The sequence below is a fragment of the Oreochromis niloticus genome, linkage group LG7 (genome assembly GCF_001858045.2).
Source record: "Oreochromis niloticus isolate F11D_XX linkage group LG7, O_niloticus_UMD_NMBU, whole genome shotgun sequence".
Taxonomy (NCBI): Eukaryota; Metazoa; Chordata; class Actinopteri; order Cichliformes; family Cichlidae; genus Oreochromis; species Oreochromis niloticus.
This window is the reverse complement of record NC_031972.2, coordinates 14,555,116-14,699,294: the sequence shown is the minus strand read 5'-3', so window position 1 is coordinate 14,699,294 and position 144,179 is coordinate 14,555,116. Positions and strand designations below refer to the sequence as shown.

The 144,179-nt window shown below is 40.6% G+C and overlaps 1 protein-coding gene and 2 long non-coding RNA genes across 7 annotated transcripts in view; 1 reads left to right on the top strand and 2 right to left on the bottom strand.

Annotated features, from left to right (window-relative positions):
- LOC112847344 (uncharacterized) overlaps positions 1-1,689 on the bottom strand; it is a 1,766-nt gene extending 77 nt beyond the window's left edge. Inside the window, exons 1-3 of one of the 2 annotated variants that reach the window (XR_003220849.1) lie at positions 1,656-1,689; positions 116-234; positions 1-34 (exon numbers count right to left, since the gene is read on the bottom strand). The exon at positions 1-34 is cut by the window's left edge and continues 77 nt beyond it. This is a non-coding gene — a long non-coding RNA (uncharacterized LOC112847344). The remainder of the gene's footprint in view (positions 35-115; positions 235-1,655) is intronic. The other variant, XR_003220850.1, reaches the window with a different exon arrangement.
- Positions 1,690-13,244: 11,555 nt separating this feature from the next.
- On the top strand, positions 13,245-16,900 carry LOC112847343 (uncharacterized). Of its 3 annotated transcripts, none has more exons than XR_003220848.1 (5): positions 13,245-13,563; positions 15,412-15,602; positions 15,701-15,814; positions 15,969-16,174; positions 16,874-16,900. It is a non-coding gene; the product is annotated as an uncharacterized LOC112847343 (long non-coding RNA). The 3 variants fall into 3 exon arrangements; XR_003220847.1 differs by having other exon boundaries at positions 16,869-16,900; XR_003220846.1 differs by lacking the exon at positions 16,874-16,900 and adding an exon at positions 16,292-16,549.
- Positions 16,901-26,265: 9,365 nt separating this feature from the next.
- Positions 26,266-100,265, bottom strand: col5a1 (procollagen, type V, alpha 1). Of its 2 annotated transcripts, none has more exons than XM_005454554.4 (66): positions 99,758-100,265; positions 83,833-84,000; positions 77,941-78,154; positions 77,410-77,572; positions 66,455-66,586; positions 64,512-64,610; positions 64,022-64,399; positions 62,282-62,899; positions 62,128-62,184; positions 60,343-60,384; positions 59,755-59,817; positions 59,588-59,662; positions 58,115-58,207; positions 57,600-57,656; positions 57,416-57,469; positions 57,155-57,208; positions 56,939-56,992; positions 56,757-56,810; positions 56,618-56,671; positions 56,185-56,229; positions 55,384-55,437; positions 54,868-54,912; positions 54,071-54,124; positions 53,934-53,978; positions 52,958-53,011; positions 51,926-51,970; positions 51,639-51,692; positions 50,965-51,009; positions 50,805-50,858; positions 48,998-49,105; positions 47,574-47,627; positions 46,542-46,595; positions 45,705-45,749; positions 45,464-45,517; positions 45,333-45,377; positions 45,169-45,222; positions 45,016-45,069; positions 44,868-44,921; positions 44,129-44,236; positions 43,927-44,016; positions 43,360-43,413; positions 42,956-43,063; positions 42,754-42,861; positions 41,427-41,480; positions 41,241-41,294; positions 41,032-41,139; positions 40,898-40,951; positions 40,672-40,779; positions 38,906-38,959; positions 38,607-38,714; positions 38,420-38,473; positions 38,262-38,315; positions 38,108-38,161; positions 37,949-38,002; positions 37,717-37,824; positions 37,485-37,538; positions 37,355-37,408; positions 37,089-37,196; positions 36,885-36,938; positions 36,763-36,798; positions 36,613-36,666; positions 36,229-36,496; positions 34,880-34,992; positions 33,290-33,358; positions 29,131-29,364; positions 26,266-28,896 (listed from the first exon to the last, which is right to left on the bottom strand). In XM_005454554.4, the coding sequence occupies exons 1-66, from the start codon at positions 99,855-99,857 to the stop codon at positions 28,750-28,752; spliced, it is 6,069 nt and encodes a 2,022-aa protein (XP_005454611.1). In that variant the 5' UTR covers positions 99,858-100,265; the 3' UTR covers positions 26,266-28,749. The 2 variants fall into 2 exon arrangements, with proteins under 2 accessions (XP_005454611.1, XP_019216195.1); XM_019360650.2 differs by lacking the exon at positions 33,290-33,358 and adding an exon at positions 33,156-33,224.
- Between the last annotated feature and the right edge of the window lie 43,914 nt (positions 100,266-144,179).

Sequence of the window (144,179 nt, the reverse complement as noted above, 5' to 3'; positions counted from 1 at the left end):
TGGTTTTGATTCTGCTTGGCACCGCTGTCTCCTGCTGATGTTTAATCAAAGGTTTGGGAGGGTTTTTTTCACCTGCTGGGAAGGTGTTGATGTTGAAATGACAGTGATGAATTACCTTTATGCGCTGTGACCTCAGGTGGTACATTTGCACCCATCCTAATTTAATCTTCTCTTCTTTTTTTCCCCAACTTTGTTTTGGCAGGATGCAGTGAAGCTGGATGATTCTGGGTGACTCTAATCAACAGAAAATGAAATTTGGGTAAGTTGGCACAGGCAGTTCTAAGACTTGAAATAAGAAATTGGAACAAAAAAAGTAACACTGAGGTGATTTTAGACACTAAAAGTGGCTCTGTCTGTCACACAAGGACGAACCTTGTATGTAGAAAGGAGATTACAAATCATGGAAATGGTCACTGGTATGACAGAGTGAAAAATCACAGGCACTCAGTGTTGTCAAGGCTAGTCCAAGGACCCATCCAGTTATTTTAGGTCCATTAGGGTCAGTGTGTGTGTGTGTGTGTGTGTGTGTGTGTCTGCTGGGAGATGCAGAGCAAGGTGGCGCTTTCTTTTGTATTTCCAACACGTTCTCACTCCCAACTCGTCAAATGTGTGACGCATGGTCAGGCTCCCTCTGCTTCACTTATCGACGCGCAGGGTACCCCCCTGGCATCGAGAATTGACGTGCAGGGTCCTCCTATTGAATACTATAGCGCTCCCTAAACGTTGTTTATTGACGACAAGAGATTGCCGCGGAAGAGCCTGTTGTCCGTATATTTATATATTTCCGAAATCACATTGTAGTGACGTGTACTGAACACAATATATTATATAATGTAAACAACTACCTGAGAAACATCAGATACAGCAGATAAATTAATTATAGGCCATTACTTTTGTATCGTTTATTGCATCAGAGGGAGCCTGACCATGCGTCACACATTTGACGAATTGGGAGTGAGAACGTGTTGATTTTTGACGGGGCTCCAACACAAACGCAAAGCAGGAGATGAAGCATCGCCAAATATGTTTCCAAACCAACTTCCTTCCAAGCCAAAGACTAGAAAATATGGTGAAGCATATCTTCCCTTTGGCTTCACCTCCACAAGTGCCAAGGTAGGTCTCTCCTGCAAAATTAGTTTTCCCTGTGTCGGGAGCACGAGCTGGGCTCTCCAAATCACGGACAAACAGTATCCCACATTCTTGATTTTTAGTTCACAAACACTTCTTGTAATAACTAACTACTCCTGACATTTTGGACATGTTAGCTCTTTATACAGTAAAGTTACAGCGGGATACAAATAATATCAGGCTGATCCTGCCGTAATTTGTTCCCCCTGTTCAAATCACGGACAAACAGTTTCCCACAGCTGTTTATGTGTTTAAACCCATTTTGCACAGAGAGACATTGTTTGAAAAATGTATTGATAGTAATGTTGAATATTATTACACAGGAAAAAAAACAACTACACGTAAAATAATCACACCGTTAGGCCTCTGCCTTTCTAAATGGAGGGACAGTAACTGCGTGTGTATGTAAGCGTGTAAAACCTGCAGATAGTCAGATTAACAGTATTTCGTCTCTATCTGCCATTCTGCAATTCATCTCATGTAAACAATAACGTGGCGCACAGCGTGACGTGAAAAGAGGCACATACCTTTGACGTTGCGTGACGAACTCTGTAATCCTCGTCCACACGTAAACGCAAAAAAAGGAGTTTTAAATAATCTCCGTTTTCGGTGAATCGCAACGCCGTTTATGTGTTGACGAAAAGCCCAAACGCATAGAAACAGCTGAGTTTTCAAAAATACCCGTGTAGGTGTGGACGTAGCATAAAAGAGTTAGTGGTATATTTTATTACTACCTGTAATTTATTGCCGTTTACTTGTATTTGCTTAATTGTTTACTAAATGTTTGAGGTGTGAAATAAACCGCAATGGAGTTTGTAAACAAAATATGGGTGTGTGTGTTTGGAGGATGTGTTGGGGGGGGGTCGCGAACATTTTTCTTGTAAAAAAGGGGGGCCTGGCAAAAAAAGTTTATGATGTCATAGGAATTAGGTTGTCACATGACATATATGCAGTGTTGGGTAAGTTACTTTAAATTAGTAACTTAGTTACATTACTAGTTTACAGTTACATTACTAGCCTGCTTTTTACATCCAACACAAAAACTGCAGTCGTGGTGCTTTCGACTGTACTCAGAACTTGGAAATTCTGCCTTCTGAATAGGAAGATGTAGGTAACACCAGACTGCAGATGAGCTGCATACAGAGCTGGACTGGGACAAAAAAATTGTCCCGGGCATTTTGACTAGAGACCGGCCCACCATTATAGGAAAAATCATAAAGCCTTTGAATGAAAATAAACACTGTTGTGACAGTGATGTACACTGTTCTGATGGTAAATATGTATCAATCTATCAATTGTTTGTTGTAAGACTCAGATAATTATTTTTTTAAAAGCGAGACATTTTAAATGAGAATAATAAAGAAAACTATTTCCTTGTCCCCCCCTTTCCCTGTTCATGCCTTACATGGACCCCTGGCAACACTTTGCTAGATCCGCCCCTGCACAGTTACCAGCTGTCAGCTACGTAGAAAAGGATCCTGGTGTTATTTGTCTCTCAGAAACAGCTCATAACTTCCCTTCAACTCATCCATGTCACCTAAAAGGTAAACCTGTTTCTACATCACCTGTTCAGCTCTGATGATCCAGTAAGGACATCTCCTGGTTTCATCTGCATGTTTCCCTCTCACCAGATAACCAAACCGATATCATGACCAGCAGCTTTACAGCTGTGGCTCCAACAAACATCAGCTGATACTAGAAATTAATATTAAATAAATTCTAACAACAGCTGATCAAGCTTAAACGTGCTGCTGTTGTTTAACGCGACATCCGCTGGTTTCCTCTTTCTGGCGCAAAGTGGGCGATAAATAAACAAGAGAGAAAAGCCGATCAGCTGATCACTGATCAGTTTCGTGATTGAAGTAGAAACAGGAGAGAATGAGAGAAGAAGAGGCAGCTGTGCAGCTTCAGCTTTGTGTCTTTTTCATTGTAGCTGAAGTCCGGGACAAACTGTGTTCCTTTTCACCTCAGTACGAAACGCGTAATATTTTCTCTGAATACCAGACGACTCTGTTTTTTAGGGGACGGTTGGCAACTCTAATAATTAACCGTATGAACACAATAAAGTTCAACATCAGTAACATAGCACCCACCCAGCTGTATAGAAACTCCGTCATGCTAGCTAGCACGCAGTACGAAAATGTCAGCATACCGAAAATAAACTCCACCTAAACTTGGTTTATATCTGACTCCGATAGACTGCAGGTCATAACTTCTTACCTGAAGTTCAGTTCACCTGACACGCGGACCGGCGGCCGCTTCGGGTCTCTCCTCCTGCCTCCCTTTTCCTTCATCCACCTGCTGGCCTCCATCACTTGCTAATGTTATTGAATCTGTGGAAGCTCCGCGATATCCACCACACGAAGTAAAGTAACGAGCCTATCTAAATCCCAGTAACGAGTAACGCGTTCCTGGTTTTGGCATAATAACTAGTTACCGTGCTCGTTACCACAATAATAACGTAGTTACTGTAACGCGTTACTTAATAACGCGTTAGTCCCAACACTGCATATATGAATGGGGATTTTTTTTCTTTAACCTTTTATTTAAAAAAATAGTCATTGGAAAAACATACATGAAACAAATATATATATGTAAAGTGCTGTCAAAATTAACACGTTAACGCAAATTAATCCGCCATCACAGTCAACGCGATTAAAAAATTTTAACGCAAGTAACGCATCTGGAGTGGAGAATGACTCAAAATTTCTGAAATGTTTCTGTCAACGCATTTCGGGCAGGTAGAGTTACCTTCGCACATGCGCAAATGGGCAGCTGAACCAGTCAACTCAATATGGAAGGTGATAAATGCACTCTTGATGGGAAATTTGAGTTTTTAAAAAAAAAATAAGACGAAACAGTTGACTGACATAAAGTATTATGCACATTGTGCAAGAAGGAATTTTCTTTTCACTGAAGCACCTCCAGCTTAAAATATCACATTGATGCGAATACGTTAGCCGGGGATGCTGCTAGCACTTTTTCTAACGCGTCACCCAGCTTGCGACAAACCACCTACGGAGCATCGGGGACTCAGTAAGTCTACCTCGGACATATTGACTGACACTCTTTACATAGCTTTGGTTCCTCATTTTATGGACTTGAAGTGCCTCCCCAAAGAGTGACAGAGAGAGTGGATAAATGTTTACAGAGTGTTTTGTTAATATGAATGTTCAAGATGTTCAATAAACATATTAAGTGTATATTTTTTCCCTTTTTTCTCGATTCTGTTTGCTCATGCAAAATGAAATGTGATTAATATAAAATAAAAATGAATATCTAATCGTGATTAATCAAAATTAATCCACAGTAACCCTGTGATGAATCTGATTAAAATTTTTAATTGTTTGACAGCACTAATATATATATAATATATTAGTATATACTTACCTGTTAGTATATAGGTTTTTTAAACAGTTGTATTTCACAGGAGAGAACCAATGCTAAAAGACTGAAGAAAACTATTCAAATTCTCTTTGAAATTAAGCACACATTCTTTGTGTTTATTCTGCATTTACTTCATTATATTGCATAAATTTCAGTTACAAGCTTAAATATAAATTGAAAAAATGTAATTGCAACCGGCCTACTGAACAAGTAATTGCGATTAATCGCGATTAATTACAGAAAATTGTGCAATTAATTAGTTAATTTTTTAAATCTATTGACGGTCACTCTGGCACAGCTGGCTGCGGGCGGAGCTCATGGGCACGTCACTGCAACCCCCCCTGGCTTCTGCTCCGCGGCTGCTGAGTGACCCCTCATCTGGGGCTCTCCTCAGCTCTTTCCGGGAGAGTGGCACGGTTGCCCCTCCGTTGGTCCTTGGTCTCTTGTGCTCTGAGGGCCTCTGGATGTCTGGAGCCTGGATCTCCTCCATACCTGCTTCATGCCCTGGAGGACGGGGCTATGGCTCCCCACACCCTCTAGCACAGGGGTCTGCAACCTTTTACACCCAAAGAGCCATTTGGACCCGGTTTCCACGCAAAAGAAAACACTGGGAGCCGCAAATACTTTTTGACATCTAAAATGAAGATAACACTGTATATATTGTTTTTTATCTTTATGCTTTGTGTGAACAACTAAGGCGTGTTGCTTATGAAATCCATGAAGTGCTACAGAGAAAATTAAATTATATTTATGTAATCAACACATTTTGAACTCTTAAAGAAATATAACAAAAGGAAAGACACCAACCTGAACTAAAAATATCCATGTAGCAAACAAAAACTGTTGTCAGCCGCCACCCTTATATCGCCTTTGGGCTTTTGGAGCCTTGACCTGACTCTTAAAAAATAATTGGAAAAAAGCACTATGCTGCTGAAAAATGAAAAATAGATATTTGCAAAATTCTGCCTAAATATGTATTTTACCTGGTTAATGCGTGCGGCGGGGCGTGGTTTGCAGCGCCGCTGCAGGGGAGGCGGACGCATCTGAGCGACACCCGCAATCATGCCTCGCTGCCTTTACGTCTGCGCTATCTGTGCTGTTGTGTTGTTGGTGGTGTATGTCGGGCTGTGAGCTGAAAAGCTACAGCCGGCTGTATGCGTACAGCAACCGTGTGTGAAAAGTGCTCAATAAAGAGATGCTCAAAAGCATGCTCATGGAAACATCGTCGGGTCTGCCGTGATTTGTTTACAATGGGACTTCTGCTCCTGAACCTCTGCGCACAGAGTCCGCAAATCGGGGCTATACGAAGTCAGTTTACGCAGGACTGTAAGCTGTCATCTGTCAGGCGTGAACGGTGTTTGTCTTTAACATAGTTCACGGTGGAGAACAGCTGCTGACATAATGTGGATCCGAAGATCCATAATTGGCCTACCTGGGGTTGAAAGTATCGATAAATGCACGGCGTTTCGGCGGGTATACCGGCTTCCGCGAGTGTGACTCTTATTTTGAGCGATGAAAAAATAATAGAATATAATTTTATTTTTATATTTCAATATCACAATAATCTTCCAATTTAGAACTACGAGTTAAAAAGAACTAACATAAATAAAATACACTTCAGCTAAATACCTCTAATTTATTTTCCCAAACCACGCGGAGCCGCAGTATAAGGACTAAAGAGCCGCATGCGGCTCCGGAGCCGCAGGTTGCCGACCCCTGCTCTAGCAGATCATTACATGAAGGAACCTGTTAAATACAAGCGCGCTCATGCTCACAGGTGTACACACGGGTGCTCACACACACAAACTACACCCTTTTTGGCTCCTACCTCAAAGCACACTGTGCGCTGTCGATCTTACGTGCTGCACAATAATATTCAATATTTAGTATTTACTGTTATATTCACATAGATCATCGCAATGATGTTGTTTATTATATTGCTCTTTTTTTTTGCTTGTTTTCTCTTTTTTCTTTCTCAACAGGTGATCCAGGTGATTGATATATGTATTTTTTGTCTGTTTGTTTTTTGCCCTTTATCAGCGTTCCTCTTCCCTGCTGTTTTTCTTTCCCTCTTTCTTTCTCCCTTTTCTTTTCCCCAGTCAAGTCTGTCCCGTATTTAGCAAGTGAAAATAAAATAAAATAAACAATAAAAGCAAAGGTGAATCAAATAGACCAATACGGCAAGGCCGGGATGGTCCATTTGTTAAAGTAAATCCGTTGGGCATCTTTCTTTGCCTTTAGACAATAATTCTGATGGCAAAAGAACCAAATGGGACAGGCGAAAATAAAAATAAAAATCTATTGTCAGCACTAATATGCATTTGTTTTTTATAAACTGTTTAATAGGATATTGTAACCCAGGATAATATGGTTTGGTGTGAATTGTATTTTATACATTTGGGAATTGTATTCACATGAGTGTGAGTAGTTGTAATTTCATTGCTGTGGTTCTTTTGTTCCATTGTCAAATTTGCTCATGGCAGCCAAATAATTTAATGTGGGCATCTAATCGTCACTGTTGTCACTAGTCACCCCAGAAAGCAAACAATAATTTAATATACGTTAAATCAGAGTTATACTGTTATGGAGGTATGTAAGGATGACACGAAAACTCACATTTTACTCCAACTTTAATCTCAGCTTCACTCAACTGGTTTCACAACGTGCCAAAACATCTCCTAGAACCCAGAAACATTACTCATCCCACTTTTCTTCTTGCTGGGTGTGAGTGGAAACCCTGATGGTCCGCCACGCTGTCAACTTAATTTTCATTGAATTCTGACCACTTTTGCACCCTCAGTTAATATTAAAACAATGTGAAAGTAACTACTAAAGACCAAGAGGACATAAGTGGAAATTCAACTGATGTTAAACAAAACAAATTAACTAAAATACTTCAGATTAATATATTTTACTTATCTAATATTGTGATAAATGATGTAATGGTGTTGATTAAAACATTTTAACAGTTCTATTAAAGACTAGTCTCTAACATATAAGCAGCAAAAGACAACTTTACATCAGGCTATTTAATTTATGAAATCAAGATTAGTTTACAATAATTTTGGTGAATTCACTCCTGCACTGAATGATGTCCTTCTCTAGTCTGGATCCTAACTGGGAGCTACCTATAGTTAAAGGAGAACTCACAGACTGTCACTGCTTCAATTTGCCGAGTCGCTTCATCTACAAAAGAAAGCAAAACCAAAAAGTGAATGAAGGACATGAAAAAGTTAAGGAAAGGGCATACTTTGGTCAGATTTGAAATTTTCCACCTAAGACATCTCTCTCTGTTTCACTAACTCATCCTAGCTAATATAATCCGCCTTTAGTATCAGTTACGTTAGCAATCTAACTTCAGTTAATGACATTTTTGATGTGTCTAATAATGACCATGGTGACAGTCATACATCTACAATATATGTACAGATGGGCTGTACCACTGTGAGAGGGGTGCGATGGAACAGTCTAACTGATAACAACTTTTCAACTATAAATCACACTGTCATACACATACACTGTCAGATTTCATCAGTATTTTAACATTGATCCAACATTTATATAGCACTGAGATTTCAATCTTGACTATAATGATAATGTGGATGAAAACTCTACATCAGTTTAATGTCATCTTACTATCTGGGGCATTTTATCTACCTCACATCTATACCAATTTAGAATCACCAGATCTCCCCTGTGCTTTGAACCTCAGTGTGTATTTAGTGCAACAGAGAGCTTGGATAACCTCCAGCTCTATTGGAAATTGCAAAATCATGCCACCTTTCCTAAGCAGTCGTTCCACTGCACATTCAGACTGCCAGTTTCCACCGTGTTCACCTTGCTTTACCCGTCCAAATGGATGGACTCATAACCACTGCTACATTATCAAGTGGAGTTATTCTTGTATTTAGCACATTTAGTACGGTACACCAGATATCACTAAAAGACCTTTAATCTCTTTGCTGTTTACCCCTCAAGATCTCTCTCTAACTTGGAAAGTCATATATTGTATTTCTGATAATAAATTGTACTGTTAAAAAATGCAACTGTGAACGTGGGAGCCATTATATAGATATAAGTGTGCAGATGTCTGTACATGCATCTCTATCATTTTTAAAAATGCTGCAGATTTGGTGACAAGTTCAGTAAAATCAGAAACTTGATTTTTCTTTGTTACATAATTGATAATCTGTGCAAACATGGTGCAACATAGTGCAGGATTTGGTAAAAAATTGTTAGTGGCAAGTGACAATGTTGTAAATGTGATCATTTGAAAATGTAAGTACTTGCAGAGAATTATAGAACTATAAAGTGTTGCATGTTTTTATTTATCTGTTTCCTACCTTGTTAAAACATTGTTCATAATTATGGTGAGAAATCATTAACATAATCAGTGTCTTTACATACATCATATCATTAATTATTAATGATAACATAGAGTTAAATATAATTGAGCAAATTTGTTATTTCAGAAGTGTGTATCAAACTAATAACCCTTCAAATTAATCAGTACCCAAGAAGTAGCTCTCAGTTTCAAAAGGGTTGGTGACCCCTATTTTGGATCATTCAAATTTAAAATAATTGGGAATTAATTTTTGTGACATTGATAGTAGTGTCTTACAATTTGACATACGTTATTATGAGGTCAGACTCAATCAGTGCTTCTGGCACCAGTCTGACTGTACTGTAAACTAATGAAAAATGTCTAAACTAATAAACTCCATCTGTAGTTCTGTTTGAACATTTTGTACAGACTCCTGACATTGTTTCAATGGTTCTAAAGTTTAGATGGACACTGTTACAACTGCCCCCTAAATAAGTAAGGCTTATATATATATATATATATATATATATATATATACATATATATATATATACATATATATATATATATATATATATATATATATATATATATATATATACATATATATATATATAGATAGATAGATAGATAGATAGATAAAATCTCTGCTTTTCATCAGTCTTAATAATGCATATTATGCATGTGTTTCTCTTGTATTAAACATCTGCTGAAATTCTGGCCGGTTACATAAGGGAAACAACTCTGTGTTACTTGTCTATTCCTTTCTTTATTGAGTGAAACAAACCACGAGATCATGACAGATACTGGTAATAATGTAAAACATAAATGTGCTGCCCCACTACACATGCAGTTATCACCTGTTTGTTGCTTTTATTCTAAAGATGAATTATTCTTGAATGAAGACATTGATTTGAGACAAGTAAAAATATGGTTGATTGTGTTTATTGTTAGTTAAGAAAAGTTAAGTGAGGGTGAAAAAAGAAAAGAAAAAAGATGAAGAAGGCAGGGGAGAAAGGAAAAAATGGAGAGTGATGGAGAGGTGGTAGGAGAGAAAGGGAGAAGAGATGAAAATAAAGGGATAGAAAGGAGGAAAGAGACAGAGGAGAGAAAACCCCAACAATCCCCTCTGAGCAAGCACTAGGCGACTGTGGTTAGGAAAAACTCCCTATAAGGAAGAAACCTATTGCAGAACCAGGCTCAGTGAGGATCATCTGCCTTGACTAGTTGGGGGGTAAGGGTGAAAAAAGAAAAGAAAAAGGATGAAGAGGAGAGGGGAGAAAGAAAAAACGGGGAGTGATGGAGAGTTGGTAGGGGAGAAAGGGAGAAGAGATGAAAATAAAGGGATAGAAAGGAGGAAAGAGACAGAGGAGAGAAAACCCCAACAATCCCCTCTGAGCAAGCACTAGGCGACTGTGGTTAGGAAAAACTCCCTTTTAAAAGGAAGAAACCTATTGCAGAACCAGGCTCAGTGAGGGTCATCTGCCTTGACTAGTTGGGGGGTAAGGGGGAAAAAAGAAAAGAAAAAGGATGAAGAGGAGAGGGGAGAAAGAAAAAACGGGGAGTGATGAGAGTTGGTAGGGGAGAAAGGGAGAGAAGGGAGGTAGAAGGGTGAGGAGATAGAAAAGAGGTGGATGAAGAGGAGGCTATCTCCATTTCATTGTCTTTGCACCTGAAGTTGTTATTAAGTTCTGTTTTTCCTGAGCATTTCATTTTTTTTGCATTTTAAGTTGTTATTAAGTCTCTCGAGCTCTGCGTTTTTCCTGAGCATTTCCTTGTTTCTGCATTTTAAGTTCTTATTAACTTTCTCGAGCTCTGTGTTTTTCCTCAGCATTTCATTGTTTTGGTATTTTAAGTTCTTAAGAAGTTTCTCGAGCTCCGTGTTCTTTCTCAGCATTTCCTTGTTTCTGCATTTTAAGTTGTAATTAAGTTTCTCGAGCTCTGTGTTTTTCCTGGGCGTTTCATTGGTTTTGTATTTTAGGTTCTGATTAAGTTTCTTGAGCTCAGTGTTTTCCCTAAGCATTTTGTTGTTTTTGTAGCTTAAGTTCTTATTAAGTTCCTCGAGTTCTCTGTTTTCCCTGAGCATATCATACCTTTTGCACTTTAGGTTCTTATTCGTTTCCTCGAGTTCTATGTTTTCCCTGAGCATTTCATAGTTTTTGCACTTTAGGTTCTTATTCGTTTCCTCGAGTTCTATGTTTTCCCTGAGCATTTTCTTGTTTTTGTATTTTAAGTTGTTATGAAGTTCCTCGAGCACTGTGTTCTTTCTCAGCATTTCGTTGTTTTTGTATTTTAAGTTCTTATTAATTTCCTCAAGCTCTGTGTTTTCCCTGAGCATTTTCTTGTTTTTGTACTTTAAGTTCTTATTAAGTTCCTCGAGTTCTGTGTTTTCCCTGAGCATTTTCTTGTTTTTGTACTTTAAGTTCTTATTAAGTTCCTCGAGTTCTGTGTTTTCCCTGGGCATTTTCTTGTTTTTGTATTTTAAGTTGTTATTAAGTTCCTCGAGTTCTGTGTTCTTTTTTAGGATTTCACTGTATTTGTATTTTAAGTTGTTATTATGTTCCTTGAGCACTGTGTTCTTTCTCAGGATTTCATCGTTTTTGTATTTTAATCTGTTATTAAGTTCCTCAAGCTCTGAGTTCTTTTTTAGCATTTCACTGCCTTTGCATTTTAAGTTGTTATTATGTTCCTCAAGCTCTGAGTTCTTTCTTAGCATTTCAATCAAAGTAGACTGCATGCCTGAGCATTGTTTTTTCAGTTTTTCCCTTTCTCCTTCTAGTTCCATGATTTTCTCCTTCATTTCATTAGAACATCCGTGTAGTTGTAGATTTTTCCTTTCTAAGTCTTGGAGAATAAGTTGTGTCTTTTTGTGCATTTTTTCCTGTTGCTGTTTCTCCTGAAGAAACTCTTTGTTTTTCTCCAGGGCTTCATCAAGTTTTACTTGAAGCTGCAGATTCTTGTACTCAGTGTCTTGGAGATTCCCATAGAGCTCCTGATTAATAGCTTCTGTTTGTTGAAGCTGGTGGGACATTTTTCTTAACTGGTCGCAGTTCTGCTTGTTTGTTGTCATCAGGCTTACAGTATGCTGCGGATCTTCAATAAAGATTATTTCCCAGCCCTTATTTTCAATAGCTACGTTGGGCTGGTTTTGTGTCTTTTTATTTTCTTCGTCTTGTTGGTTCATGAGACTTTCATCGTGAACCATTTCTGCATTTCTGTGCAGTGCTTCGTTAAGCTTTACTTGCAAGACTTTATTTTGTTTCTTCATGTTCTGAAGTTTACATTCCATTTTTTTCTCCTTTCTTTCCTTTTGTTTTTTCTCTTGAAGCAACTCTTTGTTTTTTCCTGGGCTTCATCAAGTTGTACTCCCATCTCCTGGTTCTTTCTCTTAGTGTCTTGGAGATTCTCATAGAGCTCCTCATTAATATCTTCTGATTCTTCAAGCTGGTGGGACATTTTTCTTAATTCAGCACAGTTGTGCTTGTTTCTTGTCGCCAGGTTAAGAATCTTCTCCTTTGCTTGCTTAAACATTATTTCCCAGCCCTTATTTATATTATCCACATTGGGCTGCCTTCGCTTTTCATTTTCTTGTTCTCGTTGGTTCTTGACAAATTCATTATGCCTTTCTTCCAACTGTTTATTTAGGGCCTCCATGTGTCTGCACTTCCTTACAAGCTGAATTTTCTCTGCTTTGATTTGTTTAATCATGTTGTCCAGAGTTTGGTTTTCCTGCCTACTTTCAGCTAATGCCTTTTTGATGGATAAAACGTCATCTGGGGCATTTTTCTGGGCATCCTCAAGCAGAGGGCCAACGTAAGTTTCTTGTTTTTTGCTGTGTTTTCTCTGAGACATGTTGTAATCTTAACAAAATGTTTCTCAGGCGTATGTTTGAAAGCTGCTATCACGACTGCTGCGAATAAACTGACTGAAGTTTGCAGTGCTCACCCCTATTTATGCCTTTCGGATCAAAGGCATATATGTGCCTTTGATCTGAATGGCTCAGATGCCTTTGATCTTAGATTACGTCAGAGATTCCCAAAGTGTGGGGCCCGCCCCCTAGGGGGGCGCAGAGCCATTGCAGGGGGTGGGGGGCGCGGCATGAAAAGAAAAAAAAAAAAAGAGCGCTTGGACACTGTGGACAGGTTTTTGCAACACGTTCTCACTCCCAACTCGTCAAATGTGTGACGCATGGTCAGACTCCCTCTGCTTCACTTATCGACGCGCAGGGTACCCCCCTGGCGTCGAGAATTGACGTGCAGGGTCCTCCTATTGAATACTATAGCGCTCCCTAAACGTTGTTTATTGACGACAAGAGATTGCCGCGGAAGAGCCTGTTGTCCGTATATTTATATATTTCCGAAATCACATTGTAGTGACTTGTACTGAACACAATATATTATATAATGTAAACAACTACCTGAGAAACATCAGATACAGCAGATAAATTAATTATAGGCCATTACTTTTGTATCGTTTATTGCATTTATGGAGGGAGAGGTGTATGCTGGGTAATGGCACAGCTAGCGACCGGGTGACCCGCTTCGGATGTTCAGTCCATCAGGCGTTATTAGCATAAATCAGTCCCATAGATATGGGCCATCTCCACCTGCTAGATTGTTCAGAAGGTTGTTATCATCCATCCAGATGGAGGATCACTAACTGGAGCGTGGGAAGACTCCAGAATCCACTCTGGCTGGAATCCGGTGGATACAGCAGTGTTACAGGTAAGACCATTTAAACGGACGGCATTTATAAAATGACTATTAAAAGTCAGCGAGTGTCAATAATGTTAATGTGGTTATGTTAGTAATACACCGATTGCTAATATAACAGCTTTAAGATGCATTTGTAGATATTATTACGTGTTTTACCGTCTTTATGGTGCTAGCTTAAAGTTACGGTGTAAACGTTAGCTTATATTGTAGTAAAGCTGTTACTGTTTAAACGATGTTGGGACAGAAATATTAGCTTCTGTCATGACTGATGAAGTTGCTAGTTAAAAAAGTTTCCAGTAAAGTGATTAATCGCAGCCATAGATTGACAGTAAATATCTCGATTAGCTTCAATGCATCTGTTATAAATATGTGCAAGTTTCAGTGCTTCGTTTAAACTGTATGATACTTATACTGACCCAGGGTCAGTGTAAAATACAATCCTAGCTGTGTGAACAAAGCCTGGCTCCTTTAATCCTGCATGACAAACCTCAGGATGCAGGTTATTATTACTCTTTCCTGCTGGCACACCTGTCACACCTGAGAGTCAGCTAGAAACTTACAGTGACGTGGACATCATGCAAAGACTGCCAGACTCTGTAATACCGTAAATGATCAGTGACTCAGGTTAACACTAAACTTTAAACAGTCCCTCTGTGTCTCTGTGTGTGCTGAACATTTAGGATTAAGTCAGGCTGCATCAGCTGAATGTGTTATATGTAATTATCAGTATTTTTTAATTCAGGTGTGGGGAAAATACGTAAGATTACAGTGAAGAGATGTACCAGATTAATCCCTGGCCAAAGGTATCGTGCTTAAATCAGACTACTGATCCAGCCACATCAGCCTTTTGTGAGGTCTGTTTAAAGTAGACTTAAAATGAACTGCAGGTTCCTGAGAGGTGGACTGTGAGCACAGAAACACATGTTCATACATACAGCTGCAGCAAGCTTACATTAATTTTAAATCGATTTGTTACTCTGATGTCTGTCTCTCTGTTAGTCCTCTGACAGACTGGTACCTGTCCAGGTGTGCTCTACCCATGACTACTGGGACAGGCTCTAATAGAAAGTTTCTATTATTCTCATTTAAGGTATTTAAGTGCTTATGCATATGCTTAGTTGTGACACTGTTATAGACTGTTCAGTGAAAGTTTCTAAAACTAGATGAACTTACTTCAGCATCAGCAGTTTGAGAAAACAACTCCCTTTACAGGTGCTGATAAGGCCAAGGGCACAAAACAGCTTAACCATTGATCTGTTAGGTTTCATAGCGAGACACGTGAAGTGTGGTATGATCAGTTTGTAACTTCCTCCCTCTTTCTTGGAATGCAAAGAGGAGTGTGAGCACCACTTCTGTGGCAGAGCTGACATGACTGTGAACTTAGATGTTTGATGTGTGTTGGCTCTCCTGCACGCAGTAATAAATAGCTTGATCACAGCAGATTTTATTTACAAAATTCCACAACACCCCCCCACCCTCCCATTGTGAACCTGAATTGAATATTCAGAAGAAAATGAATGGATAGACTGACATTTGTTTAAATACTTCTAGAAATCTGAGCTGTTGGTGTGTCCTTGGATTGTGTGGTAATAATATTAGAGCTAGCAATCTTTCCTACTGAATCTCTACTATGAGTTATGTTACCTGAGATTAATTCTATGTTTACCTGACAGCCTGGAGAAATGTGCTGTGTGAAGGATGTAAATGAAATCAGATCTTAACTGCTTACATTTAAGGAGCCTGGTCATATTTAATTGTAATATGAACCAATGATTTTCTGATTGCTGATTCCAAGAGAGTCTTTGTGGAAATCCTGTTTGGCTTTTTGTCATTTTAATTCTCTTTTCCGTTTGCCAGAACAGTTCTCCACAGTCACTGTCCACATGGGTCAGTGGGACCAAGAAGCACTCTGCTAATGTGTGGACTCTGACCAGCAACATCCAGCAAGACCCAGGCAGCGTTTTCTATCTCCCAGCTGGAGTTTTTTGTTTGTGACGGGAGAGTCAGATTTTTGTTGAGGCTGGAGGAACAGCCTCACACTTGCAGAGGTAAGTCAATTTGTAGAGATCCCTCCCACCCTGGCTTTTATGTGGCAGATTTCATATCTGAAACAGTAATATTTCAGTGACTGCTGCTTATATCACAGGTTAATACATGCTACTGATCCCTGATGGGAGAATCTTCACCTCTGCCAACAAAGAAGCCTGGTGGATATTTGTTTACAGACTGATGATGGGACATCATGCTGTGCATCTTCAATGTTTGTCTCTTGCTTATTATTGATACACAGTAATGTGAAGTATGCTTATATCTAGTATAACTGGACCAACCTGGTGCTCTTCATTTATGGAGGCTGTTGAGTCTGAAAGTTGGATGTTGTGTATCTCGTGTTCTCTGGGCTTTGTTGTCCTCAGTCTTTTTGCAGGATCAGAAAACAAAACCAGGAGGCGCGTAAATGTTTCTTCTCCAATTGGATGATGATAAGACTGTGACACGGGATGCCACCTTTAGTCTTGTGATGAAGCAAAGCTCAGGAAGAAGTGTGATTAAATGGTACCCACATGTGTGCTGCTGAGAAGGATGTACAGGGGCACCTGCAGCCAAATCCAAGCCGCCTCAGGTTAGTTGTAGTTGCAGAATGCTTTAGGACTGAGACAGCTGAGGCATCAAATGTTTGATTAAACGGATGAAAAAGAGAAGTTTCTTCCCTATAATTATCATTTTTTAAAATCTGTAGCAACTTCAGGTCTGTCAGCGTGCTGAGGTCAGAGAAACAAGAAAAGCAGCTTGACACTTTAGAGTGTTGTTTACAGTTTTCTGTCATCATGATCTCCCCTGAAGTTTATCAAGCATTAAGTCCACAATACTGTAATGATGATTCTGACTTTGGTCATGGTTGCATAATATTTTAATAATATACAATTATTTTTTGTAATTCATATTTTTTATGTTAATCAAAAATTTACTTTGTGAAATTTGTATTTGAGAATGAAGAATGTGACAATATATTTTGGTTCAATATTTAATTCATTCAGATGCAATTGTTAAATGAAAGAAAAAGAAAAATATATTCTAATTTAGCAAACTAATTTATCAAATATATATATATTACTTTTAATACATTAATTTCACACCTGTATTGACAATACTATATTGTATTCATACAGAATCAGTATGGTATCATTGTCTGTCTGTTCACTGATTGCTGAAACTAAGAGCTACTTTGATCTATTTAGATCTAATGTATCCAAAGTTGAGCTCTAATGTTTCTTCACCCTTGTGTGTGTGATATCTGATTTCCTACATGCTGGCAGAGCAGAGCGGCCGTTTGTGCTCACAGATGGTGACGGTGTGGAGACGGTGGTGTTTCCTCAGAAGAACTAGCAGAGTCACAAAGGGCACGAGTCCTTCTCACCACCTTGACTTGCTGACTGATGCTCGTCTGCACTGCACAGAGGAAATCAACTAACCGAGGTTTGTCCAGTGCAGTGTTATGAAATGTATATTTGTTTTATGCTTACAGATATGTTTTTCTTGACAGAGGCTCTGCAGAGGTTAGACAAAGCAGAGAAAATATGTGCTTTACATTTTACTGTGATTTACTGGGATATTTGTTGCCTGATGTTTAGCAGGAATGGAGAAATGGAATCAAAGGGAGATGTTTTTGATGTTTTTGTAATGATGTAAGTAAACCTTCAATATTATTTATTTGCTTGGTTATATTAGGAGTGTTTCTGAGTGAGGGAGAGAGGAGTCATCATCCAGGTAAAGTGACGTGGATCAGTGGATACACTTGTCTCCCCTTTAAAGAAGATACTCTTAGAGAGAGACGATCCGAGTCATCCTTAAATGTTAGTGCTTTCAAATACACAAACATTTTTAAAGGACAAAAACGAACATCCAACTTTGACTCGACGCGAGGGGGGTACCCTGCGCGTCGATAAGTGAAGCAGAGGGAGCCTGACCATGCGTCACACATTTGACGAATTGGGAGTGAGAACGTGTTGGTATTTCTTACAAAGAATATCTCAAAATATGGCACGTTGATATATCACCATGTCATTTTTACAACAGCGTACATACACGTCTCTCTATGCTAACGCTTGCATATACCGTGTGTGTTATTGCAACTGAATTTGCATCCGCAAAGCACCTAGCCCCGATTTTACTTTGTCATTCGGCAAATGATTTAATAGCACGTAAAAGCAGGGCAGAGAAATGTGAGACGGCGTTGCCAATAGCTTTTGTCGGCGTCATGAAATATTCAGTTGAGTGCACAGACGCTGAAATGATTTTATCAGCTGATTCATTTGAATCTGTTAGACATATGCTGCTAGAGACCTGAAAAATGTGGCCTCCCATCCGAGAAAACAAAGAGGAACTGATGACTGAATCAGACATGTCCTCCGCTAGAGCTTCCCTCGCATTGTTTAGAATGGCTAATAAATGGCGTGCAGTCTCCATAAAGCAAACCGGGGGATTGTTAAGATCTCGTAATAATGGCTTCATAGTGATGCACATTCCTAATGCGACCCTGCTGCGCGCTTGCATGTTAAACAACTGTACAATGATGACACTGATCCCACCTGTGCTTACCCAGCATGCACTGGCAGAGATGTGGCTCATTTGTGAGAGGAGTAAAGGAAATAGAGTCAAAGAAATATTAGCAGAAAGTGTTTGTTGACAGATACCAGAGCCACAAATAAAAGTCTCCCAAGTGAATCTGAGCGCAAACAAAATTGGTTTCTGTGTCATCGCCCCCCACCCCCCGCTTCCGTATATTCGCTATATGATGTGCTTTTTTCTCCTTTGTGTCTCAAAATGTCAAGCCATAAGGCATCTCCATCTCCTCCCCTGACTCCAGCGGCAAACCTTTCTCTCTGCACACTGGACGGTCAGTCTCAGGAAAAACATATGATCGAAAACAAAAAAAAAGCTGCTGCCTCAAGTGCATTCATTCATTTCCACTGAATTTATTGTCCTGGCTTCTGGCCAGATGAATAAAAAAATGTGTTTGTGCCTGGTCTGTTTTCCTCATATGAACTATAAACCTTCAAGGTGTTTTTTGTTGTTGTTGTTGTTTTCTGGTTATTTTACATGAGAGATTCCTGCAATTTTGTGCACCCAAAGGAGCGCCATTTGAAGTGAAATTTGATGGGACTGTTTGTGCTTTGTTGCCAGCGCTCGAGGCATTTTGAGGTGTGAGATTCGCTCGGAGAACCGCAGCTCAGTTTTAAGGCAGAAGTGTGTACAATACAAAACACAAGAACTGAACTCGGTTAAGTGAATTCATTAAGCGATTAATTCATTCTGTCCTTGTTTGTCTTTCTTGAATGACATCAAGGGGAGAAAAAAATCTGCTCGTATTGTGCCTAGGAGAAATAATTAATGCTTTTAATTTGGGCCTGTCCTTGGCTGCTGTTTGGGCCCTGTACCACACACAGGTTTCAATGACCCTGCCTCTCTACAGGGGAGCGCCGTAGTGTGGAGGAGAAGCCTGCAGCTTCAAAGCTGATACTCTAAGAGCCTGAAAATAGAACAGTGCTACTGTATGTGAGTGAAGAGCGGGGGGAAAAAAGTGCAGGACCATATGCTCTTCCTTCTGGCTGTGAAACAAGATGATCTAATTAAATCAAGTGCTAAGTTTTACATGAGCGGGACAAAGCTTCTCCTGCTGAGAGAAGGTTCAAAGTCATATTGCTAACTGTTTCCATTTGGCACCAAGTTCAACAAATCATCTCGATACTTTAAGAATTTCTTCCTGAAAGTCGTCTGCACTGACACGCAATATGCCGTTTATGTTTACGTTGCAGGCTTTAATATTTCTTACTTCAAACTTTGAACATCTTTCTTAATTCTTGAGCCCCCTCGAGAAATCTAATTTCTACTAGGAAACTGAATTTAACGACCTCCCAGATGCTGCCTTCCCCGATGACGACAGCTGAGAAGAACAAAGGAGATCCACGGGACAGCAACGCTAATTCATCCCGGGCATGCTAATGATAACCGCTGACAATTATTTGAATATTATTCTAAATCCGATCCAAACTCATGTGTTATTTACCTGCTTTTCTGCAGGGAAAACATCACCGGCTGTGTGCTGTGTATTTACACATCAAACATCTCCCTCGCTTCCCCGTCGCTGCTTTCCCTTTTTTGTCTTCTAGTTTTTTTTTGCGATCCATCTGCTCTTAGCATCGGTTTTACCTCCTCTCTAATCCTTTTACGTGATGTTTCTCTTTCCCTTTTTTATTTTCTTGAAAACTTTGCCCCTCTCCCTCTCTTGCAACACAAAGGACAGCATTGTGATTATTGTCTGGTAATCATCTTAAAATTAGACCATGGTAGAAATAATTAGTTGTGCAACATCTGCTGGAATACATAAAATGAGTTGAAAGCGAAAGTAAAGGAAATAACTGCATAAATGGCACTATGAAGCAATGAACATGCAGCCCTGCTCTGTGACATGCATTAAAATGCTGAGCAGGCTCAGCTTGTTCCATCCTACGAAGAAGATTAGATCTAAGACAGTTTGAAAGAAGGTTCATTGTTGGGAAATCAATCATTGTTTACAAGTCGAGACAGAAGTACAGACGTGCATGTTGACCAGTGAGAAGATCCGCTGGCTCTGCTGCAAATCGGTGCAAAGTTGTTCAGAGTTATCATCTTTATTCAATCAAATGACTGGTTTGAAAAGTATGAAACTGATGTAAATCTTACACTGTGGCCTTAATGGTCACCAGGTCTCAACCAGTGTGGACACGTCCGGTAGATTTTGGACCAATGTGTCAGACAGCACTCTGTCTCACCAAAACACCAAATCTTGGACTATCTGTAGGGAGGGTGGTGTTTCAACCATCCATTAGAGTTTCAGAAGCCAAAGAGTGCGAAAGTTTTTAAGGTGACATTTGATAGACCGCTGCATTGCCAACACACTTGTTTTATCCTTCAATTTGTCACCAGTCTGCAGCAAAATTACAGAACATGGATTTCTTGGCAAACCCAGATGCGATTCACAAACTTCGAATGTTTGAAGAATACTTAACGCTAATCAGCAGAGCAGTGAAACAAATATATACGATTCTTCAGACTGCAGTGGCTTTCTGCCTCTGCACGCCCACACAGGTGCTGGAGCGCCGTGTGGGAGTGTGCAGACTATGTTTGAGTGACATGTTCCAGACTCCCCTGACATTTTTTTTCAAGATCCCGTTTTGATTGTTTGGGAATAAAATATGTGGTTTTAAATCCTGGCAGATTTGTGTCATATGTGTGCATAATTTTCAAATCCTCTTCTATCCTAGCATTCAATACAATTCTCATGGCCCCAGTCTGCCGGTAGGCAGCATTGACTGTTTAGTTTGGGGTGTTTATCTGTTGCTCCGCTGAACTGCTGTTGGGCTTCAAGCACAGCTACAATTATTGGCAAGGTGGTGGCAGAAGGAACGCTGGGAAGCAGCAAAGGTCTTAAGTTGGAGAAACTATATTTTGCTTCTATTGACAACACTAAGAAGGTATCACTTCAGTTACGGTGGTACTAAAGGTGTTGGAGCATTGGTATTACAGCTAAATTCATTTTTGCCACACATTTGACTGTTAATTGTGGTATGCAAAGTACTGTGCAAAAGCCATGTGTCACCTCTCATTTCTTTATTCTGCTAGAAAAATGGGGAAAAAGATGCAGCACATGCATGATTCAAAAACAGGGTTTGTATTCTTCAGCACAGCCTGAACTCTCTTAGGCAAACTTTCTTCTAGTTTCTTTAGGTAGTGCTCAGAAATAGTTCCCCAGGCTTCTTGAAGGACATTTAAAGCTCTTTTTTGGTTGTTGACTGCCATTTGTTGTCTTCTCTGTCAAGAAAATCCCATCATGCTTCAGTAATGTCAAGTTATGAGCTCTGGGCTTTGTTATCATGTGTTTTTTTTTCTCCAGGTATGTTTTTACTGTATTAGAAGTGAGATTGGGATTATTGACATGGTGAAAAATGAAGCTGTTGCTAGTCAGATGCTTTCCTGATAGTATTGAACTTTTATTTTTCTGTGTTACAAGATCCCCAACACCACTGGCGGAAATGCAGAGTCTCTACCATGTTTTACAGAATGCTGTAGACATTCACCGTTGTACCGATCTCCTGACCTCCTGCAAACATTTTGATGAAACCAAAAGTTGGATCCATTACTCTATAAGATGGGTTGCCACAGATTTTCAATCCAATTCTTGATAAATTGGCATACCTGAGCCTTTCCTCCCTGCTTCCCTTTCTGAAGAATAGTTTCCTGACAGGAACCATTCCACATGCATGTCTCAGGTCCTGTGTCAGGATTTTGCTGGATTTTTTCCTATTTCTTATGGACATGCCCTCCACTTGTAGAGTTTCCTCAAATTTTTTAAGGGTACACTGCACACTGTGCTGAGATATGCCAAGTCTTTGGCTCATAGCTCTTTGGGAATAACTGTGTTGGTGCAAAAACATTATTTTATTCCTGTCAAACTGTCTTTAGCATTTTTTGTACATTCTATTAAAAGGAAGAAATGAGAAGAAAGGATGTGTTACATTGGGGGCTTTTTTATGTTTCAGTGAGCTATAGGTCTGTGGTTTTAAAATGTTTAACAAACATTAAAAAAAAAAACCCATTATTTCTCTGAAGACAATCGGGTAGAAGGGCTGGATTGAAAATGAGTGAAACAACTAATGTCCAAAGAAAAACTGAAAGAAGATGATTTTAATAGGACTCGTGGAAAAATGTGACAACAAAAGCCACTGCAAAGTGAACAGGATAAAAACCAAACTAGGGTACAGAGAAAAAATCCAATGAGTAAAAAAGGAGATTAATATTAAGGAAAAGTAAAAAAAAAAAAAAAAAAGAACCCAAATCAAAACAAAAAAACACATAGGGCACACAATGAGACAGGAGGCTGATAACTTGATGAACTGCCAAAGACTAAATGAACAGACTACACAGCAGGGAGAAGGATAATAAGACACAAGTGAGCTCACAGGAAGACAGAAAGTGAAAAAGTATAAAAAGCCAGATGAGGATATAATAAAGAAAAATGGAAATAAGAGAAAGAGTAACATACTGCATTCACACAGATACTAAAAATAGGGGAAGAGAAGAAGAACGAAATGTTGTTGTTTTATTTTCAGATACAGAGACAAAATCTCACATTTTTCCCTCAGTGTCTTTCTTAAATCTTTAAGAGAATCTTTATCCCTCTTAAACTGCGACAGGGTACAAACACGGCAGCGAAAGCCGAGAACTGCAGCTCTGTGTAATACTTGGGTGGCCGACGCTAATCACATTACAGCACGCACAACCTGAACTGTATGGCCATTCCTCAATCTCAAAGTCTATTAGAGCAGAAAAGCCTGTTATTAATATTCCAATATGTCAGTGCCAGTGTTGTAACGCTATCTCATTCTAGCTGCTCTATCTGATTCGTATGTAAGTAGGTCAGCAGTGCAGGGTCGGGCGATGAATGGGCTCTGTTAGCTGAAAATCCACAGGCTCAAAGCAATTACACGTGAACACGATGGTTTGGTCCCAAATTTCGCATTTAACATCTGGCTTTTGACCCTTTAGCTCTTCCCCAACTTGCAGACCAAACATTAACAGCACCCTTTAACAATGAATAATTAGCCTTTAGAGTGTTACTGGATTTTTTTTGTATATATTAGGATCACTTATAAGAATCTAGAGGAAGGCCTATCCTCAACCCGCACTTCACATCATCAGTGCTACACACACACACACACACAGACAAGTTTCTTACTAAGCAAGCTATCAGAACAGAGGAAATGAAACTGGTTGACAAATAACTGCAGCGGGGAACAGTTTGCTAGCAAAACAATGAAACACATTTACAGTGTTCAGATTTAGAATGGTGTCCTGTTCCTGTGGGATGCCTCAGAAATGACCTGCAGCAGTCCCAGACACAGGCGCTCTTTTGTCACTGAGTGAAGCACTAACATACAGAATGCCAATAAATCCTCAGCGTGCCAGTCGTTCCAGCCTGGCTCAGTTTTAGCGGCTATACTTTGGTTTATCCAAAGCAGTTTCCCATGAAATATGATTATAATGTGAAGAATGAGTATGAAATAGTTTGTACTCCATACATCTTATATAAGCAGTCAGTTATTTAGCAGATTCATACAAGACTCTAAATATGTTGTGCTGTATTACCACTATAGAGCATGGGCATCAAGCATATTTTAAAGCTAAAATCTTTGTAATATTACTATTAGTTGCCCATATTTCTCCTAAAGAAAGGCAATATACAGTATAAGCCTACGTGTCATGAGATTGGACCCAAACGGAGGACAGGTTTTGAAACTAAAAGGCCTGATTTGGTAAAGCAAAAAGATCAATAATGAAAATAAGACAATAGGAATGTATAATAAAACCAACTAAGAGGATGACATAAAATACACCAGGAATTCAAGAGCAGGATCAGACTATATATACATTTCTACATGTCTGTCTTTCTGTCTGTCGGTGAGCCTGTGCAAACTGTGCCTGATGTGGAGTTCTGCTGCTGTTGCCCATCTGCTTCAAGGTTTAATGTGTTGTGCTTTCAAAGATGCTCTTCTGCACTCTGATTGTTTGAGTTACCATTGTCTTGGATATTATTTTCTTTGTTGGACCATTCTCTGTAAAGCCTAGAGATGGTTGTGCAGGAAAATCCCAGTAAATACTTAGAACAGTCCGTCTGTCGTTAACAACGATTTGGCGTTCAGTCACTTAAATCACCTTTCTTTTCCATTCCGATGCTCACTTTGACAAAAAGTGAAAACAATGAGCACAATTACAATGGAAGGAAGAAAAACAACAGATGCTGAAGACTAGCCTAAACTCAATCACAGACAGTGAAGCACAGAAGGCATAAGCACACGAACACAACAGAGGGAAAACAGTTTGGACACAATGGGAAAACAGCAAAACAGAAAGAAGAATAATTTTACAAGTCCAAAAATACCAAAATAACTGTACTAGAATAATAATTAAATCAAATATGAATTTAAAACTCAAAATCCACACAAAATCCTAGAACTGTGGTATCACTGTTTAACAGTGACAAGCTTGTATCTTGCAATAAGCCAAGAGAAGAAACAATGGAAACTAAAACAGAGTGTAATTGGTTCAAAAGTCAGTGAATTGCTTGAAGTTTCAGTAAAGCAGTTGTTCCCAAACTGTGAAGCTGACCCCCCTGGTGGGACAGAGAGCCACTGCAGGGACGGCGCTGACAGTCAGGGTAAATGTGTGGTGGAGCGAAGCGAGCACAAAGTGTGCAGGGGGGCAAAGAGTACGCTGATGGGACTTTATTTTACTTACATTTCAGCTTTGATCCTTTAAACTACAAAAAAGAAGAAGCTTCCCTCTGTGTTTCATAGGACACAAGCTAACGTGGCACAAAAAAGGTGAAATTACCTTTACCATGAAGTAAGTAGTTTTACTTTTAAATTAGTATAGTTTATATTATTGCTCAAGTATCTTACGTACGTAGAAGACCCAAGGATCAGAGTACTTCTTAAAATTTCTCTGAGCTGATTGATCTGAGCTGCTTGCGTCTTAAACAGCACACCTCAACATTTGGTGTTACATTTCTTTCACTATGCACTTCCTGGTCTGCGGCATTGCTCCAAGCGCATCTGCATGTCCCAAATTCATCTTTGCATCCATTTTAAATCTCACCACATCCTGAATCCACCCCTACAAAGGTTTCACAGGGCCTGTCACCCTCGTGTTGCTGTCGCAGTCTTTGACATATCACCTATTGCCATAATTGGAGGGATCTAAAGGGCCTATGTATGGCCCTCTTATCCCCATTATTGTAAAAAGTTGGGAGCTTAGATGAGGAATGAACTTTTCGCTTTGGATTTGCTTCTTTACTCACCCAGGATGCTGCTCAGTGGAATCCATGCATTCTGATCGTCTCGAATCCATCCTGTAAACACTGCATTAAATATTGATCACGGGTATCATGCAGAACAACTTTTTATTTATTTATTTATTTATTTTTGCTGCGCTAAGGCTTAATGCACACTGTGTGAGGTTTTCTTCCTAATGAGACATTTGAAGTGCTGCGAGTCATCCTCACCACCGCAGATTTGATCAAAGCTTTGGAGATTATTGAAATTAGTGGTGCATGACAGGCTTTATTATAATGATCACTGAGGAAGGCTTACATAAAATACACACAGCGGTTAATGCACATATTCCTCCGCTCGTCCTGAAAAGCTGCAAGGCGAAGTAGAAAAATCTGCTGGAAGTGATAGATGTACACATTTTCGGTCCAAAAAAACCAAACAAACAAAAAAGCCTAGAAAGGAAGCTGGTCCTTCTTGGAGACATCAGCAGGGAATAATCCACGGATGACTGTAGCTGTGACCACCAGACGCAGCCTTAGATCTTCCCTTTTGTGAAGCATCTGTGGAGCTACAACTGTTTACATATTAATGATATGTAATTATGTTAAACATATTGTACTTTACCTGTTGTGTGGCTTAAACAGACATCCCTAAGGACACATTCTCTCTCACACACACAGCCCACAGCTCGGTAAACAAGAAAGCATGGCTGCCTCAATGAATGTGTCCAAATGCTTTGTGCCTGGCTCCATTAAAAAGGTGCTCTCATATTGTGTAAAAATAGATAGCATGTGGAAAATAATAATAACCTTGCACGTAAAGAGGGCGCCTCTTACACTTACACTATGGTATCATTTAACATTTATTTTTTTATTTTAAATAATACAATAAATATACTACAAACGAACATTGGCTTTGGTAGAGTTACAAGTTCATCAGTTTCTCTCCACTTCACAATTGTGGACATGACCTTTTTTTTCTTCTTCTTCTTCTTTTTTTTCATCTGTAGCAATGAAAAAAAAAAAAAAAAAAAGCTAACGTATCCTGATGAATAAAACATGGACCGGAGATCATGCCACGCTACAAAAAAATCATAACAAGAGAAAAAACTTTACAATTTCATGCATACAGATAGGTTTTAATGCTTCAAAAGACATACAAGAGTGGATGGCCACAGTAAACTTGGATTTATTGACATAAAAACCAATATATCTTCTATCCTCTGATCCTTACACAGGTTTGACAAAACTGTGAAAAACAAACAAACAGAAAATCTACAAAATGAAACAAAGACAAAAAAACAACAACCCAAAAACAGAAAAAAAAAAAAAGAAAAAAATGGCAGCACCACTGCTGGTTCTGGAAATTTACAAAATAATTGTTTGTCCTTTTTTTTTAAAAAAAAAAATCATTATAATTATTATTGAGAGCAGAGTGTTAAATTTGGATTTACTGCATCAAATGAAAAATAAAGCCAAAGATCTACAAGCATATTGAGTTATCTTAACAGAAAAGGTTCAAGTCACATATTTAAAGATTTTTTTTCTCTTTTTTTTAAAAAGGAAGCCAAAAAAAATGAAGAGCTGTAACAATTCTGTGGTAGATACTAGTGGTCATAAGCAAAAAGAGTGCATAGTTTGAACAGAGAGCAATATTACAATAAGGGCAAAAAATTAAAAAAAAAATGAAAAGAATTATAGACTGATAGGCAAGTTTTGACGCTGCATGAACAAACCGTTCCATCTGGCTAATCAACAAGTTTCTCGAGTTGTTTTCCCATAACAAAAAAAGAAAAGAAAACCTTTGGTGGAAGGACCTTATAATTTGCACTGTATCCATTTGGCCCAATTGCAACATGTCCATCTTTTAACCTAGTTTCATGTGGCACATATGATAAAAAAAAAAAAAATAATAATGCAGCGTCACAGAGCATTGATACGCAAAGCCAACAGCACCATCTTAGATTCCTCTCGTCATTTCCAACATTTGGTACAGACCCATTTCTTATCTGCGTGGTCCGCTGAAGCAGGAGATAACATATGGTACCATGCTGTACTGATCTCAGAGTGGCTATGTACGGGAAACAAACAAAAAAATAACGGCATGCATAAACCACCACTGGATGCTCAAGCGAGTCAAAGGGGCTGGCGGCGATGGAGTTACTCTCAGCACAAGTTTTCCATATTTCAAACACAAAACTAGAAAAATACATAGCACCACAGAAGAGAGAGAAAATAGCACCTAGGTTTCGATTTCTTTGTGTTTTCGTTACAATGTGACATCATCACCATCATCATCTCCCACTGCATAGTCAGATTTCAGGAAACATGAAGAAGGCTTTTATTAAGTTAAGAATATTTCCACCAATGCGGGGTGTTCTGTTCAGAGGACACAAAAAGGAGGAATGTATTTTTTTTTGTTCTTTTTGTTTTCTGTCTGCAAATTAACTGTCACATAATAACAGAGCTTGTTTTCGTCCTTTATTTCCATTTTGTTCTTAAATTACAACAAAGGCGTGCTCCACAGTTGCAACAAGACAGGACTCACCACGGGGTTGGGTTTTTTTTTCTGGATTTTGATTTTACAAGTCGAATTCTCTCACTTTTCTACAATTTTGGATGTCGTCCATGCTCTCCTACCTCACAAATATAGAAAGTCACATGCATGTTTTGAAGCCAGAAGCAATAAAAGCTACCCAGAAAAATATACAGAATGTACTTACAAACATAAAAAAATCATTTATATATATTTATATATATATATATTTTTATATATATATATATATGGCCCATCCCAAGAGAATGGGGAGACAATTATGCACAAACAAAGCTCCCGTAGTGAAATGAGCAAACAAACTGAGAAAAAAGCAAAGCCAGGGAGATGAAGGAAAACATGAGATCAAAACTAAAGCAAAGAAAAAAAAGAGCCAAATCAAATGGAGTCCAAGGCACATAGCGCGACCGTCTGGAACGGCCGCGGCTCTCAAGGTCGCCTTCGTTGTTTGGAACAAAAGTGTGGTGACATGGGGCTAGGTTTTTGTGTGAGTGAACTGTATAGGAAGGAGGATCTGACATCCAGTTTCAAAACTTGCATGTGATGGAGAAGGCACACTGAGGTTTCAAGGTTATTTCCTCTGTTTCCTATAAAAAAAATTTCACCGTATTCTCAACTTGATTTCATTTTACTTTATACTTGCTGCTTTTTGGAAAAAAAAAGTAACGTTTTTCTTTTACAAATAGAATCGTCCTATTCTTTTTCATCAATTGTTTTTGAGAAAACAAAAATATGCTTTTTTTTTTTCTTTCTCCATTTGCTCAGTTAAAAAGTCTTAGCCGATGAAACAGACGGGCCCCACTTCGAATCCGAACTTCTGCGTGGAGCCGCCAAAATCGTTGAACATGATGTCCACAAATGGCACCTGTTCCACCTTTGGTGTGTTGATCTCAAGTACTGTCTTTTCATAGCCCTTTTTCAGCTGTCAAAGAGAAAAGACACAGCGGGGTTGAAGAATCAGCGTGCGGAAAATTCTTTTAAAGCCAAAAAAAAAGAAAGAAACACCACACACACACACACTTTCGCTGGACTCCTGCTCACGCAACGACTACAAAGATACTCAAAACATAACTTTCCAACAGTTTCCATCAAAGGAACCCAGCTTACCTCCCAAAAAACACACACCCACACATACGCACACACTTCCCTGACTTACCGCACAGCCATCAACTAAGGCGCGGATGTAGGGGTTGTTGTCATAAGACATCTCCTCATCGTTGGAGCCCAGGAAGCGGATGGCCTTGTCATAGTTGTCCTGCTCCTGGTCGTGCCATGCCACCGATTGGTAGCAGTTGTATGTCATGTTCTGCCTGGCTGCTGCGCTCAGCAGCCGCAAGAACGTCATCTGGACCACGCCGATGGGATTGCCCTCGGCATCCACATAGGAAAGCTGCAAAAAGAAGACATTTACATGTTTACACCATGCAGCTTCCTCTGTCACCTGGAAGCATTTTTTATGTGTTGACTATTGAAAATTGTGTTGATAAGAGGTGCCAACCAGACAGAAAACTTGATGTGCCATTAATATATAATATGACTCAGCATATAGACCTAGTAGAGCGATAAGGCTGGCATTCATCAAAATTAGTAATAAAGACCTAAACCAAACAATGCTAATGTCAGTCCAATACTAAAGACTTTTCATTGTTTATTACAGTTAAAAGTTTTGTCTGTCTTTCTTTCTGTCTGTAAACGCGATAGCTTGAGAACACCTGAATGAATTCTCATCAACCTTTGTAGCGGTGTAGAGTGGACTAATGTTAACAGACCATTAAAATTTTAACTATGATTCTTTCAAGTTTGGTGTATATTATCAATATGCAAAAAGCACCAAGCTTTAAAATGTCACATCCCACCTCTGACCTTTCCTTCATGTTCAATAGATTGATCTGAAGGTTAATGTATAATAATTGTAATATATAGAGCAGTAAAACTATGTTTTTACTGCCATTGTTTGTATTGATAACATCTAGGCATATAGGGACTGAAAATGTCAGATTACTTTGGATATCTAACCTCTTCTTCAAGTTCAAATAAGGTCAAACTTTCATAAAATGTCTTTTATCTTTAAAACTATGCAAAAAAATTCTATTGCCTTTGTTTTTATTGCCAACATTTAGGAAACGATACCGTTATATGGGAATTATAAATACTATATTATAGTTTGCATCTAAATATCATATTACATTTGACCTCTGACCTCACTTTTACATTTCACATCAGCCTTTTTTTGAAGCTGACTCCAAAATGTGTGATATCTTTAAAAAACTACTGTCAAGTTAGTCATAAGTATACTGCAGTACAACATTATATAATAAGCTCAAGTTATAAAAATATCTCCCCAAAATGCTGACTTTAACTAATTTAATTAAATGTAAATTTTCCTTGTAATTTTGTTACATAAGTACAATGCAAATTTAATGAAATCTGGTTAAATGAAATTCACTTGATTGGTACACATTCAGTTTGTACCGAGCACATTTTCCTTAATGATTAATTATTTGAATAAATAAAACTTTGACTTGATATATTTCAGATACATTTTACTCAAAATTACTGCCTCGTGTGTTTCGAGAGTGAAGAAATCTTTTTTTTTTTTACTGTTACTTCAGTTATTTACAAATCATGACCTACTCCTACTTGTGTAATCAAAATAAGCATCTATCATGCTACCCTTACCTATTTTTTTACTGCACTACAAATTGATGAAAATATGTTTAAAAAGAACAAAGAAACAAAAAATGTAAAAATGTGTAAAAAAAACAAAACAAAAACAGCAACAACATTAAACACGGCACCTAAAATGGAACCAATCGAAGAGCCCGTACAATTAGTTTACTGACAGCGTACTCTTACAATCAACAGGCTACTTATGTGAGACCTGCAGTACATCTTTCTATGAATAACAGGCCTGACCTTAATTTAGGTGTTAATTTGGCTCCGCCAATGTATGAACGTCGCACACACAAGTGCGAGAAGAACAATGGAGAACTAATCTGTCTCCCTTGTTCTGTGCCTTTTGAAGGCTTGTTTTTTAAATGCTTTTCAGCAGCACTTGACAAGCTGACTGGGCAATACTCCAGGTGTGACAGAACAACATCAATCATAACAGAAGCAGGAACATACACGGAGCATTTCCTCAAAATAGCAATGCCCTTTCCCATTTTGGAGACGATGAAATATCAAACCAAGACAGGGGGTAATTTAGTTTTTAGTGACCTATTCAGCTGAAGTCCCGTCTTTGGACAGGTGAAGTGCCTCGACATTACCAAGAGCAACCTTACTACCGAATACCATATGTTTAAATCTTTGCAAAAACAGTCTCAAATACAGAGCTGTCGTTTTTACTTTAAGTTCTTAGAGCATCTGTGTCGTGTAGTTTTATTGGAAAAGATCAAAAAGCACATATTCAGCTGCAGTTCAATACACATTTAGTACAATTTTGAGTGTTTATAACAGCATCGCTATCAGGCGTTAAACACACTGTGCTTATTAGTGCTTTCATTCATTGTTGGTTTGGGTCTTTAATGAAATCTGCTGACGACAATGAAAAATTTAATTACCAGCCTTATCCTTAAGTAACGTACAAATATGTGTAAATTTTTAGAAGAGGAGGATAAGTGCAGAATATTTCCAAGGCCTTATGCCCGGGAGCTGCACTGATGTTCAAGGCTTAATGCGGAACAAATCTACCTTCAAAGTATAAAAAATAAGCATAACTAAAGAGCTCATTTAAATCGTAATTGTGTGATTATGTAAAATATATAAGCGATACGAGCAAATTATGGTAAAATCATGAAAATGTATTCTCGTAATAGGAACTATGTGGCAGTAATGATATGTTAATTGCTTGCTAATTAGCCTATAATTAACCCAGCATCCCTGTTTTTCAGGCTCATGTTACAAGAAGGAAAAAAAAAAGAGAAAAACTGAGCTATGTCGCATTAAGCTGATTATAGTAATCCTGACTGACTGACAAGACAGCAGATTTTGGAAGCAGTTGTATTTCATTTTAATGTCCGTAAATGACTATTTGCATACCAACCATCAGGAATCCATTAGATCCACATGGTCACTTTGTCTTTCAGACAAACAGGACTTACTGAAGATTCATGCACATGCGGATCCCTTCCATGCAGCCAGAGCAGCAAACTGTCTGTGTGTCTGTTCGTCTATTACCTCTTATTCTTGCACATAAGCGAAAGTCCATGCACACACACATGCATATAAAGAGCCCAGAGTGCCGACACTTTGACTTGACATAATCTCCAGCTAATAATGAGGATAATTGGTCTAATTTGATTTTTAATTATGAATATATTTAAAAAAAATTAAGACTGTTTCTCTGTAATTTATGTCTGTGAGTGTCGGCACTGTGGCTCCAACTGTGGCTGAGCAGGTCCGTGCTTTTCTCATGTACCCCACCACTCGTCATCCCCTCCCTCCCTCCCACCCTGACCCGCACAGCGTGTGGATCCAGCCTGGCATCATCATACACACATTACCTCTTTATCATCACAGTCGCAAGTCAACAGTGACTGAGTACCCAGAGGGCCCCTGGGTAGTGACTGAGTGCCTGACCCATTTGACTCAGAGGTACTCTCCAGCGTTTAAGGGAGAAACTGGGAATGTGAGTGCAAGCTGAGAGAGAATGACACTTGTGTTTCGCCATTTGTGGAGGACAGATGCCCTGCTGAGGCAAGAGCTTGTCGAGATCACAAAAAAACCAACAACAAAAGTGTAAGCGATGCATTCAGTCTGAGATGTTTTGTCCACACTAATAAATCAACTATCGGTGATGAACTAATACATATAGAGCCGTGGGATTGTCAAGGCACACAGTCACTCTTTAGAGATGCTCTCTTAATGTAGCAGAGGTATGACAGGAATTCGTACACACATTGTTTTCCTTTTTCTTTTTTTTTAGACTCAATATGTTTCTTCACCAGATTTCATTTCTTGCTTTGAATGGTCCACAAACCTCTCCTCCATTTCCGCGTAAGAGCATCCGGCTATGTCGTTGGACTGAAGGTGAGTGCAGCTCATGCTGAATCATGCAACTCAATAATGAAACAACCAGCAAGCGATACATACTTCACAGAACCAGAACCATGCAGAGCCTCAGGCACGCGGAGTCCAGACCTGAGCCAGGACTCCGGGACCGCGGGCAGCAACACTTACCAGGGAACCTCTCTTGTAGTGACTATACCATGTGCCTGGCGAGTCTTTGGGCCATTTTGCCATTTTGCTCTGTAAAATATAAGAGGCATTCAGGGAAGGGAAAGGGACTTGAGGAAGTCGGGGGTCTGGCTTACCAGTTTACCACGTTTGAATTCACTGAACCAGGAACCGGGATTCTCCTTTAGCCAGGAAGTGAGCCTAGCCTGGGGGCATGGATCGACAAAGAGGAAGAGGATGGAGGAGGAGGAAAAACAGCAGTGTTAAAAGAAAAGGAAACAAGATCTGACAGAAATCCCACATCCCCTCTCAGCTTTGTTCTCTCGCCTTCTGTTTGTCCTCTGAGGAGTCTTCCAAAAACCTGAAACAGTTTCTCAGTGAGATCAACCGACTGGACCAGGGAAGAAGACTTTTGTAAACCATTATGCTATTTTGTACTGTACACACTGGAGCTGGCGGCTAATTGCTGCTGAAAAATTCATGAGTACACAGTGATTAATTAAGAAATTATCGCAGGCAAGGAGCTCTTATAGTGGGGGCCTCCATCCCTGCTGCTCGGTGTCAGCGCCATGCAGCCATGGTGCACTAACTTTGTTACACCATTAAAAGCTGCGAACTGGCCAACGGGGGCACAGCTCTAATGGTCTCAGCCATGACAATGATGAATTTCTCTATAATTAGTGAGCAGGGTCTGATACGGGGGTGTCATCAATGGCTTAATGCGTTAATGAATGATGGGCCGGAGATCGCTTATCGCTGGGAGATGGCACACATTAGACCCACGCTGCATCCAAGGTGACCTTCACTTTTTTTCGCCACGCTGCACAGAGTGGAGGAGAAAATTCAACCTTGAAGGCAGCACGATCTCTTTGAGGATCTTACAAAGCATGTGCTCTCGTGACCACTGCGCCCATCTCAAAACACACGTGGGAATGTTTGGGGTCTGAAAGCAAAAAGACAGACAACGCGGGCTTTTCTTTCTCACAGCCCTGACACGAATGAGAACAGCCCATCACCAGCGCGCTATAAAAAGTCTGCTTCATTATTCTGAGCTTAGGCAAACTCCCGCTCCTCTGAGGCTTGGTGAGTGGGATCATTAAAATGGCTGTAGCGCGCCGCTATTACACAACCCCCGACTCGTCAAAGACAGTGTTCCCAATGTTTCACCACTCCGCTGTGCTTCACTCCTTCACGCACTCATGCATAATGAAGCAAAAATCTTCTCACCTGCCAAAGGCTTTTATGGGTGATGAAGTCCTTAATGTCATTCTATCTAAAAATGGTTCTGAAACAACAGAGTGAATGTGAGCGCTTGTCTCGCTGCAGGACTAAAAGGAGACTTTTGCACGCTAGCAAAATAACTCGGTCCCTCTCGTGGGATCTGCAGGGGGAGTCCTGGTGAATCATCTCCCACATCTTCTTAGAAGCAACACACCGGCTAATCTCGCGGAGGCTAATTATACGGGTAAATAGATTTACTGTTGTATATAGTGTTGTTTTGACATGCTGAGGTTAGTCCCAAATGTGAAGGGTAAAAAATGAAAAAAGCGTTTACTTATCGAGAGCGCTCAGCTCACATTACCCTTGCTGTCAATCTTATCACCAAACTACATGATGAAAATAGTAAAGATTTTGTTTTTTGTTGTTTTTTTAAGGCCCAGCCTTTCTGTTTACTGTGTTGTCATGTTGTGCGAGTGCATTGCTTGTATACACACAGCCAGACTTACCCCTCCAGACTTCTTATCTGGGAAGATGCAGCTCTCGCCGCCTGCTGTGAAGTTGCAGTAAACCTTGAAGGAGTCCCGAGAGCAGCCCTGGTTTGGATCAATCCAGTACTCACCTGGACAGATAAAGGAACGGAGAAGACACGCAAACACACACACACAAAAACACACCCACGCACACACACACAGATGGGAGAGGGAGAGAGAGAGAGAGCACAGAATATATCATTTGATAGCTGTATTTCACCGAGGTCAAGGTAAGGCCAGACACTGGGTGCGTCGTGCCTCTGTGTTTACATCTTCAGTTCACGTTAAACACATTCTAAACTGTGGGTGTTTTTCTTTTAAATTAGCATTGCTAATAAATGCATAACTCATTATTTAATTTCATTATTTGATCCCATTTTTTTTTAAGGTTTTGGCTTCGTTTTAACAGCTGCCAAAGCAGACAGCGATCAGGAAACTGGAGCAATTAGAGGGAATTGAACCTTGGATGTTGTGGTTATGCGGTATGCACCTTACTCATTAGCACGCCAGACATCCCAGATGGTTTATCAAACATTCATTTTTGAAAAGTAAATCCTGCTGTTTGATAATATCATCACCTAGAGATGGATGATGCACCGAGAAGTGGAAAAGTACTTTGTTTACTAATTAATTAGTAATTAACTAGCCCGTATGTGAGCAACTGCAAGTGTCACGCTCCTGTGACGGATACACTGCAGATATAATACGCCTCTGTATTACAAAACAGAATTAAACAGTGATTTATATTTGGATGTATGTTTGTGACTAACAATTATTTTCATGATGAATAAATAGTAGCGAAACACAGGAACGCGATGGCTTGTTTTGTCCAGTCAACACATTCAAATATGAATACAAAAAGGGTTTTAATCTGCAGGCAGATTAAGAAAAAATTACTTAATTTAATGCATTATTATATTATTAATTTGTTTATGTTTTTGTTTTGTTTTTAGTTGTAAGCATTTTTCTGATTTATTCATCATGACCCATTATTAAAGGCTGGGTTTAAGTTATGCTGGGCACATGACTCATGTTACAATATAAAAATACGGGGGTGACGAGTATATCCACCCCTGGAGCCCAGACGTGGATGTTGGGGTGGTGGAGGGGTTGAAAGAGCATGCAGTGAAACAGGAAATATTGAGTCAGGCTATATTATTCTTTTTTTTTGTTTCACCATTAACATTACATACCTGATTTGTGGCCAGTAACACTGACTTTTTACAAAAATTTCTAGCTAACTGTGTTTGATTTTGTTAAAGTTTAAAAGGCGTAAAGAAAGAGGATTAAACAAAGCACCAATTTGGGCTAAATGTGACACGAACCATCAGGGAAATCAGGGTGGCAGAGCTGCAGGTCCTTGCAGGTACGCGCAGGGTTGCCCTGGGTGCCCAGTGGGTGCTTCATCTGCTCGATCTCCAACTTCAGGGAGTTAAGTGAGCCAAAGATTTCCTCCATGCCATCATCATAGTCTTTATAGTTGGCATCCATAGCTGCATCATCCACCATCTGACTGGCATCGATGTTCCTACGTGATCGGCCCTTAATAGGAGCCTGGATGGGGAGTGGGTGGATGACATCACCAGGAGGTCCCTTTTATGGAGAGATGACACGAGAGGAGATAAATGTCGGTTACTGTCAACCAAAATTACAATGACTGATTTCGTCATTTTGAATTTTACTGCTCAAAAAGTAGAGCATCTACTTACAGGAGGGCCAGGAAGTCCAGGTGTACCAGTCTCTCCCTTTGGTCCAGTTTGACCCTGAGCAGGACAAAATGAAACCAGCAGTTAATCTTCGTAAATAAGTGTCATGATAAATGCTTGTGTTTTTTTTGCAGCTTTTGGTTAATCACTTACCGTTGAGCCTTTAGCTCCTTTAGGACCCGGGGGACCCTAAAAACACAGAGACAATCAAGTGATCAGTACTGGCTCAAACATTACATCATGAGTCTATAGTAAGACACACGTGCTAAGCTTACAGGTAATCCAGGGGGGCCAATGGGACCAAGTGGACCCGCAGGACCAGCAATACCCTGAAAGAAAAGAGAAATTGCAAATCCATAAATGTTGTGTGCAAAGAAAAAAAAACAAAAGTCTGTCAATAGCTAGCTAACTAATGGCACAAACTCAGCTGCTGTTCAAAAATGTAGGTCTTTAACTCCAGTGCAGTGTTGTTTACTCACATTGTCTCCTTTGGGACCAGCTGATCCGGAAGGACCAGGAAGGCCTCTGTCACCTTTCTCTCCCTGTTCACCTGGTGGTCCAATTAAACCAATAAGACCTGGATGTCCCTGAGCAAACAGAACAACACAAGCACATGTAATCAAAGCAACATTTAGTGAGACACGTTCCAATCAGAGGAGTAAGAATTTGATGGTCGGTGGAAAACAAAAAAATAAAAGGAAAAAACAACTCAGCAATCACTAAACTGGTTCCTTAAGTATCTCACCTTTTCTCCTTTGACACCAGAGTCTCCTTTCAAACCAGGTAAGCCAGGTGGGCCCTGTGAGAAAATGTAAGTCGTTCAGATCCAGTCGCACATTATATGAGGCACGGCAATACAAGTTATTTCTACTCACCATAGGTCCGGGAGGTCCATCTGGGCCTGGAGCACCAGGTAGACCTTGTTCTCCCTGCAAAAACATTTTATAGAGTTTTTTTTAACCCCACTTCACAAGAAAACCAGTTGCTTTTAATATTCTGGATTTATTTAGCAAATTAGCGAATCATATATGCTGTTTAAACAAAACCACACTACATAAAGGTATGACAGTGATGAATCGCTGCCAGGCTGAGAAGTAAGATACTTACAACAGCACCAGGGATTCCCCTGAGACCTTCGGGACCTGGCTTTCCGGGTGATCCTTGAGGACCAACGGGACCTGTTTTTCCAGGGGGACCTTCTAACCCAGGCTCTCCCTTTCACACGGGAAAATGATTCACACAAAAACATTTGATGTTAGCTCTTTTGTTGGGTTGTTTCATGTACACATAATGTGAAGAGAGAAAAAACATTTTTTTGCTTTGTTTTTGGATGAGTTACCTTGCCTCCCTTCTCTCCTTGTCTTCCCTCAGGTCCTGCAGGTCCAGGAGGCCCCTATTAAAAAAAATAATAATAATAAAGCAACTTTTTAACATTTTCACAAACCTGCCTATTCTTATTTGTAAGGATAGGAGTAAGAGAGCACAGAGCAGCACTTACTCTCTTTCCTGGTGGTCCAGCAGGACCAGATTCTCCAGTGGGTCCAGGTGAACCCTGGTTTAAAAGGAAAAGGAAATAATTCAACATTGAAATGACTATTTACATTTCTCAGTAATGACATGCCGCAGAGTGGGAAAAAAAATATAACACTCACAGGCTGACCAGCCTCTCCATCATCGCCCTTGTCACCCGGTAAACCGTCTAAGCCCTGCATTGGAATTGAAGAGGGTCTCAGTCATGATGTTTTGCAATAAAAAGTGTATAAAGACTTAAGTTTGGATGGTTTATTCACAGAACAGCTGCCATACGTACAGCTGGACCAGGCTCTCCAGGGGGGCCGGGGTCACCAGGGAAACCACTTGGACCCTGAAAATGAATAAAGTTACATTTTTTGTTTGTTATTTTTGAGACATTTACTTTTAAGTAACTATGATCGTCCTCTGTTTAATGACTTATGTTGCGAAGTGTATTTTAATAAAAAACCTGGAACAGAACTTACTGGGCTGCCTTTTGGACCATCATCTCCTGGGGGTCCCTTAGGGCCTGGAGGTCCAGCAGCACCAGCCGGACCAGCCTCTCCCTTCTCTCCTCGCTCTCCTCTTGGACCCTACAGTAGTATGCAGCATGTTACCAACGCAATTGCTTGTATAATCTAGAATTCAGAGTTGCTAGTGTATAACATAAGGAAAATGGCCTGTGGAAGATAAACACAATCTTTTTTTTCGTCATTACATTATAGATAAACTCTTTGTTGTTTTTTTTAATAGAAATGAAATGAAATAGACTGAGATAACTCACTGGTGGGCCAACTTCTCCCTGAGGGCCTGGCTCTCCCGTTTCACCGGTATCTCCCTGAAAGAGGTGGGCAACAAGGGGTATTAGTAGGTGAGACAGAGACATACATTACAAGTAAAGTGATTTGTTGATCTGTTGTGGTTCTAAAAATCCCATCATTTACTGCAGCCCCTCACTGTCCCAATGTCCTTGTCACCAAAAATGGGAATAGAAAGAGATGACACAAGAGATTTCAATCCATCAAGTGCAGGCAGACTGGGTGGCAGGAGCAAGGAAGGCGCTGACCTCACTGTTCTCCCTGGACCCTGCCCATATATCTTGTCCTCTTCCTCTTGCCTTATTGGATAGTTGCCCTGTTGACTCACCTATATGCCAGGCACTATCGTTATTCACTGCCATATGAGCCTACTGTCCTCCCTACTGGGGTCTACCACACACGTGTTTAGTGGAAAAATATTAGCCCATGTCATGTTTGGGAAACAAGGATGTCAGTTGATGGCACAGCTCTGCAGAGCCAATGACAAGCTGCACAGTGACTCGCTATGATAAGCATATCCAGATTCCCTCTAGCATGAACAATGGCTCTGTGTTGTGAACATCAACTGATACTCTAAATTAGTGTCTGGCTGTTTTCCAAAACCTGCCTCCATGCTGTCAAGAAATTCCCTCTAAGCAGCTGGTATGGCTGTTTACAAGCCTCACTGATCCGCCTGTATTAGCAGCATGCACTGCTGTTTTATGCAATGCTGCGCCTCCGAAGCCCTGCACAGGCCTTGACTCCATTCTTATGATGACCTTCACTTGTCCGCATAAGGACTGCAGAGAATAGGAAAACCAGGAAAAGGCAGCTGCTCATCACAGATACAGTGAGGGATGCGTTTACCAAAAAAAGGCCAGGACTCTGTTGCTTGGCAGCTCCCTGGGCTGGATAATAAAATGCCAGCTCAGCTGACGCCCGATTAGCCCAAAGACCGCTGTGTTTGTTTGCACAGAAGCAGGACAGGCTATCCTCGGGGAGATTAGAAAGGAGCAAGAGGTGATTCTATTGACCGAACCAGATAAAGCAAATTATACCATCACCCCGGACAGCAAGCGCTGAAAAAAAAAAACAAAAAAACTGCACAGCGCTGCATTCCAGCAGCTGCAAAAACTACCAAAGGAGGCTCGATGATGAAGCAGCGACAACAAATGAAAGCTGTAGCAGCCTTTAATAATGCATTTATCTTCTTAGAATTGCAGTAAGATCTTTTTGACAATTTATTTATAATCTCTCCACCCCAGCAGTAAGCTACTATTGGGAATGACACCCTGTCCATTCGATTTGGCGTGCATCTGTCACTCTCGAGTAGGAAAAAAAATCCCAAATGCTATCATATAAATAGGCATGTGAAATATTAATAGCTGCAAAAGCCTTTAAAGAGGTATCAGTCTTTGTATAAAACACAACCCAAACAAACTGCTTAGCACAATGAATCTGACTTTTTTAAGTTGGCTTCTCTAAGTTAAAACTGTTTCTCTATGACAGGTGAGTCTGAAAACAAACATACCCAGCACCACAAATATATCAGTAACGGAGGAAAAGTTCGATCATCAGGAGTCTAAACAGCTGATATGAATGTGTCATATCAGAATTTTTACTCATTAAATATTGATAATGTTATCAGCCTCAAAAGTCCCACTATTGATGGGACTAATCAAAATACATTATACACATGAATGGTTGATTTTCTGGCTAAAATCATTCCGTCCAATAAAAAAAAGAGTCTTACCTTTTCTCCAACAGCACCAGGGTTTCCAATACCACCGGGAGGTCCCTGAGAACCGTCGGCTCCCGGGGGTCCTGAGGGACCTCTGGGACCAGGGGGACCTGGTGGACCCTGTAGGCAACAAGCAGAGCCACCTCAGTTTAAGAAATGGAATTCATCATCATGCTCCTTGTAGTGTAAATGTGCTCAATGATAACACAGTCAGAATGCGTATAAACTAAGCTCTTACCATTTGACCAACATCTCCAGTTTCACCTTTCTCGCCAGGTGGACCAGGTAAGCCCTGAAAGGTTTACAAATTATTTAATCAGATCGTTCTAATTAAAACCATGGTTGAAGTTTGCTTAATACTCTAATTCGCACCTGCAGACCGACTGGGCCTGGAGGTCCAGGGAATCCTCTGGATCCTTCATCTCCTTTCTGGCCAAACATACCCTGCTGACCTCTGGGACCAGGCTCACCATCTGCACCCTGCACAGCAGAAGAGATAATGAGATAATGAGAGTCAGTCTGCTAACACATAGATAAGGCAACTGAATAATGTGAACACATATCTCAAAACGGACACTTACAGCGGGACCCGGTGCTCCAACAGGTCCTTGAGGGCCAGTAGGACCGGGTGGACCCTGCAGATGGGGACATGAAAATGCGTAATAAGCGTATTTCTATCACTCAGTATTTAAAATTCATGTATCAGCCTCAGACTTCTAGGAAGCAAAACAATGAATAAATAATGTGTTTTCTACAGACAAACTTACATGTTCTCCTTTGTCACCCTTACTTCCTTTCTGGCCCGGCTCTCCAATCTCTCCCTGTGAAGAAAGCATCAAAGCGTGAAACAAAAAAACAGGCAGTGGTATACACATAAAAGGGAAATAAAACTTTGACAATGAATATTCTTAACAATCCCTAATTTGCCTGAACTGTCCTTCCTTTCAAAAGACATTGTTTTGTACCTTTAGATCTGCCTATAGATATCTCAATTACATCTCTCCTTCTCTAAAAAATATAATTCACTTCTGAAGGGGGCTTATCATGATGGCTGACTCAGTGACAGAGCAAGCAGCCAAAACAGAATATATTATGACTCCCATCAGAACCTGTTTAAACCAGAATATACCAACTGAAGAACCTTGTACTTTTCCCCCCAAATGCCTGTGTGGGTGTTAAAAATAATGCTAATAACCACCAAAAACCAAAGGCATTTACTTTGTTGTTTGAATCGGAAAATTTTATTTTATTTTATTCTATTGTATATATTATTCTATTCTATTTTATTCTATTGTATATAGTATTTTATTTTATTTTATTGTATTTTATTGCATTCCAGTGTTTTCTAATTTCTGCTACATAACTTTGCACTTTTGCTGTAACAAAACAAATTTCCCACCTGTGGGACTAATAAAGGCCATCTTATCTTATCTTATCTTAAAATGCTCTTTCTGTGGTGGCTTTAGTCTCCTAAATAAAGGCCTTGGACTTTTCCGTTCCCTGTGAGCTGGGCTTATAATGAGAAAGTGTCTGAATGTATCCAAACATTATCTGGCAAGATCGTTTTTTATCTGCATGGCAAATACCCTCTGTATTCTCTTTGTCCGTTTACACCACGGGGAATGTTGTAAGGCCAGTTAAGAACTGAGGCATTCTTCAAAGGATGAGAGATTATCCTCTGAGTATTTCCGCAGCTGATCTTCCTGCAAATGTTTTAGAAGGGATGAGCGGTTGCTTGGATCTGAATACTAAAGGGTCACTTTCACCCATCCTGTCGCTGCCTCTCTCTCTGTGTCTGTTTGTAAAGACGGGTACAAAGCAGCAACAAGGCCAGTTCTCCTTTTAAGGATCTGTTAATCGATGCAAACCCTGTCAGACAAATTCCCCTCACAGCGTTTTAAGGTCACAGAGAAAGAGACAAGAGGGTCTGGCTGGGAGCCCAATTGCAAAGTTTAGTGTCTAGTTTAGGTCTGTGCGTACACAGAAAGACACAGATTGAGAAACACAACTGCTCAAAAACAAAAAAAGAAATTTACTAAATTGCATTATATTTTTCTTCGCAGAGATACAAATAAACCAAAAATACTGTCTTACTTTGTCTCCGTCCTCTCCAGGTGGGCCAGGAGGTCCTCCAGGTCCTGGCAGACCAACAGGTCCCTGAATACCATCTCTTCCAGCTGGACCTTGAGGTCCTTTCTCTCCCTAAAATAATGATTGTTGACATAGTGCAACATTGTGTTTGTCAGTCAGACAAAAATGTTAAAAAAATGCTATTCCTACAATGTGGTGTTCTTACCGGTCCACCCTTCTCTCCAGCAGGGCCTGGAGGTCCCTGGGGGCCAGAACGTCCTGGGAGACCTGTAGGACCTGCTGGCCCTGCAGGACCACGCTCACCAGGAGAACCCTACAGCAGTACCACACACTGTGTTATTAGCGAGCTGGTAGCTAGTTATCGAAATAAGACATCATTAATATCAAAGACATCTAACACAGGAAACTAAAGCATAATATCAGGCACATCAAATAGGTCAGACCTCTCTTATGTAAGTAGCAAACAGTGCATATCATTATATTATATAAGGGTCTGGAATAGCTGAGGGTAGGAACTTTACTATGAAGATATCAGAGATGCAGAGAGAGTACAGAAGGTGAGAGTGAGAGTGACAAAGTGAGGATATGGATGCGGTAAATTGTACTCACAGCAGGGCCAGGTGGGCCAGGAGGACCCTCATTCCCTTTCAGGCCATGAGCTCCCTGCAGATGAGAGTGAAATAAAGGCCTCAGAAAACAAACACATCTGTTGGGGAAGCACACATTCTGCCTTACACTGCACTCCTTATCTGCAAACAGGCTCAGCATGAGATGGAAAGCCTCCTATAGACTCCAAAGTGAAGGCTGAGAGTCGATGGGGAAAACAGTTTGCCAAAACTGCAGCAAACATCCAAAGGAGCTAGTGCATCACATAAAGTTTGAATCCTAAGGTTAACGAAAAGGCTTTGTAATAAACTGGCATGAAGAAAATAGCATAAGTTGCGTAACTACTAGGACACGACTTTGTCAAGTTAGAATTATTTGTAAAAGATAGAAAAATCAGCCAAGAGCAGGCTGTTCCTTTACTGACGAGTGGATCTGATATCATCTCCATTTCTTGAGGTTTACCGCATTCTTACAGAAATTTAATAGTCCAGAACTATTATGCAATAACCAAGCTGTGAGTGATACTGATTTTGTCACGCGGCTTTAAACAAAGCAGAAGGCAATACTAACCACAGGACCAGGCAGACCTCTCTCTCCAGGGAAACCTCTTTGCCCAGGTGGGCCATCTTTACCAGACGGGCCAGCAGGGCCAGGATCACCCTGTTAGTGAAATGGGAAACAAATATGAGCTTTGTAGTTACATACATGTATTTTAATTAGCTGACAGTGTTAAAAAAAAAAGTTTACTAATAAATAGAACTTCAAGTTTCACCTTGGCTCCTTCTTTTCCTGCAGCTCCAGGCAGACCTTGCTCACCAGGTGGTCCCGGGGGTCCAGGGTGTCCACGTTCTCCCGTTTGTCCAGTCTCACCTGTTGGTCCCTAGAATTGAAAATAAATAAATAAATATGTCCCATTCAACACTAAAGTATAAAACCAAGTTACAGAGGAAGTGTGAAAAGAGGGACAAAGCAGAAAGCAAAATCAGCAAATTAACACAAAAATGACAACAATTTTTCCATTTATTAGAAACGTGGCGAGGAAAAGCTGAACATTTGCTGTGTGGGAGGCCTACTAGTCATTAAAGCCACATACAGCTTCATTATTATGAATGTCCTCAGCTGGCATTAGCAGAACGGCTGGGAGGAAAAGTCTGTTAAACATTTCTGCATAATGGATGAAGAGCCCACTGCAAATATGAAAGAGGATAAACAACACTTAAGTCGTGGCTCTTGAGATATAGGTAAGAGGAGCTAAATCGATTTTCATTCGCCGAGCAAAATGCTAAGAAAGCATTCCTAATGACAACTTATAGGTTTCTATTGTGCTTCTGTGTGTGAAAGGTTTGCAATTCTACAAGAGCCTCATTTTTCAAAAAAACAATGCAAATGCATATTTAATTATTTTTTATAGGAAATTGATAGCTATTTGTTTGCGCACCAAGGAATACAGGGAACAAAAAGCTGTGTGTCAATGATGCAACTAAGCGAAACGCTCAGTGGCTGTCACTCACCTGAGGTCCAACCACTCCTGGAGGACCAGGAGGGCCTGTTTTGCCTTGGAATCCCTGTGTATTATAAAAAGGAAATAAAAGTCACACAGTTGCCTCAGTGGATATAGATATAAGATAAAGAGTTGAATAACCAAAGCAGTTTACTCACAGTTTCTCCTCTCTGTCCAGGATGTCCTGGCAATCCGTCTTTCCCTGCAGGTCCCTGAGAATTTCAAACAAATTAAAGAATTTATTTTAAAGGTCACACAGAATGGAAAGACAAAGGGCAAAGGTCATATTTCAGTAGAGTGTCTGGACTTACAGGGGGGCCCTTTGGTCCTGGGAAACCCGTTGGTCCCTGAGGCCCAGGCAATCCCTATAAAAATTAAAAAAGCACACAATTGAGTTAATAATCACGTGTCTGATCAAAACCTCTGCACGTCACGAGAATAAAATGACTCCTGGTGATGCTGTGAGGGTACGTACCCTCTCACCGGGAGGTCCCGGTGGGCCGTCATTCCCTGAGTTACCCTGGACACAAAAAATAAGGAATCAAATGTGAACATGTATAACGATATATTTCAGAAAGTGGCATTAAAATAAATACTAATACTCACCTTTGGACCAGCTTTTCCTGTCGGTCCTCTTGGTCCTCTCTCTCCTCGAGGCCCCTTAAGAAAGAAAAAAAAGAGCTTTTTAATAAAAAAAAGTTTGTAAAAGATGCATGTGATCTGAAAAGCTTGGTTATTGTCTCAGTGTGGATTCCCCTTCGAGCACGCTCAGGTCGAACGGCCACTTTTACTCAGGTGCCAAGTTCGCCATCTGCATGGAAGCACGAGTCTGCTGAGTAAGACTAACCGTTGGTCCTCTCTGTCCGCGTGGGCCCGGCTTTCCTGCTGTTCCCTGTGGACACGAAGAACACACACAACGATCAAAGGAATGCCACTCACATCATTAAGATCCTGCATCCTCTAGAAGAATGACTCTAATGCCAGGAGACAGAAATGTTTGCAAGCACAATTGAGCCACTTAGGAGCTCAGAAATAGTCTTTTTATAATAAAATAGGATTTACTGTAAAAAAAAAAAAGACCATTAACATTTATCATCACTTACATGTGAAGTCATTGCCACCTTGGAAAATGATACTTTAATAATCAATTATGCATGATATAGCAATTTTGCAGCAGTGTTACAATGACACTGGCTACATACAAATTTAATGAGGAAAACAATTAAATCTTTTATGTAGCTTTTTAAGTTTCAAACAAGTGTTGTGAAACTATCTTAATAGCTCTATTATCCCTTTCTGTCTCGGAGCTGGGTCTCATAAACTTTACAAATGTTTTGTGAAGATGAAAAAGCTTTATGCGCCTTGCTCCACTCGTGTTGACAAACCATTACTCTTGCAGGCGAGCTAATGACCCATCCCTTCGACAAAAGAAAATGAAGCATTGCTCAAGAGCCACAAAGTGATAAACAAAGCTTTTGGGATATCCAAATGAATTGTGCAAGTGGTAATGAAAAGCAATCGCGATGGTGAGCAATTGTGTCTCTGTCGCTTTGTGTTAGAGCCGTGCAACTTCCACTAGGTTGATAAATCCGGAGCTGGGACGGGAGCCTGTCTCTGGCGGTACGCCTGTATCCAACCCTTGAAGGAATGAGAAGAATATCAAGAAGTCTATCTACATACATACCCGAGTTCCTTTCTCTCCATTGGCACCAGGGAAACCTTGGAAACCCTGAGATCCCTGTGTGTGAGCAAGAGAGTAATTAATCATTTGAGAAGCAAACACAGTCATTATATTCCTTGTTTATACCCCTAGCTTAATACATTTAACAGAAGACTGCATGCACACAAGTAACAGCATTCCTTTATTGCTATTGTATCAGCAACTGAAGGCTGACACCAAATAGCATATTCAAATCCCCAGCTCTTTGATCAGGAAGCTTCAAGCATGTCCGCTTGTCAGACTGCAGCTTTGCCTCAGAGAGGCTAAACGATGAGCCATCAAAAAGTTCAGCAAAAGCAGCCTGCACATGCACGTGTGTGTATTTTTTATTTTCCCCGTTCTCTTTCAAATACACACAGAAACACACATTTTGGTCAGGTTAACTGTGTCTCTATGAGTTCTAACATTAGCTTAAATGAAATTGTCAAGTAAGTTTAATAACAAGCAATGTTGGCCAAAGCAAGGAAATAAGACACAATTTAAATTATTACACTGAATTAAAAGAAAGATAAAGTCAAATTAAAGCACAATTAAAAAAATGACAATTTAAAACTGTTAAAAAAAAAAGAAAGGCAATTATTTGAGAATAAATTGGGATTATTAACACCGTACACTAAACAACTTGGGCGTAATTAGACATAACCTGAAAAGGCTTATAAGTGGAGGTATATTTTCAGTCACGAAAATACTATTGGAGAGCTAGATGATCAGCAATTAAAACACCCTAACAGGCTCTGCAAATATGGAACTTAATAAAATACTAAAAAGCAGCGGTTGACTGACCCTAACAAGTGTCATGCAAGTTCATGTGTCCATGAACACAGAAAGCTCTGACAGATAACACAGAGCTAGCCCAAGGACTTGTGGTGAAATACTGTTCATCTAGCGGCATCATTGGTTTCATTGGTGCCTCGCCCAGATTACTGTAACCGAGCACGGATATGGTAAAATCAGTAAATTAATAACAATGCTCTTTAGCAGTATGAATGCAATTACCTTTGGTCCTTGTCTTCCTGGGTATCCTGGCAATCCAGGAACTCCAAGTTTACCCTGTAAAAGAGAAAGATTAGTAAGTATACTGTTATATACGGTCCTGACAGGAAGTTATAACAGTTTAGCAAAAAGTATCTGCAAAAATTCCTTTACTATTTCTACAAAAAAAAGACAAGGTTGAGCTCCATGAAATGATTCACCAAATTAAGAGACGTAATATAGTTCAAGCTCTATGTAAAAATGTAAAAACTGAACATTTAATGCAGCATTTACTTAATCCACTGATCTTCTCCTGCCTCAAACCAAACTCCTTATTAGAGCCGTACCAAATTTTTTCTCTTAAACCGTGACACCTGATAACCGGTGATAACCTCTTCTCATATTAAAAAGACAAGATGTTTCAGACTTTGAGAGAAACGTCTGCTTTTGGCATCTGCTTAATGCATGGCGATGATGGGATTATTTCGAATAAAATGATGTAAAAAAATGTAAATAAACTATTTTAATTAAGCATTCTCCAGCCAACAGGGGATTTAAATTGGGATCAAATTAAAACTTTTAATTACAATGTCTAATAAGATTCTGTTGATTTATAATTTAATATTAAAACTGTCTTTGCTATAGTACCTATAATCCACACATACATTATACTGTATATGAACCTTCTTCTGTACCCAGCTGAACTGCTACAGCCATCTGAAGGGCAGCAGGACACTACAGCCATTACACAGAGGCTGCCCACTGTGTTTAGTGTGATTAGCCAGGTTGCTACAGAGTAGCTGCAAACAGCTCTACACACATGAAGCACTCTGCTTATAACTCTCATCAATCTCGTATCCCACAGCCTCTATTTCAGCTATCTCTGTAGCAAAAGCAGTGTCTTAATTTTTTTGATTCTTGCAATGCAAGAAGCATTTATAATGTTGAACACAAGATATTTTCATTAACTACATAAACCAAAATAGCAGCATACATGTGAAGATGCCCACACAGTCTAAATAGGGTTTAAGAGTTACAGACTTTCTTTACCTCGCTGATCTCCTAATTCCATGTACATTCCTAACCTAATGCAAGGAAAGAAGGCTGGCTCTCTCCCACAGTATGCTGGAAGATTTTTGTGTCTGTGAGTTTAAGTAATAAAAACTGTTATTCTAGCGAGTAACATCTCCAATAAAACGTGCAGAAACACTACAGCAGTATTTTTAGAACCGGATCTGTGTGTGTGGAAAAGCTGGTGTGAAGGCTATAATTAGGCATGAAAAAGACTGTTGTTAGCTAATGTGCGATCAAGATTCGGATGGATATCTGCTTTTTAAGTTACACTGTGAATAACAAACACAAGTTTCGCCTCTCCTCACTGGATAAGGATTGGACCAGTCAAGCAATTACTCTGCCTCTGTTTAAGCCAGTTTTTTTAAGAAGCTCACCTTCTCACCACTTGGACCAAGAGGACCAGCATCTCCTGGAAGCCCTGAACGACCCTTTGGCCCCTCAGGGCCATCTTCACCTCTGGGTCCTGCTGGTCCAAGTTCTCCCTGGAAAGCACAAGATGTAAAAAATACAAATGCCATTAGCCTGTATAGTAAAAAAACAAACAAACAAACGAACAAAAACAAGGTACTTGAGCTCATCTTTCCCCTCAGGTTCTGCAAAGATTATTCTATTGACTGTGTATTCACAAATTAGTAGCATCAGTGGGAATATTTTTCCACTCATATAGCTTTCTAACATGATTACAATGAATCTGGGTACTATAAGAGAGATCTGAAACAAGTATTTTGTTATGACTGGTATAAAAAAACAGTTTTGCTCTCTATAGTCTATAGTTTGTTACCTTAATAAGCAAGATGCTTGCCTTTAAAGTGTTTTACTTCCTCTGAGGGAGTATATCAACTTGTATGTTTACTCATAGTTTATCTCATTTACATAATATTTAGTAGGCTATTCAATCACTTGAGCGAAATGGCCTACAAGTTTGTGGTAAGCGGTCACGTGCCTGCAAAACATCTGTTAGCACTAATTAGCTGGTTGCTAACCAAGCTAGCTTGCACTTTTGACAACTTAGACCTCCACCCTCTTGCACAAATATGGTCATTTTTTGCTCTAAAACGTAAGAATGCTTTGCTTTTATTATTCATCGAATAAATCAATCAATTCTTTGTTTTTATTTCAAAACTGTTGTGAGTAAAAAGGTGCTTAAGGATGCTAATTTCTGTTGCTTCATCATTAAAGAAATTTGCTATTTTAATATTGCTTCTCTTTGTAAGTGTGCTTCCCTTCTAGCGGGACAGATATTAAGTGACAGACTACAAACTCACTCTGACAGCCGTTGCAGGAGACCTGGTGGTGTGTAAAAAGGTATCTAGCTAAAGGATTGCGCAGAGTTGAAGGCAAAGCCAGTGTGCTCACACACCAGCACTCAACTGCACATAAAACGGCATCAGACAAACTGTACTTGACTCACACTTGCAAGCTCATCAAACAGAACACTTTAAATTGAGCACACTCACACACTTTTCATAGGCACGCTTAAAAATGAGTCATTTAGATTCCGGTCTATGTGCGTCTCCAGAGCAGAGGGCCTCCTCAAATCTTTGCTTTCATCTGGATCTGCTGCATCTCCAGAGGAAAATAAGCCGGAGCCCCATGTCTCTCTCCCGGGTTTAAAGGGGTTTAAAGTGCCATTGATTTCTCCTTCCTTTCTATGCTCAGCTAGAGACAGCCTGGTCAGGGATTGGAGGGTTGATGTTTGAAGTATTGGCTTGTGTAAGTTATGTTTCTTACTGTAGAAAGCATTTTTTTCTTAAGACTTGACAGTGTAAATCCCTGAAGCACTTTGGAGAAAGAGGCTGTAGCCGGGAAAACCTGTCAAAGTCGCGCTTTTCTCCTAAAGTTGTCGAGGTTAGGACTGACTGGAAAGAGGCAAAGAGGATGGAAAAGAAATTGGAAACTGCTCACGTTAAAACACACGCACGCACACAAACCGCTTGTCAACTGGAACAACACCTTGTGTTTGCTCATTAGCCGCAATTCCGCGGTAGTCACAGAGGCTTAGGCAATGAAAGGGGATAAAGTGACAGGAGAGGTTGCTCCTTTCACTTACTGTGGATAAAGGTCACCCTCACCCCCCAATAAAACAAAGCTAGTTCTGAGTGCAGCACTTAAGAGCTGTTTCATTAATGTGATCATTTGAGTGATTCATCCAGCAGTCAAGTTTAAACAAACAAGCCTTACCCTGTCGCCTTTGATACCCATATCTCCCTTGAAGCCGGGGAAGCCGTCTTCTCCCTAGCACAAGGATAAAGAAAACGATGTTGAAACCATTTGATTGGTATGCATGCAGAGATGATCAAATAAGTCCACGCGACTTTCTTAGACGTTTGAATTCTGTTACCTTTTCACCCTTGTGTCCTTTAAGGCCACGCACACCGTCAGCTCCCTGTGATGCAAGAACAGGCAGAAATTACAAACCAGTGGGGAGAATAAAGGACGGCTACACTTTTTTAAAACTTAGAGGTAAATTGTGCAAAAGAGGACACTCTTTAGGATGGATTCATTTTCAGTGTTTTGGTGTATAAATTAGCATAGAAAGTTCTTTCCTTCTTGACCAATCTTTTCATCTTCCCTGAGAGCAGACTTCAGCCATGTAACAGGGGGACTATTAGCTACGAGTCGAGCCACTTGTGTGATCCCCCTAGCTCAGTAGCAGCTTTAATGATTGGATCAGTCACACTTTCTTCCCAAGAATTATTTGATGGGAATTCTTTTGTCTCGGTTTCATCAGATACTAATGGCACAAAGGAAGGAGAGGGCTGTGCACCTTGAACTGTTATCAGCCCCTTTGCCATGTCAGTCTTTCTGACAAACACAGATACAAGCCTATACAAAACATTTTTAAGGGGATTTTTATTTATTTTTTTGCAAAATCACACTAGTCTGGTTGGCCGAACACCAAAAAAAACAAAACAACAACACTCAGATGAGATATTGGGGAACTATTAGCCCATTAAATGCAAAGTACAAAAAAATACATAAAATTAATTTCTTAGTGGTTGATAATCAACTCACCTTCACGCCTCGAGGCCCAGGATAACCAATAGGTCCTTGAGGGCCAGGAGGGCCCTAGAGAGACAAATATTTAATAAGAGTTTGCAGCATGTAGTTTTTAACAATCCAAGCATGCACACACACACACACACATTTTGCTAATCTTATCTTCGTGAATGCAAACACATTTTATGCAAATGTTTCTGAACAAGGACAACAGGAGGGGAAACGAAAAAGCGAGAAAAGCGTAAATAAAGAAAGGAAGAAATGAAAGCTAACTCATGGGAAGCAAAGGTAATAAAACTCACCATGTGGCCTTTCTCTCCAGAAGGCCCCTCTTTTCCAGGGTGACCCTGTGAATTATTAAGAGCAATATTATGGCATTTCATTTGAGGATAATTACCACCATAAATACCACAAGGCCCCTTAAACAGAGAAATTAGGTTATTAAAATTGTTGGGAGGACGTATCAAAGTGGAAAACTGCAAAAAAAAAGAGCCTTTGCAGTATAATTGCATTTGAGATTTGTATTAAAGAGGCCCTACTAGCTATCACTGAGCTCGAAAAGCACAGACTGTCATTTTCTGGATTTTGCACAAGCAATATAGCAAACGGCATCGTGCATGTATGACACAAAACGCCACCTCATCAAAAAACGCGCACATCCACACACATGCGTGGATGCTCATCTGAAAGGGCTAAGAGGAAATTGATTGCATTCTCATTAACAAAAGGAGCTGTACAAACCCTCTGATGGGCTATTAGTGATATGAGGATGGAGAGAGAAACAGATACAAGAGAAGAGAAAACTAAGGGGCAGAAAGGGAGCACTGAGGTTGGGAATATTGTGCTTGCTTTATATGCAACAAAACAGATTTAACAGGAACAGCCCGGCTGTGTAACTCAGGGAGAACCACCCTCAAAAGAAATTATTAAAAGGCTGAGAGATATTGTGTGTCGTGGGGCTCTAATTTATCTCCTTTTTTCTGTTTTGCTTTTTTTAAAACATCTTTTTCTTGCCCTGTAGTTATTCAAATCTTGGCCCCATCTGTCTTAGGTGCCACCTGGTACCTTCCAAGAAACATCTGCCATTATAGCAGGTGTACTGTCTGTGCAGGGGTGGCAGAGGGACTGTTTGCCTATATAAAGCGCGCCTCAGTGTGCGTGTGTTGTTTGTCTGTTGTGATGTGTTTTATCCTGTGAAGCAAAAGGCTTTAGAAAATAAAATTAGACATATGGCTTTAAAAATGTGAGTTCTCGCAGCTATGCTACCTATAAAAAACTCTTTATAAACAGACAGAGGGGAGGAAAAAGAGGACATACGTGGCCTAAAAACTCACCGGTGGGCCATCAGCTCCTGGCATTCCTGGCAAGCCTGGCTTTCCGGTCGGGCCCTGGGTAGATGGTAGAAGGTCAGAGTAAACATGACAAGATAACAAGAGAACACGGAGCCATCGAAGGATATAGATGCCTATCGGTATAACAATGTGAGGTTTAGCTGATATAACACTGACTATTGTTACATAATCCATTTAAATGCTGGCGAGACATATCCCAGAAACCCACACATGACACCAGAACTCCAAAATCCTGTAGGTGTCATCCTTTGGTGATGATGAGTGTGCGTAAAATTTCATTTATTGTCATTATAACTCATTTTAACCTCAGTGGCCAAAAGACAAACAGTAGGCTTCTTAGACAAGCAAAGGTAACTGATACATAAAATTAATCATGATGATAATAGGATGTAGATTTCTTTTCTCTTTGTTATGCTCATTAGCTCTAGTCCCAAAAATTATGTACATGTTGTTTGGGGGTGGCAAAGTCTTGCATATGTATTGAATGTGTTGTATTAAATTCGAGCTCTTAAGACAAAGATCTACAATTTAAGTCTACTGTTTCGCTTTATTACACTTAGCAAATGTCATGATGGCTTTAATGTCTTTTAAAATCAGGGCACACGCGGTACCTACATTACCAAATCCCAAATGCTCAATAATAAAGTGAGTGTGCTCCATATAAGTTAGCCAATGTAATTTAGCTGAAATGAAATTAAAATGTATCAGGATTCAGATCTGTCTGTACCGTCTACAAGGCAACATTTAGTCCTGCATTGGGGATGGGGAGGCATTTGCATAACTGTGTGATAAGCATTCGGAACTGAATAAGATAGCAACTTGGCTTTCCGCTCATGAAAATGAATGCAACCAGCTATTTTATACATTCTGATTCTTTTTGTTTTTAAAGCATCTTAGATTTTTTTTTTAGTGGAGTTGCAGGATTTTAGATACACTCAAGAGTCATGTGGTATGTTACCTTCTCTCCTGGAGGTCCAATGGCTCCTTGAGGCCCTGGAAGTCCCTGTGGGGAGGATACAAAAATGCTCAGCAAGCTTTCATTTCACACTTCTGAGAAAGAAAGATCTAAATTCACACTACATGTTCATCACTCACCTGGGCTCCTGGGTTGCCTTGCTGTCCGGGAGGTCCTGGCTCTCCTTGAGGTCCCTGAAAAAGAAAAATTGTTTTAGAAATCTCCCCATGTAGAAAAGACTGAATAATTTATTGATTTCCAACCAGGCTGTGTGAATGTGAAACTGATTTGGTGACCAGGATTGTCCAGCAAAGGGGAAAATTTCCTTTGAACAAATATAAATGAGAAGCAGTAGCACACTGCTGCATGATTACCTTATAACAACACAATAAGCCACAACTTTTGGACTGATGGAGTAGTATCTTTCCATGGCTCGAGGTAAGAGACACACACACACGTACACAGTGCACATTACTGCAACTACTTTCCTAATGAAAGAAACTGCTGAGGCACAAACACAACAACACCTTTCCCAATGAGATAACTGGCAATCAATTATATTTCCTCAGGCCAAGAGTCGGGGAACGCTCCTGGTCTTTCATCTCTACCTCGTTGGATCGTTCCCAACAGAACAAAGGAGCTGCTTCAGTTAGGCACTCTCTCATTACAGCCAGGCGCTGCCTGAAATTGAGCTGGAATGGTACAAGCGGCCGAGGTGGACTGCTCAAATAGACCTAAACACAGGCAGCCTATTCTTCATTATGTCTTAATGTCTGATTGAACTGGTGTGTGTGCTTGTGTGTGTTTGCCCATGAGGGCATATCATGGGCTTTTTGAGGGTGAAATTAAGCAAACGTTGATTGAAATTGAAATTGTGCGCGTTGGTTTATCTTAGAGTTTGCATATAGGCAATTTATTTCATTCCAACTTCACTTACTATGTTTCCCTTGGGTCCAGGGTGGCCATCCATTCCAGTAACGCCCTACAGCAGGTGACAAAAGAAGAACATTAAGAACAAAAAAAGAAAAGAGAAAGGCAGCAAATCTGTAAAAGACTAAAATGGACAGAATCGACTGTGTGAATGAATTTTAAAGTGTGATGTATTTGAATCGCTAACTCCTACAGAGAGATACCAGTTTCAAAAATGTGCAGTGTCCACGTTAAATTAAATCCGCTGGAACAAATTAGATTGAAGCCTCGCTGCACTGTCGACATCTATCAGAGAAGCTGAAGTTAAACTCAATAACATATGCTACTCTTTTGTATATTGTGTCTGAGAGATATTGAGTTCTGTATTTCCCCGTGGTTGCTGTTTGCCCTTCCCTTTTCTCTCGTCGCTTATGAGCTGCTAAAAAATTGATTCCGCTCTCTAAACTGTAAATCTATTGCTGGATATGAAAAGTTGAGAAGTTGAAGGAGAGGTGAGAGGGGTGGGTGGGGGGTGGGCACTCACAGGTGGTCCAGGAGGTCCCTGAGGTCCTTTTGGTCCCAGCAAACCCCGAGGCCCCTGTGGTAAAAATGAAGGGAAATGAGATTGAGAGTGATATCACACCTGTGAAAAAGGACTGATGCATTATTAAACACGTTCAGCTAAATCAAGTTTCAAAATTATACTGCTGGAAATAACCTCACTTTCCAAATGTCCTTGAGGATTTTCTACAGAGTGAGATGTGAGGGAAAGCTGAAGCCCGCTCTCCGTTTTTTCTTTCTCTCTCTCTCTTTTTTTTCTACTACTCTTGCATTTCCCTCAGCCATACCCATCAAACAATGCTCTGATTTTTTTTTCTGTGCGCCATGCCTTACAGCTACAGTTACCCAAGTAGATGGATTGTCCTGGCTGTGTAAATTCAAACCAATGTAGCGCACCCTGGTGGATAAAAAAGATCATAACATGCAATGTCAAGGGCTTTCTGATGGTTTCTCCTTTTCCTGTCTTTTCCACCCTCCGCAGGGAGTATCCTGCATGGGTGAGGCGGGGTGTGGGAGGCTATTAAAAGAAGCTTGATGTGTTCTGCTTGCTTTTCTCACCACCAGAGATTCACCTACACAGATGAGGCCTGATCAACATTCACTTTGCACCACAATAGCACTAAAAAAAATAAAAAATTCCAACTATATGACTATGAACATGTGATATATGAAACCAGCCGACAGTATGATTGTTCAGTAACACAATAACATGATGACAGCAGGCCTGCAGCTCTTATACATTCCCTGAGTGTAAGACTGAATGGTAATATATGTGATCACTCACTGGTTCACCAGGAAGTCCCCTGGGTCCGATCTCTCCATCATCTCCCTGGGAAAGAGACAGAGCAGGTCAGACTGTGGAACAGACAGTGAATTATAATGGAGGAGAAAGTGAGGATGTGCAAGTGTGTGTGTGTGTAATGTGAAAACACAATGAAAAAGCAGAGGAAGTGGGGGATCAAGTTGCATCAGTTGTTCTTAATGGAGAAGGAGATTGAAATTGGGAAAAGGTATTTTGGCAAAAAGAAAAAACTGAAAGTATTATAAGGAGGGAAATCGATGAGAAGGAGAAAGTAGGAAGAGGAATTGGAAGTGCAATTCAAATGATGACAAAACGGCGCGTTTGGGAAGAGTCCTGCAAAGAAGTCATTTGTGCAAGAGCAGAACAAATTCAGATAGAGCGACTTTGTGTGTACAGCATTTGAGGTTGATTTTACCCTCTCTCCATCCTCTCCGGGACCACCGGGAGGTCCGTGGGGGCCGGGTTCACCCTGTGAAAACAAATATGAACATGTTTAACTGTTGTCCAAATTCCAACAGACACACACCTCTCAGGTTAAAGATTAAAATGCTTACTCTGTGTCCTTTTTCACCAGGAAGTCCAGCCAGACCATCAAATCCTCTGTCTCCCTTAAAAGCAAAAATAAAGAACATTTAATGATATAGATCACCGCCTCAGCTTAAAAATTAACTTCAAAAAATCTTTTTTATCAAAAGTGGCACATTTAAGTGCATCGTGAATGGAAAAGACGACATACCTTTGGTCCAGTCTGTCCTGGCATGCCCCTGGCACCATCAGCTCCAGAGCGACCCTGTAAAAGCAACAGCAGATGGTCTACATCCAGATCAAGACAATCACAGAGCATTTACTATTTGCAATCACAAACAAACACTGTGAAGTGCATAAAAACTATCATGCTTAGTGTTAATATTGCTTCTTTCTCTGCTGCTGAATAGCTTGGTTGACAACTTACTCTTCTACCAGGCTTTCCAGGAGGTCCAGGGGTTCCCAAAGGTCCACGTGGTCCCTGAAACAAAGGCGCTGTAAGTCACTGAGCCATCTTTTTCATTTCCAATCTATCCACCTAAATTAGGCTTTTCAGCTGATTTGCTAGTAATGGAATATTACAAAGGCTCAGCATTAGTGAACACATTTACAGAACTGGCCTGCTTAGACTGATGTGATCAGAAATAGATCCTGAAAACAGAATGTAGCACATGCTGATTTCTAGTACCTGAGGTCCTGCCTCTCCAGACTCCCCCTTCAGTCCTGGTACACCAGGAGGACCCTTAAAAAGAAAAATACTGACTAAAAATTCATATAACAATTGAGCAAGACCATCCTGTGTGCTACAGAATCTGCAGATCAGAGTATTTGTGCCTCTGTGTTTTTGCTGGGAGGTGATTTCCCATACATACCAGTGGTCCAGGTCTGCCAGTCAAACCCATTGGCCCTGTAGGACCGCGCATAGCCAGCTGCCCAAAGGGAGGAGAAATAACATAAAAATGAAATCAAATGAAACATATGAAAAAGAAGGAAAGAGGACAATTTAGCTGATGTGTGAATAAAACTGCAGCAGATTTAGCTATTTATATTTGTCTCTGCTGTATACTGTGTCTGTACTTGTGCTCTGCATGTTAATGTTAAACTTAATGCACAAAGTGCAGCATCTATTAATAATAAATGAGCAAGAACATTGTAGGAAATGTGCCGCAAATACAGCAAAAGTCACGTGATAAGCAGTAACAAAAGGTTAAAAATGAAACAAAAATATAAAAAATATTACATTTTAGGAGAAGTGAGGGAAAAAGTTAAAAGTATGGAATGAAATCATCTGAAATAAGATATTTTCCACATGAGAAGTTTGTAGTTTGCAGAGTTTAGTAACAAAGAGCAGTAAAAATAGCATAAATGTGAAGGCGTAAACTGTTACCCTAGCCTGCTGCATGATGGCTTGCATCTGGGCCTCCTGTGCTGATACAGCAGGTCCCTTCTGCCCAGAGTCACCTCCAGCGCTGAGTCTGAACTATGGAAGGAATGATAGCTTGGTGAGACTTCAGTCCCATAAAAAGAAATACACAAGAAACAAAAAAAATGAGAGCCAAGAGAAGCATGTGGAAGGACTAAAGTGCTGGCCTGTGGCAAAATGAATCTTTTAAGTTTATACAGCCACACACTGTTACCAACAATAGCTCTAATATTTCTTTAATACAATCTGGCCATTTAAGAAAAACAACAACAAAAACAACAACAACTATGCTACAGCCTCCAGCTGTCAAATCAGCTCCATCCATGGCTGCTTGCAGGCCATAATGTTCACATTCGACTGCCATCTGGTGGTGATAAGCCAGCATTACACCCTAACATGAATATTCATGCCTATGGTGCAACTCTTGACTTTGTTTGGGCCAGACATCTTGGTTTGGATTACACAGCACAGTTCTCAGAAGACTGACTGTCAGTTGAGCTGCAGATGCAGAGGCAACACAGCAGTGAAATGCGGTGCAGGATTTCAAAGTCACAGAGAGGGTTGTTGGCACGAAGCAAAATACAAACCGTTGATCTAGAACATCAGGGATGAGTCAGATGTACTGCAGCTAAATAAAAACAATATTTTTTCCTCCACTTGATTCTATCTCTGCCATGCAAACGAAATGTTCTGATGTATCAACAAATGGCCAAAACAAAAAGCCAGACGTCCACAGACGACAAAGAGAAGCTGCATCACCAGGGTCTAGATTTGCCCACCTAACCCTGCCATGCTGCATGTTGACTCCATCATTTCAAGACAGAACGTCTTCTGGTGAAACAAGAAGGCGTGTTTCTCATTAGACTTGGAGCTGAAGGATCGCCGGCTTTCTGCCAGCGGATACACCAGAACACCTTGTCCAGACAGAGCTTGCCACATGGCTCCGCCAGACAGTTTTTGAGGAATCCTGAAACCACAACTCTGTATCTGTACAACTAATCAGTTAAAACCGCAGCAGTAGCATTTTCCCAGCACCTAATAAAGAAAGCGGAGGAGGCAGACATCACAGGAAGCTATTAGGATGTCTGAGCAACTGTTGCGGTCAAGTCTGACATAGAAAAAAAAAGATGCTCGGTAGCGTTAACTTTGCTAACTTGGCTAGGATTTGTGTTTGTGGACTCAAAGCAGCTGACATTACAGCTGTTATTTAAGAATCTCACTCAACATGTTGAAGCACATATTCATGCAACAAAACACTTGTAAGGGTTAGGCTCATCATAAATGGCTTGATGGGAAACCCCCTTTATTCCAGTTCATTGTGTAAGTTACCATTGTGTCAATATTCACAATTGGTCTTAAAGGAGGTTAAACAAGAATTAAAGCACAAAGTTAGCATTTCTGACTTTGGAAGAAGAAGAAGAATTGTATTTTACTTACAGGCAGCATCAGGACAGTTCCAGGAGGTCCTGGCAGGCCATCAGCACCAGGAAGACCAGGACGACCTGGAAGACCCTTAGATGGAAAATTACAAACACAAGTGAGTGTTTAAGTATCTGTATTTGCAAACCTCTGGTGATGTTTAGGACATTAAAAAAAAAACTTACCCTCTCTCCAGGATCTCCAGGACTGCCTGGTGGGCCAGAAGCACCTGGGGGTCCAGGGAGACCCTATTTTAAACAGAAGACCTCTTTTAACTTCTATATATACACACAATACAACACAAAAGTTTTGCTTTCATCTTGGAAAATGGTCACATACAGGGGAAAGGAATGCGCATGTGGCAATATTTTATAAGAGAGGCTGCAAAGCTGTAAATCTTTTGTGGGGTACTCTTATTTGTTTATATTGTAGTGCAACGCTTCAGTGGCTGGACTCCATCTGCAGGGTGTCAAAGCAAATCTGTATTAAAGGAATCTTCCTAAATAAATGATGACGTTCCTTCGACATCTAATCAAGTCCAAAAACCGCTTTGGGGGAACGGCTCGGGCCACTCCTTTTCGCATTGGGAGCCAGCAAAGCATTAAAACTTGAATTTTCTGGTAGTGCAGACAAACAATGAATGCGTGAAAGGAAGCTCTATTGGCTTTTCTTTACCAAGCGGCTGCCAAGAAAAACGGCAGCGATTACGATGCAGAGAGGGAGAACAAAAAAAGGAAAACACAGGAAGTTAAGAGACAGGAAGATTGACTTACTGTTGGCCCTTCAGGCCCAGCCGGACCTTCCACTAACATTCCCTGAAACACACAAGCACAAATCATTAGGCCTCATTCATAAGCACGTGGCTGCAAACAACACTGTCACACTTGAGTACAATACACAGGAAAACGTTCACTTGTAAACTTGTTCTTTCATCATGTTTCCATCTTTGCTGACTCATGTGCATGCATGCCTGTCACTGCAGCTGTGTTTGCAGTCGATCCACAGAGAATGAGAGAGTGGCTGCAAACAACAGGCAAAGCCATCCTGAGGTGCTTCCCCTACCCGGACAAGTTAAGGGAAGGGCTAATCAGATCAGTGGGGATGTTAAACTTATTCACACAAGCAAACTGAAACATAAAGCCAGTTTAGCCATGTCTATGAACACATTAGTTCAGTCTAAGTGTAGGGTTAGTGTTTGAGTTAGGGTTAGGCCTGATTAGTAACACTGCACAGGCAATAATAGTAGTTCATCTCATTTCAGTGTAGGACTCAAGGATCTGACTTAACAGATGCATCAGTGCAGCTCTACAGCTACATAAATACCGCCTTGTTTGCTCTTGTGGTAGCAATTTGGCTTTTTGTTTTATGAGGTTAAAATTCTGCCCACTCTCCAAAGTTCAAGCTGCCTTCAGAGCATTTTTATTTTAAACACTTCCTTCAGACTTGTTTTTTTTTCTTCAATCCCTGCAGTTATTCCTGTGTGTCACCTGCATTGTGGCTGCTGGTTGAGGGGCTGGGTCTGTACATGTACTTATTTTTCATTGAAGTTAGCACTTCATAATACAGCCCACACTTGTAGCATAATTTCTGTCAAAATTCCTGAAAAAGATCCAAACGTTGTGCTACTTAAAATTACTTACTCACCAAATAAATGTATCTAAAGAACAGTCTTTCCTGTAAAAATCTGACTTGTTACCCCCTTATTTTAGTGTACTTATCATTAAGTATTTGTAGGTAAATCTTATTGCATACTATTTTTTTAAAAAAATACATAGAAAGTCCACTCAGTTACAGGGGAATTACACCCTCAGTCAAGGGCTGTATTATAATATGTTGCCCTTTTTTAATTTTTTAGCTTTCTTAGTTTTCTACCTCACGGCTTTTTGCATGTTGCAAAGGGACAAAAGCACACTGGGAGGTTGTGTATGTGTGTTCCAGCTTATACGTGTGCATACACAAAAGGTCATTAAGGAAGTGGACTCAAAAAACATGAACTCCTTCTGTAAACACTGAAGGCACTCAGTCAGAGAGCCATGTATGCCTGGTGGAGCTCAGTGACTTCTGTTTGAAGTAAAACAGCTGGTGCTGTATTAGATACATGCAAACCTTTTGTGTCATATATATCCATATAGGACGACATTTTCACAGTGTTACCTGTATATATATATATGAGTGTCTGTTTTAGGGTTGTCTGAATTTCGCTTTTTTATTTATTTATTTTTTAATTGAACAATTCCTTTCGCACTTCCTGTTGTTCTTCCTGGTGTTACTTCCAGTGTGATTACACGCTACCTACACTGTGTTTAGAGCTTATTAACAATTGCCGCATGGCTCTACAACAAATGTTTATGCTTTAGCCCCGATGAACAGCCAGGAGCAAGGCCTCATCCGGGGATGCAAAGAGAAAACTGTGGTGAGTGTGTGTGGCTTATGGAGCCTTATTCAGGAAGTAAGGGATAGTTTGTGTTTAGATGTGGATTACACATATGTACTCCCCATGAGCCCAAACGGAGCCTTCGTCTGCTCCTCGTGTATGTTGTTCAAACAGTGATACTCACAGGCTCAATAACAGCAGGCTCTCCCTTCTGTCCTTTCTCGCCATGAGCTCCGTAACCCTACACAGCACAGACACAAAAACAAAGTCAGCCCACCCTCACTTATCTTCACTTTATGATTTATTTTTATTCTGTAGTGTATCCTGTTTAATTTCACCTGCCCATAATCCAGAGTGTTAGCAGGCAGCCCTATGTTAGGCAGCTCTGTGCCGTAATCGTAGGTTTCATCTAGCTCTCCGTCATAGTTTTTGAGGTCCTCCTGATTGAACCCTTCCAGATCCGTGTAATCATCATAGCCGTCCACACCCAGGCCAGTGCCGGTGGCGATGGACCCTCGGTTTCCGGTGCCTGCGCTGGCTGAGCCGCCTCCCACTGACACGGAACTTCCTCCACCCCCGAGGGTGATGGTAGAACTGCTGCTGCTGCTACCACCACCTCCACCACTGACGTGCACAGTACTGCTGCTGCTGCTGCTGCTGCTGCTGCCTCCACCTCCAATGTTCAGAGTACTGCTGCTGCTGCTACCACCACCTCCACCACTGACGTGCACAGTAGTGCTACTGCTGCTGCTGCTGCTGCCTCCACCTCCAATGTTCAGAGTACCGCTGCTGCTGCTGCCTCCACCACTGATGTGCACTGAAGTGCTACTGCTGCCTCCTCCACCGCCAATGTTTATTGTACTGCTGCTGCTGCTGCCATCTCCATCAGTGGTGTGGGTCCTGTCAATGTCATAATCATATCCGTAGGTTCCGTAGTCATCGTAGGAGGCTCCTGCCTGTTGGAACAATTAACAGGACAGAATATTTGAGGATAACTGGCAATGTGGCCTTTTGGATACCGTTCCATCCATAAACACAATAGCTCGAAAAGTTTTGAATGAATTCTGATCAAATTTTGTAGGGGTGTAGAGAGGGTGGTGTTAACAATTCATTAACATTGGGCCTACATCCACCAACATTTTCAAGATAAACTTATTGATTTGACAATCTAATTATAATTGACTTACCACTGTGGTGTGTCGATATATAAAAGTATCGGACAGAGATTTAAAATATCATGTCAAGTTTGACCTCTGACCTATCCTTCAACGTCAATAGATTTAATGCTGATAATAATGCTACATAGAGCTATTTAAAACAATGTTTCTTACTACTATTGTTTACACTGACAACATATGGGCATAGGGAATGACATACGGGGATGACATAAATATAACTTTACTATGAATCTCAAATCAAGGTCAAATAAGGTCAAACTTTCATGAAACGTCTTTTATCTTTAAAACTATGCTTTAAATTCTACTGCCTCCATTTGTATTGGCAACATGTAGGAAATGATACTGGTACATGGAGATTCTAAACATCACATTATAGTTTGCATCCAATCTATGCTTCATTTTTTACTTTTCTTTGCTTTTAATCACTGTTGCATACATTTTTCTCATAGTATAAGACCCTTACTAAGCACCTGTGGCACTTTTACTTTGATGTTTATTTACTGTATACTGTAGAATCTATCTACTCACATTTGACCTCTGACCTCACTTTTACATTTCACATCTGCTTTTCTTTCCCAAAATGTTTTATGTCAACAGAATGAGAATGAGCTGCCTAGTTAGTTAGAAAAAAATTGTAATATAATATTACATGATAAGCCCAAGTTATATTCATGTCCTGTTATTCACAAATCAGTAGTTATTATCTATGACCTATTCCTACATAATGTTTATGTATTCTGTCACCCTACCTTTGCCTGATTTTGCCTGCGCTACAAACTTCTTAAATTCCATTCAAAAGAACACAGAAAATAAAATGAATGTATACAAAGTACAATACCATTCATAAAGGTGTACAGTCATACTGAAAACAATTAACTGCCATGATTAATGTCCACCTACTGTTTTGTTGCTGGAGATTGTTACTGTAGTCCTTTCACCAGCGGTGATGACCTTCGCTCCAGTCCCAGCATCCAAATCAATCCTTCCCCCTGCTCCCAGGTCCAGCTCGCCCCCAGTGCCGATGCCGGTGATGGTGACACTTCGAGAGGTATCAACACCATCAGGTGAAGACGTGGATTCGTCGTAGTAGGGGTAATCATAGGTGTCATAGTTGTACGGCTCCAATTTGTAATCATCTTCTCCTCCTCCAGTGGCAGTACTTGAAGAGCTGCTGGATGAGCGAGAGGATGAGCCGGTGGAGATGGAGGTTCGGTCGGTGCCAGTAGAACTGCCTTTCAAAATCTCACCCCCTGTGATCAGACTGTCCCCTTCTGTCTCCTGTAAAGATATTTGGAGGGGGACGTTGGCATTGGAAGCTTTACTGTAGTAACATAGAAACAATACAGTTATGTATAAGATGCGGGCATTTGGACCAAACATGAAATGATACCTCTTTTGTGGTTGTCTCAGAATCAAGAGTTACATCATAAGGCCTTGCCAAATCATCGTAGTAAGGGTATTCATAATAGTAGCTGTCCTCCTCTTTGTTCTAAAGGGAGAAAAACATTCCACCAGCATTGAGAGAGTGTATGACTGAGAGAGAAAGATTGGCAATCAATTATTAGCAACACGATTTTTAAATATGTTGCACTGCACTATTGCCTCTGGCTGGCTGATGTATGTGCAACTGGTCGACCATCGATCAGATGCACACAGGAGTTCCTCCTCCTTGTGGAAAGCTCACACTGTATCTCCCTGTTGTAAACTGCTATGACTGAATGACAAATTGCTCTTACATAGTTTTCCTAATGACTCCAGCACCTATCTTTAGAAAAAAGGAAAACAGAGGGGCAAGATTTTGTGTAAAAAACAGGGCCCTGGGCAAATCAAAAAGTCAAAAGGAAGAGCTTCCTGTTCATCCTGTAACACCTCTTTGACATCCCGTTAATTAGCACAGTATATTGGTATTCAGTGGGAAAAATGACACAGTGCATGAATGCAAACTTAGGCAGGCACCACATCATTCCTAAACATGATTAAGTAAATGCATAGACTGATAACTTGGTTCTTCCCAGTCAGCACTTTTCCTCTGGCACATTGCAGCTCTCTTGCATAACGCCAAGAGGCTCTTTTCAGCACAGGATCCAACAAAGATCTGATTTGAGTATTAGAGACAATTATGGATTAAGGGAAATCATTTCCATGAGTAAGACCAGCAAGAAAATACTAAATGGTCCTTTTGTTGGATTCTACAATGTGTAGTTTCATTCTGTATGTAAAGAATCTACAAAAACTGCTTCTAGTAAGCGGCAGCCTACAAAGCTGCACTTACACTTATGCGCTGGTTAACAAGTAAAAAAAAAATTTGGAAGGAACTTGTGAATTTTTTTGGATTACATTTCTTTCTTTCTCCGTCAGGCCGAGCATTTTCTCTTCTACCACTGCTTCTTTAAGCTGTGGGGTTCCACAAGGTTCAGTACTGGGTACATTACAGTTTTTTTTACCATTTTTTTTCTACATCCTTTCTTTTGCTATCACAATTCAAGCACCATTCAAGTTTTTCTATGATGATGACGCTCACCTAAATATGTCTTTTAAGCCTCACCAGCTGCGCAGGCTGCTCACCTTAGTCCATGGTTTAACCAAGGTTATTGATTGGCTCTTTAATAATTATCCTATTTTAAATGTTAACAAGACTAAGACATGATTATTACTCCTTGTGATTTATATCCTCAAATCAGTCAGGCTCTTACTTCATTTTGTTCGAATTAGTCAGTGCTACAAATCTTGGTGTAATATTTGATTCCTCTCTAGGTTTCAACTCACATGTAAAATTCACTTATGGTCTCTTTTGGAACTGGAGAAAATTATTCATGCATTTTTTTCATCGTCCTTAGATTATTGTAATGCCTTGCTCACTGGCTTAGATAAATGATCTCTTTTATGCCTTCAAGCAATAAAGAATGCTGCGGCCAGATTATTAACGCGTTCCCACAATCGAGCTTGCATCACTCCCATTTTATATTCTTTACACTGGCTTCCAGTAGGTTTTAGAATTTGTTTTAAAATTCGTGTTTTCACATACTGAGCTCTAAACAGACTGTTTATCACAGGTCCTTACAAAGCACACTGCTGCTCATAGGCTTGGATCACAGGATCAGAATCTGCTGGTTGTTCTGCGTATGAGACTGAAGACTGGGAAGCCGATTCTGTGTACACTTTAAAAACCAGCTAAATACCTTTTTGTTCAACCAGGCTTTTTTATTGATACTTTTACTGATTTGAATTCATTATGAATCTTAAGATGAATCACAAGAAGATCATTTAGAGGAGTGCCAGAATAAAACATGGAGCCAGAAATGAGTTGAAAAGCAGAAAAGAAATGTTACTCACAGAGCTGTCTGTGCCGGGGTCCTGGTTCTGTGGCTGGTCAGGGGATGGCACTTCACAATCAGGGCTGTAGTGCTCACAGTAGTCATAGGCAGCACGATGGTCTGCTACAATCATTAGCTGCTGGATGTCTCCCTGAAAACCCAAACATACATGCATGCTAATAAGTAAACAAATGAAAATGACAGAAGCAAAGCATGACGCTGTGTGACCTGTGAGGTGAAAAAGGGAAAGCATCTACATCTGTACATGTGACATTGTTGCAGAACAGGCAGTCAAGAAACTAGGTCAAGCCAGGGGAATCTCAGGGTGACTAAATGATGAAGAACGTTGTCAAGGGTCCAAGAATTCCGTTTTGCATCAGAGTTAAGAGTTTCAGGCGAACAGGGTTACAGCAACACAATAAACAAGATCAAACGTTTGGAACACAACATGTAAGCCTGACCTCAGTCTGCGTGCATCGTAAGTGATTTTACCTTCAAACTGACTGTGTAAAGCATGTGCATGAACAGACCTGCAGCTAGGACTAGATCAGAAGAGATAAGAGCTCTATGTATATCTATGTATACACTGAGTGAACATGCAGTTGTGGAACAGAAGAAGAGGAAGAGAGATTTAAGACAGAGAGAAGTTAAAAAAGAGACAGAACAGAGAAGGCTGCTAGAAAATTACTGAGAGAGAACAAGCGAGAGAAAGGCTCAGAAGGATCCCCAGGCTACATAGGGAGCTGGGTGTGTTTCCCACATGTTTCTGAAAAGAATTCATATGGCACCGAAACCTTGTATTGCATTTATCCAAACATGTCCTGATCGCAATTCCAAATTCAGTGATGTCATTCCACATCAATCAAACACGATGTCAGCGTAGCTGAAACAAATATATTTCCAGGAGGCAGGAGGATCGTGAAGCGATGCAGCTATGGGAACGGACCGCCACGGAGGATGAAGTGTTTTTAATTATGTTCAATTGCCAAAAGTTAAAAAAAAAAAACCCTCAACATGTCTTTCCAGCTGAAATTAGCTTTCTTTACTGACATGCATAAATGGATTGCATTTGTGGTCTAACCAGTGAGAGTTCAATGAAGTGCACCAATCCCACTGCTTTGCTCGAACATACCACTCAGTACCCCTTGCCTCAGATCCTTTAACAACCCTTGCAAAACACTTCACTAGAAGTTGTTTCCTGCTCCATCCTTGGCTTATGTTATAGCTGGACTTTATAGTGGATGCGGAGAAATCAGTCTCTTCCTCCAAAACAGAAGGACTGGAGGAGCCATTACACAGCACTCCCAGCTATGGACTTGAAGCTTTCAAATGGGCACCTCTGAAGCCACAATCTACAGGAGGGTAGACTTGGTATCTCTGTAGCGCAATGCCCCCTCTTATTTCAGGAGAGCAGTGTGCCGCAGCTGCGCTGACAGGGGATGATGGGAATTCAGTGTTTGAAATGAGGTCACACTCAATAAGAAATAAACCCACTCTACAGCAAAATAGCCCCCTCCGTTTGGAGCATTGCACCGCTTTCCTATTCACATGCCATTCTTGCACTTCTCTGTTTTCTTTTTTTCCCCCTCCATCTCCCACAGCAGCCAAGGAATGTCAGGGTACATTATGGCCACAAGTGGTATTGCATGAACCTAAGTTTTCCAAGATGAGACTATTAATCATATACCAAAGCTTTAATTAGCACATCCTCGCAGCACTTAAGCACCGTGGCAGAATGCGCTTAATGATCTGTGACATATACACAGAAAGAAGAAAGAAAGAGGTGCGTGCTTGCCTAGGTAAAAAAAAGTATACTGTTGCACAGGCCCTGCTGGGGATAGAAGTAAAAAAATCCGACCCCTTCCTGACTGGCAAAGGCTGACATCCATCAACCTCCACTAGAGTTTATAATGAGGCTCTCACTATGACTTCAGCCGTTTTATGAGTTGCATATCTGTATAAGACCTCCTTTAACTTTTAGCCCCAATTGCCAGACATATGATAATAGTAAGAGTCCACCACTTTCTTGTGTGTTTTGTTTTCTACGCCGATAATGAAAGCTGCACACCTTCACAGTAAAACTACTGTCGAAGTCTCGAGGCGGCATGGCAACCACTAAAGCTGGTTCTGATTTCCTGTCTTTGAGCCTCTTTTCACCACAAGTCACTCCACGGATTCTGAAGCCAAATGTTACATAAGCTACTATTTTACAGTTAGAGGGGGGGAGTTAAATGTTCCCTACACTGTACCGCAGACGTATGCTGATGCTTAAATTTCTCATTTTGAATTCTGGCCCTGAATGCCCAGCTTAGTCCAGCAACCCATTAGAGCATGAGAAATTTACTCCATTAGTGCAAATGGGTTGGGCTCTGTCGCCATAATTTTGACGAGGAAAAATGGCAGCGCAACTGCAGAGTCAGACATTCAGCGCGTAATAAGGCTGATTGGTTAACAGGAAATTATAGATTATTCTTCACCTCACGAGTCACATCAGAGGGAGCCGATACGTGACCCCGAGAGATGAGGTGATTGACATCCCATATCCGACGCACAAAGGGTTAAAAAACAACAACAAAAAACCCTGGTATTATAGCATAACACCCAAATCGCTGGGTGAAACCATAGAACACATGCAATCAGCTCTCCTGTTAGAGGAGGGACAGTGACATTTTTCACTCTGGAGCATCATGTGGCACATCAGAGCAGTGCTTAAGGCAGAGTTCTCAGACAATAACAGGGCTGCAGTTGTCAGCATCTCCCCAGACTCTGCTGAAATACGACTCTGCTCCTCGCCAGTGTCGAGCTCTGGTGTTAAAGCCATCGCCTGTGGCTGTGAGCGACAGCCAGCCTCACTTGGACACGATTCACGCTGAAAGACACCTGCACGCACATAACATGTTAAGCCCACAGAGCGCAAGGCCACAGCTCGCGGCAAGAATGTGGAATGGGAGCAAATCCGTACAGATCAATGCAGCTGAAAAATTCATCGTTTCAGCGTTTTCCTAAATAAAATATCACACACTCTTTTAAGCTTTTATTCCCCAGCTCACCCCATTTTCTTTTTTTCTTTTCTTTTTTTTCCCGAAACACAACACTGCTAGATTTTTCTGCTTATGTCCAGATGGGGGCAGGAGAGTGCTCTGGTGAGCACAATGCCAAACATCTGTCTCCATTTGTATCTGACCCACAATCATGCAGGGTGGACCAAGTTCATTGTGTTCCGTTTTCTGAATTACAAAATGCGATGGATGGGACGAAAAGCAATATTGGTGACATTTCAAAATCATCACATCGCATAAGGAACGGGAGTAAACGTGGCTATGGTTGGGGGTTAAAGTGGACAGTTACCAATTCTTTTCCCCTTTTTTTCATTGTTTTTACTTGCACACACAGACACATACTTAAAGCATTAGGTGAGCAAAGACCAGCAAAGGTACATTTTGATTAGAGGAAGGTCCTAAGGCAACTCCCCCCGTCCTGCTGGTGGAGGGGCAGGCGCTGTGTCCCATGAAATTTGCACCTTCTCGAGCTTAGAGCGGCGTACCACGAAATACACAGCACAAAGCAACGCTCATTATGTTCACATATCCAAGGGGACATCTGATAATGGTTCTTTTTACCTTCTAAACCTCACAGGAGACAAAGGCAGCAGTCAAAAGAAGAAAAACTCGAGGCGAGTTTTCATCATTTTTACGATCAGATGTCAGCATAGGAAAATGAGTAGGTGGCCCCCAAAGAGCAGAATGTAACTCTTGGAGGTCTTGCTGCAGTTTAAGGAGCGCTACTTTCCCAACATATTTACACAGTCACCCCCGAGCTCCGAGCCAAGCGTTGGTGTCACTGTCAGCCCACACCGGCACACTCACATGCAGTCCCAGCGTCTGGGCATTGTCCAACCTGACCACAAAAACCAAACAACAAGCTGTAGAGGTCAGCTTGCTGCGCTGGAAAGGACACATGCATAGAAAGTCACATAACAACGCAGATGTAGGTGTAGAAGTATATGTGTAGACACACGTGCAGAAAACTAAAGCAAAATGCATAAATGTAAACCGTCGTCAGACATCAATTGAATTTTCATCCACTTTCCCCTCCAGACTCTAGTCCAATCTCAGTCCTCAGAGCTGCTGCCAACAGCAACATGTCTGTCTGCCGGCCCCACTTATCCACAACACAGCCCCCTACAGTAACCATTCCCTCACCTCATTGTCACTGCCCAGTTTTTTGATTCCCTCTGGATGTCCCGTGCCACTCTAACCCTTAGTTTCCCAGCCCCAGCGACACTCACTGCACATAAGACTTTAATCCCACATCTCTATGGACTGCGGGAAGCCATATTCCCATTTCCTGTTCTTTTGGGATAGCTGAAACCGCTTCACTCACCTAGGAGGGCGTTTGGCTCGGGCATTTGCTGAAATCTACATTAAAAAGTGCTGAGGGCACACTTCACGGTTTGCTGACACAGTAAAGGAATAACACAGAGAAAAAAAGGGAGTGAAATATCAACTTTTGACATGAGTTAAGGAAAATCTTAATTATCCGTGGAAATTCCATCTATCCCAAGGCTAGTGATGTCTGGCCTAGAATGTACAGAGTAGTGTGCTTTTTCAGTGAAGCAGGATGTATACCTTGGACAAGATAATGCAAAGAAGCACGTGAAGACACAAGTATGTGGAGCAAGTGACTACTAGGATCCAGGTCCATATACTTGGGGTTTAAAGTTATATCACTAACCACAACCCTTTTCCACAGTATGGTTAAATACAGTTAAATGTACTTGGCAAAGACAGCCGTGGCTTAAGGAGTACAGTTGTCTACTAATTAGAAGGTTGGTGGTTCAATCCACAGTTGTCATCACAGTGTAAATGTTAGGTATAAAAGTACTTGTGTGATTGGGTGAATTAAACTTTCAGTAAGGACTTTCAGCATCATACACTGAGTTCTTTATTAGCTAAAGCTTTCTGCTGAAACTGTTTGAAGTGCTGATTAAACTTTATCATATATTTAGGGGCTGTGTTTTGTGCATTGCATTGCATTTCACTGGAGTTTGCATGATATATGTGCCCACTCCATTAATGCCCACACCTCAAAGGGAGTTTCCCCTTCCCACTGTTGCCAAGTGTGCGCTCATAGGGGGTCATCCGATTGTTGGGGATTTCTCTGTATTATTGCAGGGTCTTTACTTACAATATAAAGTACCTTCCGGTGACTTTTGGTGTGATTTGGTGCTAAATAAAACAAAATTGAATTGAATTCATTTGAAATGCCATTAGAAAGATGTAAAAAGAAAAAAAAAGAAACTGACAGCACCACTAGCTTCTGACTTGTAAATGATCAGGATGATCAGTCAGCATCTGATTGAAATAGTTTCAATATAAACTGAACAACATGGCCTCATTGGATTAAGGATTTATACTGTGGCAGAATGCATTTGAATTCAGAAAGCAGAGTGTAAGATGAGTGAATTGGATTTAGGAATGTAGTCACAGAACTTTCTCTGAGCTTATGTTGATCAGCCATGTTTGTGGCCTTCGCAGTGTCTGCGCTCAAGGGCTAATTTGCCATCACACTTCTGAACAGGGGATTTGAGGGCTCCCTACATTGCAATTCAGGGTTATCTGAGACAGAAATTCATAGTCGTGAGAAAATTATGAATCAGTGATCATCAATCCAGAAACACTGCTCCCTCGATCACATGGTGAAAGACGTCGTACAATCCCTCATTTGGAGTTCTGCAGAGCAAAGACAGCCCGGGGCGAAATTCTGCATTAATTCTGTGTTACAGTCAACCTAACAGAAAAAATGACCCAGCACACACTATACTAGTGAATAATATTTAGTACAGGGAATACACACAGACACACATACACACACAAGATCGGGGCTACTTTTTTTATTAGTTTCTATAGCATTGGTAAATTAGGAAGTCCTCTATAATATATGAGTATTTTAAATGAGAGACACGCTTTTGTAATGCTTTGTTTAATTACTATGTGTACCACTTTTATTGTCCACTTGAAGCCAGATCTCCTTTTCCCCCTTTCTTTTCTTTGTGGAAGAACCTAAATTTCCACTTATAATTTTTTATACAAAGCAGTCATGGAGACCCAAGCAGGGCATCAAATTTCTTGGCCTCCTCTAATGGGGTGAAAGGAGAGAGGCCATTATCCACGCATTAGACAAACTGAACAAACTGCTACTGCTTTCTGACACCCAATGGAAATCTGAGGTCAGGTACATTTTTAATAGTAGAGCCACAGACTGAAATGCTTTTACTAAAGCTACTGAAACAATTAACTGAGAAAAAAAATAATAACACAGGAGCCAAGCCAAGGCCTGGCAAAGTCACTCAAACCGACCGATGAAAACTGAGTGACAGAGGGTTCAAAGTGTATTGGGAGATTGGAAAGTCTGCTGCAAATATCACTCATTCTGTCAAATCTTTACCTTAGATGACTGAAACATGTGAACAATAAAGATGTTGGCGGGAGGAAAAAATGAAGGAAAGTCCTGAGGTGAAGATGGGAAAACAGGATGTGTAAAAACCCATCAGGCCATGACAATATTAAAGCTCATTATGAGCATCAAGCTCATGTGTTGCATGTTTTTTATTAGTTTTTCCTGGCTCTATCTGCTCTACAGGGGCCCCGCAACTTGCTTCTTTCCACTCCGACTGAAGGCTTCCAGACCCATTCCCCTGCTCCCTTAGTCTTACCCTATTACTTTTAACCCTCCCTATTCATTCCATCATTAATCCTTTATTTCTGTATATCTAAAGCGTAATCATCTTCTGTTTTGTTACCTAACCTACCAAACTTATCACTCACCCTCCCATTCGCTCCATCGGCCTGGGACAGCCTATCAGCGGATACCAAGGAAACCTCTGGATGATGTCATGTGGTGCGGCTCCAGTTCCAAGACTGACATCAGCTGGGGAGAGAACTCCTCATTCTTTCCAGCGAATGACCCAACATTTTTGGCTCCTGTACCCACACCTCCTGTTCCCCCCTCTCCTCCAGCCCTTCTCATTTCAGAACATTATTTTGTTTTTTTTACACTCAAAACTTCCCTCTGATGTCGTCCTCTCCAACTGTCGAACAGGCCGAATATATCTTTCTGCGATAAAGACTCCACCATATCATTGTCCACATTCATGGATGCTGCTGTCTGTGCTTTCGGCCAGACAAGAAGTGCTGTGTTTGCACATCTCCACCTCAGTTGCTTCAATTCAACCGCTCTCCCTGTGGATTACCTCTGAGTGGGGCCAAGTGGTTCATCTGTCCCACTTAGGTTACCTCAGACCAACCACAGGCCGCCATTTCACTGAATGCTACTTACAACTAAGGGATGGGTATTAAATTATCTCTGATTTTTCTTGGCAAACTCAGTTGGAAACAACAGTGAACAAGGAAATCAGGGGTACATTTAGAATCTGGAGTCTTTCACGCAGACTTTTTTTTAATTTACAGAGATAAAGAGACACTAGTCGACCACTTTTGTGTAGATTTTGCAAAAGACCAGCAGGGGTCAGCATTCCAGGTTGCGTTCCCAAACATAAAATGGCGCCTTACTTTAACTTTTGTGTGAATATTTTCCAGAGCTAAACATATAACAGAAATGAAGTTTTAATCGAAATTAACAAATATGAGGAAGAGAATATAAGGATATGAGAGTAAACCAGTTTCCAAAAGACCTAATGTTAGCTAGCTATGTCAACCAAGCTAACTGCTACATAGGCTACACTCTCATTAGCTGTTTCAGGGAGTTTGTTCATTGAATCAAAGAACTGTTAATCCTAATGAGAAGACCATAGCTGTGGAAAGCAGCACTCTTAAGTAGATTTAAACCACAGAATGATGATCTCAGGGGTGACACCGGTCAGCGTAAACAGTATTTCAACAATCAACGTTATCTTTGACTTGCTTTGAAATTAATGGATAAAATGAGTACAGTCATTTTTATTACATTCATTTTACATTTAATCTGCTTCAAACACACATAACTTTATGCTTGCAGTTCTGCATTTCAGTGTATGAGGAGCAGCTATACCGATCCAAGGTCATCATCTCAAAACAAGTGAAAACTTAAAGAAAATATTTCTGTCCACTGGTTGGCTTTTAATATAAGTGGCAGTCAATGTGACTTTGCTTTTGCCAAAGTTGAGGAGAAGTTATCACTTCTCCTCAACTTTGTTGACTGAATGTGTTTGCCAGTGAAAGACTGTACCACAACACATGGCCGGCCCTCCCTGAGCCTGGTTCTCCAGGAGGTTTCTTCCTGTTAAAGGAGAGTTTTTCCTTCTCACTGTTGCCAAGTGCTTGCTCATAGGGGGGTCATGTGTTTGTTAGGGTTTTCCCATTAATATTGTAGGGTCTTTAACCTATGATATAAAGCAGCTTATATTGAATAATGGCAATTGATAGCATTCAAACAACAGTCATAGAGATAAAGGGGAAAAAACTAAAGATTACAAATAGTTTGCAACAGTTCTGACACAGATTACTGTACCTGGTTCCAAAAAAAAGTTTGCTTACTTGCACGCCTAAAAATCTTTTTAATTCCCTTCACACTTTTTATTGGCACAAGCGCAAACACAGCACCCTTAACCAAGCAACCAAAAAAGAGTGGTGCAAGAGGACAGACAGTCTCTTCGTGACCACAAAAACCTTGTCAGAAACCAAACCATAAACCACCTTAGTATATAAGTACTACTTTTCTTCTTACTGCTGCATGCAAAGGAAAGGCTCCACTAAAAAAAAGTATAGCAGGGTAAAACACCAATCACTCTGATTTAACAGTGTGATAAATCCTAATCTTTTCACTTCATGTTTTTCTCTCCAAAACAAGTGAAATGGATTAAGAGCAATACAGGCAAGAAGGAAAATATGTAAATGTGATTTGGGTTTGTACTTTCCCTTTAGGACCCATTAAGTATGTCATTTTTTAAATCTCTTATAAATCAGTAATTACCAGCAATTATGTATTCTTTTCAAGTATTGTGCAAAAAATAAAAATAAAGGTTTGCAGTATTCTGAAGAAATTGACCTGGAAATCCCCAGACTTTAATGTAATTGGTCCGACAGTGAAATCACATATGTTATTTTGTGTTTTCACACTTACCAGCTCTCGGGGGTAACCAGCTCTGGCAAAAGTCAACACAGGATCAGACTAAACTACAAAGGGAGTAATGGGAGGAAAAGGAGTGCAACCTGAGCATAATTTGGAAACTATGTGGCATATTTTCCATTTTCTGCAGCACTGGAGCCTGTCCTGTCTCCTAACTGGCAGACGCACAGCAGGGGGGGCTTTAAACATCTCCCACAAAATATCTGTCCGTTCCCACGGTAACTACTGAACTGTTACCGCCGCTATAATAGCTGGCTAAGATTTAATTGTTCCAGTATCACCCCGATCTCCTGATTTCTATGCTAGGGGCAAATAATAAAAGTAGAGCAGAGTTACAAACGGATAAATGCCGTCATCTTTTTGGCAGCTGTGAGCTAATAGGCTGAAGAGGGGAAATAATGGCTGTAACACAGAATGCAGACATATAAACAGATGACACGATATCTTTATTTGTGTTCCAGTAAAATTGGTATCCTTCCCTTTTTCCCTCATGAACCACATTTTCCCCACAACTCTGGATAAAAAGCTTCATATGTAGAGTTCATTTTGCAGATAAGTCTCTTACTTAGAAACTTGATTTTGTTTACAAGGCTATAATTTTGTCCATGGCTTTCAGGGAAACTTTAGTGACAGTGGCTAGGGAAGTGATGTCATACTTCTTTCTTTTCCTCTGCTATGGCTGAGTAACAGTAAGGTTAAAGGTCAGCTGGCTAAGGATCAGTCACATCAGTCAGCCTCTGTTACTAATTATTATTGAGGGCTTTGGCCTCGCAGACTAATCCCCTCTTTTAAACAAGCACAACTCCAAAGAGACAAAGACAACACTATTCCTTGTGCCTCTCAGCGTATTTTGGTGTGTCTGTGTGTGTGTCTGTGTTCCTCACAAACACAGGGGTCAGGTTTAAGAGACACACATATCCAGACAAAAACTTGTTACAGGAACCCCACAAAAGCTCTCTTACAGGAACTGTCCAAATGAATTCATAGTGCACAAACACTTTTTGAGCCATATCAGGGACTTCCAGGTATTATAAGCCACAAAAGCTTCTTCTCACCAGTCAGATTATCATACATCTTTTGACTTCCTATCTTTATTAAGCATAAACGTAAGAGAGAGGGTGGAAGGAATAAAGCTCTTATTCTAATAACTGAAACAAGTAGCTGCCTGTGGAAAAACCTCTGTAAAGCGAAGTGTCGTAGCCCTTTAAAACAAAGAATCCAGACGTGAAGCCGCAAAGAGAACTATAACAGCTTGATTATAGATTTAGCTACAATAAGGCAACACTTTAAAACAGCAAAAGAGGCTGAACTGAGCAGCAAGCAAATGCAGCACAGCTGGCAGCAGAAGGGAACTGCAGGACACAAAGTTCTTTTGCGGACAACGTGGGATATGTGGTACCTTAAATTAAGTCTGATTTATGATTGTGTGCGTGTGAAAGAGTGGGTGGCAAAAGGATCAGATGCTGGTGGAGTGGGGCAAGCCAAATATGTCCATAGAGGATGCGGCCTCTCCCGCAGTCCCCAATTTCGAGCACTATGTCAAAAGAATCGGGGACTGGGGATGACCACCATTGGCACCACAGCCACATGTGTCTGTGCTGTAATTAAAAAGGACGAGTCTGATTATATAGAAATGGGCCTAAATCTTCTGTTTAAAGGCACTGTTTGTTTTTTTTCCGTTTTCATACAGCTTTTCAACATGAACACAGCAAAAGCTGAAGCTAATTTGAACCTGGAATAAATGGCAAACCAGCAGTCCATGAAGCAAACAGTCCCAAATGACCCATCAAATTTGCCAAATTATACAATATACAAAGCTCAGATTAAAAGTTAGAGTTTAACGCCTACCTCAAAGACTTCTTCATCAAGTATTCTTGTTCCAAACACTATAATTCCTTTGGTATCAATGACTGGTTGGGGACTTCGGAGTAACTTCTGTGTGGTCCTCTTTTTACAGTCCAGAATGAGGGTGATGGTCTGCTTGTGCACGCTGATGGCCACTCGATGCCACCTGGAATGGGAGGTACAGTCAATTCACACACTTACTGGATTATAGGCCTCTTTTTGTGTTTGTCCATTTGAATTCAAATCTATCCATCTCTGTCTTCCCAAGTGAAATATAATCTCAGTTTAAATCCTAGTTGTTATTGAGCGTAGAGAGGTTACGCAGTCAATGACACTTAAGGTTAAAAGTCCAAAAACCCAAAGGAGATTGACAAAAAGTTGCTTCCAAACTTCTAAAATTAAACAAAACTGCTGTCAAAGCCTACCACCATCGTGAGGGTCCACTCTAATAGAATGATTTAAAATTGTTTTAAAAGTAGAGCCTGACACTCTTTTTAAGCATTTTGTACAAGCGAGGTGAAAGACTGCACTTACTTTCCGTCGGCTAGGTTGACTCCTCTGAAGAGGGGGTAGTCCTCAGGGCTGGGTCTGCCTGTGTGGTCCTCATATAGGAAGACTGGAGAGCGGCCCACTTCTAGACCAAGCTGCTGGATGCCCTGTTCATTGTACAGAGACAACAGGAAGGACTGGCTGCCCTTCTTAGGCTTCACTGTGGCCATGATGGAAAAGTCCTCAGGGAAGACATCACCTGGCAGGACAAATGGTGGGTTGGATAGAAAGAGAAAAACGCTTTTTTTTGGAGACTTATAAGCAGCCGTAACCATTCATCATCGTAAGAGGAATGAAGCATGAGGTTTGCTTTTGCAAGGTTGTAGTCGTTGTGTTATTTTAGGAGACTGACTGCGTTCTTTGATGTCTAAAGGGAGTGTGATTATTTTTTACTGTTGCTTCTAATGGAAATCGAACAAAAACTAACAAATATCATTTAAATTGGCGGAATCAAAGATTTGGCTTTGCGCGCCAAACGGAAACACCAGAAATTTTTGAGTGCCCAAAATATAACCGGATAGGATTCATCTGAATGGGTTGGCCGGTAAAACGAAAGCTGGCGGGGGGAAAAAGAGTGGATCGATTCCAGCGCGGCGCAGAGTGAGAAGCAGTAATGACAAAAGCATGTGATCCCCAGAGACTTCGTCAAACTATCCTTCAAACTCCTCCTCTCCGCTTCTCTTCTCTGCCACAGCTGATGGGTCTAGCAGACGCCGAGACACCAACGAAGGGCTGAAGAGGAGCAACACATTTTTACAGCAGAAATAATGAAAGACACATTGCCTGGAAATGGAAATACCAACAGTATAGTGGTATTTAAACGCAGAAAAATATACAAAGAGGATGTGTTGGCCTCCGTCTGCTCGGCTCCTTTGAGAAGCCTCACAAGTTCCTCCATTTTGCTTCAGTGTGGAAAACATCTGCCAGACAAATTCCTGTAGTGGGGTGTTCTTAGGACCTCCAAAAAGGAGGAGGCTTGCCAACTGTCTGTGGAGACTGTTGCTTCCCAGATAGTGCTAATGCAGAGGTCTGACTACATTTGGGAACACAGATCACCTTTCAGAACAGGAGGCAACCAGAGTATATTAAAGCCACCACTGTTATCTGGATTATACTGAACATAAGCAAAGAAACCACTTGAATTCCAGTAGTAATCTCCGGCCTTTAGCATGTGCAGAGCAGAGATTTCCAGACAACCGGAAAAGAGAGGCAGGGTTTGTGGCTACAGTGGCTACGCTGGTAAAGCCCCTTACCCAGCCACCATTTTCAGAATATGAAGACACTGCTAAACTAAACTGGGGAATCTTTGGTAATACTAGCCAATCAGACACTGTGGAGGAAAAAAAAGGACCTCAGTGGGAATGCTGGTCGGGTTAGAGAAGAGAAGCCAATTTTTTAGTCTAACTTTCAACTGCAAAGCGGTTTTTCATGGGTTTTAAGAAGTCGCTGTTTACACAGGCGACCTCTGGTGGTCACATGAGTGCACAGCAAACAGGAAAATGAATAGTTTTTTTAAGGACGAAGCAGTCTGCCTTGTAATTTGTGTCCTTCAGATCCACACCACCACCTTAGCTCAGAATATTTGTTTCAGCAAATACTTGTATACTTATGTCATTTCTACTTGGTAGTCAACCGATTCTGAGTTGAATTTTGCTACCGCCACCCGTTCGCTTTCTTCTTTCTTTTCATCGGCCTTCAGCCTTGTCAGCATCTGGATGTCTGTTTGCCTTCCTGTCTTGTCTTCCTGCCTTTTTCTATCATTCCTTCATTAAACGCTAAGCATCAGATCGCATCATGCGGAGAGCACATGCCTTGGCAGTGAGCTCCCTCAGGAATTCTGCTTGGCATCATATGAAAAACATTGCTTTAATTGACAGATGCTTCAGCAGGACGGTGTAAAGCAGAGAAAAAGGAGAGACAGAACACAGACAAGCAACAGGAAGGCAGCTCTTCAAAAAGAAGTTCCTGAGATGTTAGCATTTTGTAAGGAAGACAGATCCACAAATCTTTGGCTTGTTGCATAGTGAACATGAAATTAAAGCACTATAATATAAACAATGCAAGTGGGAAATACCAGAACAAAGAAACACAATTAAGGAAATTTACTGCTGCATCTGTCTTGCACAATAGCCACGTCAGACACACAGGCAGTGATTCAGCACTGGTTTGGTGCAGGCTGTTTGTTCAAAAGTGAAGGGTCAGCTAAGGGGTGAAAGGGAAACCAGAGCACACGGGAAAATGAGTGGGTGTTCTGTGGAGTGTAAGCAGCAAATTGCAAAGCATCGTCCTACTGTATCTGCCCTGCTGGGACTATAACGACCCAACCTCAGCCTGAGAAAATCTTACCCCCCCCCCATCCCCGCCAGAATGTGTTTCTCAACCTGCTGCTCCAGGCCACCAGATGAGAGATACCTCATACCTCGTGTGTGTTCGTGTTGTCAGTGTGTGTCTGTGCCAACATGGTAGGAATGGAAAGGCTGGGGTGCCAACAGTCCCGAGAGTTTACGCTGGCATTTCAGCCGCCAGTGTCAGGCCAAAAAAGGTCTGGGAACGGGAAACTCAAAGACACCTCCAGCCAGCCAGACTAAATCCAGCATTTTACTCCAGATTTTGCTGAAGAGTTTAATATAGCTATCTTTTATTCATCACGTTGGAGAGGGCAGAGGGAATGTTTTGTCCTGTGATATCATGCTACAGGTATGTGACGTGTACACCTGAGTATTCTTCCTCAACAAAACTTACAGAGCCTCAGAGAATGCACAAAACGTCAGCATGGGACGCGGTTATGGCGGCACTTTGTCTGATGATGTCTGCCATCTGTCAGAGTGCATACACGCAGGTAATGGGGTAGAAAGCTTTGTGTCCTGTAATTGGTCATTCAGTCATCACTGTGTCCAACTCTCTTCTTCTGTATGAGACAAGCTGCATTCCTGTGGGACTGTATATTGCTGCAGAGACAACAACTGCCTTGCAAAGCTGTGTGTTTCCAAAGGAGTGCACCTAGCAATAGGAAGAAACAGTGAAGTGACCTAACATGACAGTAAGTGGCTCTAATGTAAACAGGTCCCACTGTACAACTTAAGAAAACGCTAATAATAAAAGAAACATTTTAGCTGTGATATGACATGTTATTACTTTCTTACTCTGGAGTCATTAAACTTGCCCTCAAAGATAATGTTGTACATCTAAGACTGAGATAGGCAATTTTCCCAGGGGCCCACATGAGAAACTATGACTCAAGTGGAGGGCCACACCAATGAGCTTGGAGTTATTCTATAAACTCTTCATAGGCTTATTTGTGCAGCTCTCCACAGCAGTCTCCGTTTCTCATGGACAATTAATTGTCCATCCATGAATTCTACAAAACCTTCCAAATAAATAGTGAACACGATTACAAGCTAGTTTTGCTTGAAATTAAATGCCACTATATATGTAGCATGTGGCACTGAATGCAACATATCACTCTTGAGGGATGCTGGCACACAACAGAACCATGATTGCTTTTACAGCTTGTGAGTTAAGCTGTAGCAGAAGCCCCTGGCCATCTGCTGTGGTCGGTGCCATCTAGCTACAGCAGTTGTGACCACAAGTTTGCAGGCTAAGTAACAGCTAACCCCATTCAGAGAACGTAGGACTTGCTGAGTCTTTCTTCCTTTGGTGTTTGATGGCTATTCTTTATGATGGCGCACAACATACACAGAAGGTAAAGACAAAAAAAATGTTCCAAATGGACAAAATTAAAATGCCCAGATTGGGATTTACTGCAATTTTCATTGCAATGAATTCTCAGATGCTTATTTGTCCTTGATGGGTTGTAGTTTAAGAGAGAGGCAGTTTTATTGCCCAGTTTCTTCCCAGCTCCTTCACTTAATAAAGGTAAGAAAGGTCTCTTCTGTTCAGAGTGCCTCAGAAGTTTCAAATGAATCATCTCTTCCACATGTTTGCCTAATGAGTGCATGTCTGCACTTGCTCTTTTCCAACACATCATCACAAGCTGTCTGTGGCTATGGGGTCACAAGGCGGTGTGATCTAAGTCGGTGCTACTGTGCTTTTATTTCAATACACTTATTGTGAAGCAAAACAAGTGTGTTTGTATGCCTTTATTTTCTATATGTGACTTTTTTTGTACCTTTTCAATAATTAAAGCAAACTGTACCTCCAGACTGAAGTCATAGCTCAAACTGTACCTCCAGACTAAAGTAGCAAACTTACTTAAAGAGGGGAAAAAGAACTGGATAAAATGACCTCAACTGCCTTCTGGAATATATTAGCTCTATGTTCTTGCACCATAAAGGCCACATCACAAACACTGAGTGAATTTTAAAGCCTTCAAGCCAAAGACAGCTAGTTAGTCTGTTTGCACCTTAAGACTGTGCGGTGCCTGTTGCGAATTCCTCCAGTTGGTTTGTTTTATGTAGACTGTTATTTTGGATGATCCAGCGTAGCATGTGTGTAATTACAGCATGTGTGTCTAAACAGAGACTCATATGGGGACATGCTGTCATAAAGCATCAAAGTGAACAGTATTTGTTTGATTGGAGGGCATGTAAGGGCATGCAGCCCACAGGAGCCCCGCAGCTCTACATTAAGCCCCTAGGAAGAGTTATGCCACGGATCAAAGATCCACCAAGGCCAATGTAGCATCTTAGAAGACCACGAATGGAGTTGCCATCCAATCTAAACTTTGTGGAAGCTTAGCGCACAGGAAGGGATATTATTTCTCTCTTGTTGCTATATCTAGACCTCAGCGGCTTTTTATATCCTTAAGCCAAAGGAAAGGCAACAATCACAATCATTTTCAGAAATTGGTTGTCTGGGTCATGAAACTGTGGTTTTTTTTAATTTATGTTTTATGGAAAAAAATAAATATACAGCAAAGACAAAGGAAGAAAACACTGCGAGGCAGAAGCAGTCTAGGAGAAATGATAGAGGGAGAAGTGATGACGCTTGAGGGAAAAAAATGGGAGAAGGAGGGAGAAGAGCAAGGAAAGAGTGCTGGAGAGGGAGGGGAGAAAGGAAAGAAGCACTGCAGCACAGTATATAGCAGTAACTCAAAGCCACGTCAGCATGATAGAACACAGAAAAGTGGAACCCCAGGCTTCCCTCCCATCCACCAACCATATTTTCGTTGCCTTTTCATCACCCAGCTCCTCCTGCTGCGACATTAAATATTACAGGGCTGGATGGCAATGCATCTGATGTGCACTTTCATTATCGTTATTTTACCAACATTTGCTAAAAGTGTCCACACGTGGTAGGCAATTTGTTTCAGTAAAAAATACAGATGCACTTGGACATGCATTAGCAAGATGTCAACATGTTTGCAGGGGACTTAAAGATTAAACAGCAGGCACACCCTTTTTAAAACCTAGAAGTTAAAGGTAGAGTCGAGATAAATTATCAGCTTATGCTAACCGACAAAACTGCGAACCTGGAGGGGGAGAAAGGAACAGTCTAGATGGGAGCAAATGCAAAATGCTTTCCAGCCAAGTTAAAACATTATATTTGGAGTTTAATGTGAAGTAGGATTAAAGGTCACGAAAGCCAAACAGATGGCAAGACTTTAACTTTAAAACCTGGGAAAATGTCTTTAAGCTGAAAGAGGTTTCTTCCTGCTAAAAAGGAGTTTTTCCTTCTCACTGTCACCGAGTGTTTGCTCATAGGGGGTTGTCTGATTGTAGGGGTTTTCTCTCTATAATTGTAGGGTGTTTGTGTTACACTATAGAGCACCTTGAGGTGATTGCTGATGTGATTTGACGTTATTATAGTGTTATGTGTTTCATGTTTGAAAGAGGAGAAATTCTTCAATGCAAGTTCTTAAATTACTTCTTAGTTGAACATGTGCAGCGTGAAAAGTTCTTTGAGTCATATACTCACCTGGGTACAGCTGTTTGGTGGGGGCACTGAGCTGGGCATCTTTGGATACTCTGTAAGCCACATCGGGTCCTTGTGATGACCTTCTATGTGAGCACAAACCCGTTGTTTTCGTAACACCTTCGGGTAAACTGTGAAAATCTAAAATCTTCAAGAGGTCTGCTGGTTCCACTGCAGAGAGGAGAGAGAGACACACAAAAAGTACATTAGATTCACATTCAACAAACTTGAATATGCATAGAGACTAGCATTTGGCTCGTCTCTATGCAGGCCAGCGCATTGCTAAAACAATGCCACTGCAGAGTTTGTGCAACTCCAAACTTCTGCATATTAAGCAAGCCTTAATTATGGCGCATTCAATCTATTTTCTGTCCTTTGCTGACTTAGAAGCACTAGTTACTCAGCAGGAGACTCCACTGTTGTGGTTCAGTGAAGATTTCTGTTATCCATTTAGGCGCTAAACAGAGACATGCCCATTTATAGATCACCCATGATCACTGGTTTCAGCTGCACCAAAACCCATCCTTCCATCTCTTTCGCTGCTATGTTAAATCTACCGCTGCCTCCCTTAGACCACAACCATGCAATTAGCACACTCTCAAGCCAGTCGTCCAAGCTGTAACCAGGCCACCGCAGAAGTACACTAGGTCAGAACAATGTGACACGGGGTTTGACCCTGGACCGCACTGTCACATGCCAAAACCACCCAGGACAAACAGCTGTCCCTGCAGCCAGATGCACAGATAGCAAGCTACCCAATGACACACATTAGTACCAAGCATTGCCCAAGAAAGGTTCTGGACAATAGCACACAGGGTCACGACTATAGGGACCGTCACATAATGACTGAGGATCAAGGGCTGTCTGCATTTTTGAAAGGACAATCTAAAAAAAGGACAACAGGAGGGGTTTATGGCAGTAGAGTTAGGAAAGAAAAAAAGAAAGCATTTTTGTATTGTTATGTGAATACCGAGGGCCAACCCACTAGACAAGATTAAAAACACGCCCATGCACAGGTAAAGCTGTGTCTTTTTCAGTCTACAAAGACCACACACACTGTTTAAAAAACGTTCAATGGTCCCATCCATCTAAGAGTGAAAGGGCTGCTAAGAAAGGTGAACAGGCATCTCTAAATAGTCTTTGAGCGCATTCTCCATTGCCCTGCAACAACCTCCAGCTGGATGTCATTACACATGACTCACGTGCAGAGCAGATCAATTAAAAAGAAAAAAAGGGGGAGGGGGGCGTCCTTAAACAGAGGTTTTCATTTAAGAGTCCTTTGGATGCACGTGTTCCTCCACAGCTGTGCAGGCTTTGTAAAAGAAAAACTTCCTCCTCATCCTCGAAGGTCTGATTGCATGTTTCTGACATTATCTTATACAAACTAACTAAAGAGGCCTGCTGATGTCTAAGGCTACAATTAGTAAAATAAAAATCATACTGTTTTTATTTGTTTGCTTGTTTTACTAAAACATCAGGTTGGCAATAAACACAAAGCAAAAAGGCTGAAGCATCCGCTTCCAGTTCAGATATTACTTTGTAAAGGCAAGAAAGCTGTAAGATTCGAGTCGTGTCTGATTTACAATGTGTTGTTGTGCTGGGGTCATATTAGGCAAAAGTGGTTAAGGGATTTGTGATAGCAGCTCTTTTACACCCACTGCACCCATCTGTTTAAAACCCCAACTAGTCAAGCCTGTAAGTATGTCAAAAAGATAACTACTCTCATATTCCTGTCAGTCCAAACCCACAGGATGACAGAGCCTCTGTGCGGGTGAAGGGTCTAAACACAAAGCGCTTCGTCTGTCATCAGCTCACAATGAAGCAGCAGCTCACCCAGCAGCCAGAAAATGTCTATCATTCAGTCATGATGACAGAGGTTCACCTAATGAGGCTTACTTTCAGAGCTCGGCAGCAGAGTAATGATATATCACACTAATGGAAATGTGCTTCTTGTACAAATTTCCTCATTGATAGATTACTAATCCGCATTCGTGTTCTACATCATTATCGCATCATTATTGCTTCATGAACAAAAGGTCAGAAGAGCCTATTCCTACTGAAGGAGTCACGCAGCACAAGGCGAACAAAGCCTGTGAAAATTTTTGTCCACCTATCATCATATAGACTGATTTTTAAGGCCAATATGTTTCAAAATATCCACTGATTTTATTTTTTCAAACACGTGAACAGATTTCCATAAAATTCATTATGTGTAGATATTCATTTATTCATTTACCCTTTGTGTTACTCGACTCTGTTCAGATTAGCTGCTTGTTGTGTTTGTGGCAGAGTTTTGCAATACAAACAGGGAGGCTGCAGTGCCCTCTGGTGGACAAACTATGCGACGCTAACACTCATAACATGGTTGAAGGGTGTTTCTCCTATCTCTTGATTTCATTTTCATTTTCATTTTTCATTTATCAACTGTTATAAAACAGATACCAACAGACTGTCAATTAGATAATATCAGCCTGCTGATACATTGGTCACCCTCCAGAGTTGAAAAAGTTTAGAATACTTTAACTCTTTTTTTCTGGTTATGGAAGCTGTTCCTGTCTAAGGTATAAGTTTAAAAATGTTACCTATAAATTTTACAGTAGCAAAAACGCATTTGCTTTCAATATCTGTGTCATTCCTCAGATGATAATGTGAGAAATGTTTGGCAGAAAAAACAACTTACCCTGTATCTTCACACTTCTTAAATGGTATTAGCAAGCACAATCTATTCATCAAAATATCCATCCGAAGCCTCTCTAATCCATTATTAACCACACAGGAAGATATTTATAAGGCTGATGCATTAAGCATAGAATCACAGAAACATTTTTATGTTATTTGCTACAATTTTTGAGAGAGACCACAAAATGCAAATATCTCTGTTTTTGCTCTTTCCTAAAACAACCCCAAAAGTTCTCCAGCAGACTTCTTTGCCCCGACAGTCATTCCCTTTAACCTGCCAACACCTAACAGCGCTCACTGGGAGACAGATCAATTGATAACTGCACAGAGGCAGTCCATACAAGGGATGGAAATAACCATCTGACAGCTGACACAGTGACCACTGTCTAAATGATGCAGCTTAGTAGTGTAGTCAGAATAAAGCCAGTACACAGTGTTGCAATCCAATAGTAATGCTCAGGTGGTGGCGTACTGTGGTGTCTTTGATTCTCAGACTGTTTCAACCAGCAAGCCACAACCTCCCTTTTCCATCCCACCTCCTCATACATCTTCATGTAATCTCTTTCTGTCACACACTGTCCCCGTTTCCTTATTTGGACACAACCTTGCTATTCCCCACTGCTGCAGACTCTGGTGATGACAGGTAAAAACACTAAGTTCAACTTTAACTCACTGATAAAAAAAGCCCAATTTTTTAGTCTGTGCTTCTAGACCGTCGGGGTAATTTAACACCATCCCTTTTTAACATTTTGTTTGAAGTATGAACACAAATAGATACACTGCCTCTACTTATGAGATGTTTCCAACAAGCCATTTTATTAAGTCACAGACAAATACTGACAAGTTAGATCAAATATTTTTGTGCTACAGCCACTTAAACTCAGATTAATACTCAATAACAACTTAGTAATAACATCCAGGTCAGCACTGAAGGGAGAAAAAAAGGAGGATGTTTGTAAGGAGCACCCAGCGACCCTTTCCAAGAAGTGTTGCTTTTGCTAATCCACACTGACATGATCAAATGTCAGTGTGGATTAGCAAATTGGAAGGGAGCATCAGGACAGCATTCTTTCATATCCACGTCAGAGCATCCATAAGTCAATTTCTTATATTATTCTTTTATCCTCATGTGAAATCCTTTTGGTTTTCAGGTGAGGTTATGGATGCGCCTGGTTCTTAAAGCAACCTCAGGGATCGGTCACCTGGAGATGAGCCAAGGTGGAGCCTGCCAATAGCATTAAAAGAGAAGGGGGTAGACTAAAGGAAAGCATAATATATCCCACACCAGCTATAAAATAAAAGCCCTATTGAATAACCCATTTGAGAATCAGCCAAAAACACGTCTCTTTCAATAAAGCAATCTTTTCGGGTACTTCAGAGCACAAACACCAACATTATCACCTATGTTTCCGTCATCCGTTAACACGTACGCACTTTCATTCACAGATTTCTGTCACTGGCTTTCGACCTTTCAGCAGAAGCCATCCTGACCACATCCTAAGCCACAGGTATGGCTCTCAATCCCACCTTGTTAACCTGAGATGTTTACCCACTTAGCATGGCGGATCCCTCAAGAGACCAACACCTGAGGTGCTGGATGCTAAAAATAATTTTCTCCCTGACCACAGCCCCTCACATCCAAGATGCTGGCTCTCCATACATACACAGAAAACTGTTTACATGACACGGTCTTGTGTACATTTGCTCACCCAGTGGGTCTGCTGTAGCACTTTTGTTGTTTTTACTGCTTTCATGCAAGTGGATGTGACACAAATATGGTAAATGGCATTCCTTAAGCTTTAGTACACTACAGGAACTCCAACAGTGTAAATAAAAACATTATATTTCTCATGTTACCTGCGCATGCTTCCACTAAACACTGAAGCACCATTCAAGATGTGAAATAAGCAATGCCATATGAATCCTGCATGAAAAGTAAACCTGCACTGCCACCACTCAGAACACTCGGTAGTATTAGTAAGACTGTGAAATAATGGATCTTTTCTCAGTTATGAAAACTACAACCTGAACGCAAAATTTTTCTTTCTATGAAACTTTCTGTTGGTTTTTGAGGATGGCTGTAATCCTACAGTTAGTGCGTCCCCATCCATGTACAAAGAAAAAACTCCGTACATTGGATACATAAATTAGCCACCAAATTACTTTGATCTTTCATGTGAAAAAAAAGCAGTTTATGGTTTTATTTGTCAAGCACAGGTTGTCACAGTGGAATGAAGTGTAATGAATTCATAAAATCTGAGTTAATTTGAAAGGTGTGGTGAAACATTACATTGCAACAAACTGTTATACAAAGAAGTTGGCAGAAAGCTCTTTTGTAAATCTTCCCCTCCCTATCTAACGACTCCTTTTTTATTTCAGATTTTCTCTCTTTATGTGAACAGTAGCTCGAGCGCCACATTCTTAATCCACATTCGGCTCCGTGCCAGGACTGTGGTGGATCCCATTCCCCTAAACATCCATCTACCGTCTACTTCCACTAACGCACACATACGTGTACACACACAGAGTCTCTGTGACAACACTTAGCGACTCCAGACAGCAACATTTCATTTGACAGGAGGAGGGGTGCCGGACCACTGAATTAGGACTTTTTCATGGTGGTGGGGTGGATTAACATTCTTCCCTCTTTCACTGCCTCCTCCTCCAGCCCTTCCTGAAGTGAGGCCTAACTCTCCAGGCACATGCTTGACCTGGCGCTGAGGACAAGGAGTAATTAGCAGTCATAAAGAGGACCCTGGCTCCTCTTGGAAATCAGCACAGTCAAAAACAAGAATGCCCAAAGAGAGACTTCCCCCTCCTAGTGCGCATCACAGATGGGGAGGGTCTGGGAGTCTTTCTTTTTTATTTCACCTGATTCTGTTATAAAACTTGAAGCCAAGTGTTGTGAAGCTGGAGCCACACTGTGAGTACAGCAGGTTACAATTAGGGCCCTGGCTTTAATTACTTAAAGCAAGACTATGTAACTTTAAAAATAGGGCGATGTAAGGCATTCCTGCACTTCAAAATTGAAAGCAGAATTCATAACCAACAAAACACACAACCAAGTAGCCTCAGGGGTTTTACACATAAGATATATTTGGACCGGCATGACTCATGCGGGTGGATATTATCCAGTTCACCAACTTAACTTTGTAACTTACCCTTCTACAACACCTCATTTAAACATTTATTGTTATTATTCCATATTTGTCATTTAGCAAATTAGAGCAGTTTGCTTTACAATCTGAAGCAGAAAGATTTATCTTAAAACAGGCTTAGATCCTGAGAGAAAATGCCTAAACAATACTAATGTTCACTAATTATATGAGATTTTTTGCCATCCTTTTCTTTCCCCGTTAATGGTTCACATTTAATCCCATAAAAGTCACAAACCTTTTATTAAGTTTGCAGATGTTGTCTTAAGATATGAAACCTTGATCAAATTACAACTCCTGCAAATGTACAACATTTTAGATCCAGAGCATGAAGGAAAAAAATGAACACACCTCCATCAGCGCTGACCTTAAGTTGTTGCTTCTGGGTTTCATGTGACCAGACATGAGAATCATACTGTAGGCATTATGCTCATGCTAGACTGAGCACATTATACACACTGCATGGGCACATGTTACTGCAGATGCATGTGTAAACTAATGCAAGCACATACCTGAATGGGATGCCAGTACCCAAGATGGTAATCATCTCCACAACTTTAATTAACTCGTAAACCATAATTAGACTGGTTTCTTGCCAATCACACTTCTCTACATGCGCTGCAGTAAGGCTCAGACAAAGGTATTGTATTGACCGTAAAAAAAACCCCCACCTACACTAGATACCAAGTGAATGTGAAAGTCCCTGTTAGCATAAACTATATAAACAGAAGCACAGGGCCACAACACATTACACCGAGAGGAACTTTTCAGCCATGGAAACTCGTGCCATGAAGCTCCCACTATACAGTGTTTGTGCTGAAGTTAATGCCAGGGGTCTCGGACTTTGCAAGTACTGAGTCAGCAGAGTGTTGGTGACCATTATACACGATGTGGGTCAGCACTACATGATCCAACTTTATATGATCTGCCACTTTGTGGTTGAACTGCTGTGCTTTCTAAACACTTCCACTTTGCAATCATACAACTTAAGTTGGTCATGGAATATCAAGGAGGTAAGAAATCTCACAAACTGACAGTGTCATCCTATTACTGAACCTCACTTTAATTCACTTAGCTCTTTAAGACTTCATGGCTAGGTCCTTTATTTTATGCAACTGTAGCAATGGGAAAAATTAGGAAGTGTGGTCCAGTACTTTTGTTGTTAGTGTTACTTTAATTTCAGTAAACAGCTAAGAAAATGAATTCAATATCTAAATGATATGACCAAAAATCAATGTTAATAGTAACTGAAAGATAACCTGGTGATTAAAGCATGTCAGTCACCCCCGGGCAACTGCCAGTCCCTAGATACAAGTGTGTCTTCTGTGACATTTTGGTCTCTGGTTTCTGGCAATTGCTTAATTAAAAATGACAACAAAGGGTATTTGGTGCATGGAAGACAGTGACTTGTCTGCAAACACTGGCAAACTACTCAGCAACCGGTTGTGAAACTGTGAAAACAAACTGGAAACCAGAACCATTTTCCGTCAAAGTAAACATCGTACCTTTGGAAATGTGTCTGCTGTAGCAGTAGACGTACCTTTGAAGTGAATGTAATCTGTTTCTCGTTTGTGTATCACTACAGTTAAGAGTTTTTGGATTGATTTAACAAAAAACTCATCTTAGAAAATTTGATTGGTGTAAGAGATTCATCCTAATATGATTGTGCAATTCAGCTCAAGTTACAAATCTAGCTGTCTTTGGTACTGTTAGCATTAGCGTTAGCAACCATCATGAAATTCAACCGAATTTCCCGGAGGAACCCACCCGAGGGATTAATAAAGTTTTATCTAATCTAATCTATGTCCTCGGCAGGGTTGTACTTTACAAAGATCCAACTAGGGATGAACCCAAAATTAGCATCAACTGATATTTGCTCTGCTGACAAATAAAGAAAAGAAAAAAAAGAGAAAGATGGTATTTATTCACGTCATTGGTGGAAGTTTATTTGATGCATTGCATTACCTCTGCACAAACTAAATGAGCTGGAAAAACTTTAAAACATGTCCAAAGAGTGAGGGAATAAATGAGCACAAAAACAAAAGCTTGAGAAAAGAAAAAAAATAATTGGTTTCAGGTATCACCCACATTGTTCTTTCAAACACTGGCATTGGTATTGAATTTAAGAAACAGTGCAACCCAAGTAGCAATACACAGTACGTCTAGTTAATGACTAGATCATAAGAAAATGTTTTCTTAGGCAACAACTTCCAAAGGCAACAAAGGCCAGTGTTTAGTCTGTAAATGACTTCACATGCCAGTATCAGTTTCATTTTATCCGCCAGCTTCAGTCCCAGACATTTCAGGACACTGACCCAGTGACCAGCTGAAAAAGCTGCACAAGGATAAAGCAGCAGGGAAGATAGGAGGAGAGGAGGAAATGAGAAGCCCAGGATCTTTTTGTTTACATATCCACTGCATTTGTTCCTGTGGTTTTGATCAAATAAATCTGACGTTCATTTAAAATATGAACCATTAGCCCAAGTCTAGTTGCAAAATGACAAGACACTAAAAAAATGACAAGCAGGTAGGATTCACACACAGACACACACCTGAAAGATGATCCAGACTACAGAGTTTTCCTGACCTGAGCTTCCTCACTGCAGTCTGATGCTCTGTACTTTAGCTGCACTCTTATTGCTTTAACAGTGTAAATGCCATATGGTTTACTTCACTGTCTCCACGCTGCAGCTCACAGCGCTGAAGATAAATCATTGTCTGCCGTCCACCACAGACTCAGATGGAAAAACTGAGTCAAGATTCCACTGTGCACCTCTCATTTTACAGCAAAAAGTACAGAATTGGTTCTTTTGAAGCACATATGTGATCCATGTTATCTCTCACTTATTAAGTCTTTTCTCATTCCGCCCACTGTGGTTTTGTCTTTTTCTGCAGCTTCTGTTTTATTTTTTAATCTCTGTGTGCAACCTTCTTCCACACACAGACTGCTTGTTTTATCTTTTTCCTTTTTTCTGCACTGAAGCCTTCCCCTCATTCTGCCTCTCCCACAAGCAGATATGGTTTTAATAGCTGACTGCTGAGAAATTCATGATAAAGGAGAGCCTTGCAGCACTGACATTACGGAACCATTTCCTCTCGCAGAGCCTCACAAATAACAGCTCCAGCACCAACACACTGGGACAGCGCAATGAAACAGAATAATAAATACGAAATCCTGCACAATAATGATGCTTTTGTCTTCGTTGAGGACTATCCAGCGCTGCCTATCAAACCTATTTGCCTCGACTGAGCTGCTGTGCCTCACAGCTAATGATGGGAATCAATCCAAATGTGCAATGTTTTCTCACCAAGAAGGTGTTTCATCATCTTTAGTGAACTCAATGACCCATAAAGAAATAGTCCCACTCAGCCCACATAATCAATAATACAGTGGTTAGACATATGTGTGGTGGAACATGCTTTATATTTTGTGTGTCCAATAAAAATCCAATTATATTTCTAAATTGGGAATGTTTACATTCGAAGGCATGGCTAAGGAGAAGTAAATGAAAGCATCATTTCAAGACACACACGCAAGCTTGTCACTGGTGAGAATGGAAATCACAGAGAAAAGAATGAGCAAAGTTTTTTCTTTCTTTTAAAAGCAAGTCAATGAAGTGTGAAAAGGCACGAAAACAACAGGAATATATAAACTATCAGTCACATTTCTCATTATACAGTCTTTATATGAAACTTGCAGAAAAACAAAACCTTGCCATCTCATCACGGTGCCAGATAACACGCAACGAGCTGCACTGACAGCCAAGTCAACCATCAATTCATCTCCTGCTGACACTTTAACCAGTGTCACAGTTGAGCAACATCAAGCCTGTGGGTGAACAGAAGTTAAAGCATGAGTAAATCTCAGGAATGACAGACAGCTGCAGTATAAGTGATCAAAATCAGCTTCTAACTATGATAAGATGCACAGTCTTGAAGTCTAGAAGAAATGATCCTTCAGGTTAATTTCACTGAGGAAGATCTGTTCCCTGACAGTTTGCTTTTGTTCCTCTGTGTGTCAGAGTGTTGCTGTAGTCCCGTTCTGTTGCTCTATTTTTCATCATTTTCGCTTTCTTTGTCAAACTCACTTCTTTAACAATTTTGACATAACTGTGCCTGTCTGGCAATCCTTTCTATCTGTGTTCTGAAAATCAATCACTTCCTGTTCTTGAAGTAGCCTTTACTTTTTAAGCATTCTGCCTTCCTCCTAAAATACAGCCCTCCTTTCCCTACACATCACCATCTCGTCCAGGGAGCCTTTTACTAATTCTACATTATCACCACTAGCATCTAGACTCTGGAGGTCCTGCACTAGCTCCTAACTTCATTTAGAGCATCACTGTATGAAATTGCTTCTTATCATGAGTCTGTTCACAAAACTGTAACTCAAGACTCTAAATTACACAATTTTTTGTTGTTTTTTTACTTTCATTGGAAACATTTTCTGGGTTTTTCATGCAAACAGAGTACATGACATCAATGCCACAGGCCATAGTTTGTATTCTGAGTACAACTTGTGGTTGAGTTTGCATAACAAAAAAGAGTTTTGGCCTAGGATAGGGAAAGATTGCGGTTTTGGTTAGCATATCTGTGCAACCAAAACCCTTTTTGTCTCAACTTTTAGCTTTTCAATATCTAATGGGGACGATAGTCACTCCCTAAATACGGGTAAAAGTTTTATCGTGTTTTAAATTACGCTATTTTGTTGCAAGATGTTTTGACAGTGAACATTTTCCTCTTATATTGTCACCATTTTGCAACTGGGCAGATAATAAGAAACAGGGTTTCCTTTCCGGGACCTTTAGCCTTCATTCAGCTTGCTTCTGCAAATGAGTGAAACTCAAGCTTGTTCCCTTGTTGCTCCCTTGTAAGTTCATTGAGGATGGTTTCATGACAAAACACTGCTAAATAAGCAAAACCTTACTTTTTACTGTGTTATTATTTCAATTCCTTCTAAATTTGTCAACCAATAAATTAAAGAGTACATGGGGCTACAGTAAAGTTTCTAGAGTGACCAAAAAGCCATTGTATTTCCCCCTAGTAGGAAAAAAATGCTTACACTCAGTATTTCTGCTGCCCAGGCTGTGGCTTAGCTCGGGCTGGGGAAGGGGGAATGGGGTTGGAAAGGATGAGTCATACATTGCTTTCCATGCTCAATGGTTATAATACCCCATTACAGAGAGAAGCACTGTTTCCCAGCTAAAGTGAATACTCGGCTTGTGAGCCTGGACCAGAATTCACTTTTCACTCTGCCATGCACTACATGCTGCAACAAAGCATAGGGTTGAAATCAAAAACAGGCGCGGGGGGTTGCATCATTAGGTAGAGCATCCAACTTTTACATCACTCGTAGGGTCATGTTGACATTTCCAACACCACTGTCTCCATTTGGTTCCATTTGTCTCTGAGAGTGTAAGGAACACATCGTCCTCGTTTGCTTGCATTTGGAGCTGGAATGATCCATCTATGTCTGTGTGCTTTTAGCAATAAGCTAATTTGGAGAAAAATGTGCCACTGGCTTCAAATCAAGCACACTGTGTCATGAGTACAGAGGACCATTGAGCGGTTCAAAACAATTATTTGAACCTTAATTAGTCTGGAAAGGACTAGACGATATACTGTCCAAGATATGGCAAATAATGAACTATTTGTGCAGCACAAAGGATCTCCTTAACTCTGACACGGGGTCAAAAACTTGTCCTGCATATTTTGTTTTATCTTCCATGCTATTATCAGGCATTAGGGCTGATTTACAGAGTCGTTTCCACAAAGCCTGTATTTACAGGGCTGAAGTGGCACATGCAGTTGCAGGGTCACTGCTTCTCCCCACAGAACAGCTAACTCGGATTCCTTCCTCAGCGCCATGGCAATAGGCACACACAAGAAGCCACTTTTTCTCATCGCCATTTATCTGATTGAGTTTGACATGACCTCAGGATTGCCACTTCAAGGTAAGTAAGAAAAGCCCTTCAGAAATTCAGAGCAAAATTACAGTTACATTCTCACTGGAAGATTGAAGCTAAGGCAGATGGGTGATGGTAACATAGATCTGAAAATCCCTCCTGAACAAGCTTTCGTAAGGTTAAAACCCAATGTTGTAAATGAAACATTGGCATCGTTGCCTTTAATTTATATAAACTGATATGCAATTACCAATTAGCAAGTGGTTAAAATCTCTCCGGTCACAGTATCTTCTATGATTTTTTCTTACTGGGCTCATGAAGAAGGGTATATGGAAGAAAAAAAGGCAAAAACGAAGTAAGCCACATAAATTCCTTTTGAAAACGAGTTGTCTAGATATGAGACTATAAATAAAAAACAGCTGTGGACCAGCTGTAGTCGACCTTTAACCCTGCCATAAACCTGGGTTGCTTAAACAGAAAGAAGCTTTTAAGGGCCCTCAATGTGTATGTGCAGAGCTTGCTGAAATGCAAGGCGTAGCATCATTATTTTTTATCAAATCTGCTCTAAGACTGCAGATGTTATTTGATTAGAAATCTTCTCTAAAACTAGCACAGAATGTATTTTCACTTGAAAAAAAATGCAGCAGTATTTTTTTTCATGGTCCCCTGTTCCACATAGAATGGGAAGAAAACATCTGGAAGCCATTTTTTCTGGCTTTTTGAAGGGCTTAGCAGACAGCACAATGGAACTTATCAAGTCCAGATGGGAAGGAGCTCAGAGAAACAGCGAAGCCTTCTTCTCTATATTTCTTTAAAACGTATGTAGAGAATCAACAAATATCAGTTCTTACTATATAGTGTATTTCTCAAGTCACTACCATATTTTGTGATCAGCCTTTTCTTCCAATATTTTCAATGCCCTTGGTGACTTTGGCCAAAACCCATTCATGTTTTCATTTGCACAAGGTATTCAAAGAATGTTATTTCAGCATTTTTGATGACTAAAATACACTCGACAAGTAGGATCTGATCTGGTTTAAATGTCTGTTATTAACAAGGGCGATCCAAAAAAACTTTGCTTAATTAAACAACAACAAACCAAAGAAAAAAGAGTCAAAGCAGATTATCTAATACTTGTGAAAAGAGTCCATTGATTGAGGAGACCAGATTAAAAAAATGCAAGTCAGCAGAAACACAAAGGAAACCATTTGTAAATTAAGCTAGATTTCGTCTATAGCAGTTATACTGTGTCCCACAGACATCTGAAAACATCAGTAAGCTAAAAAGTAGAGACTACACATTACATATCAATCAATCCTAATTTGAATTCTGCATTTCAGGGTTTATATTGGCTCGGGAACTTCAAACTGTTGCAAAGGTTCTTTGAAAAGCACACATCTTACCCTGCTGCCTCCAAGAGACAGAGAAGAATTATGGGAAACAAAGATGAGAGGAGCTACACTATAAAGAATGCCTCTCTTCAGGCAGTGAAACTGTAAACCTGACAGCAGTCCTGACCTTCACCTTTGAACTCTGACCCCTCTTCTCATTCTTGTCCAGGGCCTTCTGTTATTACCGCTTTTCACATAGCTTAAACTGAGTTTTTCCTCTCTAATACCAAGACCAGGTCTTTCTAAACTTCAGTCTACTGAAAGACAAACTGACCGCAAAATATTAAAATATATACACTGTGATACAAGTATATAACTTATAAATTCAATACATATTTCTGCATTTGTCTTTATAAACTAATGAGTCAGGAGCTTATTTCATATAATTCAGCACCAAATAAGCTAAGCCACATTTAACAGCAGACACACAGCATTAAGCCTGCAAAACAGCAGTCTTTTATACTTTAAGAGAGACTGTAATAAAGCTGCAACAAATTAGCTTAGCTCCACATAGCAGGCTATTTTAGCATCATTTTCCAAACCGCTTTCGTTTACAGATCGTGGCTTTATAGTATTTGTTTATTAACTCATTTCTGTCTTTCAAAAAGTATCACATGCCAACAGTTCACAGTGAAATAGGCTCTGAATCAAATGTAGTTAAAATGTAGTTATATTTCATGGGTAAGTAACCCATTGTGTAAAGAATATGCTAACTGCTAATAGGTTAGGCCTTGCTGTATTGTTTGCTTGTCTTTTTATTGAGCTCTATATGCATTTTAGTTATAGGAAATACATTTGTTATAGATTTATGAACATATATATGATTTGATAAGAAATTTTTTAGGCTATGATCTTGACTGGGTATTGTATTCAAAACAAAAACCATTGTGGAATTAGCATCATACTAATACCTAAATAGCTGGTGATAAAACATGAATACAACATCAATTCTTTAGTAAATGGTATTTGCTCAACTGCCCTTTTTGATTTCAGTGTTAAACAAAAAAAAACAAAAAAAAAGCATACTTAATTTTTTTGTTTTTAATTTAAACATAGCTGACAAGCCCTAAAACAAGTAGTATTGTATGCCTGGGCAGGTCTCTACTAGTCTTCAGCTTGATGCATTTTGGTCCTCCCTCAGGCTAAGAGGTGATGAGGCTTAGGTCAGCGATAAGCTTTCACTTGTGATAAACTTGCTAATTGTCAGTAATTATTTGTAGACCATTTGTCTTATCTGATTGTAAAAGGTCTAGAAAAGTCATTAAGCAAAAAAAAATGTATTAATAGCAAAACTGGATTTAATATTTTTGCATTGCACAGTGTTTAATTGAAAGCAACTACTTTAAAATAATGATTGGTAAAATCTAAAAAAACAAAAAAAACAACTGATGGACAGAATAATTAGTTCACAAAAAAAAGCTTTCATGGAGTCGGCATGTTTCTTGCAATCAGTCATGAAGTGCTTCCTGTCTGGCATGTGTCAAGTTTCGGAAAATGTACCAGAACCCTTAGGGATTTCTTACAAAACTCTCGTTCCTCTCTGTCAGTTTCAAGAGATGATTAAATCCAGCCACCAGCATCAAAATGACCTCAGGCCCATGCTCTTTAATGTCCCACCAAAAATTCAACTCCTCCTCAGTCATCAAAAATGACCCAGATTTCAGTCCAGCCAGCATACAGTGACCAAAGTTTTGTCCAGTTAACAACCAGTGTTTATAGGAAACACGAAAATAAACACTTTGCAGTAGATTTCTTAGTGTATATTCAACAATATGAGCCTATAAAACCACTTCAACTTCATATGTTATTATCATGGCTTACTTTCTAAACTGGAGTGCATTTTGAACTCCATAATCGTCTGTAATCAGGCATCACAACAAATTTACCCCATCAGCACAATCATGGAAGCTTTTTAACTGCCCTGAGCAGACAGAAGAAGCCATCTGTTCATCTCAATGTCCTGTGTCAGACCTTCACAGCACACAGCAGCCCGTCACCCATGCCAGGCAGTCTTAAGGCGCTAATAATACATATAGGCCAAACATAAACCCAATGCATGCCCTCTCACCACTGAGACGAAGAGGTGGTCACTTCTCCAATTAAAATAAGCGGGCCTCTAACTGGCATACCAAACTATTATTTATTCATGTTTTCGGATTAGACTCATATAACTGTCACTGAGAAACATCGGGAGAATTTATAGAATGCATTTAGTGAAAGATGTGTTTGCTTGAGCCTCAGTGCAGGGCCCCAGCGCTGTCCCCTGATGTGGAGTCCTTAAGGCGGCTCCACCCTACCACTTCAGAGGACCTTCAGCCCCTCCTTCTTATGAAAATTATACCCATCCTTCTCATCTGCTGAAAAGAAGCAATGGTAAAAGAGTATTTAGACTTTAAGATGCACCACAGCAATTACTCCTACATAATAAGTATGCCAAAAAAAAAAAAACTAGTTACTTATGATGGTTACTAATTAATGCATATATTTCCTATTTTTAATGCATTCAAATGAATAAATGCACTTCAGCTATACTGCTTTGGCAAAAACAACAACAACAAAAAAACCTATGCACAACTTGCAGATGAAACCTCCAAAAGCAGTCTTTTAATTCTTTTTGACAACTTCCCATAGTTTCGGGGCACACCACCAAGCTGAATACATTAAAGAGGAGGGGCAGACATCTGTGGTCCACTATGAGCGAAAAGGCAAAAAACTTTTCAGTGCAAGGCTCCTCCAAAGTGCATCCACAAAAAAAGAAAGAAAAAAGAAAGGGAAAAAACCCCACACAGCTGCATCTCACCTGAACTTGCTTGCGACGTGATAAAAAGGAGAATCACGGATAAAGTGATTTGGACGTCCCTTATCCTCCGTTTAACTTTCCATCTTATATGGGTATCCATGACCGCCAGAGACGTCCACGGCAAAGTGGATTCACTTTTTCAACAGCTAATTAGACTTGCAAAAACTTCTGGTCAGGACAATTAAAAAAAAAACTAAAAGCCAAAAAAAGTCCCAGAGAAAAAAAAGGGGGAGGGGGGTATGTCGTTATTTCTCAAGCAGCCATAAGGGTTTGTTAGTGTGAGTTTTCCCCCAGCTGGTTGACGGACGGCCACCGTCTCTCCCGTACTCCTCTCCTCTCTGCGCTTCTGAACTGTCCTGCACCGCTGCGCCTCCGATCTGAAGTGCTGGCCCCTCTCTTTCAGTCGTCACGTAGAGCCCCTTCAAGTCAACAGGGCAACACACACACACACTCGCACAGAAGAGGGAAAAAGTCTTCCCCCCCAGGCTGTCACTCACTTTGCGGACAGGAGACTCGGGCAAATCAGAGGAGCCTGTATATTAGGGCCAGCCCTGTTATTGGCCGAGGGTGGGAGGAAAAGTTGAGGTGAAAGTTTCACGCCTCCAGCTCTTGCGCTCGGAATTCTTTTACATGGAGTCCGCTATTTCCAGAGACGTGGTTCAGAGCGGGAAAAGCAAAACTGCTTTTTTATAGGTGGGAAGGCGAGATGTTTTATCTGCAAGAGCTGATTTATCTGGAGCTGACTGCCATGGGACTGCGAGAAAAATCGTGCTGTACAATCCACAGGTGGACCCCCAGTGCTAGTTCAACCATATGATATAACAGTATACTGAGGCTAGATGATCAGATATATAGTGAAGATATACATCTATTTGTAATGTTCTCCCTTTTAAATGAATCAGATATTTACTCTAAGGAATAATCCACTCAAAGCTCATATCTTTTTTTATGTTAATCGGTGATCTACGGGCTTTAAACCTGTTGAATATATGATGAAATAATGTGCTTGCAGATTTTATTACCCTCTGAAGTTTTTTCATTAGTACCACAAACTTTAATGTTTAACAGTCAATAAAAGTAAATATGTAAAAGAATTTCCACCTTTTATGTGGTTTCTTTATCTAGAGCAGAGACGTGAATTCATTTAATATCATTCCCACATACAGCCCACTTTGATCTTATGCGGGTCAGACCAGTGAAACTACCCTTTATGTCAGTGTAGAGAAATGTAACTACACATTTAATCAATGCAAGATCTCAATATGAGAAAAAGAAGCTCAAATTCAACAGTATGTCCCACTCTCTCTGTGTGGCAAAGTAATGCCTCTGTAGTAAATTAAAGAAATCTCTCAGCATGACTCTTTGGGCTTGAATTGTAAGAAGTAAATGTGTAAAACACAGAAATCTATTGCTTAATTGCTTTGGTGTTGTATGAACGGCCTTATCAGCAGGAAAAGCTGTAAAGCTTGTGAAAATACATTTAAAAATACCCAATTTTCCTAAATTTCCAAAGCCATCCAGTGGGCTCGAATAGAGTTTTTGCTTATGTTTGACAACCCTAATCTAGAGGAGCAGAGGTGGGTGGTGATCAATGATAAGAATTTATATGGCAGTGAAAGGGATAAAAATAAAAGCTGAGGGTTAAAAAGAGAAACATCTCCAGGAGGACCAGGCTCAGGGAGGGTGGCCATGTGCCGCAAAGCTGGTTTGAAGGGGGGGAAAAGGGAAATGGAAAAGATGAGGATAGAGAGACAACAAACAATGCAACACACAAGAAAACAACACTTAGTGCCATATAGTCACCAATAACACTTTTTTTAGAGCTGAATGTGGCATGAGATTCAAACTTTCTGTTGTTTCAAGAACTGCCAAAAATGGCAGCTGTCTTTTATAAGCTGTCACATGCCTCCTCCAGTGGGGGGCAGACTTCTATTAATTGCCCAGTAAAAGTTGGTTTTAAGCAAAGTAAACAAGCAGCAACATTGGAAACCGTGACATGATGTCACATTGTGAAGTGGGATAGGATAGGAAAGGATGAGTCTGAACGTGGTCCCTCTAACTTTAGTCCTCTAAATTCAGACTAAGAGGTGTTTTATGTTACACGCTGTAGGATTTTTAAGAGTAACAGCTTTACTTGAAGGCTGTTAAGCTTGTTAAATTAGTTCAGCACCTTTGAAAGTCTCTCAGATGGGCTCTCTCAGATCCTCAGGTGACCTCTTTGGCCACATGGAAAAACTCCTTGGTTTTAAAGACATTCATTTTTTCCCCTCTGTTGTTTGAAACGAAAAGCTTGTTCTCAAAAGCAGGGTAGAAATTTACATTAAGTATAAAGTAGTATTTCTAAACTGACCGCTTACCCATATACTGTAACCGTTACGTGGTAACATGGGTCAAATTATGGCCCGAGCCCTATATTTAGGGTGGGTTCGTGCCCACACCACACTTGCCCACACTGTGTTAATCTCAGAGACTCCAAACTACTCGTGAACAAGGCCGTCACGTGCTTACTTAATTTGCCTTCTAACCAAAAGGATGTTGATACGCTGATGCCGGCACACTGCTGGTTAACTTTCATTTGAGTTTGACTTTCATCATTTGCTAAAAAAAAACACAGTCCCTGTGAGACGTAAGATAGCATATAGTGTCTGAAACAGGAAATTATGATTTACTACTCAAGTGTTTCTATCAGTTTCTCCACACTTTGTTTTCCACACACACACCAAATATCAGGCAAGCTATGACAGTCTGACAGTCTGTCAGGCATTCTATTACTATTAATATTATTATTACTATTATCATCCAGCTTTTGCTCTCTTTTTTAATTCTTGTCTGCTGTTAGTGACACCTAAGGATGGTGAGACTGTGGCTGAAAAAAAGAAAAGTAGCTGAGAAATTCCACATCCTTGCTTGACAGTTTCCTCAGTAAACATATACTATGAGCAGAGTGCACCAGCTGTTCGCTGGCTCAAGCTTAGCCAAGTTATAATATTAGCAAAGTAAAGATTTATATAGCACTAAATCAAAGCATGCACTGCATAAACTGCAGTCACATGTTGAGATTAGTTACAGTACCTGCCAGGTGGGCCCATAAATATATATGGAATTTGACTGGCACACATTGATTTGACCTTTAATTAAATGTCATTAAAAAGGATTTAAGTTTGGAGGTTAAAAAGTAGGATTACTTAGGTCAGAGCTAAGCACTTAAAACTGCGTATGACAGCGGGCCGACTGACACACTGACACGAGCCTTTAAACTGTTAACACCTGATTGCAGCAAATTGCGTGTAATTTGTGCTTTTTCTCAGCGGGTTGGCGTTGATTGTACTATGGCTCCAAGAAGGGTAAACATTAGAATACACTAGTCACAAAAGTAGATTGCGAGGGAAGTAAAGTCTGATTCCAGACTGATGTGTTTAGTGCTTCTAACCAGTCACGTTTTATGGTGCCCAACCTGACCGCAACCTTAACCCTAAGCAGTAATCTCTATCTAAGGTGTGCGGGAATGATATGTTTACATTTCTATTACAGCTAAGTACATTTGAAACAGAAAAAAAACATTGAATTTTAGAATATACCCATAAATCACCTTCACAGTTTTACAGTGATAATTATCGGTGCAGCTGAAATACATATAGCATGATGCCTCCGCCTAAAGGCAATTCAACTATTTGGGGGGAAAAAAATAGCACTACCAATTCTGAAATTGGTAGTGCTATTGGTGGGCCAAAGTGACTTTCTTCTCTTTTCTTTTCTTTTTGTCTTTTCATGACAAATGTCACTACGAAATATAGGAGCAAATTTGTTCTTTGATTGTTCCTACTGTAAGCCGTTTTAATGAAATTGCATATTAGTTTTAATAAAGCAATATGACCTAAGTCTTGTCCCCATTTATTTCATAGAAAATCTGTGTGTACGCAACCTTGAACTGGGTAAGGAGATTGGGATGAATGAATGGATGGAAAAGTTGTAAGAAAGCCTTTCAACTAGTTTGTTTAGTGGCTTTTTAAAAAAATATTTGTTCTTGCTTTCACATAATTTTTTACCGAATAGTAAAGCTATATATATATATATATACATACATACATACATGTATATATATACATGTATACGTATATATACATTTTGCACAGCCTAGATTGATTACAAGAAGGCCTATGACTCAATGCCCCACAGCTGGATACTGGAATGCCTAGAATTGTACAAGATCAACAGGACCCTAAGAGCCTTCATCAGGAACTCAATGGGGATGTGGCGTACATCATTAACAAGACTGGCTACGGATACCGACTACGGAACGGAGCGGTTGTCAGCCACCTCCTGTACATGGATGACATCAAGCTGTATGCCAAGAGTGAACGAGACATCGATTCACTGATACACACTACCAGGCTATACAGCAATGACATTGGAATGTCATTCGGACTGGAGAAGTGTAGTCGGATGGTAACAAAGAGAGGGAAGGTAGTCAGAACTGAGGGGATTGAACTACCAGAAGGCAACATTGCAGACATAGAGGACAGTTACAAGTACCTGGGGATCCCGCAAGCGAATGGGAACCATGAAGAGACCGCTAGGAAAGCTGCAACCACCAAGTACCTGCAGAGGGTCAGGCAAGTCCTGAGGAGTCAGCTGAACGGTAAGAGCAAGATCCGGGCCATCAACACCTACGCCCTGCCCGTGATCAGGTACCCTGCTGGGGTAATAGGCTGGCCAAAGGAGGAGATAGAAGCCACTGACATAAAGACAAGAAAGCTCCTTACCATGCATGGAGGGTTTCACCCCAAGTCCAGCACCCTGAGGCTGTACGCTAAGCGGAAGGAAGGGGGCCGGGGACTGGTGAGTGTCAGCACCACAGTCCAGGATGAGACAAGAAACATCCACGAATACATCACGAAGATGGCCCCAACTGACAGTGTGCTCAGTGAATACCTCAGGCAGCAGAAACCCAAGAAAGAGGAGGAAGGCGAGGAACCATCATGGAAGGACAGGCCCCTGCACGGTATGTACCACCGGCAGATAGAGGAGGTGGCTGATATCCAGAAATCCTACCAGTGGCTGGACAAAGCTGGACTGAAAGACAGCACAGAGGCACTAATCATGGCAGCACAAGAACAAGCTCTGAGCACAAGATCCATAGAGGCTGGGGTCTATCACACCAGGCAAGACCCCAGGTGCAGGCTGTGTAACGATGCCCCAGAGACAATCCAGCACATAACAGCAGGGTGCAAGATGCTAGCAGGCAAGGCATACATGGAACGCCATAACCAAGTGGCCGGCATAGTGTACAGGAACATCTGTGCCGAGTATAACCTGGAAGTCCCAAGGTCAAAATGGGAGATGCCCCCAAGGGTGATGGAGAATGACCGAGCTAAGATCCTGTGGGACTTCCAGATGCAGACGGACAAAATGGTGGTGGCTAACCAAACGGACATAGTGGTGGTAGACAAACAGAAGAAGACGGCTGTAGTGATAGATGTAGCGGTTCCGAATGACAGCAATATCAGGAAGAAGGAACACGAGAAGCTGGAGAAATACCAAGGGCTCAGAGAAGAGCTCAAGAGGATGTGGAGGGTGAAGGTAACGGTGATCCCCGTGGTAATCGGAGCACTAGGTGCGGTGACTCCCAAGCTAGGCGAGTGGCTCCAGCAGATCCCGGGAACAACATCGGAGATCTCTGTCCAGAAGAGCGCATTCCTAGGAACAGCTAAGATACTGCGCAGGACCCTCAAGCTCCCAGGCCTCTGGTAGAGGACCCGAGCTTGAAGGATAAACCGCCCGCAGGGGCGCGCTGGGAGTTGTATATATATATATATATATATATCGTTAGCTTCATAGCATAAGTGCCTAAGTCATTTTCTGGTCAAATTGAGATTTTTGCCTAACTTTACTCCCCTACCACTGCTGCATCATCCTGTCCGTCTGCCTATGTCATTGGCCAATCACAACACTCATAAGAGTCAAAAAACATACTTGCCTAAGTCATTCATTTGACTTAGGCAGTTTTACCATTGGACTTAGGCAGTTTTGCTACAATCAATTTGACTTAGGCAGTTTTGATGTATGCAAAATGGCTGATAAGAAGAAGAGGTTGACCGCAAGTGAAGCCCTTGCTCTTCTTTTTGATTCATTTACATCTGGTAAAAGTTCATATTTTTTTAGTTTTTTGGTCACTAAATGTATTTTCATTCAATCAAAGAGGTTATGACCATGTTAAAAGATTACTTTTTTGTTGCAAACAAAGTATGATGGCTAGCTAACATTAGCGTTAGTAGTGTAGCATTAGCATAGTAATGTAGTACAAGCTAGCAGCTAGCTAACAGCAGCATGCTACCAGAGTAAATCTTTGGCAATTTCAAAGGCAATTTGAGCATTTTCAGCAAGTTTGCAAATTATATTATGTTTCAAACATTTGCTTTTTATTAGGAGGGGAGTCTAAGGACGGGGGACGCCCTGGGTTCATTGTTAATTGTTAAATTGGACTTTATATTGACTGTGTTCAAATGACTGATACTGGTTGAACTCTATTGCCAGTAATATTCATGTAGCCCTTTGAGGCGACTGTTGTTGTGATTTTGGGCTATACAAAAATAAATTGATTTGATTTGATATTAATAGTACAAATTGATTTTTTTTTTTTTTACATAGCAGACATTTTGACTACACAAGTAGATTTAGATGTCATCTTGATTTACCATTTTAAGATACTCCAACAGCATTTTATTTTCTGTTGTATCATCAGGAAAGGAAGTTGATGTGAACTTAGAGGAGTTGGTGGATATAGATGAGGGAGAAGGAGGAAATTATGTTGATATGGGGCAACAGACTGATAAGCAGCCAGAGGAAGGAGAGGAAGATGAAGGAGAGGAAAAGAAAGGGGAAGGAGAGGAAGATGAAGGAGAAGAAAAGGAAGGGGAAGGAGAGGAAAAGGAAGGAGAAGGAGAGGAAGATGAAGGAGAGGAAAAGAAAGGGGAAGGAGACGAAGATGAAGGGGAGGAAGAGGAAGGAGGGGAGGTGGAAGCAGAGGAAGAGGAAGCCAGTCCAACCCCCAGCTCTTCTGCTGTTCGTCACAAGCGTCCACTGCCCCATACGTGGAAGAAAAATGTCATCAAAGAAAAGCGTCTGAAGGGAGAGAATTACAAGAATACAATGGGACAGGAGAGACCACCAAAGGCCATGGGCCCACCATGCACATCACAGCACTGCTTCAAGTCAACGACAAGAAGTTGTGAGCTACTGACTGAAGTTGAGAGAAGAGGAATCTTCAACAATTTCTGGTCCATGCCTTCCTGGGAGACACGCAAGGTGTATATCCAGACTGTTGTTGAAAATGTGCCCATAAAACAGAAGAAAGGTGGTGTTGATTCAAGGAGAACAACATCTCTGCTATACCACCTGCAACTCTCAGATAGATGCAAAATACCTGTGTGCAAAAATCTTTTCTGTTCCACACTTGGTATTGCCCTGAGAACCATTGGATCATGGTTAACTGCAGGCATGAAACCCAACACTCATACCCAGCCCAACCCCAAGATCAACAAGACTGGTCCTCATATGCCAATATCAGATGGAGACCAGGCCTTCCTGAAAGAGTGGCTCTCTGGAATACCTACAGTCCCATCCCATTACTGCCGCCAGGTTCCCTCTTATCAGAACAAGAAGTTCCTGGAGCCAGGAACAGTTTTGAGAGAGCTTCACAAGGAATACCAGAATGCTGCCAATGAGAATGGAAAGCGTGCTGTGAGTGAGACATACTTTCGGAAGGTTTTTGGAGAGCAGGATTACTCTGTGTTCATTCCAAAAAAAGACCAATGTGACATCTGTGTAAGCGCCAAGGTAGGAAATACAGATGAGGATGCTCTTGCTACACACTTGAGATTGAAGAGTCAGGCTCAAGCTGAAAAGGCTGCAGACAAAAATGAATCCAGTGACACACTTTCAGTGTGGACAATGGACCTTCAACGCGTTCTTCTTTGCCCCCAGACAAAAGCAAGTACAATGTACTACAAAACTAAATTACAGATGCACAACTTTACCTGCTTCAACATGAACAACAGAGATGGGTACTGTTATGCTTGGGAAGAACATGAAGGCTCCCTCAGCAGTGAGGTTTTTGCACATCTGCAGTCCAACCACTTTGAGTCTGTCCTACAGGCCAACAGAAACATTGAGAAAGTCATTGTCTGGAGTGATGGCTGCGGGTATCAGAACCGGTGTGCTACCATCAGCAACGCCTACCTTTACCTGGCCATGAAGCATGGTGTCAGCATTGAGCAGAAATTTCTAGTTGCAGGCCACACACAGATGGAGTGTGACTCCATGCACAGTCTAATTGAACGGCGCATTGTGCAAGACGTTTACACTCCACGAGATTACGTTGTCATCTTTGAGGCTGCACGCATTAATCCATCCCCATACAGGGTGACTCAACTATACCACAATGACTTCATGAAGTTATCTGGCACCTATGTCACCAATATTCGACCCGGCAAAAAAGTTGGGGACCCCACAGTCCATGACCTCCGGGCTTTGCAGTACTTGACTGATGGACGGATCAGGTACAAGCTGGATTTTGAATCTGACTGGGAAGACCTGCCTCGGCGCATCAGCATACCCGACAACAAGCCATTCAAGTGGATCCCACTCTTTCCTGCTCAGTTGCCCATCACCCTGAGGAAATACAGTGACTTACAGTCAATGAAAAATGTACTACCAAGAGTGGCCCACAAGTACTATGATGATCTTCCTCATCAGTAGTATACATAGCCTACCAAATAGTACACACACACACACGCACGCACACACACACACACACACACACACACACACACACACACACGCACACACACACACCCGCACACGAAGAGAAAGAGAGAGAAGTGAGAGACAAACACACACAGACAGATACAAACACACATAGACACACGCACACCTCTTTTATGAGCCTACAGGCCTCCTCTGCAAATTAATGGGTGGGTGAGGTGAAGTGAGTAAGTCTCCTTACTCTAGCTGCCATTTTGTGATTAAAATTGAAAAGTTACAGTGTGTTATGGTTACATTATAGTATGTCATGTTCATTTTATAGTTTGAAGAAAAACTGCCTAAGTCATAGGCATAATCTGCCTAAGTCACTTTTATTAGACAAAAGAAATGATGTTGGGTTTTGTTCTTTTTCCATACTTTTCCTCACATATACTTAAATGTTCTGTGAAAATATCAATTAAAAATATGCATGTGATATTTAGAAAATTAGTTTTTTCTTGTTTTCCGAAAACACAAAAAAATGACTTGGGCAATTATGCTATCAAGCTAACGATATATATATATCATTATCAATCATTTAAATTAGTCAAAGACAAAAAAGAAGCCCAATTGCAACTTGTAAATTTTACTTCTCCATTGTCAAACCTGGAAGTCAAGTGTTACACCTCTGAAATTGATCCGGCAGTTGAAATTATGAGGTAAAATATTAGTTTTATCAGAAATGATGTCTAACTTGAAAAATGGTGGCCACTGTGAAAACCCAATGGCTAGTGGGATGTTTAAGATTACTGAATATGAAGGGACAAACACAAGGTTTGATGTTTTTGCTGACATTACAGTTATGTGCGTCACTAAAACATGTCTTGATCGCTTGGGAAGGAAGGAAAGTATAGAAAGTCACTTCTAAATATGGAAGATATAATATGTATGCAGACGGAAAGTACTCTGTGCATTTAACCCATTCACTGTAGTAAAGCATTGGGCAGCCAATCCAGCACACGGGTAGCAGTGTGTAGGGACGGTACCTTGCTTAGGGGTACCTCAGGGTAGCCGTTCAGTGGATTCAAACCCCCGACCTTCCAATCATGGGGTGACCACTCTAGCTACTGAGCTATCGTTGCCCTTTGCCCCCTTGACATAATAAAGATATTTTTGAGATATTTAGATATATCGATATTCTTAAGGTTAAGTTTGTTTAAAAAAAATTTCAGCTCCATGTTAGCTAGCTCCTCAAGTTCCCCATAAACAAACACATTTCATTCATCAAGAACTTTGTGCAAGCTGACTTACATATACATCAAACCTGCATCCCGGAGCTTTATAGTCATTTCAAGCAAAGACAATAATTTTTCACAGACCCTCCATCAAAACATTGCCCTTCAGCACTGTGACCTGGAGACAAATTACAGAATGGAGCCCATGCTGTGGTTACACTTTAATCATAGTTTCTTTAGGAGGTAGAAGCAGCAAAGTCATATACAGAACGCCAGAAGACCAGATAAATTGTGGATCCTGTCACCGAGTTCTTCATAGCTCCAAACACAGAAAGGATTTTTACACAATATTGGATGCTGCACTCCAGATCAAGGATGTGGAAATAACAAAAAGATCAGAGGTACGACATAAGTGCTTGTCTGCTTGTATGTTTTGCTCTCTGATCTGTGAGCTCACTGGCACATCAGCCTCCTTCAGGTGCACAAGCAGCAAGAGGGAGATAGGAGAACAAAGAAAGAGAGGAAAAGCCTAAAAAAAAAGTACATCTATCATCTCAAACACAACTGATATCTCTGGGTCAAATCACAGTTTTTTAAATCAAGACTCCACAAAACAAGCTGGTAGCAAATTTTATATATATATTTAAATTATATTGGATCTTTTTTTTAATCTACGTATAAAATGAACCAAGTGCCTTCTTTTTCAGTTGCAGGCTGTTTTTGTTATGCTTTGTTAAAGCCTGTTTGGCACGATGCACTACAGCAGCACACCATATTTTCCATTCCACAATATGTGACTCCTTCCGTGCCAGATTTTATCATGGCAAATCTCCCCATGCACACTGTGGGGAAATTTTGCAGAAGTCTAGAGAGAAAGAAGGCTTATACTTACACACTCATAAAGACAAAACGACATCTGTCATCAGAAAGGAAAAGCACTGGTGTTTAATGAGTCAGTCTTACCTATCTGCTCGTCTCCTTCAATATGCTGTATTGGAAAACATTTTGGAAGCACAGATTTTTCTCTTGCAAAAGAAGTAGGCCAAGCATATTGTTGTCAACCATGAATCAGTCAGCAGCATTAACTATAATAACTACAATAAGAAACAGACGCGTGGGTGTATTATAACTTGCAATTACATGCCAAAGAGTGTGAAACAGGTAGGCTCAAAGGACAATGTAATGTTGGCACTGTGACCACGAGATGTGGTTTTCTTTAGTTTATCAGCCGTGACAGAGATCTTGTGGAGCACAAGAGTTCCCCTCCTTGGGCTCAACAGGGCTGCAACCTTCCTGTTTTAACAATACTGAACTTGATCCAGCTTGTGCTATTCAAGAAATGCAGGACATCTGCTTACACTCTTCGAAAGCGTGTGCTCATAAACGCTGCTGTCAGCTTATTTATCTATTCAATTCTATTTAGCTTGATCTATATAGCAACAGCAATCACCTCAAGGTGCTATAGATTGTATGGTAAGGACTCTACTATATTAGAGAAACCTCAAAAAAAAATCTGAGGAGTCCCTGTGAGCAAGCACTTGGCAAAGGTGGGACAGAAAAACTCCCCTTTAACAGGAAGAAACCTCCAGCATAAAAACACTTTGTCAGGAAACGGTTGAGACGTTTGGGGAGAGGAAAATAAACAGAACATAGAGATACATACCTTATCTTCGTTAATGTGGTCATTACAATTTGGGGGGGTGTCTTGTGGTAATGAGCAAATTAGACTTGCACTTGCTTTAACATAAATACAAGTTGAAATTGCTTGTCATCATAAACATACTGCTGTGAGGTGCATTATGTCTTGGCTCACTAAATTATAGTTGTTACGACTACGTAATAAGCGCAATTTCAGGTATAATTTGCTAGATTAACCAAATTACAGAAGAACATTTTTAAGGTGAAGCATTTTTTCTTTTTCTTTTTGTAAGCTATCGTATTCAACATGTCTTTGGATTTCAGTGCTCTGAGTGAAGAGATCTAACACCGCCTTAAATAAAACCCTTCGGCCAGAGCAGCAAAAATTAAAGTGGCAATGTCGTCGCCTGTCGTCTAAGAAATTAACTAACCATGTCTCCTTCCCCAACCCTGCGAGCCCATCTCCGCCCTGTCGGTTGTTTGTAGTGGTCACTGTAATTATGAAAGGCAGCTCATAACTACGTGTTTTAACAAGACCCATTTGTTATGTTCTTCTCTCACTGCTGAAGGCGGCTTGTCACATAATTGCAAGGATCTGAGGAGAGACATGGTGCAGGCAAGTTACTAGTCTGTCCAACAGAAGGAGGACTTAAATACTGATACAGTATTATGGTAAATACATTGATGCTTTGTGATGTAATCTTTGGATCATGTGCCAAACAGTTTTCTCACGAAGATGCTCAAATGATCTTGTCTTTGAATAAGCTTTGTTAGCATAGCCTTCCTTGAATGTGTGATTATTTGGCATGAAATTTTGACGTAGTTATGACATAAGTTATTGTTAATGTCTGGCTCTCTTGCACAGTGTGTCTTTTGTTCTGCCTCCTTCCCTCACCCCTTGCAGCTGGTTGCAGCAGATGGCTGTGCCTCCCTGAGCCTGGTTCTACTGGAAGTTTCTTCCTCTTGAAAGGGAGTTTTTCCTTCCCACTTTTGCCAAGTGCTTGCTCACAGGGGGTCGTCTGATTGCTCAGGTTCTCATTCTGTTATTGCAGGTTTTTTACCTTTCAATAAAAAGGGCTCTGAGGATACTGTTGTTGGGATTTGGCATTACATAAATAAAATTGAACTGAACTGACCTGAATATAGGGAAACTTTTTTGGGTAAGTCCTCTATAACCTGACTCTCTCTGGGCAAACTGCAAGATTCTCCAAGCTGAAACCGAGTACCCACATTTTTAAAGTGGAAATAAGCATATTTCTGTTTTAAGGGCCAAAGTCAACCCAGGAGAATCTTAAAAATGCAGACCAGTTTATATTTCACTTACTTCTTCAGACCATTTTCCATTTTATTGAACTCAAAAGGTGGGAGGCCTGGCAGCTGATTGGTGACTCACTGTAATCTTGCATCAGAGTTCAGTAATGCCTTTACTAATCAATGATAAAAAGCAATGATTTATGATGTCTCATTGCTGTGGTTAAGCTTTAATTAGTTTTAGAAAAAAACTATAATGTGTCAACCTGTCAAGCTTACGGACCTTCCACCATAAAGACACATTCTCAAATACAACCAGAAACAGCTCCACAAGTCTACAATAACTAGCCTTGGGCCATGTGAATAAAAGACATTTCTTTTAATTTAACCAGGTAAAAAGTCACATTTTATTAAAAAATCTCTTTTTCTGGACAAGCTGCACATTTGTACAATGCCCCTTCATCCCAGCTAACCACAATGGACTCTAGTCTGTCACAGACTCCACCGTGATGCAGGACTATGTGTCTTCGCGCTGCTTTCTGCTTACTCTCCAGAATAAAGTTTCCAAACACTCACTGTGTTGTCTGTGGTTATGTCAGGACCCACCTCCTGTCAGTCATAGCCGACAGACAAACCAAACCTTGGCAATTAGTTGTGAGTTTATGCCTCGAAACTGAGGGCCTCTTCTTCATGTTTCTACATAATTAGGGACCTTTTACTGAGTTTCAATAACATTTACTTTTTCACGCAAATACGGGAAGCGGGAAAAAGCAAGTGCCAGCGCAGGAATTTGGCCGAATCTGTCTAATTGTGTTTCTAAGCGGGCACTTTTGCTGGATGCTTGAAGGCACCTACACAGACAAAAAAATAAACTCACGTGGTGCACCCCCGTCTTTTCCTGTTTGTTTTGATCACGATGATATGAGCGCCCAAAGCGCCCAAAACACAGAGAGTTTCCACTGGCCTTTAGTTGGAACCGAGCTCATATAAATATTATCATGAGTGCATAATACTGCACCTGTGAATGTGTTTTGCAGCTGCCCGCAGGAGAGCGATACATCAGATTAAACTAGAAAAGCATGAATGCACACACACACACACACACACACACACACACACACACACACACACACTTGCATACTTTTAACAAACACTAACACATATCTTTCCTCCAGATTTACACAACTGACACGTTGTCATGAACTCACCAAATGCATGTTATCAACTGAGTGCAAATCCCGTCTTGGCAGTGTACAACAGCCTGCATGGTTGTGCTCTAGAGAAATGTCTTTCCCCTTAGTGTGAAGGGTAATCCCCGAGGAACACCTTTCAGGGTATTCAGTTTTTGTAGAATGAAATCAGAAGGATAAAATGTTGCTTAATTGTGAAATGCTGTTTGTGTGTCTACTTCAGTATGCTAAGTACACACACTGAGTTTAAAATCACAAGGTGCGTCTGCATGTTTTGTTTTTTCCAACCAGCCATGTATTTTTCATTCCTACTGATGGTTTTTTGAGCAGCATCATCCTGTCTTCTGTTCCCTGTTATTCAAAATTTTAAACCTTTCAACTTGTGTAATTAGGCTAAACTGTTACACATGATTAGGATGTTTTACCAATAACAGCTAAGTAACTACACTGCTCAAAAAATGAAAGGAACACTTTCTAATCAGAGTATAGTATCGAGTTGGTCAAATATGAGATGTTGATCCAGTCAGTCAAGTAGCAGAGGTGGTTGTTAATGTGTTTCAGCTGTTTTTTAATAAAATTAAAAAACGGGTGCAGTAGAGGGACAACAGTGAGTCAACCCCCAACACAGGAATGGTTTTACAGGTGGAGGACACTGACATTTTTTCCCTCTTAATCTTCTCTGACTGTCATTTTTTTCATTCTTTTTGCAACTGGCTATGGTCAGTGTCACTACTGGCAGCATGAGGCGATACCTGGACAGAGGTTGCACAGGTAGTCCAACTCCTCCAGGATGCCATTGTGAGAAAATTTGCTGTGTCTCCCAGGACAGTCTCAAGAGCATGGAGGAGATTCCAGGAGACAGGCAGTTACTCTAAGGGAGTTGGACAGGGCCGTAGAAGGTCCTTAACCCATCAGCAGGACCACTGTCTGCTCCCTTTTTTCAAGGAGGAACAAGATAGCAACATCATCTAGTGGACCCTATGCTCACTGTGGAGCCCGATTATGATTTCCCATAGAATACCAGAGTTGGCAAATCCACCAGTGGTGCCCTGTGCTTTTCACAGATGACAGCAGGCTCACCCTGATATGTGACAGACAAGAAAGGGTCTGGAGAAGCCATGGAGCATATTATGCTGCCTGTAACGTTGTTTACATGACCAGTTTGGTGGTGGGACAGTGATGGTCTGAGGAGCTATATCCAAGGGTTGTGTGATCCCCAGTATGCTGGGCTATAAGAACTACTCAGTGCAACTTTGAGTTGCTGAAATGAAATTTATTTTATTATCCAGTCCCTACCATTATAGATATTCATCAAGATTTTTATTCCCATTGAGATCTGCATTCTGTTAGTTTGTTTGAGCAGTGTACTTAGCACCAAACATCCATGTAAAAACTATCAGATGTGGTTGGAGAGGGAGGCAGCGAATCGAGCAGAAAGGGGATCAAATTGAAGATGGCCCCTGGCTACAAATTTATGCTCCGCTTGTTTACAAAGGTATTTCAGAAATTGTCTCCTTTTATTGGTGGATTTTGTTGTACTAAGGGATCGAGCCCTGAATCCTTTGACTTGATACCCAAAAAGTCTGTTTCATTATCTCTGCAGAGTTTTGACAAGCTCAGCCTCATTCTTGTGTAAACAGGCAGCAAGTCAGAGAGCAGAGGCAAGGATCACCTCAGAAGGGAGTTGTAGGTGGTGTCCTCAGTCAACTTGCTAAGCATTATCTGATGCAATTGGGAGATGTTTATATGGAAATAAATTTCATGCTTTTCTGACAGTGATAATTTATGCACTCCTAGTTAAGTTTATTACATGAAGGCAGAGTGCACCAATCACTGGGGCACCACAGTTTCCCACCTGGTAGCTTGTTTGTAGGTTGACTCATTATTTCAGCAAGCTGGGTTTGATTCAGCGCCGGCTCTTTGCTTGCATGCATGTAATGTGTATAGCTCTCTTCCACTCTCTTTCCAGTACTGGCAAAAAGTACTTATATTTTAATGAAATGCTTTTCTTCTGATGAGATACTTGAGGCATGAGGTTTGAGACAGCCGTACAAATATATATATATATATAAAAGAAGGAAATGATCTCATTAATGAATACAAGTTTAGGTTGATTCAGATGAAAGTTTTTCCATCTATTCTATATAACTTGAATGACCCCAGTGACTCTGTCAGCAGCTGAGAAACACTTTGGATCGCTGCTTGCCCCAGGCTGGCTGTATACTCTGCAGGCAAGCAAGCACTCAGATGCACTACCTTAGTCTCACATATGGCATGCAGCCCCTCTTGGCTCACACTGGTCCTGCTGTTCTCTGTCCCACTCTGTTTTTATTTTTTATTTTTTTGTTCTCTTTGGAGAAGTGATGTCATAAATTAAACATCACATACATGCTGTAATAATTAAGAGCCAGCAGGATATGCTAATCAGAGACGCTACACTCTGCGCTAGAAGGGGAGTTTGAGAGATAAAACGCACGCCAGCTGCAGTCCGGGTGGTTGTGCCTCACTTGAGAAAAAAATGTCCACATTGAATAAGTTGAAGTGGTGTGGTTGAATCATTAGTGATGTCACTGAAGGGGTAAGAAGGGGTAGTCCCGAAATCTGGATCAAATCTTCTTTTTTGTAAATCCTGTCTCATTTTATGTTGCTTTGTTTGCCAGCTTATAAAGCAGAGGCAGTCCCTTGTAAGTGCAAAGTTGGAAGGAAAAAAACTTGTGGTAAAGCTCGTTTTCCTTTTATTGCCAAAAGCTTCTTAACCCTTTGGCAACATCACAAACACCAAATACTCTATAACTTCCGCATTTGAATGAACTGCATGTATATAATATAAAGGGATATTACTAGATATGTGTTCTGTATTTGTTTTCTATTCCCATACATCACAATCTGGTTTTATGCCAAAGAACATATATTATATTTTTTTTGCAGTTTTTGGTCCACTGAGCATTAATTCTTCAGACTTTACATCTAGTGAAATGTCCTGACAGCTATTGGATAAGGTGCTTTAAATTTTGGTGCATGGTCCTGACGGATGTCTACTAATAATTCTAGTAATCCTCTGTCTTGTTGTCTCTTCACAGCTGGCACTTTCTGTATTGGGTCATATTGACTCTGATCATCCATTTTTTCTCTTGTGACTTCATCAGATTAATGACATTAATGATCTTGAGTAAAATCTCTACAAAACTACTGGATTTACTGTCATTTTATTTGCTACATATTCCAAGGATACATCAGGATTAGTAAAAATGAATTCTATTAAGATCACAGACGGTATAAATGATGAATGTAGCCACCCTGAAGGCTTGTCTTGTGTAAATGGTTAGCCATTTACCCATTGAAGCACTCTGATTTTCTTCTTCTTCCTTCCATCTCTATTTTCTTTATGAATGCACATGTGTGTGTTGTGTGACCCCAATCTGCCAATGACACATATGGTTTCCCCAGTGTATTGTGATTCATTGTTGTGTTCTTATTGGTTTGTTTGTGGATGTTTGTCAGTGATGCAGACATGCTGCAAGAACCCAACCCTGACAGTGTCCTAATTTTGTGGAAAACTAGCTTCAGTCGCTGAACTTCAAACTGCCCATGGTAAATGGACTGGTTCTCATACAGTGCTTTTCATCTCAAGAACTCACTCTACACAACATGTCTCATTCACCCATTCACACAAACACTTTTTTCCCCCTAAATTTAAGTGCTTTCTGTCTAACATTCACACACTTACAATCTGATCACATAAGAAGCAATTTGGGATTCAGTATCTTGCCCAAGGATACATTGGCATGCCAACTGGACAGCCAGGGACCCACGAACCTTTAGTTTAGTAGATGAAGATTCCATGTTACCTAATTTTGCCAGCCCACTCATGTTGTTTTTACTTATTTTTGGCACATGTTAGACTTTGAATATGGGTTTGTAAAGGAATGAGAAGAGATGCACCCAAGTTTAATGAGATTCAGTTAGCCACAGCGTAAGGTGATGTAAGATGTCCCATTTTGTTTAGATACATTGTTTTGGTGGTGAATTGATTGTTGAGGACTCAAAGATCCAAACACAGAAGGAATAGAATTCCAAATGAAACCAAGAATTAGCTGCTCATTAGAAATCTAAAAGGCAGACCACAATCCAAAGGTTACAGGGCACAAGGGAAAACAGAAGAACCAGAAACATTACCAGCACATTAACAGACAAAATAAAAAAGACCAGGAAAGGACTATTTATACACTGTTGATTGTGTATAAATAGTACTAAAACTAGAATGATAGGTAACTCATGACAGGAGGGGAACAAGTTTTAGCTGAACATAATTAACACATGTGTCAACAATTAGGGAAATAAAAATACCACAGAGTACAACTGATAACTAACCTTTAAAGTAAAATAGGACTTAGACAAAAGACTAATCATAAACAGAGACAAGAAGACTCACATTAAAGCTGAAAAAAGAGAGGACAATGACACAACCACAGAAAAATGAAATGGGGAGAAACAGGAAACACTGAGGGAACTAAACACAAAGGCATCCAAAAGTCTATAAATACTAAATGTAACTTAAATAATACAATAAACACTGAGGCCCAGCATTAGTAGACTAAAAAGATAACAAAACTCAACCTACAAAAAAAAAGAATCAGAACTTCAAACACTAAAATGACAGAATATATTAAAAAAGGATTCATAATTCAGAGACATCAAGTGGCCTGCAACTCATTAATATTTTAGGCTGCTTGTTTACATATAAATATTATATTAAATAGTCTTTTACCAATCATTTCCTGCCTTAGGATACACAATATATACCATTGTTAATGCAGTTTTGGTTTTCATAGTGCCTTTATTCTAAAATCCTTTTCACACATCATCTCCCTGCTTTCAGAAGAATGTGATCCAATCATTGTCTGAAGTTGCACTTTCTCACATGCAGCACATAACTGTAGTTTGTCCACATCACACATGCTCTCTCTTCAGTTAGTGCTCTGTTTGGTTCAGTCACTGGGTGGGACTTGCTCATTGAAAGTTCTCCAGAACATTTACCTGCTCTTGGTTTCATCAGACATTTCTAAGACAGTACAAGTTGTTTACAATACAATTATTTTATATATTTGTCGGCTACTTTCCAACTGTGAAAACAGATAAACTAATTTGGACTGGTGCAAGTGAATATTCTGAACTTCATACAAAAAACATCCAAGTACTACGTGTCCCTCTTAAACTAGCAGTTTCTCGTTCCAAACGTTTCTTAAAATTCTTCTTTTTACTGAGCTTCATAAGACCTTTTGTGTATGAAGCATTGCAAGATGTTCAGGAAATGCTGGAAACAGTGAGATGTGCTGAGTCAAGCAGCCTGTGGTCATCTTTTTTTCCCTTTACTGCTCATGATGCCATTGGCTCCATTGCCTCGCTGACTAAATGCAATTTGAGGGTTTGGATTCCAACTCATTTTAACCTTTTAGAGAAGAGGCACTTTGTGTCTTTGTCATATTTCTTGATGGTGAAAGTCTTGGCCATATCACTGACTCCAGAATGGAGGAAACTTTCCAGTTAATATAATGTTAAACTAGTAAAGAGGAAAATAAGTCCATTAATGTTTATAGTTTACAAAAGTAAGGACTGAAAACTGCCTGACAGTCCCTAGACTATTCTCCATGGCACTTCCATTCCCATATCTGCCCAGCAGATGTTCTCACACATAGTCAGATCCACACAAAAAGCAGTACCAAATGTAATACGGTTATGTCCTGGTGCATTAAATAGGCCTCTCTGAATTCCAGGAGCACCCATCTCAGATATTCAAACTATTTCCCTGTTGTGTTTTATGCCTAAGGGAGCAATCCTTCTCACCTCTGTCCTTTATGCCACTTAAGAAAATCCCATGTTTATTCTATGCATGAAGAGAAGCATTAAAAGCCAGGTGGAACTGCATGCAGGCATGAGTAAGACTTCATTTAAAAGCACCAATCAACAGTTCCCATTGGTTTCCTTCAAGGTTTTGCAAACCAAGCTTAATGGAATTTTGGGAATAAAGCAAGCTTATACAAGCACTCCAAGTCGTGCAGCATGCACACGGATATACAGTCCATACATGTGCACGTCTTTTCCATCACTCATCTTTTTACTGGTCCTGTTTGATACACTTTCCATCTAAAATGATTCATTAAAACATTTAATTGAGGTTTGGCAGCACTCCTATGGAAAATCTTAACTTTTCAGCTTGTGCCCAACTGCTATTGGTCTTGATAAACACAATGTCTGGAAACGAGACTCGCAGCATAGTAGTGGGAACTTCTTGTGAACTTACTCCTTCAGTATATTTAAAAATCAACTGTTTTTTTTTAATCAAAGCTTACATGAAAGAAACATAAGGGCACAATTTACCCATTCATAACATGCTGTAATACCACTCCTTGGATGTCTGTTGTTTTATGGCTGCTACTTGCCACTTCTCTTGCTAAGATCATAAAAGCTGAAGCCGTTACCATGTAATGGTTTGCACTGGAAATCCAGATGTCTTCTGGTGAAAGCACGGTTGAGGGGGGGGGAAGAGAATGGGAGGAGGGTCTTTTTCAGTGGAAAGAGGAGGGAGGGAACAGGGGACATGAGAGTTGAAGAGTGTGGGGTTTAAAAGTTTCTGTGTCTTTGTTAAAAGACATATGGCCACAAGTGATGCCTAAAATATGTAGACAGCCACAGGACATGGCAGTCTGGTTGTGAAAGGCTGGTAGCAAGGAAGAGGGGGCAACATGTCAGAAATTGTAGTCTGATGGTTGCTTCATGTGGTTGATGACGCACTCACATGAGTACACCACAAATCTCTGAATGAGTAAAAAGCATTTGTGAAAATTTTCCTCTCATATAAGTCCAGACTACAACAGTGTGGCTCAGACTTAGGTAATGTGCTCCATAGACTGGGCATAAAATGTAAATGTTGAAATATTGATGGAGCTATAACTGGGACAAAATCATCCAGAATTAGGACGGTGGGTGTTAGTGGAACATTCCACCTAGTTAAGTGCCTGCATTTTGTTCAGTCCAGTTCAGTCGCAATCAGACCAAGACTGGAACTACTGGTGAGGGAGGAAGAGAAGAACACTGGAATTTTTCTGCTACTCACTGGGAGCTACTCATTCACTCTGTGTAGGTTTCACTCCCTATTCCTTGCGTATCCTTTTTCCTTTTCTCATTATATCTCCATCTATACTGTTTGATTCTCCTTTAAAATCCTTTCAGCAGTATGGGTTTCCACCACTTGGGTCCAGATCGGTTCTGATCTGAGTTCATACACAGTACACACAGTCATTGTTCCTTGAGGGTGACTCCGCCCAGTAATGGTTTTGGCTTTCACATTTGATTTTTGGCAGTAATATGTGACAACAAATTTTTATTGATTGTCCTTAGATTTGGTTTGTGCCTGTGTCCTGTCCCCCCTTGCCTGCTTGGCCTTTTAGCTCATTCTTGTACATCTACATTTTTATAAGAGATATGAAACACTATACCTGTTCCTGCTTAGGTGTTAGCATTTAGCAGAAAAGCCTCACAAAACTGCTGATGTAGCTAAAAAGCAGCTTTTCTTTCTCTACCAGTTTATTTGCACGATCTCAAAAAGACCATGAATGAAAAACAGTCACTGTTGCCAAAAAAAGCAACATCCAGAGGGAGACACCTTGATGGAAAAAAAGCAAAACAAAAAAACACAGAACCTGAAGTGGAGACAGGCCAAAATGAACAGAGGGGTATTGGATGGTGTGATGGGAAGAGCGTGTCTAGACTGTTCCTGGCCTGCCTGAGCTCTGCCCTTTGAAGTGCGCGTTCATGATGCGTGCTGAACTCTTAGGGCATTTGTGCAGGGCTCTGATGAGGCTTACACCAGATCTTCTGATTTTAGACCGTCATCTCCGGGTTTATAGTCCCTGGGCACCATCATACTGCTCGCTGTCTACTTTCCCACTTCCATTCATATTTTTTCCACTGATCTCTTTCCCTTTCATGCACCCCCTTTTCCTTCCTGCATGCCCTCACGCCATTTTCTGTCCTTTTTTGCGGTGCTGGCCCCCGCCAAATTCCAAGCAGATGTGTACGTGTGTGCACATGTGCATGTGCGTAAAAGAGAAAGAGTGCTCTTTTTATCAGATGTAGAGAAAGATCTCACACTCAAATGCTGATTTTCTTTTTGATCACTCGTGAGACCTTAACTATAAAAAGAGTCACTTCTGCACAAAAGGCATGGAAAAAAAAGGCCAAAAAATGTGGCAGAGGTAATGACTCTACCATAAGCACAGAAGACATTTTCAACATTTGTGTCAAAAGTGGGGTGTACTGTAGTGTAGCTGAACAAATGGACACGGTGGAGTCTTTAACAATGTAGTTTCAGCAGAGGTGGAAACACTTCAGCAAGTCACACGCAAAGAGTTGCTCGAGGTTTATTTTAGAGGGGTTTATAGAAAGGATGAGGTAGCACTTTCCAGAATCTTCCAAAAATTACAAGGTGGGCGGTCAGTGGGGAGGAGGGGACTTTGTCTTCTCAAAGACTATTAAGCTATACAACCCAATGAGGAAAGAAAAGTGCACTGAGAAAGCTGTTAAAAAGCCTACTGTGGCAGGCAAAGTGTGTTTGTAATATGCTCTTTCACAGAGAAGTGTGGTGAAATAATGAGCTGAGTGAATTAAACAAGATGACTTAACTTTTCTACAGTTAGTTGTGTGCTAGTTTGGCACACAGCTGGGGGATTTAATATGATGTCAGAACACACTAAAGAGATGAGTTCTGGAGAACTTGGGAACTAATATATAGACTGAAACATCATTACAGAGAACTCATTCAGATAAATAAAATGTGTAAAGACAGTTGGCGGCCTCACTCCCAGCTCACTCCCTTCAGTCATTTGGTTGGACCTGATATATTAACTGACTATCCAATACTGCAGCATACAGAGTTGATGCTTTGACTCTGCTTTGACTCAAACCCAAACTAAGTAGTTTTGATAGCTACACATAATGACTCTGTCATACTAGAGCAAAACTAGGACAGCAACACCCATAATACCAAGAAAATACAGTGGTGACCGGTGACGGCATTGAATTTTTAACATTCGATGACTGATAGCAAGCCATTGTGGCAACCAGGCAGTTGCAGCAACCAAATCGTTGCCCAGAGCTTGAGTGTGAAACACCTTCAAACTCTCAGCAATCGCTTTCAATCTCAAGGCACTTGCACACCTCACCTGGTAGAAGGGGAGCCTGTCTCGGCACAACTGAGAAAAGTTTGCAAATAATTGTAGCTAAACTTAGGAAATTAGATAATTTGCCGATAGTCTGCCTGCATCTTTGCAGTAGGGGAGTCTGCTCAACTGGTTTCCAGCTAGTTGTATTCTCATCTGGTTATATTCTCTGCAAAGCGCGTATGTCATTCTGTAGTTAAATTTCCACCCTACAGCAACTCTATTGCTACTTGTGGAAGAATTTATTATCGTTTTCAAAACTATGAGTTTCTAGTTGGCCTATGAATGTAAATAGTTAATGTGAATTTCTGTCTAACTGAATTTCTGTTTATGTAGACAGAAACAGATGGCAACAGACAGGGAAAGAAGTGCAGTTAATTAGGATATTATCTCAAATAGATTGTGTGGAATTGCCAAGTGATTTCAAACTAAAAGCCGATTGACTTTCATCAGCGTCTTGATGCACCGAAGTTGCTTTGAAGGTAGTAGCTGATTGCAATTGTTTACTGACCTGGTCCTCATCTTCAAAACAACCATTTCAAAGGTAACGAGATTAGAAGTTCCTTGCACACGTTCATAATAATTTTGGTTACGCCATGGTCTCCAATTACCATTTTCCTTACTGTGAATGCAGCATAAATAAACAGCAACTGAAATGAATGTTATGTGGAAAAAAAGAATGTATAGATGGAAAGTTTTGTCGGCAAAGTTTTGTTCTGCCTCCTAAATGAGTTCTTGATCGCTTTACAATTTGCAACCAGTATTACGTCACTGTGTCATCGCCAAAGTATGTCCTTGAGACACCAGCAGTATTAACAAAACAGCAGCGTTTCAAGCCCTCAGAAGAGTATGAGACAAAAAAGTAGTTCTAGTGGAATAGTAGTCAGATTTAGCAGGATTGTAAATAGTTATGCAGATAGACAGAGAGAAAGACAGACAAATATTCCTCTGTGGCACAAATCACTGCTTCGGGCACTCCTTGGCACACCTTAGTGGAATTATCTGGTAACGGAATGATCTTCATTACACTGACAGCATGGCATGAAGGAGGAGGTCACTGAGTTTAATATGGCACATAGTTTGCTGACATCCTTTTCCCCACCATTACCTCCAGCGGTTCGAAGTTAAACCCCGCAAAGGAATTTTTCTCACCAGCATTTCATCAGTTTGTCAGATGCTTAAATTAGTACAGCATGAAAAGTTGGTTTCACATGTAAACTGAGCAAACAGAAAGTTCCAAGTATCCTTAAGAGGAAGTTCGCTCATCTGCCATTTCATGTCTAAATCATCAGTGTTAAAAAGTGCAACCCATTTTTTACCCAGAGTAGCAATATTTTAGTGTAAAAGGCAGCACATGGGCCAAATATCACTGTGTCGATGGCTTGATGAGAACCACACCAAAAAAGAACCGCACTGATGGTACATTCAGAGCCTGAGCGATCTCAAACATTTATTCAAAATGCAACATGAAAACAGATCATACAAGTTGGGTTTTATTACCCTTATGATAAGTTATTGCCAAATTTAGTAGTCTGGTGGTTTTGGTATAAAGTACTCTGGGACTGGAAAACATAAAATAAAACAAAACAAAATGTTTTGTTCCACCCGTAGCCAGCGTGCTAAGCATTTTCATATGTCATATGTGCATGCTGGGTACACTGTGGTGTTCACTATAGACAGCATGTCCAACCCACCCTCAGTCCACCAGTTCTATTCAAACAAGAGATACTGTTCTCAGCAAATAAGTAATAATTATAATCAAACATTAACCAAAATGTTTTCTTCCTGGCCTCTGAGTATTTCAGAAGCTGCTGATTTACTGGGATTTTCCCCAGTAACCAACTCTAGGGTTTACAGAGAATGATTCAGCAGGAGAAAAGACCCAGCGAGCATCAGTTCTCTGGCTAAAAATGCCTTGTTTATGCCATAGGTCATGGGAGAGTGGCCAGACTGCTTTGAAATAATAGAAAGCCAAAGGTAAATGAAATTATTTTTTTATTTATCTAGCACCAAATCACACCAGTCACTTCAAGGCACCTTATAATATAAGGTAAAGACCCTACAATAACAGAGAGAAACCCCCCTAAAATCAGCTAATCCCTTATGAGCATTTGGTGACAGTGGGGAGGGAAAACTCCCTTTTAACCCGAAGAAACCTTCGGATTAAAAGAAACCAGCGGGGGAAGCCTATTGCTGCAACACACTGGAGGAGAGGGGATGGAAATGGGACAAAAGACAAACTGTGGAAGAGAGCCAGAGATTAATAATAACAAAAGATTAAATGCAAAGTGGTGTATAAACACCAGTGAAAAGAGTGAAAAGAGTTGAGTGAAGATGTAGTGCTCAGTAATGGGAGGCCCCAGCAGCCTAGACATATTGCAGTGTACCTGAGGAAGGATCCAACCCTAACTACAAGTTTTAACAAAAAGCAAATTTTTAAACCTAATCTTAAAAGTAATCTTAAACCTAATCAGACAGCAGGGCGTCTGTCTTCACCAAAGAGGGGCCTCAAAGCTGAAGGCTCTGCCACTCATTCTGCTTCTAAATATCGTAGGAAGCACAAGTAACCCAGCAGCCTGAGAGCGAAGTACTCTATTTGGGGTAATATGGTAATACAAGCTCTTTAAGATAAGATGGGGCATAATTATTCAAGACCTTGTACATCAGAAGAATGTTTTTAAATCCAATTCTTTATTAGGGAGCCAATGAAGAGAAAATAATATGAAAGAAATATGGCCTCCCTTACTACTCCCTGTCACTAGTCTTGCTGCAGCATTTTAGATCAACTGAAGACTTCTCAGGGAATTTTTAGAACAATGAATTACAATTCTCCAGCCTAAAAGTCATAAATGCATGAACTAGTGTTTCAGTATCAATCTATGCACTAAATCCAAGAAAGCAATCATACATATTTGTTTAATATGCACATTAATGTACATGTCAAAAACAACTCCTTGATTCCTAACAGTAGAGGAAAAAGTAATGCCATGCAGAGTAAACAGCTAATTATGTTTCCAACATCTTTAGGTCCAAGTACAATAACCTCAGTTTTATTTGAATTAACAATCAGGAAGTTAGAGGTCATCCAGGCCTTTATGTCTTTGAAGACATTCGTGTAGTTTAACTAATTGTTGTGTGTTAGCTGACTTCAGATAACGCTGAGTATCATCTGCATAGCAATGAAAATGTATGTTGTCTTCTATCAGTACTGCCTAAGGGAAAAATGTATAACATAAACAGAACTGGCCCAAGTACAGGACCCGGTGGAGCTCCATTATTAGCGCTGGAGTGTGAAGGAGACATGATAAAGTTGGAGTCTATTAGATAGATATGATTCAAATCACTCAGACAACTACTCAGATACTCAAATAACCACACAAATAATGCTCATTACAAATATGATATACAGAAGAGCATCTTTGAACACACAACAAGGCAATCCTTGAAGTAGAATAACTATCTCATACTTTTGAGATCAACCAAGGAATGGTTGCATTTACCTTAATTCCAAATCGATGTTACCATCCACATATTGCCACATCTCTTTGAGCTACAGCTGACAATTCTCAAAATTTAGAGTCAGTTGTAAGAGTCACACCTAATGTGTAACTTAATGTCATCTTTTCTAAGATGCAAAAACAGCTCTAGCAAAAAGAGTTCTCACCTTCAGCTGGCCTGACCCAGATAAAAGTAGTCGTCCCACATTTGTGGATGTCTTGATGCATTCTCAATCATCCAGGAAAGTAAATCTCCAAAAGTTGAATCTGTTCATCTGGACGTAGCGTTTTGTGGGAGAAACGTTTCGTCACTCATCCAAGTGACTTCTTCAGTCTCAGCTGACTGCAGGTTTCCCCAAACCTTATAAAAACAGTACATTTGCATAATGACTGAAACCAGCCCACTGAAGGAACAATGGGCTGTGAGGTCAGTTCCTTAATCATAATTATGCAAATTCCCATGACCATTGATCAACAATCACTGACCAAAACCCACTGATCAAAGATGGATGTTATTTGTGGATGTTATTTTCTGTATTCTTCACATCCACTGGACAAAAACTAGAGTTTATAAAGGTGCTTGTCTTGCAGTGAACTAGAACTACTCAAAATGTGGGACATCGAAGTCATGATTGCATTATTTAAAAAACATTCTTATGCGGCTTATTAAGTTTTTTTGGAAATAAAATGAATAACAAAGTTGCTGTGAAATCTTTACTTTTTGCGTGGAGCAAGGCTGGACAATAGGGATGCTGTACTGAACTCAGATCAAGCTCTGGGTTTCTACAACATTTTCTCTAAGCACACACAAACAGCCATTAAAAGACAGTGAACCACAAAAGTAAATATGTGCTAATAGAACTGCGAGCTACTGTAACTGCCAGAAACCTGCAGCACACGCTTGCATTGATGTTGCAGCCATCTGGAACCCTACTGAAAGAATACTCAACGCATTCTTCCACAGGATATGGCATCATTTTGGTTATCCTTTATGGGAACACAAACTACAGGGTCAGTTTCCACTCCAGTAGTGTTGGTTTGAAGAGGCTTACAAACACTATGTAATAGCAATCAGCTATCTGTGAAAGCAATAGGATAGCAAAGCCAAAATCTCTAGCAGAGGCAGATGGGAACAGCAGGAGATAGAGCGAGCCTAGCTGAAAATCGATAAAGGCATCAACAGAGTGTCATTAAGAGCAGCAAGGAATTACAATGCAATGGCCAACTGGCTTATTCTCTGTCTCCTGCTCCAGCATTTTTATATAGAAAGCCATATGTCTGGCGTGAGAGTCCTAACTCCTCACTTTTCAGCCCCTTTTATCTGTCTTGTATTCAGTTAAAAGATTTTTTAACATAAATCTGAATGTTGTATCAATATATCATTCTGGATCAAAACTCTTGGTGCTTAGCCATGGCCAGAGGGCTGGGGCTTTGAAAATAGCTTACATTTTTAATCCTTAAGGGTAGCATTGGAGTCCAAGTCAGAATGAAACACCATGTGATGATCTGTCTTGTGAAGATTATTAAAAGTCAATGGCAAAATTCAAACGCTAAGAAAAGTGATACTTTTACATTCCAAAATGTCACGGATTGCCCCAAGTGGTGAATATAGAGACAGAAATTCTTTTTGGATATGCTAATTTTTTTCAGTGGAAACGTTTAATTTTAAAAGTGTTGAGGTTAAACACAAAAACATCGACAGAATGAATTAGGATTAGACTTAGATTAGGAATTAGAAATGAATTTGATTCTTGGAAATACTGCAGGTGTTTTAAAGAAAGATCTGAAGACAGGGTGTGTCTAATCACTAAAAGAAACTTAAAAGAAGCTACCCTGAAGATGGCAGCGAAGTTAGCTTTGTTTTTACACTTAATTCTTCCAATAACACACTTTCATCCCACGCCATCAGATACTGCTATTTGGGCAGATTCCGCTGGCAACACAAAGACATGCACAAGGTGTCCTTTGACACACTGACTATGGCAATATCAGATGGTGAGAGATACTGGCTCCTTCTTTGAGAGAAAAAATAATGCTTGTATTGGGAAACTGAAGGACTGAGAAGTTTGCTTTGTGGTTTGTATGTAGACTGTGTCTTCCTTTGTTTCTTGTCCAGTGCATGTAAATGCAGTGCTAAGGGATCTTCAATGGCTTATATGAGACAAGTTAAGAATAAGAGACCCATTTTAAACCCATTAACCAAAACAGACACCCAAAGCAAACCTTTTGTACTTATTTGCCATCTCTTACACCTAAATGATTATGATTATGCTGAAGAAAATGGTGACAGCCGTAAACACAGAAGTCAACGACTTCAAAACCATAGTCTACAAACTGCTGGCTGATCTCATGGTGGCTGTCTATCTTTTATGCAAAGCATGCTAGTATGCTATGCTAAAACAAGAGTATGCAGATCCCCGAAGGGGGTCATGGACCCCCTATCAATCCTCTACCTAATCACACAAGCCAAGGTGTGAAAACAGGTGTGGGTCGGAATCAGCCAATTGCTCTTAGAACTGAAGAAGCTTCTCGGATAAGAGGTGAAACATCTTCAAGAAAATTAAAGATGTCCAGACGCTTTTCTTTCAAACAAGATGACTGAGAACAGACAAAAGTATGCGGATGATAAGTGCAACCTCAAAGAACATTTGTATTGCTGTAGGTTCTCAATCATGTTTCTTTTTTCCTTTTTTTTAAAAAAAATTACACTTTTTTAAGTCTTTCAGCCAGTCCAAAACTCTTCTTCAGTTCCCAAAATCAAACAAATCACTGTGGCATCACTGAAAGTTACATCTTGTATCTGCAATAAAGTGATTAGTGTGGCTGTTCTCCCAGGTGTTAAAAAAGAGTTTAATATCCAGGCATGTATGAAATAAGTTAGAAATTAGCAGGAAGTTATTTTGCTACTTTTCATATAAAGGTGATATAACATAAGAACACACATTTCTGCTTTCACTTTAGACATGAATAAAGAAACAAAAAGTAGCAATGTTTGTAGCATTCTTGAAGTTGGGCTGACATAATGATGGTACCTGGTGGCTACCTACAGAGCTATGGATAGGATCATTTAAATAATTAGTAGAGTAAACATAGAAGATGAAGGTTACATTTTTCCCCTCAATAAAGGTTAATCTGTGGATCCCTGATGGCCAGAGACAAATGCAACTGTGGGGAATGAAGAAAATGCCAAACTTGGACGAAACTTCAATCAAGAGAACATCTGAAATGAGCCATCCACAACACAGTGTTAGTCATTGAAATGCTGCTGCGTGGTTTGGATGACTCTATGAAAAATTCCTGATCCTAAGCTTCATGTACCCTTTGAAATCTTAGTCAGCGTTAGAGCAGTTCTTTTCTGAAGCGTTCAAATATTTGGTGTCTGGCAATTTATGAGCAAATGGGACGTAGTTACATCATAAACTTTATAAAACTGAGCTTCAAGTCGCAATGCACATGAACAGTGCTAATAAAAAGCCAGAAAGGATGACGACAATCACCGATTAATCTTACGGTTAAGATAGATGCATTACAACATGTTAAAAAAAGACAAAGGTTCAATGAACATAGTAGGACCTTGGACCCAAAAACAGGATTTATATGTCATCACTTAACAAGCAGATTTCATATAAAATTGCCACAGAAACGCAATAAGGATCAATGGATTTCGTGGATGGCAACCCAAAAATGATAATATTACAGGACTATGTGAAGTTAGTTGTGGACTGGCTGTTTAGAGATGACATGCTGTTGAATGATGATAGTGGGTCTAAACTATGACTGTATTTTACTGATAAATACAGAAGACTCATCACGCAGGGACCTGTAACATCCCTGGTAACAACTACAAATCAGACAGGTCCTCAAAGAGAACCAAAGAAAGAAGGGTCTCAGATTTATTTAGGATGGTGTGTCTATATATGTACAGAGCTAAATATAAAGTCTGTGGATGTGGGACACATGTAACTTCCCTCCTTTTAATGTCAATCTGTCACTTTACCCTTCTCAAATGCTCGCACACAAACCCGCACGTTATGTTTGAACACATTTTTGAAAGCACAGACATAAAGGCACACCAATGCCTACAGTGCAAGCGTATATACCCATCACTCTTTCCTGTTTTCTGTCTCATATTCTCTCTTTCATAGATTATCAGCCCCACACACAGTTTGTTTGACAGGCTCATCAACCATGTGTGGATGGAACAAAGTGTTTCCTCTCCCATGCCTCTGGGGTATTCAAACATTCAAAGCGTTTGAAACATGTGCATTCCCAGTTTTAAAGATCAGCTGTTACTAATGATTTGCCACACACGAAAAATACAAGTAAGGCATTATGTAGGATAAGACAATGCAATGGCATAAAAATGCCGCTTTACTTCACTGACAGTTGCTCTAAAACGATTTTATAAGCACCTAACAAAGGACGTAATATGAATGCAGTGAGCGCAGTCCTTCAGAGTGTTTTACCAGGGATCTGTGTACTCATCACATTACTGCTTTAGTCTCTCGTAGTATATTTATAGCAGTAGGCAAATGTGACACAAACATTTATAGCAATGTGCACATTAGCGACTGTTCTGCTACTATCATTTAGTAGAGAAAGGACAAAAAGAAAGTGAATATTGCACTTTTGTCTGTTAGTTGGACGAAAAGTTACAGAGTCGATTCAATTCAGAGGCAAAAAACATAAAAGATCTTTTCACAATATTAAGAGCAAATATCCTAAGAAGTGCTAATATTGATGTCTCTGTGTGGTGCTGAGGATGTGAAATACTATCTATAATATTCTCCTGACTGGCAGGTGTCACATGTTCAAAGATTTCTCCTTGAAATCTCTTCTTTTGAAGCTGTTGCAACATCTCCCTCTTTGTAATTTGGGAACATCTGCACAGATATATCACTGAAATGGCGGTAACTGACACCAGGCTTACACCAGGTTTGGTGACATAGTTTTGGGCTGCGCTGCCATTTAAGATCCGGATAATGTACTTAATTATCATTGGCCATTATTATATATTACATATATTATACATTATTATATAAACTTTCTTTTCTTTGTCTTTTTGGAAGGTGTGGTGCTGTGCAGAGGTGGTGACAGGTCAAAAAGCCCAATACCACCCTACCAAATACAACCCTTTCCATCTTGAAAGGTCACAGCTGACCTTGTTGGGTGACATCATGGTAGCACTATGGTGGATCTCTCTTTCCTCCATTAAAATAACAATGCTTGCTAGCTTAACAGCCAAGTACCCGCATAACAGCGGCAACATACCAAACATTACGTTACAGTAACACTGTGTTGGTCGCACTGATAATGCATTGTGGCTTGTGAATGGTAACTTTACATGAAAAACTGAAAAATTTAATCAAAGTGAAGTTTCTATTAAAAGCAACATTTTTGTTTCATCTTTAGATAGCTGGAAGTGAATTGCCCTGATCTACACCAGAAAAGGGTGTAGGGTGGATCTGGCTCACTCTGAGCTCACACCATCATTGTTCAGTAAGAGAAAAAGCAATAGGCAGGAAGGAGGTGGGACAAGGCGGGGCTAATGGGCCATGACTGGAAAACTTCAAGCACGTGAAGGTGGAGCTCATTGTTGGAAAGCCTTCTTTATCGATATTACTCCACCCCCTTTATTTTCCTGCCCCCTCCCAATGCACACACAGATACAGTTTTCCTATATTTTCTCCACAGCCTATCGTGTAATAGTAGAAACATATGCGCACTGCTGTGCTGACATGTGCGCCGGCCCTGGGTCCACAGGGAGGGTGAGGGATACATGGTGCACTGAAAAAAATGCTATTAATTCCTCTCCTCCTTTCTTTTTTTCCTCCCCTGTTTTCCTTTAGTTTCCCCACTGCTAGAATGATCTTTTCACGTTTGACTTTGTACACAGTTCTACCAACTTTCTCCTCCACAGCTTTAGTTTCTTCCAAACTTATTGATCCCCACTTTTCTTCCTCTGGTTCTCAGTTTTACTGCCCTCACTTGTTCTGTCTGGTTACTCTTCAGTCAGCATTAAGGGATCTACTTCTCTTTCTATTGCTCCCCCTTCCTTGTTTTCCCCCCTTTTCCTCTTTCTTTTACATTTTTCACCACTGGCTTTTTCACCGTTGGTGTGTTGAAACAAGCACAAAGAGCAAAAGATGTTTTTAAAGAGAACAAAAGTCCTTGACAGCTGCACATTTGCCTTGGCTCCTGCTTTTGAGCAAATTCCATCCCACCCATTTGCATCACTCTCTGCTCCGCCTGCCTCACGTTCTCACAGCTCCCACGTTTTAACTTTCCGTCACTTTTTTCCCCTATGCTCCCTCCCTCCTTCCCTCGCTCACTTCTTTTTCCTTTCCCTGATTTTTACAACCCCTCTCCTCTTCCCCACTTCTCTCACCTATCATTTGTAATGTTCCTGCTCTTATTTTTCTTCCCTCTCATCTCTGTGTAACCCATCCCTAAGCTTGGTTTTGCTTCCATTTCTGTCTTGGACGACAGATTTGTCATTTACTGTGACCATGATCCAATATCCTTCTGTCAGCATGATTCTGTCCAATCAGAGTGAAGTGTGGTGTGACCGTGACTCCATGGAAAAACAGAGAAGGAACAGACAGACATCCTTACAGACAGACAGACCAAAAGAGCCTCCACCAAGCAGAGTTAAGTATGTCTGACACAGCTTGATGGAGACTCATTTTCTCAGAGGTTCATCTCACGAGTGTGTAGTTTGAGCGGGTGGGTGTTCGCTATAAAAGGGAGGATGACTCCGGTCTCTGGGATAAGAAACAGACATGCCCTCGAGTCGTTCCAGGGAAAAATGTAAACAGCTTTATTTTAACAGAGTTTCTAGTTATTTTCTCAAGAACTCTTCTCAGTAAGAAGTGCAGTGATAATAACAGAAATTCCCAAATCACAAATACATAAATGATGAATGACAGGAATGGCAGAGTAGTTGCTGTGATATCCTGGATGATGGAAGCGCTGAGCTCTTTATTACTTGGGAATGAGGGTCAGGTCAGGGTTACACTGTTACATAGGTCGACGCTTACACTAAACATGACCATAGTTCACATAAATAATTCCTGTGAGCCAAGAGCTCAGGCTTTCAGACTGCTGGAAACACTTTGTTTTGTACTGTTTTGTACTGTTTTTTTCTACTCTTGATTCCTTGTGATGTGAAAGACAGGAGATGTCCTTAATATGACCATCATGAGCACACAGCTCTGCCCCACCCACCTGAGGTTCAAACCTTTTGTTGGGGAGGGGCAGCCAATCAGACTAAAGTTGGTTTAAAGGGATTGCAGCCTTATAGAGGAGAAGCATTTGTTTAATACAGTGGGTAAACATAACACAGTGATTGTTAGGGAAGTGTGTTTCTTCTTCTCCCTGGACTGTACAGTTACACCAATCAGAATACAGTACATTTAGATTACAGTTAGCTTCTCATCCTATTAATATGCAAATAGTACCCTAGCACAACTAGTACAAAACTAGTACTAGTACAACTAGTTCAAATGCATGTGATTAGCTGAAGATCAGCAAACACCTTTTTGTTTTAGTAATTTGCTTGTCTGGAGCATTCAGATGTGTGTTAACAAATAGTCTTCCCAGGAGTGGACATCCCAGCAAATTCACCCTAAGGTCAAGAGCTACTGCTCAGACTATACAGGCTGTTAAATGTTATATACTATACAGGTTCATATGTTAAATGTTATCAGAAAAAGCCTTAACAGATTTGGCTTGTTTGAAAGCATTCCCACCTTTTTTAAGAAAAGGACGTAAAAAAGGACATGAGGAAACCAGAAGACTCCTGGAACAATGTCCTTTGGATAGACAGAAGAAAAATAAAGATGTCTTGCCATAATTCATAGCGCCATATTTAGCAAAAAACCAAACACAACATATCAGGATAATGACCTTAAGTCAATTGTCAAGCACGGTGGTGGAGGGGTGATGATTTGGGTTTGTTTTACAGCCACAGGTCTTGTGCACTTTGCACCCATTGAGCGCTCCATGAACTCCTCTGTATACCAAAGTACTCTAGAGACAAATGTGAGGCCTTCTGTTTGACAGAAGGCCTGAAGTTCAGCCAAAACTTCATGCAAAAGGGCAATGATCCCAAAGCTGCAAATCTACAACAGAATGGCTGAAAAAGAAAAGGATCAAGGTGCTGCAATGATCCAGTCAAAGTTCAGACCTCAACCTGATTGAAATGATGTACTTGGACCTTAAAGAATCTGCGCTTGAGTGAATGCCAGAAAATCATTAGTTTAAGTTATTGAATCAGTGAATCAGAATGTACTTAGTTTTACACAAGACTTTATGGAGTCCTGTGATTATATTATAATATACCTCAGGACTTTCAACCAGTAGGAGTTCGAGTTCCATCCCATATGGCTATTTTTTACTTCATTTTTTATTTTTGCCTTGCTTTTTGGTTAGGTTTAGGCTCCAAACCAGCAAAAAGTTGGTTATGCTTCAGTTAAAGAACTTTCCCTTGTTGTCCACACACTATAAACCGGACGACTCTCAACTTTAAAAAACATTTTTTAAACTCCTTGGTTATTAATGAAATGATTCAGTGTGCACTGACGATCATCCAGGTTTAAGCCCCTCTAATGTTGTATACGAGGTCCTGACCAACCATCACTATAAATGACAGTTGGGGGGGAGAACAGGTTGTGTTGTTTGCCTTTATCGTACACATTATCAGACAAATTAGATGAACCATTGCCTAAAGTTTGATTTGAGCAAATTAGTCAGCTCCAATTGTTATAATATATAATACTTCAGTATATTTCAGTCTAGCCTTCTTGGGAAAAATCTGGAAGAAAAACATGTACTTTATGTGCTTTTCAAATTTAGCAAATAACAGGGAAAGACCGCAACTGTGTGAGGTTGAGACTTCATTACTGCTACTTTTAGCTCCTGGAATTGAATGAGGCTCTAAATTATGCTCTTGTGGATGCTCATCTCTAACACTGTTCTGAAGCTATGTTGTCAGTGGATGGATGTGGCCAGGACGCTGCCTGTTTTGTTTTGCGTCGCGGCCTTTGGTAGGTGACGCTCAATTTAGGTGTCAGGTGATATCAAATTAAGTTTGACTTATGGAAACACGGGGCTGCCAAGAAGAACGTTTTTAGGTGGGACAAACCACAACCTTAGAAAATCACGTGAAAATGTTTCTTCTCGCTCCTCTCTGCAAAAGGCGTGAGAGAATGGATTTCATTACAGTGTCTCAAATAACTCCTTTTCTGTCTGAGCTGAGGTGGATGTTTGGATTCCAGAGGGTGCTCATGCTCTAGCTCATTCTGCCCCAGTAAAGCCTCAGGTCGAGGCAGGGCACAGCAAGTCTGCAAGGGTCAGCTTTCCAAATTGGCTTTGTCTTGTTGTCCCAAACTTCCTTCACTCCCTGCACCAACCCTCCTGCATTTGCAGAGAGACATGCATAGGAATGACTCTGATACAGAAAGCTTTCCTTTCTTAACTTCCCGTTTGGATACAAGTACCTGAAAATTGTGTTTAAACCTTTCCATTGGAAATTCAAGCTGTGGCAGTTCCATGTAATGTTTTAATAAACTGACTGAGGCCACTGAAAGATACGCTTGTTGGTCGAAAGCAAACCTTTTACTGTAATTGCCTGAAATTGTCTCAAACTTGCAAAATCTGTGCAACAGTGTTGTTTCCAATTTACCCCACTTACAACCTCTGACATAAAGCGATAGGCATTTTGTGGTTTCATAGTTGTATTGTGTGATGTGGGCTGTTGCAGACATGTTTTACCCTAACTCTCCCAAGTTCTCCCCAGCTCCAGGACATGGTATTTAGCACCACTTAATGAGCCTCAACTTCAGCTGCCTCTTTTACAGCTAGCCATAAAGCCAGACAATACAACATCATTAGTGTCCTTTCTCATGAAACACTTTGTTATATAACTGGAGAAAGGAAGTCTGCATGTTACATGTCCACAAAAATATGTCAGGGAGATCCTGTCAAACAATATTTCCTCCGCAAAAAAGTTTTGTGTAAAGTCCACCAATCATAATTAAGCTATTTTCTTCCTCTGCCTATTATAGGTTGGAAAAAACAACAAAAATGAATTGGCAACACCTGGTTTTAAACGAGCGTGGGGAGACATTTAGCTTACAGCATGAAAATGCTTTTGCTGTGCAATGGAAATGACATTTGCAGTGTTAGTTTGTCCTCTCTCACTTTACACAAAACAAAAAAATTGTCCTGCATTGAGGATGACAAAGTAACATATATGTATGCACTAAAAGTCTGAACACATGTGTAGCCTGCTAGCTAGCTACCGTTTGCATCGTGCTTACTCATATGGTATCTCACTTCTAATAGCTGAGCCAAGGAGACAAGCAGTGAGGAATATACAGCTCTCATACAGAAGCTTTTATTCATTATAGCATATTAATCCTGTATTCCTACCATTTACCTCACAACTCGAGTAAATGGACTCTTCTATAGTGCTTTTCTACTCCACTTTTTCCAAAATGTCTCCTTTACCAATTCACACACACACATCTATACAAGCACTTTTTTCTGTGTCTAAGCATTTTCTATGTATCATCATTCATACTCGACTGAACGCATCAGAAGGTATTTGATTTTCTTGTCTGCTTGGCATAGTTTGTTAATTTGTTGTACTCTCATAGCATGAACATGATGCCGATCACTTCTATGGATTAAAAAATGATCCGAGTGAGGCAGTGCTCTATGCTACAAATGTTTCCACACTTGAACTGTTTGTCAAAAAGGCCTCTTTACATGTTTGTGGGATGATAAAATTGCTAGGTGGAAAAGACTGAACCCCTTTAGCAGCCCTACAGCATGCACTCATAATTTGAAGTTTAGAGTTTGTATCAAAGGAATGAAGATGGGGATCAGAACTAAGAAGGATTATAAAAGTGCCAGTGTGTGTGTATGTGATAAGGTTTGGGGGTGGGTTGGAGGGTTACACAGAAGGTCCAGCAGGAGGACAGGAAGCTGCTTGTGGGATGCAAGGCTGAGCAGACCAGGGGGCTGAAAGGCTCTGTTTACAGAAGCCACAGTCTGCTTAAGGCATTAGACCCCTCTCCCCTCAGCTATCAACACTTCCCGGAAAATTTACACATACTCTCAGCTATGCCAGCTCACATTAATGCACTTATGCAAGCTCAAAGACAAGAAAAAGCAGTGTTAACAGTTTAAGTATCTGTTTCACAAATATGAACAGGTATAGTAACAAATGTACAGGTCCTCTAAATTGCTTAGAATTAATGAGTCCTGTAAATATGGAAAGTCGGTAAAATACCCAATTGGGATTGTGGGAGAGTGCTGACGTGGATGTTTTGCCTGGAAGGAGATGTTTTGCAACTGAGTCATCCCCAGCTTAGGGAGCCATATCCTAGGCAGACTGCACCCCTCTGACCCCTCCCTGGTTCTCCTCCTGCAATCTTCCTCTCTGCCTCCAATTCATGCTATGTCTCCAAAGGGACTCTTAGCTGATTCAATGAATGCCACTCCTCCTGGGAGGTCATGACAAGAAGGTGCCCCCCCCCCAGTGGAAAGCTGTCTCCACAGGGAACTTGAAAGGCTCTCCTCTCTGGGAGTTGGAAGTTGACCATTTCAGGTCAACTTCCAACTCCTGGAAACAGCAGACAGGCAAACAGGTGTGAGTCTGTTACTCATAAACTGCCATTTACCAGGGCCAGAGACCCCCAGAGGAGGCCTGACACCTAGACACGTGTGTGTAAGTCCAGGGAAAGACACATAACTCATGCAGACACGTAATGCTGGGTAGGTGGGCCTGCTATTTGCTGAGACAACAGGAAACATCACAGCTGTCAACATTTCAGGATTCTGATTGTTTGCTTTTAGGTTGAACAGTTTTCTGGTCTGTCTGTTTTTTGTTTGTTTGTTTGTTTTTTGCATTAGACACACTTTTAAATGTGTTAGATCAAATTATGGAAAGCATTTTTCTCAGTTGTCAGGTTTGTCCATTGCTGAAATCTTGACACACCTAAATACCCCAGAGATCAAAAGAATTTTCAAAGTTTGTGCTTCACAAACCATTAAAAATGGGAAAGAATAAAAAATCCTTGTCTTTCCATAAACAGTGTTCCTGTCACGTAAGGTATTGGCAGGAAAACGGTTTTAAATCTCCTTGAGGCCCCAGATTTTCTCATCCATTTTTTTGTTCCATGTGCAATAACTCAGTGTTGTAACTCGAGGAGCCAAGAGCTGGCCAGGTGTGGTCAGCAATTTTTATTTATATGTCATTTAATAATTATAACAACTGGTCTGGTAAAAACAGACATGGTCTCTGATCCTTCACATGCTTAGCAACCATCGGTTGCTAGCTAAAAATAAGTATTCCCCGACCACTTGGTTGATGCACATTGGTGGCCATCACTGCGAAAAACGTAAACCCTCAGTCACATAGGTCTAGAGACTAGTCACTGAACCTCTGGTAAAAACTGGTCACTAGGAAAAAATGTACTTTCCCTAACTGGTTAGCTTGCGGCTGTGGTTGCTGTCTGTTGCTAGGTGAAATGTGTATACTGTAGAAGTTACTGACTTGTGTGCAAGCACTCAGCAGCTACTTGCTAAGCAGTAGAAATGGAGAAAATTCACCTTGAAAGTAAAAGTTGTTCCACTGAAAAAAACACAGAATTTCAAAATTTCAAAGACAATTGTCCATTTGCAGTTTGTGCTGCACTTTTTTGGTGGTTAGCAAGTGTCTGCAGACACGTCAGTGTCTTCCATGCAAATTTCGGAGGATTGTTTTGGTAGCAACCAAAACGGTGCTGTGCCCTTTATGCCTCTGATTTCACACAATGACAGCCAGGAACCTCCCGCCAACAATTTTTCCCTAGCAACCACAGGTTTTCAGGTGGTTACCAACCAGTCTCTAGGCCTGTGTGACTGAGTTTAGCAGTCTTAAAGCAGAATCAATGTGATCTCATTAACTTGTACAATAAATTAAAGCAGATATGCACTATATAGTTTCTTTATGATTCATAAACCAGTGGTTCTCGTGAGTTCCCAAATCTACGCGCACGGCCTCGTGTGAGTTTACACAAATACCTCACTATTTGTTGTTACTGCCTCTTTGTCAGCCCAGAAGTTAAGGAGAAGCAGAATTGATTGAACTGTATGCTAGAAGAGTGCCATGCCAAAGGAAGACTGCAGCAGGCAGACGCTTGGCTCCGCAAAGAGCTGACTCAGGAATGTGCGCAGAGACACCTTCAACTGCATGAATTGATCTTTAGCATTTTTTTGGTCATTATATATACTATGGAGCTGATGCTACTGAGTATCTTTTCCATATCTGCAATTTGCATTGCTTTTCCCCTCCTCCCATTCCTGTTTACTCCTCTTCTCCCCCTTCCTCCTTGCCTCCATGTAAACTCTGGGTGAAGGGGGGGGGTTGAGATGGTGGGAAAGCTGCTTGTAGGAAGTTTTTTCCCCCTCAATGTTAATGTGTTCACCGGCTGGACAGCACATTCTTTCCACCTCTGTCGGCCTCACGGGTCAAGCAAAACCATACCTCCTCTTCTTTCTCCCCCTCGCTCCCTCTTTCTGTCTCGCTCCTCCCTTTCCTCTGGTTAATGCACTGAAGTGACTTAGTTAAACTGTTGGAGTGGAAGCTCCAGAAGTGGATTTGGGGGGAAGGGGGGGCACGTTGACAGTTGAATCACACTTTCCAGCGGTTTCCCTCTCTTGTGTTATTCAGGTGCTGTCTCTGCAAAAGGGCAGAAAAAAAAGGAGGAAAAGGCTTTAAATATAAACATGTGTGGCACACCAGTAACGTGAGTGTTTCCATTCCAGACGCTTGATTTATGTCTGGCAGCTAAAACGCAAGACACAGGATAAAGAGGAGGGGGTGGGAGAGATAGATGTGGTCAGCATGGAAAGACTGCGGATGGAGGGCGAGATGAGAGCCCGCTAGGCTCCGATAATTGTGGGCTTCGCCGAAACACGTCATTTTTGTCATTTGCACACTTGCACATGAACCGACGCATCCTTGCAACAGCTGAATGACTCTTAAGGAAGAGTGTTTTAAACATCCTTCAAAATTTGTAAAGTCTGTGTTGTCAGTTTGTTTACTTTATTACAAGTAGGTTATTTCTTTGCCTTCAGTTCACTCACAACTGGAAATGCTGCACAGCCATCACAAGACAGAAAAGCAGCTGAGACATACCGTACAGCATGACTGAAGTGAAGTGTTACAGGAGTGAGTCATGGTGCACTTAGACATTTCCCTCATTGTGGTTTTGTACTCCCCAGAAATGACCAGCATAGACTGAAGCACAGACACTGACTAATCCTGATAAAAGGTGATCCGACAGCCAACACTGAGAACCAATCAGAGCAAATTTGTCCATTAATGATGTGGAAAAATGTGCGGAACAGCCTCTTGTCCTGCAGTCAGTTCTACATTTTCAGGAAACGGTTTAGATAAATTTTTGAACTGGAAGGGGGCGGTCATAAATCGGCAATGTGGCAACATGGCAAAGTCATGACGCAACATTTCAAGAAGTTTTATCAACCTGGAAGAGTTTATCATGCCTAGATATGCTTGTCAAGAACAAAAGCTTGCACGCACTTCAATCAAGAGCAAGAAAGACTTTGAGGACCTGAGGAAAAGCTGCAGGGCATAAATGTACAAAGGGGGCAGAAATTATATGTTTCATGGGTCAAAGAGTCAGGGATTTGAGGTGTAGTGCAGTTCAGATCTTTTGGCTGATATTTGAGGTAATTTAAACACATGTGGCCTGTTTGACAAAAGGAATGGCGATGAAGAGAGAGGGTGAGCTCATTTGTTTTTGCCTGGGGTCCTCGATGGTAATGGGTCAGGGGTCTGAGCTGTCAAGTCAAACGTCAAACGTGGATGGCAGAGAGTAAAGAATGGACGGGAGTGATCTGCAGGTAATGAGAAAGTGCTGAGTTCCTTTCTTGGCCTTTTATCTCAGTAAACCTGGCGTGCTTCTTTCTACATCCTCTCCTGTATTTATGTCTTTATAATCTACACTCAGACATAAACCCAGTCAAACACATAGTGCATCATTTGGTGTAATAACACATACAAGTTGTCTGAAATGCAGCTAACTGCTGACCAAAAATGTTTAAAGTTACACAAGGGAGCTGTGATTTTAGGACCATGAAAAAGCTAAAATGGTAGTTCCCCCTTTAAAAATAGGTATATTGTGCTGGAGTTTATTTTCAAAAGAAATCAAATCCAACAGAAAAGGCTCAACATAAGTGCAGCTTGACGGGCCCAAAACATTGGATCGGATGTCCAGAGAAGCGAGGCCCCGCAGAGAGTGCGAAAGAGAGCATAGAAAAGAAAAACAAAGGTGCCTGAAACGGGAGAGGGGGTGATTTTTCTATAAAACTTTGGCTGCCTACAGTATTTTGCCCCCCACCCACACATTTGTTGGTTGATAATTACTGCCATCTGAATATATACCAGACAGAAATGTATCCAAGGTAATCTTGACTCAAACCATCATCTTTCTTCTGCTATACTCAAGTTTTTAACTTTATTCAAGTACATAATCAACAACCCACAAAAGCAAAACCTTTCACATGTCCTTCTCTTACTTTTTTAATGTAAGCACAGCATTTGATTGTATTATAGACACATGTTTTAGACATGTGACAATCACCATGTCAAAGTAGGATCATGTGAATAAGGTAAGTCATGCAAAGTCTAGAGACTGGTCTGCCAACATTTCTGTTTGGTTCACACTTATTCCAGTTGTGCCATTCAGCTAGTTGCTAGTGAGTGTTTAACAGTCTGCTAACAACCAAACCAATTAGTAGCTGGTTTTTGGTGAAGCACCTTCTTTGCAACTGATTTCATGGAGTGAGAACAATCTGCAGGAACCATTTGGGAAAAACACTTTTCCCTAGCAACCAGTGGTTGCATTGTTCCCAGTATGGCAAACTCTCAAGTAACGTATGGATGGCATCTTGTGCCTATGCTGATGATAACTAAATCTACACAGCTAATTGTGACCACATGAAAATTTGGAAGTTATTTTCATCTAGAAGAGAAGAAGCATGAATGATTGCAACAATAGGTAGGGAAGGCTTATTGTCCTTGTGTTAGTGTTTTAACACAATTTGAGTGTATTTTCAAATTCTGACATTGAAGCTTTAATTTATGACTGTTTTTATTAGTTTCTTGGATGAAAACTGAAATAATAATGGTGGGCACTGTAGACTACTGGTCTGATTACTACTTTATATCCAATAGTTAGTTCTGAACATTACACCATAAGGGGAAAACTGATTAAATTATATTATAAAGGAAAGAATCTCCTCAGTATAAAAATGGTTGGCTTGCAGTGTTTCCTGATTTAATAAACTAATTTCATTTTCTTTGTGCACGAAAGATGATGACATAATGATCCTGTTAAGGTGAATCACATCTAATATCAGCTACAGTGTAACTTTGTATTGTTGCAACTTTCATAACTTGTTTTGATTAAGACTTGCCATTTTTTTAAATGTCTGTCACATGTGGCCATTTGGCCAAAACCGCAGTAATCTTATTTATACTCACACGGCGTCCTTTGGTAATGGTGCTGTGAAAGCCACTAGTAAAACACGTTTTGCTATCACATGGGATAAGCATAATTTTCCAGCATACAGAGGTAATTTTTGGTCCCTAAACCCTAACCAGCAAATGAAAGCAAGCGTAAACAGCAACTAAAATTTGGCAGCATGGATGGAACAGTGGTTAGCATGGTAACCTCTCTTCTTTGCTCCTTGTACAGTTTGCATATTCTCCTGGTGCCTGCATGGGTTCCCTGCCATAGTCCCATAGACATGCATACTCAGATACTAACTTTGGTTTACAGTATGGATGTTGTGAGGTAGATTAAGTGGTTTAAGTACATAGAATAAGACTAGAAAAGTGTGATATAAATAAACTCATATGACTTGCTGCCACTGATGCCTCAAAGCTGTAGATAGAGCAGTCATCTCCAGACTGCTCCAGTCTGCATGCCAAATATCCTTGGGCAAGATACTAACCCTAAGTTACTCTCCAATGCATCCATCAATCTGTTCTAGTTAGAAAGCTCTTAAGCATAGAAAAAGTGCCTGTATGAAGGGGTGAATGTGGGATATTGTAGAAAGTGCCAGTCCAATTACCATTATATCAGGAAGCCTCGTCCGTAACTCTGTGATATCAACAGTATGTGACAGAATATCAGTATTTATCATACTAAGAGGAAAATTAGAAAAGGTTTGACTTTTATATAGTTGTTGTTTAGTTTATACATAAAAATAACTTAATCGGTCATGAAACTGCCAGGCTAAACTTTCATCAAATTAACACAAAGTTGACACCATTCTTTAAAGCTTTGCAATCAGTGTCACTTGTTTGCTGATGACGCCTACATTTATCAGCCTGTTACACTACTAAACTTTGTTTGCAGTCATAAGTTTATTATATCTTGACACAGTTCACTGAGGACTCACACGCAGGTGTACAGACAGTGGAGGGAATTGTGCTATATACAAGTGTGACAGGGGTCCAGGCTCCAGGGAATCCAAGGTGGGGAGGACAGGGGAAAACACTCGCTCTTCTTCGCCCACTCACTGCTCGCTACCAGCCACTCTCCAAGCATCCACGACTAGGGATCTTC

What these genes read in the sequence shown, in the direction of transcription:
- col5a1 (XM_005454554.4), bottom strand. Translation starts at nt 99,857, where the DNA reads ATGGATACCCATATAAGATGGAAAGTTAAACGGAGGATAAGGGACGTC. An exon ending in TTGATGAAGAAGTCTTTGAG is followed by an intron (nt 66,587 to 77,409) that starts GTAGGCGTTAAA and finishes TTGGGTTTTCAG; the next exon opens with GGAGACATCCAGCAGCTAAT. An exon ending in CTGGCCCACCTGGCCCTGCT is followed by an intron (nt 43,064 to 43,359) that starts GTGAGTACAATT and finishes GTACTGCTGTAG; the next exon opens with GGTTCTCCTGGTGAGCGTGG.